A 119,215-nucleotide genomic window follows, 5' to 3' on the forward strand; every position below is an offset into this window, starting at 1 on the left:
CTCTCCCATGTGGCAGCTAAATTTGTAAACTACATTGGTTCTCTCCAACAGGTCATTTGTTTGCTAAATGTTGTTTTTCATTACACGGCTTGTTGTCCGTATTTTTTTATAATATATAATACATTTTTTTAAAATTATTTTTGGGAGCCACATATCTACGGATTATATTTGTAAGAATACTCTCATCGATTTTTGAGTTTTTGTGTAACTGGTTACGGTAATATATATTAACAGGTTGATGATTTTATTAATTTTTATATGGCTTATCTAGAAAACTAGGTAATTTTTATATGGTTGATTTAGAAAACAAGGTATTTAATTTAATAGAAAAAAACTTCTATTTACGTTCGATATGTGGACGATATACTAATTCTTGTCAAAAACACAGGAAATAGAATATTTAAAGGGTATCTTTCAGAATAATTCAGTTCTTAACTTTACATATGAACTAAGTACTAATAATACAATCTCGTTTTTAAACGTTCTCATTGACTGTAGTAGCGATGAATTTATCACCTCCTTTTTTTAAAAAAACCTACATCCGTTAATTACTGTATTTTAAATTTTAAAAGTGAATGTCGATTCCGTTATAAAACGAATATAATAAGGAATCTTATACATCGTGCAAAGGTGATTTCTTCCAGCAAAAATATTCAGTAATGAATTATAAATTATAAAACAAGTGTTAGTAAATAATCAATTCCCTAACTCTATTGTAGATAAAGAAATAAAACTAGCCATTATAATTTGAATCAAATCAGTAATATTCAAGAAAATTATCAACCTGTTAATATATATTACCGTAACCAGATACACAAAAACTCAAAAATCGATGAGAGTATTCTTAAAAATATAATCCGTAGATATGTTGCTCCCAAAAATAATACAAAAATAACATTTATTATATATTATAAAAACATACAGACAATAAGTCCGCCCACCTAACTTGTGTTTGTATCTATAAATGTATTTAATATATGTAAAAAAAGAAAAAGATTCTGCCCACCTAACCTGTAACAAATTACCACAAGACTAGACAAAAATATATATATATATATAAGTAAATTAAAAAACAATTTCTACATTTATTTCTACAACATGCCTGAGGATGATAGAAGATCTTCTGTCGAAAGCGCTCGCGATTATGGATCCAACATATACAATTTCGAGAAGAACACAAAAAGGACTATTCGGAGATTGGAGAAGATAAAAAGGAAAATTGTAAAACAGAATAATTCCGTGTTATTCAATAATATTTGTCTATATATATATATATATATATATATATATATATATATATATATATATATATATATATATATATGCTTCTTCTCTATTTACTGGGTCACAAGATTTAAGTAAAATAGTCCTGGTGTTACCTGCAAGCGGTTAAATCACGCGTGTGCCCTCTGCCCGACGGCAGAAATGTCTGGCTTAGATAATGGCAGACGAATCCATAATATCATTAATATCGGACTGTGAATAACACCGGAACCCCCCTCCGCATATTTATTTCCACGAAATATAGTTTTTCTTTCTCGGGTTAACATCCAAAAGATCCGTCACTTACCTTTTTCTGTTGGAACGACGTATCTTGTACTTAAAGGTTCGAATGAACTTGTTCAAAGTGCGTTTGCATAACTGCTTGAAGTGTTTCGTACGTTTGGAATGTGGTCTTTCCACCATGTACACCACCGCGTATATCCTGTTTATTGACTGTTTTCTCCTCCCAGAAAGTATTATTATCTTCGTGAATCTGGAAGAATATTTTTCTCCTTGCACGTAATTCTTCTGTGGGACAATTGTCTTTTAACTGTTTTGGCAATAGTTTCTCAAAGACTGGCCGTGTTTTGCTCACGACCACAACTTTCGCTGGAGACATCTGGGATGGTGTATTCTCGTTAGACGTTATAGCGTACACCTGAAGAAATTGTTGCAGCTCTGTTTATGATAAAGTGTCTTTTGCATTTTTCAAAGCCATCTTCAAGGTGTCCACAAGTCTTTCGATCTGTCCGTTTGACCCGGGGTGTTAAATCGGAGTTGTAATGACATCAGTGAACTCTTTATATTTCCAAATGTAAACTGAGTGCCGTTATCGGACACTAAACAGTCGACCACCCCGAACCGTGCGGATGACTCGTGAGGAGTTTTTATAGTGAAGTCTATAGTTCGGCATTTGCACATTTTTTTAAATTACATTTTCACCTCAAACCAGGCACATTGCAACTTTGGTGTAGGGGAATAATATCAGGGTCAACAGCTACTGGGCAGCTATGTAGGGAGTTTGGCAGCAAGATTTCGATTCACATTACACTTGAACTTCCGCATATCAGTACAGTTAGAGAAGCAGGGGCCTGGAATTGAATTCCAAACTCTAGCGGTTCTGGGTAAGAAACTACTGGAGTAGAAATATCTTTTACATCTGAGGATCTCTACTGTGGGTGGTGGGATTTAGCTGCATGTTGGGTTTGTAGAAGGTGTATACGTCGTGGGGGGACAAATGCTTGCAGTTCATCAGTGCATTCACCTCTAAAATACTTGTAGAACAGGCAGAATGATGTAACATTTCGTCGATGGGACACAGGTTGAAGCTTAGATGCCAGTTCAGGACCTATCAGATTGGCGACTCTCTTTTGAACCTTGTCTAGGAGCGAGAGACTAGTAGCAGGTGCATCAGCCCAAATATGACAACAATACTCCATACATCGGCGAAAGGTGGCCTTATAGAGGTACAGTATACAAGTTAAGTCTTAGCAGAATTGAATGTGACCATCAATTTTTGTCCCCATTCCACTACAGATTGGAGGTCATCATCTAGTGTTTCTTTAGATATCTTTTTTTTTATTACATTTTCACCCCAAACAAGGCACATTGCCACTTTGGTGTAGGGGGCTGCTATCAGGGGAAAAATCTACTGGGGTACTATGTAGGGATTAGGGCAGCGAGATGTTGGTTCACGTTGCACTTGAACTTATGCATGTCAGTACAGTTGGGGAAGCAGTGACCTGGAATGGAATTCCAATGTCTAGCAGTTCTGGGGAAGAAACTACTGGAGTAGAAAGATCTTTTACATCTAGGGATCTCTACAGTGTGGGGGTGGGATTTTGTAGCTTGTCGGGTCTGTCGAGGGTGTTCACGTCGTGGGGGGCACAAGTCCTTGCAGTTCTTCAGAGCATTCACCATTATAATACTTGTAGAACAGGCAGAGGGATGCAACGTTTCGACTATGGGACAAAGGCTGAAGTTTAGATGCCAGTTTAGGGCCTATCAGATTTGCGACTCTCTTTTGAACCCTGTCAAGGAGCGAGAGACTAGTAGCCGATGCACCGGCCCAAATATGACAGCAATACTCCATACATGGGCGAATAGTGGCCTTATAGAGGTACAGGATACTTTCGGGTGTTAGAAGTTTTCTAGCACGGTAGAGAGAGCCCACCTTCCTCGCAGCGGCCCTGGCAATGCCCTCGATGTAATTGTTCCAACTCATGTTTCCTGTGAACGTTAGGCCAAGGAGCTTGAAAGACGTACTCTCAGATAAAGAGTTGTTGGCCATTGCTTTAGGTGGTAGAGAAGGTTTCTTGTAATTATTGAATGAAACCAGTTTTGTCTTGGTAGCATTGAACGTTACCATCCATTTTTGTCCCCATTCCACTACTGATTGGAGGTCATCCTCTAGTGTTTCTGCCATTACTTTAGATATATGTTCATTTGTTTTCCTGTCGTGCCTGCTATAGAGAGTGGTGTCATCAGCATATATACCCATCTCAGAGGCAATTTTGTCGGGGAGGTCATTTATGAATATCAGGAACAGCAGAGGACCAAGGATGGCACTCCCGCATTTATATCATATTGTTTAGATGTACGACCGTCGAGGACAACCTGGATTTTTCTCTTATCTAAGAAGGATTTAATTATGTTAAGTATTCTACCAGTGATACCGTAAGATCTAATCTTCCTGAGGAGACCCTCATGCCATACCCTATCAAAAGCCTTAGATAAATCTAGAGCTACCGCTCTGCCCTCTCCCGCTTTGTCCAGTGAATGGTATATGCGTTCAGAGATTACAGTGAGGATGTCTGCCGTGGAACGGGCTTGTCTAAATCCATATTGATGGTCGGTCAGAAGTTTAGCATCAGCAAGGTGCTGGACTAGAGCATGGTTAATTAAGGTCTCAAATATTTTGGCAAAAAGTGGGAGGAGGCTAATAGGGCGATAATTTAATGGGTCAGCTCTTTCGCCAGAATTCTTGAATACTGGTACCACAGAAGCAGTTTTCCAACAGCTCGGAAAGAAAGATTCATTAAGGCATTTGTTGTAGAGTTTGGAGAGAACTGGAGCTACTTCGGCTGAGCACTTTTTTAATAGCACAGCTGGGATGAGGTCGGGTCCACATGCTTTGGAAGTGTCAAGGTTTTTTATGATAGCATGCACCTGAGCAGGGGTGATTTCCAGATCGTCTAGCGTGGCGTCTGTCCGCATAGGAAATTGAGGTGGGGGTTGTTTAGAGGGTCCAGTGTGGAGTTTGAGGCAAACCGACTGGCAAGCAAGTTAGCCTTCTCGGTTGCTGAGCAAAGAACCTCGTGATTGTTGGTTAGTGGGGGAATTGTTGATTGCCCATTATTTACTGCACTGTTGTAGATTTTCCAGAAGTCACGAGTTCCTAGTTTTTGTGCTTCGATGCGTTGTTTAGTGGTTTCCGTAAATTCCCTCTTAGCTGTCGCTATTTCTTTCTTAACGTTACTTCTAGCTTCTATGTACTTTTGTCTGTTTGAACTGGACTTATGTCGGTTAAACCTGCGGAATGCATGCTGCCTTTGAGCAATGGCAGTTGCGCAAGTCGAAGTAAACCATTGGGGAGAGTGGGGCTTGCTATAGAATTTCCGCATGGGAACATGTGCTTCGATTGCAGTTTTGAACCATTCAGTGGTCTCGGTTGCACACTGTTCAGCAGGAAGAGAAAAAATATTTCCCCATGGGGCGTCTCTGATAAGATCTCTGATAGCTTCCCAGTCAGCCTTTTTATAATATCTCGTTGCTTTGAGCACTGGCTCTTCAGTTTTGGGTCTAGAGTTTAGGGCGATTTCAACCATTATCACCGCATGATCAGCGTTCCCAAGTGGGCTGTCGGCTTTCGTTACACAATCATCAGGAACTGTGGTCAAAAACAGATCTAATAGTGATGCGTGTTGTTCTTCCTGATCAGGGAAGCGGATTGGAAAAGTAACCATTTGCGATAGGGAGTGAGATACAGAGAAGCTATGAGTTGCGCTGCCTGCTGCATCTGTGTAAGTAGAGAATCCAAGCCAGTTTTTGTGATTGACATTAAAGTCGCCAAATACATGTACTTGGGCGCTAGTGTCGAAGGAGAGTGCTGTGTCTATGCTGTCAGATACTTTGTTTATTATGGTGCAGTCTTGGGTCGAGGGAGAGCGGTAGAGAAAGTAAAAGTAACTAATGTTGTGTTGCATGATTAGTCTAAAGCACATAAAGGCTTGATCATCCGTTTCTAGGTTTGTTTCTCTAGTCAAGGGAAGGGTGTTCATTTGTTTTCCTGTCGTGTCTGTTATAGAGTGTGGTGTCAACAGCATATATACCCATCTCAGAGGCAATTTTGTCGGGAAGGTCATTTATGAGTATTAGGAATAATAGAGCTCCAAGGATGGACCCTTGAGGCACTCCGGCATTTATATCATATTGTTTAGATGTACGACCGTCGAGGACAACTTGGATTTTTCTCTCATCTAAGAAGGATTTAATTATGTAAAGTGTTTTTCCAGTGATACCGTATGATCTCATTTTCCTGAGGAGACCCTCATGCCATACCGTGTCAAAAGCCTTAGATAGATCTAGAGCTACCGCTCTACCCCCCCCCGTTTGACCAGTGAATGGTATATTCGTTCAGAGATTACAGTGAGGATTCTGCTGTGGAACGGACTTGCCTAAATCCATATTGTTGGTCAGACAGAAGTTTAGCATCTGTAAGGTGATGGACTAGAGCTTGGTTAATTATGGACTCAAATATTTTGGCGAAAAGTGTGAGGAGGCTGATGGGACGATAATTTAATGGGTCAGTTCATTCGCCAGAATTCTTGAAAACTGGTACCACAGAAGCAGTTTTCCGCAACCCGGAAAGCAAAATTCATTAAGGCATTTGTTGTAGAGTTTGGAGAGAACTGGAGCTACTTTGGCGGAGAACATTTTAATAGCACGACCGGGATTAGATGGGGTCCACATGCTTTTCAATTTTCAAGGTTTTTTTTATGATAGCATGCACCTGAGCAGGGGTGATTTTCAGATCGTCTAGTGTGCCATCTGCCCGCAAAGGAAAGTCGGGGAGGGGGTGGTTGATAGGGTCCAGTGTGGAGTTGGAGGCAAACCGACTGGCAAGCATGTTAATTTTCGCGGTTGCTGAGCAATCAACCTCATGATTATTGGATAATGGGGGAATTGTTGATGTCCCTTTATTTACTACATTATTGTAGATTTTCCAGAAGTTACGAGTTCTTAATTTTTTATGTTTGGATGGGTTTTTTGGTTATTTCAGTAAATTCTCTCTTAGCTGTTGCTATTTCTTTCTTAACATTACTTCTAGCTTCTTTTTTTTTTAAATTCAATTTTCACCCCCCCCCCCCAAAAAAAAAGGCACAGTGCCACTTTGAAGCAGGGGGTTACTATTAGGGATTTAATTAGCGGGGTCATTATGAAGGGATATGAGTAGAAAGATGTTTGTTAACATTACACTTGAACTTCTGCATATCAGTGCAGTTGGGAAAGCAGAATCCCGGAAGGGAGTTCCAAAGACTCGCAGTTCTGGGGAAGAACCTATTGGAGTAAAAGGCTTTCTTGCACCTATGGATCTCTACTGTTAAGGGATGAGACTTAGTAGCTTGTCGGGGGTAGTTACGTCGGGGAGGTACAAGTGTTTGCAGTTCGTCTGAGCATTCACCATTAAAGTATTTGTAGAACAGGCAAAGGGATGCAACATCTCGTCGATGGGACAGAGGCTGAAACCTAGATGACAGTTCAGGACCTATCAGGTTGGCGACTCTCTTTTGAACCCTGTCCAGGAGCGAGAGACAAGCAGCAGATGCACCAGCCCAGATGTGACAACAGTACTCCATACATGGGCGAATGGTGGCCTTATAGATGTATAGGATACTGTCAGGCGTAAGTAGTTTTCTAGCACGCTAGAGGGAGCCAACCTTCCTTGCAGCAGCCTTGGCAATGCTCTCAATGTATCTATTCCAGTTCATATTTCCTATAAACGTTAGGCCGAGGAGTTTAAAAGAAGTACTTTCAGGCAATGTGTTCTTGGCCATTGCTATTGGTGGTAGAGAAGGTTTCTTGTAGTTATTGAAGGAAACAAGCTTAGTCTTAGTAGCATTGAATGTGACCAACCATTTTTGTCCCCATCCCACTAAAGATTGGAGGTAATCCTCTAGTGTTTCTGCCACTTCCTTGGATATGTGTTCATTTGTTTTCCCTTCATATCTGTTATAGAGAGTGGTGTCATCGGCAAATATACCCATCTCCGAAACAATTTTATCAGGGAGGTCATTTATGAATACCAGGCATAATAGAGGTCCAACGATAGAACCCTGAGGTACTCCCGCATTTATGTTATATTGTTTAGATGTACGATCGTCGAGGACAACTTTGATTTTTCTATTACTTTAGAAGGATTTAATTACATTATGAATTCTTCCAATGATTCGATATGATCTAATTTTCCTTAGAAGACTATCGTGCCATACCCTGTCAAAAGCCTTAGATATGTCAGGGGCCACCGCTCTATCCTCCCCTGTTTTCTCCAATGAACGGTATATACGTTCAGAAACTACAGTTAAGATATCTTCTGTTGAACGGGCTTGCCTGAATCCATATTGTTTTTCAGTCAGGAGTTTAGCAGCTGTTAGGTGCTGGACTAGGGCTTGATTGACTAAGGACTCAAATATTTTGGCGAAAAGCGGGAGGAGGCTAATGGGGCGATAATTTAGTAGGTCAGTTCTTTCACCAGAATTCTTGAAGACTGGTACCACAGAGGCGGTTTATACTTCTGTCTGTTTGAACTGGATTTATGTCGATTAAATCTGCGGTACGCATACTGCCTTTGAGCAATGGAAGTTGCGCAAGTAGAAGTAGGCTGTCCACAGTTATAAGATAATAAGCTTTGGGCCATGCGATAAATTTTATTAGTGACTCTTTAGCAGCTAGTACACGTCCTATTCATGCTTTCATATTTTTTCAATAGCCTTGTCCTTGTTTTCCAGTACAAGTATGAACGCGTTATACTTTTCATTCTGGGTGCGCCATGGTTATCTGTGTGAAAATCATTTTCTTTTGGGCAATCACTAGAACGATTCTCTCTCGCAATATTATAATACCTTGTCACATGTTGTGAAAACATCTGTTACTTGTTCAATATCCTGCACTTTTTCTTCGTTTCTCTGATAACGTCGTCATTTTCAGCTTCTTTCCTTATATTATCCAGAGTAATGCGATCAAAAATTCTTCAAGGTGTTCACCGTTTCTTTTTATAAATCGAGATGGTCCGTCCGTGTGTCCTCATATGTTGGACGGAAAGAAGGTCAATATCCGAGTCGTAATTTAATAGCATTGTCCCTCATCTTGGGGTCCGTTTGTCGCATGTGTAGGCAACCCTTTCTTCGATCCAAGTATGTAGATCAGCGGTTGCGGTCCGGTTGATGTTTGAACGCTATAGACAAATCTGTGAAATCTTGCTAATGCGAAAATTATGTTTACAGATTCTTTCTCTATCTGGAATTAATTCTATTTTGCCGGTAGAGGGTTCTCGATGCGCGTGCTATCTGTTTAGTAGAACCGTCGGGCAGTCTATGTCGGATACTCGAGCCAATTCCATGTGCACTCGCGTCAGTTCCGACAATAATATAGCAGTCTGGGTTGTAATGGGTCAGGAATTTTCCGATGTGAGCATTCATTTTACCTTTTCGAGCGCCAACTTGCATTCCTTGGTTCCCATTTAACCATCTGCTCTGTTCTACGTCCAAATCACAACTCACTTACTCCAGCTAACCTGATCAATTGACTCACATGCATAACCGGTCAGCTGACCCTCAGTTCCGGTAAAACGTGTCTACAATATGATTTAACATTTTTCTTTCTCATTTTCGATCTACTTCCTAGCACGTGTTATTTTGATAAGCACTTCATATACACAGAAGTATGTAACATATACGTTTTTATTATCGACGCTACACATATATTTATTAAACACTACTAGGCTCCGTTAATCGGCGTTGCCCGATGGAAACATCCCTTCTAGTAAAAAATTAAATTACGATTGGTGTTGCAGCCACCCCATGAACTTCTTATGTTAAGAACGGTTTTCGGATAAAAATAAACTCTTATATCTACTCATGTTGAAAACGGCCTTTGAAATGGACACCCAACAGATACGCCAGGATATCCACCCACAAATACCATAAGTCAACACAACATTGGGGGTGGCATTGTCGGTCAGATAGAATTAGATTTGTTCCCCGTCCGTGCGTACAAATGTGGTAGCTACTAATTTGCATGCATAACATTATAGCTGTTGGGTCAGGTGTCTCAGCAAGGACGAGTGCAATTTTTGATGTTATATTCATAACGAATATACAATATATTATTTATTTATTCAATTTTGATGTCTCATCTGTTTGCCAGATGAAGCATCCGTTTTCTGTCTTTCATTTATTCTGTACAATCTGTCTTTAATTTATTCTGTACAATCTGTCTATAAATTGACGGATTGAGATAAATAAAATTACATTACTTTTAAATATTGTCGCTCATCAACACTTACTATCTTAATTTTACCACATTATGACCTCCTGGAAACATTACAACCTTCTTTCATTTACAAGTTACAAACAAGAAATAGAATAAGGAAATATTTAAGGTTGTGGTCAGTTTTTCAAAACTTACCGCCTACATGCTTTTAATTTAATTAAATAATGATCTGTCCAATCTATTTCTTTCCATGCAGCCTATGAAGAACGGTCGGGTTTATTTTCAATCTCATGATCATATATTAGCAGGCCGTCCGGCGTTGTTTGGTCGTAAAATATTGTTAAATATACTTTAATTTATTTTACCATTCATTCATTTAAGAAGTACAAAGACACAGATGTCTCTTATTCTCAATCTGTCTTTCCACTTCAATTTATCTATTAATGTATTATTGTTAACTTTGTACTGACCAGTCGCCCCGTTGCTTATGTTCCATGCTCTTTGCCAATGTGAATATGCAGCCATTATCAATATACGTTTACTTAGATAGACAAGAGATATGATTGACAGTTTAGTTGAAATAAACGACGAAAGTCGTTCAACAGAGAAATTAAATTAGTAAAATAGTAAAATCATTGAATCAACCTCCACTCTAGTAACTAGTTTCTTTGCTAATAAATATTTGATTCAATTATACAATGTTTTCATGATTAATTCGTTAAACCTGTAAAGTTTTATTATTCTTCCAAAAAAGTTGTAACGCTTTTTGTTCACAAAACAAACTCTTCAACTCAAGGGCAAAATGGAATTTTTAAGAATGATTTGCGTATTAAATAATTGTCTTTTTAAATTTACCGGGGCGAATTATTTACTTTTTAAATGAATTTCTTGCTAAAAAAAAAAAAGAAGAAATCTTATGCCCTTTTGCAGGATAATTTTTAATTACTCCCCTGCACACACTGTTAACGAAATGACTCAGTTTATTTGTACTGGAACAAAGTAAATAATAAATTTATGAAATCCCCACATAACCTGCATAACATACACTTTATAAAAAAAAAAAGAAAAAAAGTAGCTAACGCGCACCAAAATACATTTTTGTGGCTAACAAACAAAAATCCGCGTGGAGAAAATTTAAGTGATTACATTAAAATAAACGGAACACGGTTTCTCACAAAAAAGGATCTTTAAAGCAACAGAAGTTGCTGCCATTTTTGTTGTTGTTTGTGCACTGTTCCCTATTTCATTCTTGTCTAGCAAAACTACTCCCGGGGCTAGAAAAGCGATCCAAAAGTGTTTATTTGAAAAAGAAGCAATTGGATAATATGGTAAACACTATCCGTATTTTTAAAAATACTTCCCCATCTTTGGCATAGTAGGGAAAGTAAGAATATGTCCTATGTAGACGTCCTTACTACGCCTAGCAGGTGAGCCCCAAGATTAGTAATGATCCGTCAATTTGTTTTGGTGTGAATTTTAAACATTTAATTCTATAATTTTACCGTGCCATTATATAAGTTTGCAATCAGTTGTATTCAGACGGAACAAGCTTACAATATATAACGTTTTTATTTCCGGGGGAAGCTTTGGTGACTATTCTGTACTTACATATGTCTTGGGGACGTATGCAGAAGACGGACTGTTATATTTTTGATATTCAGATAAAATCCAGTTATTACGACATCATTTGTTTATTAAATGTGAGGTGTAACTCCTTTCACCCTTCTCATGAGTATTTACATATGTTTGTATGTGTATGCGCGCATACGTTTCAAATTACCCAGGGCGTAGGCCAGTCTTCGATAGTACGTATAATATAAAAATAGACTAGCAGCTAGCGTAAAAAACATACCTTATTAAAAAACAATTAAAATATAATTTTAAAAAAAACAAACACAATAAAAGTGTGTAAAAAAGAAAAAAAGAAGAAAAATACATAAATGAATTGATGATTACAATAATGAGAAGAAATGGTATCGCATTGTCAGAGGCATGCTCGACCGAACACACGCACAAAACACACGAATGCCGGAACTAAAAGAAACACGAGTGAAGGGAAATACGCGCAGTGAGAAAGAGAGAGGAAATTAATAGTAATTCCTTTCCACAGATAAAGTTACTATTAGATTTGGATCGTACGCCCACACACACGTGGCTGTAATGACCTATGCATGAAATGAACTTCACACCGGGCGAAATAATATGTGTCCTAGTGACGTTATATTTTCATCCTAGTGATGGCATATTTAATCCTAATTGCGGCATATTCTTAACAGTTCTGTTATAAAAAGAATTGGATTCCGGAATATGAGAATGTTTAAAAGTCAGTGAATCAGAATGGAGGAACATTGGAAATAATAACTTTATTAATTACTAGCTGGGGTGCATTGTTTATATACAGATATTGTACAATATCTGAGATATTTTTTTTATTTTCTACATTTGGACGATTTTAAAAATAGTCATTCAAATGCTTTAAACCCACATGGATCACCAACAAAAATAAGAGCAAAGACAGCTAAAATGTTTATGGATTTACATGAACAGCATTTTAAAACTTCACTTCAGAAAACTAAACTATATCAATTGGAAGAATTGAATTAATTTAAACATTTGACTACATACCTGAGAACGACACAAAATTCGAGCATTTGCACAACCCTATGAATATATTTGCGCAAGAGTACAGTGCTAAAAGTACGTCTACTAGTAAGCAAACTGGGAAGTACCGAATAAAAGGATCCATATTTCAAAAATGTGTACAGTACTAGGTTTATCAGAATTTTTGTAGGAATTTTCGACACCCGTAAAACGAAACTGCGAATAGAATATAAAAAACTCGTAATTTCTCATTTAAAAGTGGGTTGTTTATTTTCTTTATGGATTATACTTCCAAAATAAACTATTAAAGTTGTATAAAACTTAATAGAAATATATATATATATATGTATATATATATATATATATATATATATATTAAGCAGTAATGAAATTAATTGAATTTTACAAGTTCAGTGTTTTTCAATTTTTAAACTTAAAAATCTATCAAAATGTTTCTATTGATTCTATTTTTACGATATTTTCAGGGTCAATATGAAATTTAATGCTCTTTCCACTAAGCCAAATATAATGTTTTAGACAAACGTTTATTTTTAATTCACGCCCCCCCGCATTTTGAAATGCCTATTAAACAGTAAATAATTAATTTACTCACCAAAGTTTTAATTAAATTCACGCGCACCATTTTGAAATTTCTACTCACCAAAGTTTTATATATCACATATTGAAAATAAAAGATCAATAAATTATATATTCAAATTTAAACCAAAAAAGAAGTGTTTTTTAGGAATTCACCTGTAAAGTCCGAAGTTTAGAACCTATTTTTTATAATCTCTTTGTTTTTCTTTGTGTTTTTGTTGTTTTTTAATGAAACCTTGTCCCTTGCTCCTTTAATTGAACAAAATTAGGGTTTGAATTAAATTTTTCGAGTAGTTATAAGCTTGAAAAGACAGGGGGTCAAATTATTCAATATTTTTCACAAAATTTCTGACACACCTAGTACAGTACATACATTCATGAGGCTTCAAAATACGATAATCACACAATTGTGGCAACAATATACTATTCAACAAATATTTACGGATTCAATTCTCCTCACTTCTTACCAATTTTTGCAGCTATCCTGTAGTTATCGTATATCTAACTTATTTACTAGCAAGGAGATCCGACGTTTCCCGGGATTGAATGATTATCAAAGAATATATCACACCCATATATTGTTTAATGTCATCGAAATCCGGGGAATCACCCAGGGGAAGCTCCACATGGTCCAGGCGGTAGCATAGTGCAAAATATATGATATAAGAAATTTACGTGCGGGGATTGAACTTACACACCACATAATGCAAAAACAAAAAAAACACGTAAATTTTCAAGTCTTATTAAAAACTTTGCAGTTAATGAAAAAAATTAAGAACTTTACGTGCGGAGTTTGAGCATAAAGACCACGTTATGCAAAAAAAATAAATAAAAAAACAAAAAAACACGCTATCAAATTACCCACAATAGAATTTTCACGGCCCGTTGTTCAATCATTGTTATTAAGTGACGACTGTGAAAAAATGGTTTTAACGATAGTAGATGAATTAAAATAACGGGGGTATTCTGAGACAAATCTTAACGAAGATCACTCCCAGACGTATACACTAAAGTTCTGCAAATTTAAAAATAATTTGTTCAGTCGTTTTGGAATCTATAGGAAACGAACTCACACACGCAGAGACACACACTTGGACGAATTTTTCAAATAATTAAAGATAAAATAATTCTCTCTGAAAACTCTTTCCTATCCCACAAATGATTGATTTTTATACTCGTTCTGCTCATCTTTCTTGTAGTCCCTCTCTATTTCTTTCTCTCTCTTTCTCTTTCTCTCTTTCTCTCTCTCTCTCTCTCTCTCTCTCTATATATATATATATATATATATATATATATATATATGTATATATATACATATATATATATATATAAAAGAGAAATTTATATGGATAAAAAAGCTCTACCCAGTTAAGAAGAGAAAACAAAAGAATGAGTTTAAAAATAACCATCTGTTTTGGCATTTCGAAACCAATGCTTCACATCAAGAATTGTAATAAAGCCGATACTACAAAAATGTAAAGGTATAAAGACTACAATAGTCATATCAAGATATAACACAAATTAAATCATAATTAATCTAAGAAATCACAAGATATGATATGGCAAAAAAATGTTGTATTCTGTGATTTCCAGTTTTAGGAGCAATTAACCGACCTCATCTTTCTTTGTCACAAAAATTCAATGCTGTCACAAAATACAATGCGAAATTAATGAATTTGTCCGTAGCCTTCCAGACGGAGTTTTCAGCGATTTCTGTTTTACATTCTGTTGTGACTTCCTATTTATTTGCTTAAGTTTGCATATGTTTTCTCTGGCTGTGCATACGTTTGATGTTGTCGCATTCACAGAATGGAATACTAACTATCATTTACAGAGGTTCTTTTGCCTGTTTTTTTTTCCCATTTTGTTGTTGTAGTGTTTTCGCTCGTTTTTTTTTTTCATTTCTTAGTTTTTGTTGGCTTCAATTTCATGTGATATTGCGACATTTGTTTCAAAGCGGAAGGTAGGTCTTCCATTAGTATATTTTTATTCTCATTTAAGAAGAGGAAAAGTGTTATAGAGCTTTTAACTCTCAACACAATGCTCAACACTCGACTCAAAGTACATTAATGTCCGTTTGTTATTCTCTTGGAAGAAAAAAATTATAATAAACGTGTTTGCACAACTTTTTTTTTTGGAGTAAAACACAAGGGGACAAGAAAAAAAAAACGAAAAGCAAAGAAGGTTTAATTTATAACATTTTACCCGTTAATAATCTTATATTCTTTATAGTTGGAGCGCTGAATTAAAAAAAACAATCCTTCAGAATTCTGAAGATTTCAGTGAGAGATCAGAATAACTTTTAAAGCTGCTTATTGGTCGTTATAACGTGTTTAGTCGTCCGCTTTTACTGTACTGACACTGAATTATTTGTTACTTGTGTTTTTGGAACTCTATATATTGTTACAAGATGTTATGAAGGTGAGTTCTTTGTAAAATAATGTTGTTATTGCGGGAAATCTTGTTGCGAGTTTTTATTGGAAAGACGCGACCATCAAAGTCTTTGTTAAAAATGTAAAAGAAAAATGTTTGTATTCTCGCATGAGGTAACGATATGTCTTCCCCGCGAGAGTTATTTATATAAACATTAGCAGAGGCCAAAATAGAATATATGAAAGGAGTCAATAAAACTGCTGGGTGTGAGATAAAATATACACACTCGACAGTTTACAACACACAATGAAACAAACTGGAAACATAATGAGTGTCTCTAAGGGACCACACGGCAACCATTTATATTATATATATATATATATATATATATATATATATATATATATATATATATATATATATATATATATATATATATATATATACAGGGTTGCCCATATCACTGGACTATTTACATTTCGAGTCAGTAAGATATGTTTTCATATTTAACTATGTATGTGACATTTTATCAACGTTTAAAACCGAAGCTTATTGCATATTGTTCTTATAAAATATTCTCACGGCCAGATTGCATTTTTAAATTCACCAGCTGTAACGATCATTACGTATTCTTATCCGTTTTGTAGCTGTTCATTGGAATTTGCAAGCATAAAAACTGGTCAATCTCCTAATAAGATTTATAGTTATAATACATGAATGTTAAAGTGTCAACGGCAATTTTATATGTGTGTACAAAAGAAGTCTGGAAATTTATTTAAGGCACTTTGGTAGAATTTTATCAGATTCTTGAAAATAACTTCCCTCAAAGTAGTAACATGGGTTACTTCATAAGCATAACACAGTTTCAATTGCATACTATCATGTAAAAATATAATAGGTTCAAATAATGCAACAATAGAAAAGGTAATTTCAGAACTCTAAGAAGGGGTCATAAAAACATCACTAACAACAGGTATCGGAAGAAGAAAAAAAATTGTACAAGTAAATAAACAGAAATATCGTCAGCAATTTTGATTGCTCAATTATATAACCTGTAATCTCGCTCTCCGTCGCGATATTTTACCATGAGACTTTTTTTGCAATATTCTTACGAGGGGGTTTGTAGTAATAGTATTTCTTTCCCGCCGAAGGTATTTACCTCATCTATATATATAAAAACGAAAATGTGTGTATGTATGTATGTACGTGTGTTCGCTTTTTGTGTATGTCTACAAAAGGCTTTTTTCGCCGTCATTCTCGGTTGGCTTGCCCCTTCTTAAAACGTTTTATATGCTGTCTAAATAATAATATCTACGTCTAAGGAACTCGGGCCGTGGCTATCTTTAATTGACCCGACTTTTACAAGCTATTTTCGAAATATTTTTTGATCGCCGCGTAGCGGGGAAAACAGAAACTGGCTTCCAGCGCAAAACTAGGTCAAACATCACGCGACTTAACGTTCTCGCACTTGTTCGCTTTATAAACGTCAACGTAACACACCATTCAATTCTGGTCGAGATGGTTAGGTAGCAGGGTTTTTTTTCCATTTCCTTTCCACCTCCGCGTTCGGGGTTCCAGCCTACCTTCCTACTTTGTTTTTTTTCTTTTACACCTCCAAACACCCGGTCAACGTTATTTGTAACAGGGTTGTTTTGATCTACGTTCACCCCCCCCAACACACACACGTCTCCAAACACCCGGGAAACGCCGGGTACCCCCCGCTAATTGTTTATAAAACTGAGTGAATGATAACGCCACTATAACACATAATAAACCAGCAATTCGTATATAGCATGTATTATTCATAAACCCATGTTATTTAAAGTTAGTAGAATAGGCTGTCGTATTTAATCATTTTATTGGACAACTTTTATCTACATTTCACGTAGGTAAGACTAATCGAACAATTTACACAGAAAATACTTTTCTAGCTACAACAAGCATCAACATTCCTTCCAATCCCGTGAGTAATCATATATTGTATTTAATACATCAAGTAAGAATCGTGATATTTCTAAATAGGAATCATTTAAACTTTATAAAATAGGCATCCGATCACGACATTTATCATCAATTGTAGTTTAAAAATAAGAATCGTGAGATCTATAAATATAAATACATTATTGAAATTGAATATTCAATTCACTTTCATGTCTTATTTGATGAAATTCTGATGATCGAAAATTTCTTTATCACCGTTTGGTCCAGCTCTGCATAAATCAGAAACGGCTAAAATATTGTAGTTAATATTCAACACACAAAACAGTAGATATATAAAACAACGAAACCAACATAATCCACATCATATAATAAAAACGATTGAATTCTGCTCAGCAATTCGATTTTAAGAAAAAACTATGATACTTTCTTATATAATTGAATAATAATATATTGAATGGGAACAACTTTATTGAAGGAAAATTATAAACCATCACATCCAACGCAAAAGAAAACTCATATATTAATGACGAAATGTTAACTGGCATGCTCTGCAGACTCCTATTCTTTCAAGCGTTCGTTATGGGAGTTTTTGCTTGTGGTGTAAAAGCTGACGTTTACAGGAAGGTTTCTGCGCTAGCAAATTGGGTAAGTTGCAATCAGAGAAACATCAGTTAGTCCATACTTGAAAAGTTTATTTTTGATTGGTCCCCGACAAAAGAAAGACGAATCTGTAAATTCACCTTTCGTCCGTTTTCTGCCCACAGTTTTCTCAAGAACTAGGCATTGAACTTTTTTAAATTTTAGCAGACACATTAAAAATGATATGAGTACAAAAGTAAAAAGGGGGATTTCCGAAAAATCTCATATTGCCCCACATAAAAATAATATATATATTAACCCTAACTCTAACCCTAACCCTATTGCCCCACATAAAAATAATATATATATATTAACCCTAACTCTAACCCTAACCCTACTGCCCCACATAAAAATAACATATATATTAACCCTAACCCTAACCCTAACCCTATTGCCCCACATAAAAATCATATATATATATTAACCCTAACTTTAACCCTTACCCTACTGCCCCACATAAAAATAATATATATATTAATCCTAACCCTAACCCTATTGCCTCACATAAAAATAATATATATATATATAATAACCCTAACACTAACCCTAACCCTATTACCCACATAAAAATAACATATATAATAACCCTATCCCTAACCCTAACCCTAACCCTATTGCCCCACATAAAAATAATATATATAATAACCCTAACCCTAACCCTATTGCCCCACATAAAAATAATATATATAATAACCCTAAGCCTAACCCTAACCCTATTGTCCCACATAAAAATAATATTCACAATATATATATATATATATATATATATATATATATATATATATATATATATATATATATATATATATATATATAACTCAGCCCAGCTTGCTTGTGAGTTTAAACCGTCCATCCGGTTTCTAAAAACTCGTCTCCTTCGCTATATCATGGATTCCCCTGTTAAATGTCATATTATAAGCCACTGCTGCTATCCAAAGTATTCACCTATTGTTTAACATTCACTTTCATGTCTTAGTTGATTAAATTTCCATAATCTACAATTTTTTATCGCCCTCTGGTCAGCTCTGTATAAATCAGAAACGGCTAAAATATTGTAGTTAATATTCAACAAACTAAAAAACAGTACACATATAAAACAACGACACAAACTTTATTCACACTATATAATAAAAAAAGACTGAATTCTGCTCAGCATTTTTATTTTAAGAAAAATCTATAATAATTTCGTATATAATAGAATAAGCATATATTGAACGGGAACAAAAGTTAATTGAAGGAAAATTATAAATAATTACATCACATGCAAAAGAAAACTCATATATTAATCACAAAATGTTAAGTGACATCCTTTGGGGATTCCTCTTCCTTCAAACGTTCGTTATATGAGTTTTCTGCTTGTGGTGTAAAAGCTGACGTTTACAGGAACATTTCTGCGCTAGCCAATTGGGTAAGTTGCAATCAGCGAAACATCAAATGCGCTTTAGTCCATACTTGCAAAAGTGTATTTTTGATTGGTCCCCCGACAAAAGAAGGACGGACCTGTAAATTCGCCCTTGTATGTTCGTCTGTTCTTCTGTCCACCCCCTTTCTCAAGAACTAGGCATTGGTTTTTTTTTAATTTGTCAAACCCATTAAAAATGATATGAGAACAAAAGTAAAAAAGGGAATTTCCGAGATAACTCCTATTGCCCCACATAAAAATAATATTCACGCAATATATATATATATATATACATATATATATATATATATATATATATATATAAATTATACAACTCAAATCAGCTTGCTTGCGTGTTTAAACCGTCGATCTTTGTTGCTTCCGGTTTCTAAAAATGTGTCTGCTTCGCTTTATCATGGTTGTCCTCAGTTAAATGTCATATTGTGAGCCACTGCTGCTATTCAAAGTATTTACAAGTTGTTTCACATATTTTAACGTATTTTCCTTTAAATAACTAATTTAATCCCGTTGAGTGGAAAAGAACTGATTAAAATATACACATATTATATATAACTATAATCATATTTATAACCATATGTATTGCTTTTACTAATGCTACAGTGAATTCTAACGATTTATTTTTTTCCAGTTTTTACATACAAAGAATGGAAGGAAAAAAACTTTTAATTGTACTTTTCGAAGTGCCTTCTTTATTTTATGTAATGCTTGCAGTAGTGTTCTGGAGGATTACTGCGTTTTATTTTTATCACTCATCACTAAAATAAATATATTGCCAAGACAATAAAAGACAATATGATCTCAAAATCAATTTTTAAAAAAATTGTTAACTTGTCCTTTAAGGGCCAACAGGTAGACTTAATAAAAAATAATGACGGGAGAGCTGATCGAATATTTCCCGAAGTGAAAATTTGCAACAAAATTTATAATACTGGAAGAGGGGGCTGAAGGAACCCACATCAAGTAGTAGATTAAAACTGTTCTAAAAAAGGGAACCGACTAAATAAAATATTTTATAGGAAACTTAACCCTTTTCCAATGTGACGGTATATTAATGTACAGTATGACTTTAGTATGTTTCGCTTTACGGTTAACTAGTCACTCAGTTGATGTGACAGTGTATTATGAAGAGGGTGTGCCACGACGCTTGACATTTTTTTTGCGGGGGTCTTTCTATGAACTTCTCAATTATGGTATGGATAGTTTTGACATATACTTTTGATAAGAAATTGCGAGTATTTGTGTGCGTGGTCACTTTAACTATCAACGATATTGTTTCATTGTGGAGGCAGCGTTGTTTTATCCAAAATAATTTAATTTTCAGGGAGTTTTATTTAGATTAAAACCTTTTAGAAATTGTTTCTTTTTAATTATGTGAAGAATCAGATCTTTGTTTTAAATCCTAGATGTGTAGATTATCTTCCTGAGATTCTAATGAATGGTTCTGTTCTTGCTGAGAAATCGATTCTAGATTGTCTTGATTTTCATTCTTGGAGTTCTTATACTATACGAAATCGATAAGGAAAGAACACATAAGAATACGAAATTGGAGTCATAGGCCCATAAAATTTAATCTAAATTGTCCTTCGAACCTATGAAGCAGGACATATAGGCGTTGAGTCTCTATGGTTTGTTTGAAGATATCGGTTTCAATCCTACTTAAGGCAGTTACAGGATTAGTTGGTCAAAAGGTAATGAGATAACAACAATTATGACAGGTTGTAATTACTGGAGATACAGTTACATCTATGCAGTCGCGTAAAATACCTGAAGGAGGATATGGTGAAACAACAACAACAACAATAACAACAACGAATATAAGGTCCGCAAAATGAACAGACAAATTATGAAAATATTATAAAAAATGTAAATACTCTAATATATAATATGTTAGTATTCTTCTGAATCGTATTATATATTCTCTGCTTTGTTTATTTGAACCTGTATGATTCGTTGTTGTATTAGTCTTCATTTGTTAACTACATCATTGGAAAACTGCTTGTTATTCTACTAACATCTTGCGGAATTTTCAACATGCTGACTGTTTTCCATTCCATTTGTTGTCTTTTCAAGATTAAGGTCAATACGTATCTGTGTTCTTTGCAGCTATAATATGTATCTTCTTACTCAGCTGGCCTAATGTGTTTTCCGGGTTGAAAATGCATAATTACAGTAATATCATTTAATATTTTGCAGTATTTACCGGCGAAGTCATCAAACCAGTGGAGTATATAGATCCATTCAAGTTCAGACTGATAAAGTTACATAAGGTGAGTGTAATTTGTATTTGGAAATGCGTGTGAGTTCACCATCTCTCGTATTATAAATGTCATATGTTGTGAAAATAATAAAAAATATGTATAATGAGAATAGCCAATATAATTTTTATCCAATGAATCAGCAAAATAATATTTTAACGTGAAATTGAACATTTTAATCTGGTGTAAAAATATTAAAAATAATGTAATAATACTAACAAATAACATATTAAACATGTTATATTAAATAATATAAAAAGTAAATATATATATATGTATATATATAACGTCATATTTAATAATATAAGAATAATGAACATTAAATGTTCGAAATGTAATAAGAAATCATATGATAATTATATATTATAAAATATCATATCAAAAATATATTACTGAAAAATATAAATATTTAGTAATATTATACTAAACAATATGATAAAAATGAATATTCAATATTTAAATGTTATATTACAAATATAATTGTAAATATTATATATATTTATAATGTTATATTAAATAAAATAACATTTTTGATATAATGATTAATATACAATCATATTTATTGAATAGTTTAATATTGTATGAGATAATATAAATAAATTATAATGTATATATATATATATATATAAATTTTGAATTAATACGACTTTAATAAGAATTTAATATTTAAATATTATATTAAATAATATAAAAATAATTAAATATTTTAATATTTTAAATTTTATATAATGATAAGCATTTAATATTTATAAGAATGCTGAATTATATAATATAAAACAATACATTTGAAATATTTAAATGTTATATGAAATAAAACTATAATAAATTATAAATATTTAAAAAAGTTTATATTAAATAATATAACATTAAGAATAAATATTTTAAATGTTATATTTATAATAGAATAATTATAAATATCAAATATTTAAAATGGTTTTAATCAATTTTGCAATAATGACTAATATTAGATATTTACTAAAAATTCTCGCATTTTATTATAATTCTAAATATTAAATATTACAAAAATATAATAATAAGAGGAAGAATATAAACAAAAAAATATTTGAACTAAAATATGAAATATAAATATTAAATATTTAAAATGTTTCATCGCATTATATTGAAATTCTAAATATGTAATATTAAAATGTTTTAGTAAGTAATAATATAAATAAGGATACCTATTTAATATTTAAATGTTATATAAAATATAACAATAAGGACAATACTATTAAAAATAATTAAATAAAATAATTAAAAATAAATATTTTAACTATTTAATTAAATTAAGTAGTTAAAAATTAATATTTGAACTATTATATAAAATAATAAAATATAAATATAAAATATTTTAACTGTTTCATCGCATTATATTTAATTTTAAATATTTAATATTAAAAATGTTGTAATAAGTAATAATATAAATAAGGTTGAATATGTAATAGTGGAATGTCATATATAATTTAATAATAACAAAAATAGTATTTAAAAATAAGTATTTGAACTATTTTATGAAATAACATAATAATAAATATTAAATATTTAAAATGTTATAATAAGCCAACCTTAAATTTTTTGTTGAGTGTTTAACATTTTTTATGAGTTAGTTATCATGTTTCATTGAGTATTTTATTTGAATTTATTTTAATCTGAAGTTAATCATTTTTTCCTAAATTGCACCATTAAATATTTTAGTTTAATTCGTATTTAGCTGATGTACATTTCACTAAGGTTTTAATTGTCAGCTAAACCGGAGTCTTTAAAGCTTCAAAACAATCTCCTCAGCAAAAGTTTTTCGCTTATAAGATAATTTCTAAATAAATATGAAAAAAAAAACATTTTAATTCATACTTGGTTGTTAGATTTTCTGTTCCTTATTTGACTACATTTTTTGTTTAAAACCTTATATTTTTGTCATAATTTAAAAATTGTTGCATATTTTAACCTATTTTTCATTTACCATTTCACCTTTAAAATGTTTATACATATAGTTCCAGTAAAAAAAAAGATCAAAATTAAATGTCCGCATTTAATTTTTTTATAAAACGCATTTGGTCTACTTTTAGAAAAGGTTCCAGAGTCACTCACACTCAATCACGGAGCTCCAGGGATTTGTGGCGCTGATCCTTAGAAACTCTGAGATAAATCTATTTAATATGCCCTTATGTTTCCTATATTTTTAACCGAGTCTCTTAAAATACGATACCTATCATTGAATATTTGAAAATTAAGTTTACGTTTGGGTTGTATAAAATACCTTTTTTCATACTGTTTTAACCTATGTGGGTTTGCTTTCAGGGAGAGGCGTCGGAGTTGAATGTCGCGGAAGGAAACATCATAAACGTGGAAAGAACTGACAACTTAGAAGATTACATACATCTGTATTGGCATAGAAATAAATTTGCTGTGTTCTGTAAACAAGTTTCTTTTATAATTTACTGTACTATTTTTTAAATGTAAAAACTATTATATCAGAAAAGGGGTTGCTAATTAAATACGTGTATAATCTTTCTAACCCCACCTATAAATGATTTATAGACTGATTGATGTCATCTGATTTAGGAAATTATAATCAGAATGATTCATTGTTTGCATAGGCTCGCTCGATATATTATTATAGTTAGAATTCTCTCCAGACTGACATCAGTTAGGTAAAGATTGGCAATTGTAAGTGAAAGAGATTTTGTGGTTCAGATAAAAAAAATCTTTAAAAAGATTCTATTTAATCATGAATTGACTTTTCTCTTTTTTAAATTACAGATTTATTAAAATTACACAGTTGGAAAAATTCATTTTAAAAAGTAATCAAAATTTGAATATTTATAATTTTCATTTCCCCCCTAATTTGGGGGATGAAACAAATGCAGTACAATAAAAGGGAAATCTCGGACGACGGTAAAAATTTCACTTTAAATTATACTTATCAATTAATAAATGTTTATGTAAACAAAAATCCCTGAGTTGTATTTACTTTCAAAAATTTGAACAACGCTTCGTAGGAGAAACATAAGTTTATTTTATTTCTTATAACCGTAAGTCGCAGTTTTAGAAACGAGTTAACTTGTCGAAGTTAAAACTGCTACATTATCTGTTAATTATATGAATATATATGAGATTTCGTCACATGTACAGGATATGTTGATTGGTAGGTGTGCTAAATTTTACACAATACTAAATATTTGGCGTTAAAAGATGTCATAAAATAATAACTTTTCCAACATAAAATTCGTGTTTTTTATTTGTTAGATAAACCCTAGCAATAGTCTTATCATTATAGATTCAAGTCTCGTTATTTTAAGAATAAGTGTTTCACATGCTATTTCCAACGTCATCGGGGTGAAATCGCAATAACTTTATATTATTAACATGTAATAACTCATTGAAGTTAATCTTTACATAAATCTCCGAGTTCGTTTCCCCATACAATAATATATTTTGATTGGCCATTTCGTTATGTGATTACTTGAAAACAAATCGAAATGATATAATAAGTGGCTTCTTGAGTTTTTTTTGTTGGCATAATAGAATATGACACTTGAACAATAAAGTGTTTAAAATCATCTACAATGTGCCCAGAAATAAATTATTTTTGTAAATATAAAATTGTTCTGACTGTCCAATGGGAAGAATGGTACAATGGAATCACACACAGATACTTTACGAATAAAAATGAATTCAAAACGATTTATATAGAATTTCCACTTTATAAAATACTAAAGACTTAATATGGCGTAATTCAGAAACGTCTATTAAAATTTAATTCAGAAACAAGAAAGGTACACACCACATCTATTAAAATCTATCTACATATCTATAAAAGAGAGAATTTGTGTGATGACCCTTCTCTGAGCGAATTATTAATATACAATTTTTTATATTAAAACCACTTTTAGAAGTTCTTCACAAGCTGGAGTTATGGTATTCCTATTGAAACAATGTTAAAAAAACTTCTTCGCCAGCTGGAGTTATGGTATTCCTATTTAACTTAGGTTTTGCTTTCAATCTAAGTTCGATTATTTTTTACTTGCAAGGAATAAAGTGTTTAGAAAATACTTATTATTCAAACCACATATCTGATTATTTTTTCTGTTTTTTACTTCATACTTTTAAATGAATTTAACCTCACGTTTAATACCTATGGTAGCCTTATTTATAAAAAAATAAACACCTGTATGAATATTTATGCGTATTTTATCGGCTTGCTAGTATATATATATATTACTGTAGAAATATATTTTTTAATATATATATATCAATCTTTATTTAAGAAGCTCAATGTAATTACATAGCAATATGGAGAATATATGACAAAAAGTTATATTCCAAAATACATGATGTTGACCATCTTATAATGTATTCCTGTAAGTCCGTTGACTTATACAATTCTTGACAGCATATGTTTCGTAGCTCACAATAAATCACTTAATTATTATATCAATCAGTCAATCTATTATGCCCTTAACTCTTCAGAAGAAATAGCAACAATCAATCCGTCAAAAGGAATTGAGGTGTGATTTGCATGGTAAAAATGCGATAATTGGAAGAGAAGATGCAGATACCGTTATATTTCTACATTACGACATATTGAATTTGTTGAGGTCAACTGAATTAAAGGAATAAATTATACAATGGTCAACATCATGAATTTTTGAATATAACTGTTTGTCATTTATTCTGTCTGTCTTTCTGTCTGTCTGTCTGTCTGTCTGTCTCTCTCTCTCTCTCTCTCTCTCTCTCTCTCTCTATATATATATATATATATATATATATATATAATTATATATGTGTGTGTGCGTGTGTGAGTGTGCGTGTGTGTACAATTTCTTTGTTTGTAGTTAATCAGAATTCAGATGTAAGTTGTGTTTAATAATAATATTTTTTATTTTGACCTATTTTTCAGTTTTTAATAGAAATGGAAAAGTTTATGCTGTCGAGTGTCGACCGATGGAACCGTTTTGCTTATTTAATACCATTTCAGGAAAGGGCTTTGGATTCTTATAATTCAGGCTGTCTTTAGACCTCTCCAAAATTGATCTTTTTCTTCAAACATGGAAACTGATATTATTCCGATGCTCCAAGGTCTAAATTAGCTAAATATACCAGTTATTGCGATTTTGGGCCTTGGCTATGCCTGCCTCAAGAGCCATGTAATTTTATTGTTGACATTTAAAAAAAAACGCTGCAAAATTTGGGATATTATGTCCTTATTTTCATTGTAGCTTTCCAGAGGTTGATGCTATAGCATTGGAAGTGGTCCCAAATTAAAGCTAATAAAATTTTCCTGCATATGTTAGTAAACACATGAACACCTGTGTTAATTTTAATTAATTTTAATGCACAAACATATATATTTTTTATGCTTGGACAGGATGCCATCATATATTACATAACTTTATCTAAAAAATGTTACTCTTAATGCATGTATATAATTTATTATCACTAAGTATGTCTTATCTCTTCATTTCAGATTGTAAGTTAAAGCTGATTAATTAAGATTTGTAAACTGCTGACAACATGGCATCTGGAAGACAACTACGCTGTGGGAAAGTGGTCAGCGATACAAGTGAACGGGATGAACCAACTGAAAAGAGAAGAAAGGTGGCAACTCCTGCTACAAGGTCATTCAGTGATGTGTATCTCATTGGGCAACCCAGCTGCAGCATCAGGGGCTCTCAACTTCCTACTAATCGCCAGGTGTTCCAGTATTTCCTGCATTTGAGGAATGATAATCCCAAGAGTGACAATAGGTCTTTAGCCCATGATACAGTGGATGTCGCTTTGCCATTCTGGAATATGGCAAGGATTAAAACACTAACTAGACCAAATGCAGTCAACCGTTTCATGATCCTCCATGAAAAGTACAAGAAAATTGTTAAAAACAAGGGAAGAAATAACAAACCAGAGTAAGAGAAACGAGCTAACTTTCTGAGGGACAAGTTATTTGATATTGGAACAAAGGATGTTGTGGAGGAGATAAGAAGCAACAGGCTGCTCACAAAGGAGACCAAGGAAGAGGACGTCAATTTCTACTTGGACCAACAGACCACGCGCCTGGCACACATGTCAGGTCATGTTAAGGTGTTTGAGAAGAAGTCTACAGAGAAAAGCTTCCGAGAAGAAAGAGAAGAGAGAATGTTATCATCAGTGACTGCTGCAGCAGCAGAAGTTGGGAAAATTTCAAGTGATGAAGATCAAGAGAACAGTCAAGGCTCTGGTACTAGTGAGGGGTCAGAATACACTGAGACAACACCAAGCTGGGCATCAAAACCAAGTACGATAACCTTACACTTTCCACACTCAGTTATGACCAGTGAAGAGATTTGTAGCACTGCAGATCGGTTGTCACTCTCTGACAACCAGACTACAGCCATGGTGTCTGCAGTGTTGAAGGCAGGATGCGCAGATCTTGATGACTTTGTTATATCAGGCTCTACTACAAGACGAAATAGGATAAACACGCGTCATAACTTGTGCCAAAGTTACATGAATAACTTCAAGGAAAGTCCGCCAGATTACTGCACACTACACTGGGATGGAAAACTTCTACGACATGTTCTTGGTGAAAGATACCCCGTGGAAAGTATTGCAGTGCTCGTCTCTGGTACTCCACACTATGAAGAAGGGAAGCTGCTTGGTGTGTCCTTCATAGAAAGTTCCACAGGAATACAAGTGTAATGCTGCATTGGAACTGATAGAAGCATGGGGTCTCACAGACAACATTGTAGGCTTGGTATTTGATACTACAGCAAGCAACAGTGGCATCAACAAGGGTGCAGCGAAGCTTATTGAAGAAAAACTAGGCAAAAAGTATTCTACTTCGCTTGTCGCCATCACATATCAGAGGTAATAATTGGAAGTGTATGGGAGGCTGTGTTCAGCAAGGTCAGGAGTCCTGACAACCCAATCTTCAGCAATGTGAAAGAGAAGTGGTACAAGTTGGTTAAGGACTGCCCAAGAGTTCTGGGCCTAGTTGAACAAGACTTGAAACAGAAGAAGACAAGCACAGTTGCAGTCTTAAGCAATTTCCTTGAAGAAGCAAGTCCGAGGGCAGATTACAGAGAGGTGGCAGAGCTGTGCCTGATCCTGCTTGGTGAGGAACCTCCTCGAGGTATCCACTGGGCCAAGCCAGGTTCCATTCACCAAGCCTGCTGGATCGCCAGGAACGTTTACTGTATGAAGATGCTCATGTTTTCCAAGGAACTAAAATACAACACAGACACTATCTTCAAGCTGGAGAGGATGAACAAGTTCCTGGCCTTATTCTACACCTGCCACTGGGTGACCACCATATCTGCAGCTGATGCATCTATCCATGACCTTCAGCTTATGAAGAACATGCTGCAATACAAGCAGTATGACTATGAACTGGCAACCTCTGTTCTCAAGAAAATGAACAACCACCACTGATATCTGACCCAGGAACTAGTGCCATTCACCTTGTTCAGTTCACATGCCAGCATGACCAATTCTGCAAAAGAGAAGCTCGGAGTCAAGCTGTCAGAAACAGAGAAACCTGAGAGTTACAGGAAAGGCAAGGTAGTGTTTCCTGTCATCAATGCAGCTACAGTTCTCACAGACCTGGTAGGGCCAGAGTCTCACTTTCTGTTTGATGTTCTTCGAGTGAAATGTGACTGGCTCACTACTCCTGCTGACACCTGGAAAGACAATGACAGCTACAGAAATGCACAGCAGTTTGTGAGGTCAGTGAAAGTGGCCAATGATGTGACTGAGAGAGGTGTGAAACTAATGAGTGACTTTGCAACTCAGATCACAAGTGACCCAGAGCAAAGAAGCTGCTTACTACAAGTTGTGGAGTACCACAGGAAAAAAATTTGACAGTTTCAAAAAAGGCACATTAAACAAGTGATAGTACATGTATTAGTAACATCCTATCTGACAGTTTCCTATGCAATATATGTATCAGTGCAATGCTATCATATTACCAAACTGATTTTTGTAGTGTCCCAGCTGTTTGTTAATTAAAATTAGTTAAAATTTACACAGGTGTTCATGTGTTTTTTGTGCTTACTACCATATGCAAGAAAATTTTATTAGCTTTAATTTGGTACCACGTTCAATGCTATAGCATCAACCTCTGGAAAGCTACAATGAAAATAAGGACATAATATCCCACATTTTGCAGCGTTTTTGAAAAACGTCAACAATAAAATTACATGGCTCTTGAGGCAGGCATAGCCAAGCTCCAAGATCACAATAACTGGTATATTTAGCTAATTTAGACCTTGGTGCATCGGAATAATATCAGTTTCCATATGTTTGAAGAAAAAGGTCAATTATGAAGAGGTCTACTGTCCTTGTATGGTGAGTTTTCAATTTTTCTTCTCTTTTTCTTTCATATGTTTGAAATCGAATATTCAGGTGGCGGTTGCTCAGTGGTTAACAACGCGTACTAACAATATTAATGTGCCGTTATAATTCAGTCCGTTTAACAGTAATATTATTACTTGGTGACGTTGGTCCCTTGTAAGCAACTGATATCCTTCCGAAAATGATTAAAAATAACAAATAATTTCGATAACGCCAGAGCTTTTACCAACTAACTAAAATAAAAGGGATTCTGTTAATCTATATTTAGTGCGGTACAGATAGAATTATATTTCTATAGAAATGTACACGCGCATATATATATATATATATATATATATATATATATATATATATATATATTATATATATATGTGTGTGTGTATGTGTGTGCGTGTGTGCGTGTATGTGTATTCGGAAAATATTCTCCCCGCAGTAAATAATTGCAACTTGTTTATTATATCATTGGCTGCCATTTTAAAAACTAGTCATCCCTCTTTATCAAGTACGGCTCTTTTCCGAAATAGTGTTACGAAATAATGGTGTTCAGTAAAAATTACCTTCTCACAAGTTGAATTCTCTATTCATGGGAAAGAACCTACGCACACACACACACACACGCACACACACACGCACACACACACACACATATATATATATATATATATATATGTGTGTGTGTGTGCGCGCGCGCTCGTGTGTGTGTTTATTTGAAAAATATACCCGTCGCAGTAAATAATTGAAACTAGTTTGTCCACATATGTTATCAACATATTCTATATATTATGCAATTTATATTTCGCTTAAATTGTAATTTTAATTATTCGAACTATTTCAGATTATATATATATATATATATTTATGTACGTATATATATATATATATGTGTGTGTGTGTGTGTGTGTGTGTGTGTGTTTGTTGGCAAAGCAACATGGGAGTAATTTGAAGCAGTAAAGCAGAAGCTAGCTTGCAGAACACTGTACAAGTGTATCCAATTTGGCTATATTTTATTGGTTTTAAATATTAGGATTATTTTTACCAATCATCAAATAGTTTTAACCATAGAACAGTATTTTATTTCTAAAATACTACTAATAATCATGTACCCTTGACCCATAAACCTAAAGATATTAGTATTTCAATATTCTACCTTGCTACAAGTATATATATATATATATATATATATATATATATATATATATATATATATATATATACATACTTGCTGTAACCGCCCGAGTTCAAGTGTAAGTAAATGCATTTATTTGTAGTCGACGATTCCTTACTTTCCCCCGCTGTACCATAATTATATTATAATAATCGATGATAAAGATTTAAGTTTGAATGATTCTCAATATTTTTATATACTATGAGAGAGGATAATATATATTTACATATAAATCTAACTTATGTGTATTATGCAATGCTATTTATATATTATTTCTCTGCAGGACAAAAGCGTCAAACAGATCTGGGACCCCTTTTGCTTATATGAGTTTGCTTATTTTGTACCAGTAGAACAAGAGTGCATATTGATAAAATCGCCCACGTTCGACAAATGCAACCAACCAGATTAAATTTGAATGCACGGCAACATCACGGTACTCAAACTTCTTGCTACTTTTACAGGAAGATTAAAAAAGAATTGGTAATGTAAATAAAAATGTGAATAATTTTCATTACGGCGCGAATGGTGTTCTTCCCCGAATAAAACAAGTATGTTCCTCGTCATTCTTTCCGTTTCTTAGTATTTTTTTAAAATCTCATGAATTCGCCTTGCGTATAAATAAAATTGCTTCAATGAAAAATTATCTGCATTGTCTTTTCTCTATCTCTCTTTTTATATATATATATATATATATATATATATATATATATATATATATATATACATATATATATATATATGCTGTGTTTCAGTATACTGGGTCACAAGATTTAGGTAAAAGGGTCCTGGTGTTCCCTGCAACCAGTTAAACCATACGTGTGGTCTATTCTTGACGGCAGAAATGTCTGGCTTACATAGTGGCAGACGAATCTTCAAGTTGGTCACCATTCCTTTGATAGTCCGTCCTTGTGTCATCACTTCTTGGGCGGAAGTAACTCAAATTAATTTAGTAGCACTGTTACTCATCTTTGAATCCGTTTACCGTATGCGATCCAAGTATGGAGATCAGCGGTTGCGGTCCGGTTGATGTTTGAACGGTTGTCTATGGAGAAATCTCTGAAATCTAGCTAACGCGCAAATTATACTTACGGGTTATTTCTCTATCTGGAAATAATTCCTTTCCGCAGGTAGTAGTGTTCTAAATGCGTTTGCTATCCACTTAGTAGACCCGTCGCGCATTCTATGCAGGATACTCGTGCCGATTCCATGTACACTCGCGTCACTTCTGACGATACTATCTAAGTCTGGGTTGTAATGGGTCACGAATATTTCCGATGTGAGCACCCATTTTACCTTTTAAACCGACATCTTACATTCCCTGGTTCAGTTCCAAATATTGCCTTTGCTACGTAGTTCATTTGAGGTGCACAATATGTGCATATGCAGAATGAAGGTGTTTAATAATTAGCCTACAAATCTTTGTTGTTATGTTATATTTTCGCATTGCAATCGGCCTTTCTGGATCGGCCCTTTACAATTCCTATCTTTTATCTATTTATTTTGTCGAGAATAATTTACATTCGGTGTCTTTAAGTGTGGAGTTTCGAAGAAATACTCTCCTTCTCATGCAATGCATGCAAAAATCCGATCCTGCATTTTGCTAATTCCTACCCTCTGATGAGAAGGAGAGTATTTCTTCGAAACTCCACGGATTAAGGACTATCTTTTATCTAGTGTTTCCTTTTCAAATTAAATATGTTTTTAACTCATTTCAAAGTGTTTTTAACATATTTCATTAACTGTTTGCTCATATATATATATATATATATATATATATATATATATATATATATATATATATATATGAAAGAGAAAGAGACAGACAGAAACAGAAAGAGAGAGAGGGGGGGATGACAATGATCACTTATCTGGTACTGGCTAGACTGGCCATTACTTAATTGGTAATATAACGAAAACTGGTGTATCAACGGAATTATATATATAACTAGCGGGGCTACCCGGCGTTGCTCGAGACTGTATAAGCAATGAAAAAATTGACTTTGGTTTTGTAATATATTTGTTATTCCTTTGAGATAGGAATGTTGAATGTTTATGTATCATTTGTTATTTCGAGCAAAAGAATAGTTTACCTACATTAGACGCTATTACAGATATGAAATAATTGTATCTTACCTAGGGTAGGTAATTTAGAGCATGTATATAAAAAGACGGGTAATATATAACACATTTATCTCATGAAATCCCAAGCGATGCCAGGTATTTTGCTAATATATATTCTCACCTATTTCATTCAATTCCGGGCGACGCTTCCTGATTTGCTAGTATATATCTCAATCAATCTCATTAAATACTGGGCGACGCAAGGTATTCTGTTAGTATATATTTCAATCAATCTAATTCAATCAAAGGCAACGCCAAGTATTCTGCTAGTATATATTTGCATCTACTTCATTACATCCCAGGTGGCCGTGTATTCTGCTTGTATACATTTACATGTATCTCATTAAATTCAGGATGACTCCGGGTAATCTGTAAGTATATATGTTGACGTCTCTCGTTGAATCCCCTAAATCTTGGATTGTTACAAATTTCGACAATTTAACCCACATTATCGCTCACCTGTCTAAAATAGCAAGTTTGAGACATTGTCTTGGCTGGTTTTTCATTACAAACAGATAATCCAAATAACTCACATTTCATCATTTTTCATAAGTTTTGGATATGTTACTTATTTCAACATCCATGTCACATGATTTAACTTACATTATCGCCCCCACTCTTACTGAAATAAAATCTTTGATACATAGGCTACGGTATGTTACTAATTTCCACTATCATTTTTCATGAGTAAATCCACATTATCGCCCCCTTCTCTCACGAAAATAATAACTTTTAAACATTGTATGGCTGGTTATTTCATTACAAACCCACCAAAAACTAACTCACACTATATCACTTTTTATAATTCTTGGATATGTTACTAATTTCGACAATTATTTTAATGAAGTAACGCACCTCTTACTAAAATAATAACTTCCATACATTGTCTGTTCTGTCTACTTCATTACGAATACACCAATCAAATAACTCACATTTCATAATTTTTCCTAATGTTTGGATATGTTGCTAATTTCAATCGTCATTTTTTCTGAGTTCAATCACACGATCCCTCTCCTCTTATTTAAATAATACCTTTGAAACATTTCTGGGCTGTTTATTTCATTACAAACACATCAATAAAATACCTCATTTCATCAATTTTCATAATTCTTGGGTATGCTATAAATTTCGACAATCAAATTTAATGAGTGCGCACATATACTCGCCCAAATCTTACTAAAATCATAAATTTGCTACATTGACTGGGCTGTTTATTTCATTATAATCACACAAATCAAATAACTAAAACTTCATTTTTTATAATTCTTGGATATGTTACTAATTTCGACAATAATTTTCCATGAGTTAATCCACATTATCGGCACATCCTATCACTAAAATAATAACTTTCAGACACTGTATGACTGTTTTCTTCATTACAAACACACCTATCAAGTTACTCGCACTTGACAATTTTTCATAATTCAGGGATATGTTACTAATTTCGACAACTATTTTTAATGTAGTAACCCAAATAATCGCCCCCCTCCGACACGATCCACTTCCTCTTACAAAAATAACAACTGTGATACACTTCTAGCCTGTCGATTTCATGACGAACACACCAATGAAATATCTCACATTTTTCGTTTTTCATAATTCTTGGATATGTTACCAATTTCGACAATCATTGGTTATTATTAAACCCACATAATCGCCACCCTCTTACTAAAATACTAACTTTTAGACAATAGCTTGGCTGTTTATTCCATTATACACACCAATCAAATAACTTACATTTAATTACTTTTCATAATTCTTGGATATGTTACTAATTTTGACAATCGGTTTTCATGATTTAACCCACATAATCCCCTCTCCTCTTACTAAACAATAACTTTGAGACATTGTCTTGCTGGTTATTTCATTATAAACACACCAATCAAATAACTCATACTTTATCATTTTTCATAATTCTTGGATATATTACTAATTTAGACAATAATTTTTCATTATTTAACTCTCATAATCGCCCCTCTCCTTCTGAAATAACGACCATGTGACCCTGTCTGAGGTGTCTGTTTCATTTCAAATACACAAATCAAATAACTAACATTTCATCATTTTTCATAATTCTTGGATATGTTACTAATTTCGACAATCGTTTATAGTTATTTAACCGACACAATCTCTTTCCTCTTGCTAAAATCATAACTTTGAGACATTGTCTAGGATGGTTATTACATTACAAACACACCAATCAAATAAGTCACATTTCATCATTTTTCATAATTTTTTGGATATGTTACTAATTTCGCCAATCATGTTTCATAAGTTAATCACCATAATCCCCTTCCTCTTACTAAAATAATACATTTGAGGCAATGTCTGTGCTGGTAATTTCATTACAAACACACCAATCACATAACTCACATTTCATCTTTTTTCACTTTTCTTGGATATCTTACTAATTTTCACAATCATTTTTAATGATGTAACCCACATAATCGACCCGCTTTTACTTAAATAGTAATTTTGAGACTATATCTGGCTGTTCAATTCATTATAAACACATCAATCCAATAACTTAATCACTTTTCATAATTCTTGGATATGTTACTAATTTCGACACTCGATTTTTTATAATATAACCCACATAATATCCTTTTCTGTTGCTAAAATAATTACTTTGTGACATTGTCTGGCTGGTAATTTCATTAAAAACACACCAATCAAATACCACACATTTTATCATATTTCATAATTTTTGGATATGTTACTAATTTCGACAATCATTTTTATCCTATTCCCTCTCAGTAAAATAATAACTTAGATATATTGTCTGGCTTGTTATTTTATTACAAACACACCAATCAAATGACTCACATTTCACCATTTTTCATAATTCTTGGATATTTGACTAATTTCGACAGTCATGTTTCATGATTAAACCCACATAATTGACCCCGTTCTACTAAAGAAATAACCTTGAGACTTTTTCTTGGCTGTTTATTTCCTTATGAACACAAAAATAAAATAACTTACTTATCATAACGTTGCATAATTATTGGATATGTTAATTATTTCGACTATCATGTTTCATGAGATACCCAACATTATCGCCCTCCTCTTAATAAAATAAGACATTTGAGACATTGTCTAGACCGTTTATTTCATTACAAAAACAATAATCAAATAAGTCACATGTAATAATTTTTCATAATTCTTGGATATTTTACTAAATTCGATAATTATTTTTCTTGATTTTACACTAATTACTAAACTTCTTACTAAAATAATAACTTTGATACATCATCCTGGCTTTCTATTTCATTACGAACACACCAAACAAATAACTAAAACTTACTCATTTTTCATAATTCTTGGATATGTTACTTATTTTGATAATCATTTTTTATCATGTAACCCACATAATTGACCCCCTCTTACTAAAATAATCAGGTTGAGATTACATATATGTGCTGTTTATTTCATTATAAACACAAATAACTTACATTAAATCATAATTTCATAATTCTTGGATATGTTGCTAATTTCGACAATGGTTTTCCATGAGTTATCCCACATAATCCTCTTCCTCTTACTAAAATAATAACTTTGAGACATTGTCTGGTTGTTTTCTTTTTCATTACAAACACACCAATAAAATAACTCATATTTTACCATTTTTCATAATTCATGGATATGTTACTAAATTCGACTACCCTTTTTCATTATTTAACATAGATACTCCCCTTCCACCTACAAATAAATACATTTGAGACATTGTCAGGCTAGTTATTTCATTACAAACACACCAATCAAATAAATCACATTTCATCATTTTTCATAATTCTTGGATATGTAACTAATTTCGACAACAATTTTTCATGATTTTACGACATAATCGCCCCATCTTCCTATATAGGGTATACTCTTAGCACAAATATCAACCTACCTTATCCGATCCCAGGTATTCTCCTAGGAAACATCCCACCTATTTCATCCAATCCCAGGCAACGTCGAGTATTTTGCTAATTCATATAGCACCTTTCTTATACAATCCCCGGCAACGCTGGGCATACTGCAAGTACAAATATCCAGCTATGAAGCCACATCCAAGAGAGTTAACTGGCATAATATTACAATGATTGCATATCAATCTAATAGTATTCGACAATGAAGCTACACCAATGGGAGGTCACTCGCGTATTGTAACAATGATTGTATATTAATCTAATGGTCTTCGACAATGAAGCTACATCCAAGGGAGGTCACTTGGATATTGTAACAATGATGGTATATTATTCTAATTGTATTCGACAACAAAGCTAAATTCAAGGGAGGCCACGTGCATAATATGAAAATGATTGTTCATAAAAACATAACCTCTCAATACTAAAAATTGCTTTCTGAATAATAATATTTTTATTTCAGAATTTGGAATCAGCAGTTTAGCGATGTGTGATGTTTGGAATATGCCATCTTGTCTCAATGTAGTATACGATAAATATATATTTTGCATCTTTGTTTTCTTTTGGCGAAGATCAAAGTATAGTGTATGTTCTTAGAATTCAAGCAGTCTCGTCTATTGCCCCTTTCCCCCGAAGAAAATAAGGAGAAGGTCCTGATTTGCATGTCAAGCTTTAGGGAAACGAACGTCACTCGAAAATAAGGATGGCCTTCTAAATAATAATGTTTTTAGTTTAGACGTGATTTTTGGAATATGACATCTTGTCTCAATTTAGTATTCGGTAAATATAAATTATGCATCTTTTTATAATAGAAGATAATGGTCGGTAGAAAATTAAGCTGTTAATTGGTCTTTTGGCTTAGATCAAAGTGTAGTATCTGTTCTTAGAATTCAAGTGGTGTCATCTTTCTCCCACTAAGAAAATAAGGTGAGGTTATACCTGAGATCTCAAGCTGTAGAGAAACAAACGTTACTCGAAAATAAGGACGATTTATGCCTGGGATGTCACCAAATCCATGAACTCTCATTTCGTATTATATTAAAATGTGTAAGTATAAGACTGTAGTGAAACAAACGCTGATTAACTCATATTATGCCTCCCCCTTTCCCTTCATACTCGCCTATATGTAGTGTTTTAGATTTAGAAATGCATTGTTTACATTTTAAAACGCAGTAAGTCGATTCTCGTCGGTAAAAAAGTTCAATCACTAATATTTTTATTTTCCCCTTCTCAATTTTCGTGTAAATTTGGGATTCTACGTTTTGAAATGCGATTATTACATTGGTACTAAATTTTCAACTCGAAAATTAATACTTAATTATGGGTTATAATATCAAGTTACCCTTCGAAGGCCGTGAATTTGTGTATTAGCAGCCGTCATTACAGCTTGCTGACGTCAGGTCACGTGACATGAATCAGCGTTTTTTTAAATTACGTAGAATTTAACAATAAAATGGCACTTTTGTGCCCCCCTGCACAAAAACGGCCAGCTGCCACATTTAAGTGGTCCTTTTGGACCAAAAATTCGATATTTGTCTTCCGGAGGGTCGAACTTCAATATGATACTAAATTTGTTAATGTTTTTTTGTGTCTGTCAAAAGTTTTAAGCGGACATACAAACATACTCACATATATAGATATATATTAGTCCTCGTGCGAAAGAGCAGGACACAAAATGTTTTAAATAATAATAATAATAATAATAATAATAATAATAATAATAATAATAATACTAATAATAGAATAACAATGACAAAGACTTTCGCTGGCAAGGAATACTATTGAGCGTAACCAGTTATACAGTCCTTTTGAAATTTTCATCCCTATTTTTCTCGTTATCTACAGAATATTTTTACTGAAACCTACATGAAATATATTCCTTATTAAATTTTAAAGATTTTCTATTCTGAAAGAAATGTTAAAAATTTAATCTAAAAAAGTTCATTTAAAGTTTTTGTTAAAAAAATTCAGATTTTCTCATGATTCAAACATGTATGACAAAGAGGGAGTTGACAAAAAAGAGTTGTGGTATGAGGAGAAATACAAACTGAAACAGAGGAATATTCAGACCTGTAATAATACAAAGAGGGGGTTGCAAAAATGAGTTGTGGTTTGAGGAGAAATACAAACATAAATAGTGAGTAGGAGAGTTTTTATAAATACATGAAAAACCACATTCCTTTTTTTAAATTCAAATTAATAAATTAAATAAAATATAATCTTACAAAGATACGATACAATTTAGAAAAGCAATCATCAAAGGCATAAAAAGTGTTAAAGAAAATGTTTTACTATAGTCCTTAAAAATAAAGGTACAAGATTCAATTTGAAATTTATTTATCGTCAAAGTGCACTTTTATACATTTTACAAAGTAAGGTATAAAAATGTAATACCTTACTTTGTAAAATGTATAAAAGTGCACTTTTAAGATGAATAAATTTCAAATTGAATCTTGTACTTTTATTTTTACAGCCTATAGTAAAAACATTTTGTGTAACAATTTTCATGCCTTGGATGAAATGCTTGTCTGAGTTGTATACATACACACACACACACACATTCACACACATACCCACACTTACACACACACACATATATATATATATATAATATAATATAATATAATATAATATAATATAATATAATATAAAGATGAATGCCTGTGTGTGTCTGATCACGAATAGGCTCCTATATGGTTGACTACTTTAAAAAAAACTGATTACATATAATGATAGAAGATGTATCGAGACACAGGAATGGGTAGTTTGAGTTGGCACAACGGTGGTTCATTAAAATTGTGGGGTCTGCGTTCGCGTCTGATCGACAAAGTATGGAAATAAAAAAAATAAAAATTATAAAAAAACGTTTAAAAAGTGTTTTTGATATAGATGTACATAAGACTACTTTGATAAGTATGCTTTAATTAAATAGGAATGGTATAATAAAATTGAGGGGTCTGCGTTCGCGCTTGGCCTCCATAGAATTGAAATACGCACAAACTTTAATAAAGACTTTTCATATATATTTACGTAAGTTTACTTTGATAATTATGTTTCAGTGTGAAGAAATATGGTATAATAAAATTATGGGGTGTTCGTTCGCACCTGACCTCCATAGAATGGAAATATATCACAAAGTTTAACAAGGTTTTTTTAATATAGATCAACAGAATATTGTCACAAGTGTTTCAGTGTGAACAGGTTTGGTATAATAAATTATGGGGGTTATCTTTTTTATTTTTACTTACATCATCTTTTGCTTTGGTTTTGATACCTTCAAATTCATCCCAAATTTACAACCGTTTCTTTTCATAATCTATTATACTTTCATAAATGAGAGTCTATTTTCTGTAGGCTGTTTTTGAACCCAGTAAACGACGGGTACTTTTGGTAGTATATATATATATATATATATATATATATATATATATATATATATATACTATATATATATGTTAGCTCTGATGTGCATATAATGATTGAATCACTCTGAATGATATTAACAAAATAAATATTTAAGATGCAACCATTTTACGTGGTTAACAGTAGCAGAATAGATCATACCCTTGCTAATGAAGCCAGGAATGGCTTCTGTTGCCGGGTTAGAATCTACCGACTGGTGTTAATCGTGACACCCTGCACTGATGATTCCCGAAAATCATGAAACACTAGTGTCTTTAGGTATTTAATAATTATAATAGTAAATAATTATATATATATATATATATATATATATATATATATATATATATATACATGTGAAAGAGAAAGACACAGACAGAAAAAGAAATTTAATAAATTATTTAAATTGACTTCAAATCAAAACACATATACATTGATCACATTTTTTAAGCACGTCTAATTCATTTTATTATTAATGTTTTCATTCATCAGACATTGAATAAGGAGTGGTTTAAGATTGGGTCAATTCTTGCTATTTTGACGTATATAGGAAACACATTGGATACGTAAAAAAAGCGTATCTTAAAAGAAACAGAAAATAATTTGCTTTGTTCCCTGCCTTCTTTTTTTTTTAAAGAAGATATACATTATTCAGAAAAATAACTTATTTTTTTATCCAAATATTATATATATATATATATATATATGTGTGTGTGTGTGTGTGTGTTTTATGCGATATTTTAATTTCTATTCTTACTAATGAGTTCACAGCAAAATAGGTTACTGATTAGTATAATAATTAATTGCGTGATTTTGTGCTACGAAACAGATACTGTTAAAAAGTGTAAACGTCAACTTCATTAAAGGGATACATTTTAATATGGTCCACATCCTGAAATTGCGAATATAGACTTCTGTCACTATATATATATATATATATATATATATATATATATATATATATATATATATATATTGACGACACTATCTTCACCAATTTTTTTTTACATTCCTGTTTTCTAAAAATTTAGTAATTGAATCGTGCAAGTGTCCAAACAGCCATCTCCAAACAGAATAATTTACGAGTCATTTTCGGATGTAAACAAATCTTCAAATCGGTCTGTTTCTTTGGTTTTAAATGATACTTCACTCTTCAGTTTACCGCTAATCCGACTCTAATTGCAAATTGTGTTTTCATTACTTTCACCTGCTTATATTTGATATTGTTTCCATAGTTTCTCATATTTCCTGATATATAGGGTATTTCAAAAGTAATGACTCCTAATATTTTATTCAACAAAATGGATCTGAGAAGAATATCAAGTCCATTGTCAGGATGACCTAAGTCATGCATTCATCGACATAAATTTAAGTTCTTTGTTTGCAGCTATTGGCACTGTGGTATTCTAAGGAAGCAATCCTGTCATAGAAGCATCATAAAATTATTCCATACAGAAAGTTTTTAGACATGCATGTTTTTGTATTTCCTCTAAAATACAAAATTTATTTGTCTGTTACGCTGCAATTTGAATAAGAATTTTACTAGTCTTCAACATTAAAGAGGTAGAGTGACAGATTTATTATTTATTTATTACTCATAACTTCTGAGGCAAAATCAGCAGTTTTTATATTTCTGTCAGAAAAATCGCAGAAAGAATATTAGAACAAAAGCAAAAATAGGGGGTGCAAGAATGACGTAGAACTTTTGGTCTTTTGTATTTCAATTTTGTAAACTACATTATAAGAAAGAAAGTTTATGAATTCGCAAAATACCAAATGAAGATCAAGAAAAATACCCAGAGAACTTGCGCTACACTATTGTAACATCTACATGTTATATTCATCTTGGGTTTTATTTCTCAACACAAATGTAACTTTATAGGATGCTCGGAAACATATGCGGTGATCTTGTGCAAATTATGCGAATCTATATATTGGAGAATTAATGTTTATACCTCCAGGACAGTCCATTGGTATAGGTATCACGAGTATGACACCTAAAGTCTGATAAACAAATACCCACCTTTCCAGGTGCGATTGTGTGGGAATTCTAAAAAAAAAAAATGAGTCAATCTAAACAAAGGTAGAAGTACGCTGTCGTGGTTGATTGGTTGAGAGAAACACCTCACGTTACTTTGCATTGAATTATATAATAAAATGCAGAGCCGAAAAAACTTAATTTCTCAGCCAGTCAGAGAGGTATTCACTGTAGAGGGATCGCTTATCCCCTCGCACGCCGCCCCGTATTACTAATTCCACAGACCAAAGAGAGAAAGAAAGAGGGGAATCCTAAAACTTATTGTTGACTATATGAACCCAATATTATATATATATATATATATATATATATATATATATATATATATATATATATATATATCAAGAAAAATACCCAGAGAACTTGCGCTACACTATTGTAACATCTACATGTTATATTCATCTTGGGTTTTATTCCTCAACACAAATGTAACTTTATAGGATGCTCGGAAACATATGCGGTGATCTTGTGCAAATTATGCGAATCTATATATTGGAGAATTAATGTTTATACCTCCAGGACAGTCCATTGGTATAGGTATCACGAGTATGACACCTAAAGTCTGATAAACAAATACCCACCTTTCCAGGTGCGATTGTGTGGGAATTCTAAAAAAAAAAATGAGTCAATCTAAACAAAGGTAGAAGTACGCTGTCGTGGTTGATTGGTTGAGAGAAACACCTCACGTTACTTTGCATTGAATTATATAATAAAATGCAGAGCCGAAAAAACTTAATTTCTCAGCCAGTCAGAGAGGTATTCACTGTAGAGGGATCGCTTATCCCCTCGCACGCCGCCCCGTATTACTAATTCCACAGACCAAAGAGAGAAAGAAAGAGGGGAATCCTAAAACATATTGTTGACTATATGAACCCAATATTATATATATATATATATATATATATATATATATATATATATATATATATATATATATATATACGAGTAAGAACTAGAGAGACCCAAACGCTGGATAGACTAATCCAGAAAGAAAAAGGGGAGGGTCGATGATGGTCTGGAGTCTCCGAATGTGATAGAGGCCTTTCGGACACTCCTGGACATTTTAGAAATACCCGGATTTATGAGTGATATTACGGAATAGGACGATTGTTACAAGCGACAACGAAGAAACAGACCGCTTTCGCCCTTCAAGACGCTGAAATGCTACTCTGAGGTTGGTTTCGGGAAACGTCAATGGGTAGCCCAAGGAATAGGCATCCAAAGACCACTGTATTATTGGTCGTGCAGACAGCCCGGTCATATGGCCAAAATTCTCCCACAAGCGCGCTGTTGGCGCTGTGGAGAAGCCGGCTATCGCCGAAGAGACTTCCCCCGAACGAAGTTGGCCTCCTTCTGAGAGGGAGAGAGATTCAGCTCAAAGGATATACATGGGCCCCAGACTACCTGACGGTCACCTGTTGAGAAGCATTTACTACTAACCCCAGCCCAACGAGGCTTCAAGAAAAGATACGCCTCAGAGTCCGCCAGATCCTGAGAGAAAAAAGGAACCTTACTTTTCCTGTGGAAGTGGAAGGGGGGCGTGGAGCTGAAAGCGCTGATGGACACCGGTGTCTACGTGTCAATGATAAGTTCGGACGCAGAGCGATGGTTGGCAGACACCGAACCTATCCGGCGAGCAAATGTAGAACGGGCTCAAACGGATGATACTAAATTGCAGCTAGTGGGATGACACATCTCCCCTTTTAATGAGAAAAAGACGGCGCGTATGAAAGTCTACGTGGCGAAAGACTTGAGTAAGGAACTGATGTTGGAAACGATTGGCTACGAGACTAGAGGACACGGGCCAGTTTTGTGCCACCCACACTGTCAATACAGCCAGTGAATATCCCTCTAGAAGGGCAAAAAAAACTAACAAGAACCCATTTACAGGGTCCTTGAGCCCGATCCCTAAATGGAAGAGTTGTTGCCCAAAAGAGAAGACGACTTGTCAGACCTTAGATTACTAGTAAAAAGGCGAAAATTACCTGAACTTTGCTGATCGGGTCTGTGAGTTAAGTTGGAAGCTTTATCGAGAAAGACGCCGAGGAATGAAGTTGACAAAAAGATTTTTTCATTAATAATGTGTTTCGCCTGTGACCTGGAAATAAATTTAAAAAAAAATTCCCTTAAAGACGTTGATTTCGTGATTCTAAATCAAGCTGAAAAATAAATACTAGGGTCGGCGTTCTCGCTTGATCTGATGATTAGTTAGTTGTCTAAATTCGTGATTTGCAAAAAAAAAAATGTGTAATTTAATAAACCTTTTATAAACTTAAATAAAGTTTTGTACCACAAAAACCCTTTTGAAATATTTTAGGAGTAGGTACTTAAAGTCTGTCACAGATAAATTAAATGACATCGTTCGAATTAAGGGTAAGATTATATCCCTTCGAGCCAAAATAGAATTTCTCAAGTCCTGTTTGGACAACTATGATGCCCCTGTGTACATTTCTAGGCGTATTTTCAAAATTAAAGCTAGAAATATTATTAACTTGAAACGTGCCTTTATCAAGGATTAGTGTGGGAATTTGGAGCACATCCTTGTTTCAACTGTTGCTAACTATCGCTGTTTATGATCGTTTGCGTGGTAAAACCTTACCTTTTTTGATAGATTACGTTTTTCGAAATATTTATCAACTAGCGATATTTTCCGCAGCAATAAAGTTCGTTCTAACAACCAGAGATGGCTTGTCGCGCTTATTCGCGCCAGGCATGGTTCAGGGATTGAAGTTGATCGTCATATATTCAACTTCTCCTGTGCTAGTCTTTCTCACAATGAAAAAGTAGTATTAGCTAGGGGTTTGAATGTAGGCATTCACCCCCCCCTTAGGATTGATAGAGGAAGTACTTTTGCTGAATTCGAGATATTAAACTCACAGCTCAAACATCATGAACCACGGTCCAATGATGATTTTTTTATATATGAAGGCAAGGTTAGATGAACTGGCGCATAAGTTTGCTAATTCCCCTATAAATACTCGTGAGTTTATGTGGACTAAGATGCATTATCAAGCTGCCAAGCTCCTGCAGACTTACAAGGATATTTATATTACTAAGCCGGGTAAAGGTGCTGGTGTAGTCATTCTCAATTCGAATGATTATATCATGAAAATGTTGGATATTCTAAACGACGGATCAAAATTTAAGAGGCTTAACGACATATCAGATGACAATACTTAGGGCACTAAAGTGAAACTGCAGAAACCTTTCCGTTATTTACATAGGATGACATTTATTAATAAGGATACTTATGACAGGATCCGGCCCGTTGATCCACAGCAATCTAGAATGTACGGGCTTCCTAAGATCTACAAGAGCGGGGCCCCTTTAAGACTCATTCTTTCCATGACTGGCTCACCTCAACATGAATTGGACAAATGCTTGTCTGAGATCCTTGAACCTGGATTAAAAACCTTTTCAGATAATTGTATTGTGGATACCTTCCATTTCGCTGCTACAATGCCGGAACTGGATTGTCATTCCCAAACTAACTTCCTATGTTCGTTCGATGTTACTAACTTGTTCACAAATGTGCCCTTGGGGAGACCAGTAAAATATGTGCTGACATGCTTTATCGGAGCACATTGAACCCTCCCACTTTTCCTAAGAATATTTTCCTGGAACTAATTGATTTAGCTTTAATGATGTAATGCATCAGCAGATCTACGGGGTGGCTATGGACAGTTCTTTGGGTCGTATTTTAGCCAATATTTTCTTAGGCTTTTAGGAGTCATTACTCTTCACTCGGGTGTCTAGACCGTTCAGTTATTGGCAGTATGCAGATGACACTTTTGTCATCTTCAAATCTCGCGACGAAGTAAGCTATTTTTTCCAGAATTTGAGTAGTCTCCATTCTGCACTCAAATTCACTATAGAGGAAGTGCAAACTGACTCTGTACCCTTTTTAGACGTCCTTGTAGAAAGGACAGAGAATCGGTTTAGTACAACTGTATACAGAAAACCGACATTTACAGGTCTGCATGTAAGTTGGGATTCTTTTGCCCCTACCAGGAGAAAAATCAGTTTGATCAAGTCTGGTCCACCGTGCTCTCATGATTTGCTCGACCAGCAAACTTGATAATGAATTGAAGAAGATAGCTGATATTCTTGCGCAAAAATGGTTTCCCTGAGAGTGTAATCTCTAAAGATGTTCGCCAAGCTCTTGTTAAATTTAATACCAACCCTTCTATTAGTCTGGCTAAGTGTCCAGTTTAGCTGAAACTTCCTTATATTCATTCTATCAGTAAAGGGTTTGTCGATAAAATTACCTCGGTTGTATCTCACTGTTTCTATGCGGTGCAGCATCGTGTGGTGTTCGGAACTAAAACTGCCTTCCCAGCTTTTAAGAAAGATATACTTCCCACAATACAAAACAGTTTAGTTGTATATTAATTTAAATGTCAGTATGATGCTGACTATGTGGGTCGTACGGTTCAAAGGCTGGGAGTCAGATTGGCACACCATGTTCCTGCATGTTTTCGAAAGTCCAGAGGGTCTAGAATAAACATATTGTAGAACGCATTCGGGCGTTCATGGAACACTTCCGGATATTTGCGGAGCACATCTGGGCGCTCACCTATTCATGAGTGGTGCCCACTTGTATGACGATAAAGCATATTCGTATTCGGATGGCTGTTTTCGCATTGTACACAAGGTCCCGTTACAAACAACATCTCAATATTTTGGAGGCCTTTAACTGTACTAATGTGCAAACCATCGCTCTGTAGGCAAAAAGAGCTGTCGCATAAATTAAACGTGTTTAAAGAGCTCTGATTTACCGGGAAGAGGAAAATGCCTACATTGCGTCTTTATTTCTTGTTTCTGCACTTATTTGTAGTCAAGTTAACGTTTTTTTGTTTTTCAAATACGACTATCACACAATTTCAGCAATAATGTTTCACTTCTCTTTCATTTCCATCACATATGTGAATCGTATTGACCTCTTATTTATACATGCACTTGGATAGATTATCCAAGTAATTATAACGTAAATAAAGTCTTTGTGAAAACATACGAATTAGATTCACTTCCTTTTTTCCTATATGTCTTTCTTTCTCTTTCCACAAATAATTGTTTGTCTACTCGCTTATTCCATCTTCCTTTCACTCTCTCTCTCTCTTTCTCTCCATTTCTCTATCGCTCTCTGTCTCCTTCTCTATCTATCTATCTATCTATCTAGCTAGCTAGCTATCTATCTCCATCTCTCTCTCTCTCTCTCTCTCTCTATATATATATATATATATATATATATATATATATATATATATATTAAAACAGTTAAGCTGATATTTCAGTAATGATGAGAAAAATCCATTTGGATAAAAGAACGCTGTACTTTATTTGGAAAAACAAGAGAATAAGTTTTTAAATAACGAATACGTTTTAAAGGAAAACTTACATACGCAATATATTACAAATTATTCTATTATTAATTCACAACGTTTCACAAAAGTGAATATGAGAGAAACTTTTATATGTTTTTCAACCCAGTTTTAAAATGTTAAGTTCTGGTCCACCCAACCGTCATAATCAATACTTTCAAAACTACGATGCAAATGTCTTTGTCTGTTTTCTGAGAACGCTATTTTACAGTCTGTGACTTCCTATTAATTTATTAAATTTAGCTTGTGTTTTCTTTTGTTGGGCTAATTTGGATATTTTTGATGTTGGCTCATCTGGAGGAGAGAATACTTACTTTCATTTGCAAATGTTATTCGTTTTTGGTTTTTGTTGTATCAGTCGTTCTTCGTTTGTGTGTCTTGAAAATACATTTGATATTACCGCATTTGTATCAAAGCCTATTTTATGTCTTCCGCAGGTATTTTTTATTCTCATTTTAGGAGAGGGAAAATGTTATATAGATTGGATGAATGAAGTATCCCTTAAAAACTCTCAACACAATGTAGGGTAAAGAGTGAATAATTCAACTTCAATCACGTTCAATTAAAGTTTATCTGAAAAAAGTTTTACTCGACTTTTTCAAAGAAAACCTAAGTGACAAAACAAAAACGCAAAAAATGTTTTTTTTTAAATAGTCACTTTTTTAATAAATGCGCATTTTTCGTTTGTAATAATTTTTCGTTGAACAACTTCATCTTCTGTATAGTTGGGGTGCTGAAGTAAACGTTGGTGTTATTCCACCTTTTTATATATAATATAAAAAGGTGAATGCTTTGTTTGGTCGAATAAATTTGTTTTCCCTGTGAGTCATCAAAAGAGTGTTTGTTAGAAAAATATACTGTACAAAAATATAAATACACAAATAGACATTTTGTATCTTCGCAATATGTATTTACCTCGTTGTTTATATAAACCATAGCAGAGTCCATTATGAGTGAATAGGTAAGTGTTCCGATCCCGACATTACTCATATATTGTAATGCATACATCAAGAAAGAATCGTGAGATGTATAAAAATGAATCATTGAAATTTATAAAATATTCATCCGATCACGACATTCATCAATGAATTGTAGTTTAAACTTAAGAATTGTGATATTTATAAATGTAAATATATTATTGATATCAAATATTCAACTAACTTCCATGTATTCTCTAATCTGCTTCTCATAATCGACTACTTTTTAATCGTCCTCTGGTCACACTCTGAAGAAACCGAAACGACTTAAATGTTGTATTTAATATTCGATGCACAAAAACTGTACGGCTATAAACCAACAAAACCAAGGTTATTTACACTATCTAATAAAACAAAACGGAATTTCGCTTAGCATTTTTATTGCAATACTTTATTATGTAATAGTAGCATAATATATTAAAAGTGGAAAAAGATTTATTAACGAAAAAGTATTAATCATAAACACAAGAGAATACTCATATATTAATGACAAAATGTTAACTGGCATCTTTTGGAGATTCCTGTTGCTTCAAACTTTCGTTACTGGTGTTTTCTGTTCGAGTTGTAAAAACAAACATATACAGGAACATGTCTGCACTAGCCAAATGGGTAAGTTAACGAAAATGCAATCATCAGAAACAATTTAGTCCATATATGCAAAATATTATATTACATTTTCGTTAATAAAATCTCTGCAATTTTTTTTTCATTTTTAAATGTAACTTTCGTTAGTCTATCATGAGTTGAATTGTATTTTTGTTCTGCTGTATTTCCTTTGTTTGTCACGAAGAGTATTTAAATCGGTCTGTCACTCTTTAATTGTAATAATATATCTGTTGGTTTGTCAATCTTAAGATAATTTCCGTTGTATTTTTGATATATAGTGTATTGTCTTATTAGCATATTTGCTAGTATGTAACACCCCAGTTCAATAGCATTTCATTCACTTGCCAGCGTCAATGAGCATAGTATTTTCTATTGATCTATCAAGGTTAGTTTCGAAATATATTTTGTTTGATATATCATATTTGATCTGAATTATATTTTATTTCTCTCAAAAGACGTTTGTAAGTTTGTGTTGTTTTTTTTTTCATCTCAGTTGGAATATATTTGCTTTTTGTATTGCTCCAGTTGCATTCATGTTTTATATTCTGTCATCCAAAATTTAGAAAAGTATTTTGAGGTCTGTCACACTTCTGCTTGAATAATACCTTAGTAAGTTTGTCGAGTTTCTCTTTAAATAATTTATTTTTTGATCATGCTTCAGTTTGGATAGTATTATTCTATTAGTTACTCTGTCATTCTCCAGTTTAAATGCTATTTCTTATTTATGTCGTTAGAATAATACAATATGATTTGTATTCTCCTTGATTTTTTTTCAGTTAAATATTACTGTGTTTGTAAATCTTGAATCAAAATGTACTTTAATTTGTGCTAATACATTCTATTAAAACTTTAACATTACATTTAAACTTCTCTGCAATTTGAAACTTGACACACTGACAAAATTATCACGTTATTAATGTCTAGTTAACCCAGCGAGTTTACATTATAAAAAAGTGTTACAGAAAAGGATACACATGCAAATACTATTGATATTATATATATATATATATATATATATGTATATATATGCGTATATATTTATTTATATATGTGTGTATATGTATATATATATATATATATATATTCATGCATGCGTTCCCTTTTTTATATGATTAAATCAAAGAATTTTTACAACAACGATAATAATATTAAAATAACAAAATAAATTAATATTTTTCATCAATTATTATATTGCTAGTTAAAAAAGAGGAATGCATTTTTATAGTTCATATTAAACGCATAATTGTTGTTTTCCTTTGCTATGTTGATCTTTGCCTATCTTTCACACATTAATTAAAATATGCAACTTATCTTAGAACTATACTTGGGTTCTATAAAACATTGTTCCAAGAAATTCTTTGTTTTGTTTAATTCTGTGAAGACTCGGATCGTTGTATTAAATCCTAAACGTGAATGATCTTATTTATACTGAGAAATCGGTTCTAGATTTTCTTGGTTTTCTTTCTCATCAAATATTTCTTGGATATTTTTATACGGTTTCTGACCCTCGTATAATCGGTTCCCTTATCAGTGTATCCACATTCTTACACGTCACAATTCTCTATCTCTATAAATCCACTATCACACAATTTTAGTGTAGTGTTGTCATATTTGGTCAAATAAATATCAGTATATGTTGTCAGATTCTTTATAGGGTGTAATTCGACGCACCCACTTTTCGCTAAATCTGCAACTGCTGTCTTACAGAAGTGATGATGTTAATTAAAGCTGTTGTTTTTTATGAAACTATTATGGCGGCGTATTAATTTTTTGCAGACTTATCCTCATATTCATAGTTGAAATTGTTTCACTATTTTTAGGCCAACTCATCCCCTGGACTGTCTTTAGGTCGTTGAATGTACATATTATGAAACCACATCTCAAAGTATCTCAAAAATAAAAAAATAATATATATATATATATATATATATATATATATATATATATAATAACATTATATCTATAATAATATTTTATATAGAATAACATTATATATATATAATAACAATATATATATATAATATTATTATATATGTAATAACATCATATATATAATGCCATTATATATAAAAATTTTATGTATATAATAACATTATATGTATATATAATAACATTATATATATATAATAAAATTTATATATAATAATATTATGTATATAATAACATTATATACATAATAACATTATATATATAATAACATTATATATATATAATAACATCATATATAATAATATTATGTATATAATAACATTATATGTATAATAACATTGTATATATATAATAACACTATATATATAATGGCATTATATATATATATATATATAATAACATTAAATATATAATAACATTCGGTGTGGAATCGATAACGAAGACCAGATGAGAACACGAAATTGGATTTATACGACAATAAGATCCAAACGATTATCATTCGATCGCATGTAGCAGTGAATTTAGGCGTTGAGTCTCTATTGTTCTAGGTGGGAATTATCTGAAGATAGCGATTTAATCTTACCCATAGGATTAGCTGGTCAAAACGTGATGGGACAGCAAAAATTCTGAAGGGTAGTAATTACTGGAGATACAGTTACATAGTTAAGCATTCCTAACCTGTCGCGATTAAATACCTGAACGGAGTCAGAGACTGAGTTGGATAAAACGTGGTGAAACCACAACAACAATGCTGAATAACAGCTCGCAAAATATGAAACTGTTCTCAAATGATTTGAAATAATAAGAATCGTCTTATATATTCCCTGACTTTATTTGAGCCTGTTCTACTCGTTGACGTGGTGGTCTCCATCAATTCGCTAGTTGTCAACATCATTTTAATGTTGCTTCCTATTCTAGTACCAACATCCCATAACTGAAACCTAGTGGAATTCTCAAACTGCTGACTGTTTTTACCCTCCATACACTTAGCCTTTTTAAGATGAAGGTCAATATTTATGTGTTTTCTTTGCGATTATAATGTTTAGCTCCTTACATCAAATTACTTCATGTGTTTCCCGAAGCGAAAATGCATAATTACAGCATTTATCATTTAATTGTGTTGCAGTATTTACCGGGGAACTCATCAGACCAATGAATAATGAAGGTCCATTCAAATTCCAACTCATAAAGATACTTAAGGTAAGTTCATAGTTCGACATCCTTTATAAGTACAAGAGTTCTGTTTCCAGATTTAAAAAATGCTTGAGAGTTCATCATGTGTTATATGATGAACGCCATACGTTGGGAAATTAATGATATATAATTAGCATGATAGTCAATAGAATTGTGATAATAAAAGTTTTATTTTATCCAATGATAATATTGTAATGTGGAATTTAAACATTTTCATTCTGATGTTGAAATATTTAAATTATTATTATTATTATTATTATTATTATTATTATTATTATTATTATTATTATTATTATTTTTATTATAAATATTATTTATAATAATAATAATAATAATTATAATAATAATAATAATAATAATAATAATAATAATAATAATAATAAAAATAATAATAATAATAATAAATATGACATATTTAACATGTTATCTAGAATAAAATAATAATGAGTTCTATATAAGTAAAATACTCCTCTTGGGAGTTCAAAAATATTTTGGGAGTCCACTATGTCGCATCTGAAAAAGTTATACGGTGTGAAATTAATAATCTAATATTAGAATTATAGTCAATATAATTTTTTGTAAAATGTGTTATTTTTATCCCATAATAATATTGTAATGTTAAATGGAACATTTTTTCTCTGAATTGGCAATATTTAAAAAAATATAATAAAAATATTGGAATTAAAAATGCCATATTAATAATAAATGTTAAATACTAAAAATATATATAAGAATAAAATAATAAAAATTAAATATTTCACATGATATATTAAAAATACTATAAGAATTATTATTCAATAGTTAAAATGAATTAATGATAAAATATTATACTCAGTTAATATAATTATTTGTATTAAATTTTTAAATTAGTTATTTTTTTAATAATGAAATAAAACGTTGAATTTATAATATTATAATAATAAAAATCAAATATCAAAAATGTCCTATTAACATGTTCAATATATAATATTTTATATTTATAGGAAAAAGGACATTTAAACATTTAAATCATTATATAAAATAATATTGTAATAATGAATATTTAATATGTAAAATGTTATATAAAATTATATATATTATATATTTGAAATATAACATCATAATTATATAAAAATAATAAACTACCAATATTTTTAAAAAGTTATAGTAAATAATATAATAATTAAAAATAAATATTATATTAAATAATATGATAATAATAAATTGACACATGGAAATATTATATATTATAATATATCAATTAGCATCAAATATTTCAAATGCTATCGTAAATAATATAATAATAAACATTAATTATTAAACTAGTATATTAAATGATATAAATATGATAAATATAAAATATTTAAAATGGTATATCAAGTAATAAAATAATAAGCCCTATTTAATATTTAAGATATTAGATTATATTAGATAAAAATAAATATTAAATTTCAAAAATGCTATATTAAGTAATAAATCAAAACGCAAAATATATTATAATGCTATATAATAATAATAATAATAATAATAATAATAATAATAATAATAAATATGCAATATGCTAAATTTAATATATTATTAAACATTAAATATTTAACATGTTATATCAATAATAAACATTGAAACGTAATATTAGATGATATAATAAGCTAAATAAATACACACTATTTCAAACGTTATAAAATGATAATTGATAATTAATATTTATAACATTTACTACATATAAACTATCTTAAATGTTACATTATATCATATATAATGTTATATTAAATGATGTAAAAGATTAACGGATAATATTAAATATTTTAAATATTAGAGAGGATAATACTAGTGCTACTACTACTACAACTACTACTACTACTACTAATAATAATAATGATAATAATAATAATGATAATAATAATGATAATAATAATAATGATAATAATAATGATAATAATAATAATAATTATAATGATAATAATAATAATAATAATAATAATAATAATAATTATAATTAATATCCAATATTTAATTTTCGTATTAAATAATATAATAATAACAAATATCAATATCTGAAACTGTTATATAAGATATCATTATATTCATAAAAATAGTAATACAAGATCATCATTAAAAATTGTATATTATATAATATGATAATAAATATTAAATAATTTTAATGTTATATAAACCGTCTTTACATTTCTTTTTGAGCTTTTACAAATGTAAAACTTGTTATTGTTACTTAAAACTGTTTGTTGTCAATTTGAACGGGAGTATTTTATCATGTTTAACTGAGTATTTTAATTGAATTTATTGAAATCTTAAATTGAACATAGTTAATCTGATGTTTAATCATTTGAAATTAGATGTTCAGCTCTGTTTATGTCTCAAGTTCAGCTAATTTACATCTTTTTAATGTTTCTTTAATTGTCATCTACATACGGGTTTCTTAAACTTCAAACACGATGGAGCCGCTGAGCGAGCCTACGGTTTTTCACAGATCACTAACAAGATCATTTCTAAAATAAATATGAAAAACATTAATTTCAAATTTTTATTTATACTTGTTTATTAGATGTTTCGATTCGTGATTTTACAACTTTTTTTGTTTTTAATTAATCAGAATTTGTTGTATTTCTTTTAATTCACATTTTTTTGTTTTTCATCCGTAAATTCTTTAGACCTGTATTTACGTATCATTTCTATCATCCGTAAAAAAGACCAATATATAAACGTCTTCAGCTTTGAATTTATCTGGATAAATCATTTGGTCAGCTCAAAGATAAGGCTTCCACAGACCCTCAGCCTCACTCATGAAGCCCAAGGCATCGTGGCGCCAACTTTTGGAAACTTTGAAGTAAAGCTATTTGACGTTACCTATATATGTTTCTATATTTGAAACCAAGTCTCTTTAAATGTTTGAAAATTAACTTATTTAAGTTTAAGGATGATCTTTAGAAAATACCATTTTGTACTGTTCTAACCTATGTGCTTTTGCTTTCAGGGAGAAAATTCGGAGTTTAATGTCTCAGAAGGAACCATCATCAATGTGGAAAGAACTAAAAATTTAGAAACAAAAATATATCGGTTTTGGAATGGAAAACATTTCCTCTTGTTCGGTAAACAAACTTTATTTTAAACTTTACTGTAAATTTTACTGTTAAAACTATTTTTGAAATCGCCAAACAATAATATCTAAAAGAGGTTCGTAAATTCAATACGTATATAATCTTTCTAACGACACACGTAAATGATTTATAGATTAATGTTCTCTAATTTAGAAAATCATCATATGACTCACGCGATATATTATTATAGTTAGAATTCTTTCTAGAAAGACATCAGTAAGGTACAGAAGAGACAACGTAAAGGTTGACAACATATTAAGTGAAAGTCATTTGGTGGTTCGATTACAAAGAATTCTTAATACAGACTAATTTATAATCTAAATTTTCGGCGATATTTTCCATCATTGTCATGAATTAGTTTTCTTTATTGGTTAATAGATTTACAAGGTTTCTTCAATGCTTACTAAATTCACTTCATCAAGACTTGAATGATTATGATTTTCCACTTTCCTCGACAGTTAGACTATTTTTCATATAGATAAATGCAAAAGAAAATCTTAAAGATATGGTAATCCATGACGAATGTGAAATATTACCCCGAAAATAAAGCTTATTAATTAATAAATATTTAGTAAAATAAAAATCCGGTGTTGTATTTGCTTTCACAATTTAAGATCTATTAAAATCTAAAGAACACCTTTTATTTCATTTCGAAGTTATCTCGGACTTATGTGAAGCTATATGAGTTTCCCCTGCAGCTACTGTATTTATCTATTGTATAGTGTTCTCAAATTTACACCATACTACGGTATTTTGCGTTAAATAAAATAATAACTTTTAAAACATAAAATTACTGTTTTTATTTGTTAGACCAAGCCTGGCATTGCTTTTACGGTGTAAAGTCTGGCTTTCCTAACCTCTCGAGGGTAAACTCGAAAAGTAATATAATATAAACTCCAAGACTGGAGTGTTCAAAATAATCTCAAATATCGACGGAAATATCCTATGTTTGAAATATAAATCCTTTTCTAAAATAAATATGTATGAAATTGTTCTGGCTGCCCACGTGAAAGAATAAGATAATAGAATCACACAAATACCTGAAAAAAATAATAATTAATTGCTATCCGTTTGTATTGAATTTCCATTTGAAAAACACTATAACATAGATATGCCGTAAATGATAAATGCCTATCAATATTTAATCCAGAAACAAGCAACCTGAATATCGAATTTATTGCCAATCTGTGTATGTATAAAAATGCAACGGAATGTGAGAGCACTTTTTAACACATATATTCAAAACAAGTTTATCTGCAGACTTCCTAATATTAGGACTTAGTAGGTTTAACATCTTTTAAATGTCCTTGTCGAGCTAGATCTATGGTTATTGTATTAAACTCACTGATCTCGGATCGAATATTTTTGTAATTACAAGAAAAGAATTGTGACGAAAATACATAACTTATATACTCAACGAATTTTTTTCAGACTTAAATTTTGTATATAGAGTAATCAAACATATGGAAACATTTTTCATGGATTTTCATCCGGAAACAGGGCGGCTAATATGTCAAACTTGAAATAATTGTTAGATGGGGGATCAGATTTTTATCTGCTTTCAACACTTTCACGACTGCACATGTGGAGTCATGAAACATGAAAGCCTCCTTATGTTTAGTATAATTTGGTTATAATTATTTTAAGTAGCATGTCAAGCTGGTCTAATGGTGATCATACTTGACACATTGTCTTTAGATTTTACTTCATAAGAGAAAATATAAGATAACGGAATTACACAAATACCTAGAAAATTACTACCAATTTATATTGAATTTCTTTTGAAAAATGCTATAACATGGTATGACATTATCGTAAACGTCTATGAAATGTTAATCCACAAACAAGCAACGTGACTACCCAATCTATTGCAAATCTATCGGTATATCTATAAAAAGGAGAAGCTATGTGAGAGCACTTTTCAACCCATATACTAAAAATATTTTATCGAAATTCCAAATATTTAGAATTAGTAGGTCTAAAATATTTTGAATGTTCTTGGAAATCTGGACATGCTTGTTGTTTTATACTCACTGTTATGAGTTTTCTTTTACTTACAAGAAAATAACTGTTTAGAAAATGCAATACGCCGGGCGCTCTATAAATTGAGAATGTGTGTGTGGATGGGAACAGTTTTCAACCAATATACTCAACGAATTTATTTTTCCAGACAGACGGACATTTTGTATATAGACTAATCAGACATGTGGAAAACTGTTTCATCGCTTTTCATCCAGAAAAAAGGCTGCTAATGATTTATATCTATTTTCACCTGTTTCACGACTGTACATGTGGACTCGTGAAACGTGGTAGCCTTTTTATATTAAGTATAAGTTTGTTAAAAAACAATTTTGGGTTTGTATTACTGTACACATAGATTCGAAAAAGTTGTCAAAAAACAAATATAGAACAAATAAATGTTATCAAAGGAAAGATAAGTTACTTTTCTACCAAACTGGATACATTTTTTGTGTTTTTATTCAGTGTAACATGTTTATTTAGCTCGAAAAACATGCAGTGCTTACCGATGTATTGGAAAATTCAAAATGGCAGCCGGTCTCTCTCGGAGAGGGTACGTTTGGGAAAAGGTATTATAAATAATAAACTAGACAAAATACTGTTAGAAATTCGCTCAATATATGTTACCGTGACATAAGTTGACATATATTCGGTTGTTTTCTAACAGTATTTTATCTAGTTTATTATTTATAATACCTTTTCCCAAACGTACCCTCTCCGAGAGAGACTCGGCTGCCATTTTGAATTTTCCAATACATCGGTAAACACTGCATGTTTTTCGAGCTGAATAAACATGTTACACTGAATAAAAACACAAAAAATGTATCCAGTTTGGTAGAAAAGTAACTTATCTTGCCTTTGATAACATTTATTTGTTCTATATTTGTTTTTTGACAACTTTTTCGAATCTATGTGTACAGTAATACAAACCCAAAATTTTAAAAACGTAATTCTCGCAAACTCATGTCTCAATTTCTTCAGTTTTTTTTACTGCAATTTTACCGGAATTTAACCTTAGGTTTAGTATCTACGGTATTTGTGCTCATAGAAATAAATCTACATTAATTAAAATATAATATTTATAAGTATTTTACGACTGAGAAAGACGTGGCAGCGTGTTAGTCTATATATATCTAAAAATTAGACTCTGTGTAAGAACGCTTACCAACCTATATACTCAATGTATTCTTGATCTGCAAATTTGAAATTTTATATACGCGGTATTTATACACGTGAAAAACTTATCAATTAGTTTTGATCCGGAAAAAATCAGAAAAAATAAGTCAAAATGAGTAAATTGCTACGTTGGCGTAGTCGGATATTTTTCTCATTCGTCAACTGCTTACGGACTGCGCGGGTAATAAGCATGGCAACTTCTTAAGAATTACATTTTTTTTAAACACTTCGTAAATGTGTTAAACTGGCGTAGTGTTTTGCATACTTTATTCAATGTCTTAAAATTTAGGTTTCTATATCAGCTCATTTATTTTTTTACTTACAATAAGTGAACGGTTTAGAAAAAGACAATACTCGCATGCACATGCCTCAATTCTGTATAAAAATATAGCATTTATGCGTATTTTAGACAGGGACACACTCGATGGGCTGCTAGTATATCAATAAAAGTGAGAATGTGTGTGTTTAATATACTTAACGAATGTTTAAACTATAGTCGTTAAATTTGGTATATAGTATAATCAGATATCTGGAAACTTTTTAATCGGTTTCAGTTCAGAAAAAAAGAGCTGCTAAAGTGGAAAAATTGAAAACATGTTACGTGTATTTTTTTTCAGGAATTCGCATATTTTAATCGTTCTTATGACGGATTCCATATTTCACGAATAAGTGTCAAACTGATCTAATCGTTATGGTATTGATTCACTGCCACTACATTTTTCACCTCGGTTCGAGTATTAGTTTTTTGACAAATAATGAAATGTTTAGAATAAAACACAATACTCGCTTGCCTCAATTTCTGTATATAATATAGAAAAGAATGTATTTCTGTTTGTCGCTATATTTTTAAACTCTATCTCCTCCTTAGCTAAAAGTTGCAAGCGGCGCTAGTAGTCTCAAATGATTGCATTGTTTATGAACCGTTCCTTTATTGGTCTTAAGCCGGGTAAAATAGTTTTTTGAAGCTCAAAACTGGGTCAAAGTGGGCAATATCTTTATACATTTTGTACATGCATCTTAGTTTATTTTTAGTTTTGGTGTGCGTGCAGTATTTGTACAGTGGTAACATCACCAGCTTTGGTTATACTCTAGCTGAGTCCATTTTTTTTTACTTTTTTAACTAAAGACTCTAAAATATATTCGAAATCTGAACAAATTAAAATATCATATTTAAGCGTATGTTACCACCGCATTAAGCCAGGCACCTCTGATGCTTGCAAAAATATAATACTTATGCGTATTTTTAATAGGACACGCCGAGCGGCCTGTTAGTATATATATATATATATATATATATATATATATATATATATATATATATATACATATATAAGTGAAAGTGTCTGTGTGTGTGCCTGTGTACATTTCCCTACGCAATAAATCTGTCAATTTTAAGCCTACAGATTTGAAATTTGATATACAGGGTACTGAGATTTGGGAAAATCGATAGGATTCGTTTTCGAACAGAAATTTGGCGATTAAGGGGTCAACGTTCAACGATTTGATCTTTGAGAACTCTACCAAACTTCTCCTCAAATTTTGGGTCTAAATACGTGAAATTTTAAATATTGATTCCTTAGATATGAGTCTAAATTAATAATGTTATTGTAGTCCTAAAAATAAATTTCAAGGAGTCATAATAGGGGTCAAAGTTAAAAAAAAATAACCGCTTTTTTTTTCTCAGCATACACCTCAAAACACCCGGGCAACGCCGGGTACCCATGCTAGTATATATATAAAAGTAAACGTGTATGTGTGTGTGTGTCTGTGTACATTTCTCTACGCAATAACTCTATCAAATTTAAGCTTACAGATTCGAAATTTGATATACAGGGTACTGAGATTTGGGAAAATCGATGTGTTTGGTTTTCGGACAGAAATTTGTCGATTAAGGGTCAAAGTTCAACGATTTGACCTTTGAGAACTCTACCCAAACTCCTCCTATAATTTTGGGTCTAAACACGTGAACTCTTAGAAATAGATTCCTTAGAAATGGGTCTAACTTAATAACTTGATTTGAGTCCAAAAAATAATGTTAAGGGATGATAATAGGGGTCAACTTTAAAAATATTGGCCGCTTTTTTTTTTGTTTAGCTCAGCATACACCTCCAAACACCCGGGCAACGCCGGGCACCAATGCTAGTATATATATAGGGTGTCTACAAAGTCTGACTACATAATCTATACGGTGCCCACAAAGTCTGACTACATAATCTACAGGGTGTCCACAAAGTCTGGCTACATAATGTAGCCATACTTTGTGGACACCCTATATATATATATATATATATATATATATATATATATATATATATATATATATATATATATATAATTTCTTTGACTATAGTTAATCAAAATTATGATTAAGATTTGTGCGTGATGATTTTACATTTGGAACTATTTTTCAGTTTTTAATAAAAATGAAACATTTTATGCTGATGAGTGCCAACCCCTTGAGCCGTTGGGTTTGTTGACGTCATTTCAGAAAACGGCTTTACGATCTTATTCTCTCGGCTGTCATTGTATGGTAAGTATATATGTCTTATTTTCTTCTTTCATATATTCGAAATCGAAAATTCAGATGACGGTTGCTAATTGATTGAAACCTAGACTGATAACAAAAATGCGACAAGTTAGAATTTAGTTTGTTCCACATTTAGTCACGTTTGCAAACTTCTTTATATTTCTCTCGTAAGTAACTGCTTTGTTTCTAAAGAAGTTCAAAATAGAATAACATCGGTGAAACGAAAGCCAACGAAATCTTTAAAATTAATGCGTAACAACAACCACTGCAACTAGCGCTCTTTACAAACGAAGTGAAGTAAACCATTTTATTAATCTATATCTGGTGCGACACTCTGATTGAAATAGAATTATATTCATAGATGAATGCACACAGGCATATATATATATATATATATATATATATATATATATATATATATATATATATAGCTTATATATATCTTATATATATAGAGAGAGATATATGCCTTACGAATTCTCACGAGAATGAAACGCGGACTATTTTGTGTAGCGTAATTGCAATACATACTTTCATAACTTAGTATATATATATATATACATATATATATATAGAGAGAGACAGAGACACAGATATATATATATATGTATATATATATATATATATATAGATAAATAGATGGATACTTGTGTGTGTTTGTGTGAAAGTTTGTGCGTGTGTGTATTATGTTCTCACGACAGTAAACAATTGTAACTAGTTTATTATATCATCGGTTGTCATTTACCGTGAGTATGTGCTTCTTCTCCTCTATCATTCATATGTTCGTTATCAGATCTTCAGGTGACAATTGCTCATTGGTTAACCACACGAACTGACAACATGGATATGCCAAGTTAGAATTCAGTTCGGTCTAAACAAACATTTTCACTTGGTGACGTTGGAAAACTTTGTTCACTCGAAAGTATAAGATGTGCTTCTAAAAAAATCAAGATAGAAAGATATCGCTGAAACGAATGCCACAAGCATCTTCAGAAATCATGTTTTTTATGTTTTGCATATGAATTACACAATATCTGATATTTCATCCAAACTTCTGGCCTTGATGGAGGAGAGACTAAAAGTCGCTAATTTAAGATGTCAACATTATAAAATAACTAAGGACAAGAGATATAGGCGCCTATTCAACCGGTTGAGGCTCACATGTCCAGAACACTGTTCAGATCCTGTGTTCATCTATAAATTAAAATGAAATTAAAATTTTATTTTTATTATACAAATTTGGTGGGTTATTAAATGTATTTTCTTTGCTGTAAAAAAAACGAGATGAAAATAATAATAATAATAATAATAATAATAATAATAATAATAATAATAATAATAATAATAATAATAATAATTCGCACAATTGAGAGAACAAATTTACAAGTTCTTTCATAACCACAGACTACTCTCAGAGGAACAGAAAGGATGCTAAAACGGATAAAGAGGAACACATGACCTATTATACATAGAGATAAAGATTCTGAAGGAGAGCAAAAGTAGAAAAAAAAAGAAATGTGTCATGGCATGGATATAAGAAAGCATATGATAGAATGCCGCAAGCGTAGATAATAGAATGCTTGAGAACGTACAAAATACCAAGTAATATAATCAATCTGATAGAAATTGATGTGAGAACATGGATACTGGAATTGCCAGCTGATGAAAAACACATGACTGAAATCAAAATACAAAGAGTAATCTTTCAAGGATATTCCCTATCTCCATTACTGTTCATTAAAACTATAATGTCCCTAAACGACATCCATAGAAAATGCTAAGCCAGATACAAATTCACTAACACAGAAATATACAGATACACGTTCACTAAAACAGAAGAACGAATGAACAATCTAATTGACATGAATCACCAATTCAGAACAAGAAACACTCATAATCTATAGCCAGGATATCCAAATGGAATTTCGTAGGGGAAATGGCGCACTGGTTACCATGACGAAAGCACTACTAAAAGCAAGAGAAGGTATGAGACTGCCAAATCAAACGGGAATAAGCGCATTAGATGGACATGAATCCTACAAATAAATAAACACATGTCAAAGGGCATGCACACACACTAAAAAAGCCTTCAATCTTTAGTATACTCGGGAAGAAAAATACGTTTACTGCTGTAAGAACTAATATTGTTTCCTTCAATAATTGCAAGAAATCTTCTCAACCACAAATTGCTATGGCTAAATATACAGAACATGAGTGTGATCAGATATATTGTGTGTGTGTTTGAATATGTGTGGGCGTGTGATCGACATTGTATGTGCGTGTGCGTGTGTACATACATGTGTGTTCCTATGTGCGTCGGTGTGTGTGCGTGTGTGCGTGTGTGTAGGTATGTGTACGCCCGTGTGTGCTTTAGTTTGTATTTTAGTGTGTGTGTGTTGTGTGTGCATGTGTGCGTATTTGTATATGTGTGTGTTTAATCCTAGCATCCGATGATCCTTGTTGTAAAACAGTTATGCCTCAGTTACAGTGAAGGCGTGATAGCAGAAATGTATTTCTGTGAAGACATCCCTGTATGTCATCAAGTCTTTTATTCAAAATTTCCTCTTTGGAATTCACAATGTAGAAGGCTTCCAATAAACATAGATTGCACGTTTTTGATTTCCCAGTGCTGTACTTCCGACCCCTGTCTACTACTGACCATTTTAATTAAAAAATTTCATTATTTCTGTTAAGTTCCCTCATCCAATCACCTAGGTCGGTTGTATTTCTCCTTTTGTTTTTATTTTTAATGCTTATTTTTGTACCCACCCCGTTTACATCAGGTTCCGTTTTAAATGATACTACGTGGTTTCTGTATCTGTCCTTAAATACTGTTTCCGTTGCTCCCAGATATATCTTCTTAGTGTTGTCGATTTTTATCTCGCATTTATACGCTATTTCCGAGGTTAGACATTTTTCAACGGACAATTTTCAGGTATTCTGCAGTTACATTTTCTGTTTAGGATACTTTCTTTTGATGCTAGTTCATTGTTGGTCCTTATTTTGCTGATTTTTCTATTGTTGGAGCTAATTATAGTGTTAGTTAAGTTTCTGTTCGTTGAGAAAGAACGGAGGGGAAACAATAACAGTAGAACAGGGAAGGATGAGGGTGGTACCATTGATAAGAGAAATAGACTCAAGAGACAGGTTTGGTTCAATCCACCATTCATCGAGCATATCAAAAATAATATACCTAAGGAATTCTATAGAATAATAGACCAAAACTTCCCACGGACAATAAATTAAGCAAAATAATAAATAGAAACTCTGTAAAATTATCTTTCTTAAAGCTCATTGGCATATGAAAATTTACTGAATTTCACAAAGCCAGTATATTACATATAAGTGTATATATATATATATATATATATATATATATATATATATATATATATATATATATATATATATATTAATAATGGGACGGTTCCAATACTATCTCGATTCCGAAATTATTATCGATTCCAAATACGGTCCTGGAGAAATCTCAAAATATTTTACTGTAAAATTGTTTCCCACCGATAAATATGCATATATTTTCTCAAACGTAAAAACATATTGATTGTATTGTATTTAAAACATTTTGATCATAAGATTTACATTTATTGGAATATGTTTTTTTACGTGTACATATAAAATAAAAAAATAATTTAAAGGAATCGTTTTTGCCATCGTAAAATATTCAGCATATTTTCTGATTCCCTTACCGATTAAAAGACACCCAAAACTAATTCCCGTTTCACAATATATATATATATATATATATATATATATATATATATATATATATATATATGAAAAATATCTATGCATATACATCTACAGATATATATATATATATATATATATATATATATATATGCATCTACAGATATATATATGTATGTATATATATACATATATATATAGTGGAGATGGTAATTAATAAAAACTGAAGAGAGTGCTCAATACTGCTGTAGAGCAAATATGCGTTTTATTTTTTATTACCGTATCTTTCTGTTAAGTTACATCATTGTTTCAGCTACTCGGCCGTTTTTTTTGGCCGTCTGTAGCTTCCTCAGACTTTTACAGAAATGTTCGCTATTTTGGGATGAAAGAGTGAAAGAGTGAATGAGGTCAGGGGGGTTGCGAGGAGGGCGGAAGAAAGAGAGGAAGGGAACAAGGGGGAAAGATGGGAGGGGGCGCTTGGTATGTCGATAATGTTTGTGACCGTTTCTTTTAAGTATATATGTGTGTACGTGCGCATGAGTGTACCCGTGGTCGCGACCGCTAGCTAACCCTCTCCAAAAAAATTAACAACAAAATAAAAACTAAAAATAAATAAACCGAATCATAGCCCCGCCCCGCCTCCAAACATAAGCGACCACTCAACAGGTCAAGTCATACTTACCAAGAAATCATCTCACTAACGAGACGCTAAAAACTTTAACATTAAGTAACCCCTCCTCCTCCCATCCCCACATATTCCCCTTCCCCTCATGTATCCTTATGCCCTCAGCCACACAAGAAATGAACTTCCCACACCCTCCCCTACAAGTTCCTTAAACCCCAAAAGTAAAACATTATCGACATACCAAGCTACAGACGGCAAAAAAAAAAACGGCCGAGTAGCTGAAACAATAATGTAACTTAACAGAAAGATACTGTAATAAAAATAAATCGTATATATATATATATATATATATATTCATGTTCTCTCTTCTGATGGAAATCAATAAGCTTAGAAGTTTGTTTTTTTTACATATATTTAAATTGATATCAAAGGGTAAATATTTACAAAGTAAAACTGATCAAGAAAAGCTACACACTATTACGATGGGGAAACAATTATGTGAGCATTTACCCTTAATCTCCTGTTATTGCTTTTAGGTATAATACATTGTAATGTGTCTTTTATTTCTAATCTTACTCACACACACACACACACACACACATACATATATATATATATATATATGTACATATATATATATGTATGTATAAAAGTGAAAATGACTGTCTGTGTGTGTGTCTGTCTTTGTACATTTTCTTATACAATAACTCTGTCAATTTTAAGTCTACAGACTCGAAATTTTATATAGAGAGATTTGAGGTTTGGGATAATTTTTGTAATCCGTTTTTGATCAGCAATGTGGCTGATAAGGTGTGAAAGTTCAACGATTTGACCTTTGAGAACTCTGTCAAACTGCTCCGACAATTTTGGATCTAAACACTTGAAACTTTTGATATAGGTTCCTTGGACATGGCTCTAACTTAATAACTTTATGTGAGCCCAAAACAATAAATATTAAGGGGTCATAAAGGGGGCAAATTTTTAAAAAATTAGACTTCTTTGGTCTCTACCAAATTACTCAAACAATTTCTTGTTTAAACATTTGACATAAAGGGTATTCAGAGATAGGACAACCTTTTTAATTTGTTTTGGTCGAAAATTGTAGTTACCAATATATAAATGTATGTATGTATTTCTGCATGTCCGCCGAAAACTTTCAACAGAGGCGACGGATTTTTTAAAGATCAGTATCGTCTAAACGTTCCACCTTTCAGACGGCAAATAACGAAAAATTGGCTAAAAACATTAATATCCTCACTTTCAACTGGGCACTTTTCTACAGGAGGGGGTCGTTTTTAACCGATATTTTAAAAAGTTGTCAATACTTTTCGATTGTATAGCCTTAATTAAATACTACGTCACTTCCGGTTTGGTGGTGGTCGAAACAGCAAAGTCGTCAGGTTTTTCCCCGTTCTCAGATTTTTCCCGTTCTTTTCCTCCTTTGCGCTACGTTTTCGAGCCTGCCTTCCTACCACCACTTTTTTTCTTTTTTTCCCCCAACATACTCCCCCAAACCCCAGGGCAACGCCGGGCTGAAATGCTAGTATATATATATATATATATATATATATATATATATATATATATATATATATATATATATATATATATATATATATTCCTTAGCCTAATGCTTTCCATTAAGTTAGGAGAGAAGATGCTGGATAAAATAATAAGGACGTGACATCTAGTAATGCTTAGAAGCGAAATAAAATATTCAGGCTAAATTGACCTATATAAGCTCCAAAACCATTTGTTGGGCTTTGCATTATCCCGGTAAGTTTCCTATTCTTTTCTATTGGCAAATTAGTCATAAATTTCGGTTAATGCATTTATTTGAAGCCGCCGGTTTAATAGTTTTGCCCGTGGTAATGTACAAAGAATTGTAATGTGTTAATCGAATCTGAAGATTGAAATTCAATAATTCTCAATGTTTTTATTTCCATGATTACTTATATTCTAAGAGAAGTAAATATTGATTTATATAATTAAATGGAACTTATGTCTATAAACGAATGTTATTTATGAATTATTTCGTTGCAGGACACACTCTCCCAAGAGAGCGGGAGCCCGTATTGCTTATCTGCTTATTCCTATGTTGTACAAATTGAGCGAGATTGCATGGTGATAAAATCGTCCGCATTTAACACATGCAACAAAAACTATTTTCAGTAAATAAAGCTTGAAAACACGGCAACAGCACAAGTGCAAGCATTTATTCTTACGCTGGAACTTCTTGTTACTTATCCTGGAACATGAAAAAAAGGGTTCGTAATATAAATATAGTCAGGAATAATTGTCACTCATGCGTGAATTGTGTGCTACCCCAATAAACATATTTTCCTCGTTCTTTCTTGTCTTTCTTAGTATTTTGAAAAATTCTTACGAATTCATCTTGCATCTAGGTAAAAACAAAATTGACTCAATGTAAATTATATGCATTGTCTTTTCACCATTTGTCTTTATTTCCACTGTGTTTCTCTATTTTACGCAACCATCTCTCTCTCTATCTCTCTCTCTATCTCTCTCTCTTTATCTCTCTCTATATATATACACACATATATATATACATACATATATATATATATATATATATAATTTGTCAGATTAAAGTCTAACGCCGGCATTACAAATACGTATGCATAACGTTGTAGTTATTGGTTCATGATTTAATTTTTAGCCCTGTAGCACACCTGTCTTCATAGTTAAGTCATTAACGTCAACGAAGAAGATAATCTTAAACTAAACGATTTAGTTCGATTCTCAGTGGTTGTGCACAAGTTATTTTCTTTTTACTTTTAGATCATTACAATATATTGGGTCCAATATAATATAATTATAAATGCGATGTCTGCATTAATCCAAATATTACATTTCAGCGTAGACTACGTAAACGATTTATTAGTAGGATTTTTCGTAAAATAATAGATTCACATATGCATATATATATATGTATATATATATATATACATAACTCTTCTTATAAAATATTCAAATAATAACGTAAGTCATTCAACCTAACTGTGAAAATTATGTCTAAATATCATAGAGGAGGCCCATCACAGCTTGAATAATCCTATAACTGATTCAACTACAACAATATTTAAAAATTTGTTTATTTGTCAATCAACAGAAACGTATTAACCAAAACAAAAATCAAAACAATTTAATATGATTTTTATTTTATGTTGAATTAACTGTGTTTTAAACGAGATGAAAACATATGCGATACAGTAGGGTTTTTTTTTACTAATAGTAAATACTAGTAGGTAATCTTAGTAATAAAGTTAATCAATTATTAAAAAAAACTGTTAGTCAAATATTTTCTTATTTATCCAACGATAAACTCATAATATCCATTAGCCAACGGGGGAACTATGAGATTGTCAGAATTTCAAATGCAACATTTGATTGGAATTCTCATTGCGGTAGCCATTCAGTAAATCACGGAGATTTTATTAGAAATATTTAAATCCTGTAATCAATCAACAACTATTTTAACTATTGCTAAAGTCGGGAAATGTCTCTGAAAATTTTACATTTCCTAAATGGGCGTATTTAACGTGCTTTAAATACAAATCTGAAAAATACTACGTTTTGCTGCAAAACATAATCAAATTATTACTTATTTGTTACTAGCCCGGCTTGTCATTGCTTAACTCGTCATCTAACGAAAACCAGTGTGTCAACCAAAGTATTCCATATATATATATATATATATATATATATATATATATATATATATATAGAGAGAGAGAGAGAGAGAGAGAGAGAGAAAGGGAGAGAGAGAAAGGGAGAGAGAGAAAGGGAGGAAAAGTGATATAACTTATATTAGAAAATTACATTAATTCAAATCAAGATATAAATACATTAATCATAAAATTTAATTAAAGCAAACATCAGTAAAAGTCGTGTAGATCATACATAGCAATCAATTGCAAAGTTTGAAAACTACTCACGTCTAATTCACATTAATATTAATATATTCATTTATCGAGTAAGTTACAGTTCAATAATGGGTCTACTGATGCTATTTAAGAACAGAATTCCCTTTGTACCTTGTGTAATTTTTAAGAAGATATATATTATTCAGAAAACTAATTTGTTTATTAAAATATCACATAAACATATGCATATATATTGACGGCACAATGTTTTTTAAAGTCTTTTGGACATTCCTCATGTTTGAGAAGGTTGTAATGGGATCTTGGCGGTGTCCAAACAAGCATTTACAAACACAATATTGTACGAGTAATTTTGGTAAGTAATCTCCAATCATGTTTGTATCTCTGTCTGTTTTCATTTAGAACATTCTTCACTTTCACTTAAAATCTTTGCTGACCAGGAGGTATGTCAAAGGCGCCTGATATATAAGGGTAATTCGAAAAGCGATGACTTATATAATTGTATTTGACCCGAATGGATCTAAGAAGAATACAAAATGCATTGCCACGATGCTTAAATTTATGCATTCATTCTGTTCTCTGCTTGCAGCTATTAGCACTGCGGGATTCTCATAGAAGCATATATCCGTTATTAAATTATTCTACACAGAAAATATTTAGACGCGCATGTAAAATTGGCGTATTTTATTATATTCGGGATATGTCCTTTTTGTATTTGTCCTAATATAAAATAAATTCATTGTTCTGTAACGCTTCAATTTTAATAAAATTTCACTAGTCTATATCATTTCAGAATGTAGAACGGCAAATATATTAGCAAAATATATTAAGTAGATTAATAAATTCTAAGGCAAAAAACATCAGTCCTTACATCTTTGTCAGAAATATCGCCTATAGAATATGAGGACAAAAGCAAAAATACGGAATTCGAAAATGGCGAAATACTGAAACTAACTAAAATTTTATATCCTAGGCTTTCTCCGTGATTATTTTCCTCTATTTACATACTTTAGTTTTTTCAATTGTCTATACTACAACACAAGAAAGTTTATAACTCCGCAACATACAAAATGCAAATTAAGAAAAATACAGAGAACTCGAGTTACACTATTTTGACATCAATATGCATCATGCAATACAATTTTACCTATTGTACATTTTTCAGCAATATCTGCTGAAATTATAAAGCCAGTGAAAGAAACCGGTCCACACGAGATTCGACTGACACATATATACAAGGTAATTATATGTTAAATTTTAAAATATAATTAATATTAGAAATAGCATCTTTGTGAATTATTAAAATAAGCATATCTGATTATACATGATTTGTATTGCATTTTCGTCTCAAACAAGTCACAAATGCAGTTTTCTGTATGAGGACAACTCTCTCGGACATAATTTTTAGAGGAAATATGTAGGAAGTTTAGCAGCAAGAGGTCTACTTACATTACACGTGAACTTCTGCATGACCGTACAATCAGGATAAAAGACCCCCCAATCGGAATTCCAAAGTGTAGCAGTCCTAGACAAGAAACTATTAAAGTAGAAGGCTTTCTTAATACATGAATTTCTACTGTTAAGGGAGGGGGTTACTGCTTGTCAGGTGTGTACGGTGTATTTACGTCGAAGGGGTACACATACCATTAACGTATTTCTAAAACGAGCAGAGGGATGAAACATTTCGTCGATGGGTCAGCGGTTGAAATCTAGTTGATAGTGCGGGAGTTATTATGTTGGCGACTCTCTTTTGAACCCTGTCTTAAGAGAATAGAGTAGTAGTAGAACTAACAGCCCAAATACTTTATACCTGCGCGAATGGTGGTCTTGTAAATGTACAGATATTTTTGAGCGTAAGTAACTTTCTAGCATAGTATAGAAATTCACCATTCGTTGCTACAACCTTGGCAATTCACTCATACGTTTATAACGCAAAGTAAATATGCGCCAAAAGTATCAAAATAATATGTAGGCTGTTGTTTTTATATTTTGCCGTCACTTTTCTTATATATATATATATATATATATATATATATATATATATATATATATATATATATATATATACAGGGTGACCCCAAAAACGGTCCAATCCTAATTATGCCCTGCTTCTTAGTGTTTTATCCGAATGAAATGAAACTTTGGTCATAACTAGTTTATTATATTCAAACCAAAACACTAGGGCCTTAGGTCTATTTTTTCTCCGTTCTACAGCATATGTTCTAGATGGCCTCCATTTAGCTTTTGTTTTTATTGGGTCAGCAAACAACCAGCAAGGATGACTATGTTACGTGTAGTGATATATATATATATATATATATATATATATATATATATATATAAATGCGTATATATATAAATGCATATATATATATATAAATGCATATATATATATAAATGCATATATATATATATATATACATATATAATATACTAGACGAATCACACATCAGTGTTGTTCCATTAAGAGTATGACTAAATTATTTAAAGAAATTCGAGGGGTGTACTTACGTTGGTGATACATGGCATATCTATATATATATATATATACATATATGCATGGCATATATATATATATATAGATATGTATATAATTTTTAAAAACAGTAATCTACGGACACGCGTGTTTCATCATCAGCGTATCTTGACTGTTGGACCTGATGTATTTCAGTCCAGCGCCCTAATCCACTCCGCTAGGATGCCATAATGCCATAATGCCATAGACGATTTACTGCTTGTTTTTTTATCGTTCATCTGTTTAATTGTTTTGTTTTGATTTTTTTAAACGATATCAATGTTTATGCCTCCGCCTCGGAGAACTGGTGTTTTTCTTCGAAAGTCGCCCATTTTTTATTTGGACGTATTTTTTATTTATTAATTTATTATTTTTAAATATCTGGTGCATCATGGTGGGGTGGATTAGGACGCTGGACTGAAGTACATAAGGTCCATGGTTCGAATCCTACCAACAGTCAAGCTACGCTGATGGGTAGTAGGGCTCCGGAACACGCGTGTCCGTAGATTACTGTCTTTTTTTTTAAATAATAAATAAATAAAAAATACGTCCAAATAAAAAATGGGCGACTTTCTAAGAAAAACGCTGGTTTTCCGAGGCGGAGACATAAACATTAATATCGTTTACAAAAAATTAAAAAATAAACACACACACACACACACACACACATATATATATATATATATATATATATATATGCTAATTATACAGTTACATTGTTTATATACACCTCAGCCCAGTGTACTACATGTCCCCGTTTTGATATACTAGTTTATAAGGAGCTGGCGTATTATGCTACAGAGAATGTAAAAAAATAAAAAATAAATAAGGCCCCAATTGGAAAAAAAGATTTAATGGGTTCGAGTCTTTCTACTGGTAAATTGTATTATTTCTTACACGTAATATTTCATTGTTTAATACATTACGATACGTAAGCATGACAAACTAGAATCTTTGTTTGTGTTGCAATTAAAATCCATTACATGATTTTTATTCTCGAAATTGTAACGTTTAACGTCACGGAAATAAAGACAATATACCGTAATCCATATTTAACGCTTATGAATTGAATGCAAAATTGAAATATTTGAATGCAAAAATGAGAAACAGTTTATTGCTATTCCCCTTTAAAACAATTTACAATATCTCAAATCAAATTGAAAATTTGTGAATACTTTTTACTTTATTGTATGCATTATATTTCCCCGCATGTAAAGATATCAGAATTTTCTATAAGTGATTTGAACCTTACATTGCCTTAAGTACATTTATTTCAGTTTCACCAGTGATTGATATATCTGGATTTAAATTAGAGAGTGTGTTCACTTATGGAGTATTTGTTCCGAATTAAATTTTCCTGTGCAAATAGCGTAGCTTGAAAGACAATGTACACAGATCATTATTTTCATGTTTTATACATACACGCCTTATGAATGTATTTATTTTTTTAAACATTTCCTCGTTGATATATATATATATATATATATATATATATTATTTATAATTTCCTTGTTAATATATTTTCTACTAATAATGTTAATGTATTTTATTAATAATTTCTTTGTTAGTATATTTATTTTAGTAATAGTTTCCTTATTAATATATTTATTTTAGTAATACTTTCCTTCTTAATATATTTTTACTTGATAATTTCTTGATCAGCATGAATGTTTTAAACTGCATTTTTGTTAATGACTTGGTTCTGTATGAAAATAATATAATTGTATGCTAAGATTTTCATTTTTAAATAGAGAAACAGTCAGTGTATATGTCATACTCTTTTAATGTTTGTTTTTTTCTAGGGAGATAAAAACTTGTTGGATACCAAAGAAGGGAACATCATAAAAATAGTCACAGAAATGGACTTTCACAAGATGGCTTCTTTATTATATAGGAACGAATACATAATTTTCGGTAAATATTTAAAACAAGCTTATTTCAACCTTCAGTAAGATTTAAAGATCGGAACGAATTTATAACAATAAATCAAACAATGACACGTGACACAATTGCTAGGGTACTTGGAAAATCATCTGTAATGTTCATAGCGTATGGAACATGTGAAATGAATAAACGGTTCCGTTTGTAATTCTGTCCAGATTCCCGAGTTCAATTTTATCAAAATCCACCTGAAGAAAGTCTGAAGTTATTTCGACCAAAACATTACTAAAAGAATACTCAAGATATAATTTTTTGCAATATTTTTTGTATCTTTGAGGGCCAATATTGCTTGCCGTTATATTATACAAATAGAAATTATAGACCTGAATTCTAAGCCAAAATTCAGAGAAGGCTGAGATTAATGTGGACTTGTCTAACATGTATTCAAACTAAACTAGACTGTTTAGCTTTAATACTAGAATCACTACATGAATATTCTACTTAAACCCCGAAATCAAAATGCATATAGTAAGATCAAATGTATGTAGTGAGTTAAGAAAAAAATGTAATACAAAAATGCAAATTAAGTATTTAAAATTAATGTGGCAGATAAGCAGTTTTGCCAGTCGAGAAATAAGTATATTCAAACACCCTGAGTGTGGTCTCCTATTTCTGCAAAGTTGCAAATGTGTCACCTAATTAGAATCGAGAATAGGGATTATCGAACCAAAAATAAAGTGAAAAGGGATAATGCAAAAATCCAAAGGACCCCTTGACTTCTCTCTCTCTCTCTCTCTCTCTCTCTCTCTCTCTCTCTCTAAGTTAAAAGGAGAACACATGTATCTAGTCTACTGTAGCTTAAACTATTCAATACAATATCAGCATTCCTTCCGGTTAGCAAAAAAACATTTTCATAAACTCACTCGAGATTTGTTTCATAGGGTAAGGTTTAGGGTATGCTAGTTCTATTCACTTAGTATAACCGTGAAACGTTCACCATTTTCAATTGAAACTGTCCGAAGAGAGTTTCACATTATCGACTTCAATACGCATTTTCATTTGAAATGAGGACATGCTGGATACAGTGGACGTCTCATTTCTGGAAACTTCTTTCAATGATGTCAACAAAATTTCATAACTGCTAGTATGCAAAGACAAAGGTAACTTTTCTCTTTCTTCGTGTTCAGTGCTAAGTTTCATGTCGAAACCGACTCCGGTACAAAGATCTGTCCGTTCAATATGCAAACTGTGAAGCAACTAATTAAGTCACATAACGACCGCGCGGAAGATAAGTGGAAGAAAGCATAATCAAGATCTTCTCCTAGTCTCCATAGCCTATAACGTAAAATATTTTTTCGTCTCCGAAGACATTTCCTGTGCTCTGTCAGGTAAAGCCACTTATCCTAAACGCCGAATACTATATTTAACGGCTCTTTTTATTCGGAAAAATCGAGCTTCTCAATCCTAACGTAACGAATGAATCCCCTCAATATCCCTATATGGTGCCTTAGGGGACAACACTGCGGTCTCAGAGAGGCTTTTATTCACCCGGCGAAGTTACTTCAATGAATGTCGTCATTCGCGATAAAAACGAACTTGTTCCAAGACCCTGCGTGCCTCTTCCTCGGCTGAGTGTATACTTTTCCAAACCAAAAAGACTTTCTTGGTGTACTCCCTTCCCAAATTCATAGTTTAAATCACAAGGGATACACATCTGGTCTAAGTAGGTTTGTCTTCACTTCAGACAGTTACATTAAACAGACCTACCGACTAAACATCGATTGCGTTGCGCTCAATAACAAATGAAAAAAAGACGTTGCAGTTCTTATCCAGTTTATACAAATACTATTATGGTACGTGGTCTTCATATATTCCTTGCTTCTTTAATTTCAAGAGGTTTGACTCGTTATTCTACTGGGTTTTCATATACTGTCGATATATTTTCACAATACCTTGTTCTAATACATCTTCTTTTTCTAGTAGATAATTTCTCGGAATTGCACACTTGTAGAACGCCGTGAGTGTTTTCCCTTTAAAGATTAATATTTCTTTGTGTTCTTGTTAGCTCCTTACATTTATGTATTTGGATGGCATTTCCATAAAAACATACATTAACTTGTTAATTAATATAAAAAACGGATCTCGAGCATTATAGCATGCGAGGGTCGTCCCCAAATTAATAACTGCTATGTTTTAAGGTAAAAGGTTCAGTAGCCTCGAAGACTGTTTTGTACTATAAAAACACGCGACTATTTTTGACTCAATGCACCGCTGCCAATAATGAATGAGAACCTTGTTGGCTCGCTCGTAAATATGAGCGCCTACAGAGACGGCCCATGTTCTCACGGCTGCGATTACGGCCTGGATGTCTGGGAAATGCTATCCACGTTATGCATCATCCAAAGGTTAGAACAGTGCCGATTCGGGACTATACTGTAGGTGAAACATCATGGTCCAGCCGAAATTAGTCATTCATTCAATGGTATTCAAATGTGTGTCGTGTTGCAAACCAGATGTTTCCCTTTCTTTGACCTTACAGAAGTCATCCGTGTCTTCATCTTTCTCAAATATTTAACGTAATGTTCACAGCTGAAATTCAATCTTGACTCCAAGGCTACTATGTTTTTGCCTATAGATGACCGCGACTTCAACATTTCGTTGCTGGGGAGCTGTGACTGACGTCTGCATTCCGGCCTGTAATATCATCACACTTGATGTGGCGGCCCAAGGATCCATCAACACCCATGTCTTACTGAATGAACAAGTTCTGTCCCTGTTTTTTTTTTAATCCTGCATGAGTAGTTGTGAAAGCAGCCCAGCACACACGTTGAGTTATTACTGACACCCACATTAAAAAATTTACAATTTCATTCACTGCAATCTACCGATCAGCAGTTTATTCTATGTAGATACATGAGCGCTTGGTGTTTTTTTTTGTTTTTTTTTTTCACTAATATCTCATTCTGCTGATTGTGCTAAAACAAACTGGCTCTTCTATTTAAATGTTCAACAGTCTCCGGTGAATGTTGATCGGTCGATATTTTCCAATGACACTATTTCGGACGAATGGCTATTCTTGCTTTCTTATAGTCTCACGCTGTCAATGTCTGCATAAATTCCCTTATAATAACAATTTTAGTAATACTCCACTATGTTCTATTCGAACGCAATAAAAAGTATGTTGCCTTATATTTTAAAGTATCTTCATGTATTACATTTCGAGTTTAGTAGTTTATATTTAAAGATAAACGAAATTTACTGGCTGTTAGAGAAAATTCAATGATTTTCCATTTTTTAATATATTTTCAGGTAACAGTAGACATGGAATACTTTATTCTGACAGATGTAAACGATTACTTGCTGTGAAAAAAATAGCACCATTCCTTCTAGACGCTTTGCGTAATAATTATTTCCACTATGGATGTGATTGTCTTGTAAGTATTCGTTCATATATATATATATATATATATATATATATATATATATATATATATATATATATATATATATACTAGCATGGTTGCCCGGCGTTGCCCGGGTGTTTGGAGGTGTATGCTGAGCCCCCCAAAAAACGGTCAATTTTTTTCAGTTTGACCCCTACTCTAACCCCTTAACATTATTTTTTGGACTCAACTCAAGTTATTAAGTTAGATCCATTTCCAAGGAACCTATATCTAGGATTTCAAGAGTTTAGACCCAAAACTGTCCGAGGAGTTTGGTAGAATTCTCAAAGGTCAAATCATTAAACTTGGACCCCTTAACAGACAGATTTCTGGTCGAAACCCGATCACATAGATTTTCCCAAATCTCAGTACCCTATATATCAAATTTCGAGTATGTAGACTAAAAATTGACATACTTATTGCGTAGTTAAATGTACACAGACAGACAGACACAAACACACAGACACGTTCACTGTTATAGATATACTAGCATTTAAGTCCGGCGTTGCCCGGGTGTTTGGGAGTGTATGCTGACCCCCCCCCCACACAAAAAAACATTAAAAACGGTCATTTTTTTTTAAATTTGACCCCTGTTATGACCCGTTAAAATTTATTGTTTTGAGCTCCAATCAAGTTATTAAGTTAGATCCATTTCCAAGGAACCTATATCTTAAAATTCAAGTGTTTAGATCCAAAATTATCGCAGGAGTTTGGTAAAGTTCTCAAAGGTCAAATCATTGAACTTTGACCCTTTAACAGCAAAATTTCTAACCGAAACCCGATCACATCTATTTTCCTAAATCTCAGTACTCTTTATATCAAATTTCTAGTATTTAGACTAAAAATTTACAGAGTTATTGCGTAGGGAACTGTTAACAAACAGACAGACAGACAGCCACACGCAGACACAGACATGTTCACTTTTATAAATATATAGATTAGCATTTCGGCCCGGCGTTGACCGGGTGTTTGGAGGTGTATGCTGAGAAAAAAAAGGTCAATTTTTTAAACTTTGATCCGTATTATGACCCAACCATTTACTGTTTGGGGCTCAAATGAAATTATTAAGTTAGATCCATGTCCAAGGAACCTGTATCTAAAATTTCAAGTGTTTAGACCAAAAATTGTAAGAGGAGTTTGGTAAAGTTCTCAAAGGTAAAATCGTTTAACTTTGACCTCTTAACAGCCTAATTTCTTGCCGAAAACCAATCACATAGTTTTTTCCCCAATGTCAGTACCCTGTATATTCAATTTAGAGTCTGTTTACTAAAAATTGACAGATTTATTACGTAGGGAAATGTACACAGACACACAGACAGACAGACACACACACTGAGACACGTTCACTTTCATAGATATATAGACTAGCATTTCAGCCCGGCGTTGCGCGAGTTTTTGAAGGTGTATACTGAGCAAAAAAAAAGGTCATTTTTTTTTAAATTGGCCCCTACTATGACCCGTTAACATTTATTGTTTTGGGATAAAATCAAGTTATTAAGTTTGATCCATGTCAAAGGAACCTATAGATATACTAGCATGGGTGCCCGGCGCGCAAAAAAAAACGGTCAATTTTTTAAAAATTTGACCACTATTATGACCCTTTGACATTTTTTTGGGGCTAATATCAAGTTATTACGTTAGATCCCTGTTCATGCAACCAATATCTAAAATTTCAAGTGTTTAGACCCATAATTGTCGAAGGAGTTTGGTAAAGTTCTAAGAGGTCAAATCGTCGAACTTTGACCCTTGACAGCCAACTTTCTGGCCGAAACCCGATCACATAGATTTGCCCAAATCTCAGTAACCAGTATATCAAATTTCGAGTCTGTAGACTAAAAATTTACAGAGTTATTGCGTAGGGAAATGTACACAGACAGACACAGACAGGCAGACAGACAGACAGACAGACAGACACACACACACACACACACACACACACACACACACACACACAAACGTTCACTTTTATAGATATACTAGCATGGGCGCCCGGCGCTTCCCGCTTGTTTGCAGGTGTGTGCTAGCAAAAAAAAGGATATTTTTTTTTTTAAGTTTACACCTATTATGACCCATTAAAATCTATTGTTTTGCGCTCAAATCGAATAATTAAGTTAGATACCTATCGAAGGAACATATATCTAAAATATCTAGTGTTTAGACCTAAACTTTAGCAGTTTTGTTGGGTTTACAAAATACAAATCGTTGAATTGTGACCCTTTAACAGCTAAATTTCTGGCCGAAAACCGATCACAAAGATTTTCCCAAATCTCAGTACCTTCTATTATAAATTTCGAGTCTCTAGACTAAAAATTGACATTTATTGCGTAGGGAAATGTACACACATACACACAGATATACAGACAAACAAATACACAGGTACGTTCATTTTTATAGATATACAAGCATGGGTGCCCGGCATTTTCCGGGTATTTGGAGGTGTATGTTGAGCAAAAAGAGAAGGGTCAATTTCTTTTTACTTTGACCCTTATTATGACCCCTTAAAATTGATAGTTTTGGGCTCAAGTTAAGTTATATAGTTAGATCCATGTCCAAGGAACCTATATATAAAATTTCAAGTGTTTAGGCCCCAAATTGTCGGGGAAGTTTGGTAGAGTTCTGATATGTCAAATCGTTAAACTTTAAACCCCGTAATCGCCAACTTCCTGGGTGAAAATCGATTTTCCCAAATCTTAATACCTTGTATATCAAATTTCGAGTCTGTAGACTTAAAATTGACATAGTTATTGCGTAGGGAAATGTACAAACAAACACACAGATACACAGACAGACAAATACACAGACACATTCACTTTTATAGATATACTAGCATGGGTGCCGGGCGTTTTCCGGGTGGTTGAAGGTTTATGCTGAGCAAAAAAAACAAAAAAGAAAAAAAAATTGACCCCTATTATGACCCCTTAACATTTATTGTGTTGGGCTCAAATCAAATGATTAAGTTAGATCCATGTCCGAGGAACCTATATCTAAAATATCAAGTGTGTAGACCCAAAATTGTCGGAGGAGTTTGGTAGAGTTCTCAAAGGTCAAATTGTTAAACTTTTACCTTAACAACCAAATTTCTGGCCGAAAACCGACCACATCGATTTCTCCAAATCTCAGTACCCTGTATATCAAATTTCGAGTTTGTAGACTAAAAATGTACACAGTTATTTCGTAAGCAAATGTACACAGACACACAGACACACAGACACGTTCACTTTTATAGATATGTAAAATATCTGCATGAATATAATTACAGGTAATAGTTAACTAAAGATGATTATCCCCTACAAAACCCAAGCAACTAATAGGGAATTAATAAAAATGAATTTTTAAGAGAATATGCAAATTAGCTAGATCGTTTGCGAGTGAATGCAATTCCACAACCAAGATATAAGAAAATTGTATTTTCTTTTTAAATAAATAGAAAAGAGGGATTTTAATATGAATATCGATACACACAAAAGAAAACCGATTTTATAGGAGTATTGAGTGATATATATTTCGATTACTAAAAAATATTAAGCCTAAGAAAAGTGAATTTGTATCCCCACACAATATAAACCATTATCTATCATCGCATATATATATATACATACGTGTGTGCGCGTGTACATATATATATATATATGTGTGTGTGTGTGTGTGTTAGTGTGTGTGTATATATGTATATTTGTATATTTTAGCAGCAAATCATTATTCAAGCACATCTGATTAAACACGACCGTGTAATTCTTTTTCCTATTTTTCTGGATATCTTTTCCATTCCCCGAGAGGACTTTTGATTTCACTCGGCATTTGTATAAAATGGCGCCCAAAAGTTGTTGCTCAGCCATATAATATTCAAGTGTTTTCTATCGCTACATACGATTATCATCAGGACCAATTTTTCTTGATATCTTTTTATTTTTATTTCCCTTTCAGGATGGGTGTATTTATAGCTTTCTTTTTTTATAAAGGTCGGTGCAGGACGGTTAGGGGAAAATTATTCTATTTTTAATTTCAATTTTCTTATTTTATAGTTTATTTTTAGTTTCTTCTTAGTTATTAAATAATGTTAGTATATTTGTCCCGGTGTTAAATGAGATCCGGTTACTTTATTGAAAATATCGATTCTAGTAATTGTAATCGTCGTGTGCAATTGATAAATTATCGAATCTTAGTATTGTTAGTTAAGATATTTCTAATGCCGAGCGATTGTAGGTTTTTGCAGGGGATGTTAGGTGTTGTTTTATCGCGCTATTTTCAGCTAAATGAAATGTTAGTCTTCGAAAGAGTGTTGTTGTGGTTTTGCTTATGTATGCGTTATATAGATTGTTAGAGTGGGTTCTCGACATACCTCGAAAATCCATACACTACATTAGTTTGATTTAATGTGGTGTTGGTATTATTATTGTTTTTTTTAATTATTAGATTGGAGGTTTTAAATTTAGTATGATGTATTATTAGTTTGATCTTTTTTTTTCTGACCTGGTGTATATCTAAATTAGGTTTGTTATTACTTTCATCTGTTTGTAGTAAGTGTGTAGTTGTTTTTATAGAATATTTTGATTGTGTCGTTTTTGTTAGGATAAGGTTTTATGTTTTAATTGTGGAGTGAGTTTAAACATAGTTTTACCTACCTATTGCTTATTTTATTGGGAAACTTATTGTTTATTAGAGTTTGTTTTATGCTGTTTGTTCTTTGTCAATTGAACATCTCCGACTTCATGTAATTTAATGATTTTTAACAATTATCCATACAAACTCCAAATTCCGATTTTGCGGTTGAAAATGTAAAATTGTGTTCAAAAATATGTGATCATTATCATCATTCCGTATTGTAAACTTCCATATAATTAAGTGGTTTTCCAGTTATCCATAGAAATTACTAATTCCATGGATGCGACTGAAAATATATATCTTATATCCAGTCCCGTTGAATGAATTTTACTTAGGATTTTATAATTGATTCCAACTTTGCAGATTATATATTAATCTATACGTAGATTACGTGGCCGTAATTTGTCGTTTAAATTCAATAATCTTTGTTTAATACTGTTAACTTTCTTTAGACGGTTATTTTCTTATATCATTAGAATATATTGCATTTAACATTCTATGTTTAATTTTTGAAATTCAGTATTAGGTTACTGTAAGAACCCTGTTAAATGCTTGCAAAGAAAAACAAAATAAAATAGTTGGAATAAAATTGATAAACTTTCCATACTCTATACTTTATAGTTAACTAGCCTTGGTGCCTTGGTGTTTGGAGATGTGAGTTGAGCGAAAAAAAGTTGTGAGTAAGTAGGCAGGCTCGAATCTGTGACGCGAAGGTGGAAAAGAAAGTGGAGGTGTGTGTAATGGTGTTGATTGAGCCAAAACAAAAAAAGGGAAAATTGCAAGCGCAAAAACAAGTGATAGTAGGCAGGCAGGCCCGAATTTGAAGGAGGAAAAGAAAGTAAAAAAACCTGACGCGTTAACTGTGGCGGCCATTACCAACCGGGATTGGCCTAGGTTTAAATGAAGGCCAGACAATCGAAAAGAGGGTGTGATTTTGGAAAATCTTGGCTTAAAAACGGCCCCTCCCTGTAGCAAAGTACAAAGTTAAAGTTATTAATGTTAATTAATTCTTCGATATTTTCCGTCCGAATGGTTGAGCTTCAAAACGATACCGATGACCTAAAAATCTGTCGCCTCTGTCGAAATTTTTAAGCAGACATATAAACATACATCCAATCATACACACACTAACAGACAGGTGATAATAAATAATAGTATCATATCCAGTCACCTGCTTGACAGATAACTGCTGCAACTCGAACGTGTCATGTCAACTGCTATGCAACCGATATATTTGCTTATGTTGTCCTTAAAATATTCTACAGTTTGCGAATAGTCGGGAAAGATCATGGAATCGTTGAAATAGAACAACCGGTCTACTGTTACCCGTTTCTCATTCCCCTCTTCAAATAAGTACGGCACGATGGTGTTGTTTCATCTGGTGATAAATTATGCAGTCACTTTATCTTCATCAATACGAGGATAGTTACTAACGTCAAAATATGTGTATTGAGAAACATTAATTTCGATTACAAAGATTTGTTTGGTTTAACGAGTTACATAGACGAAGCTGGTAGCAACACATCTAGTTTCTCCATAGCTGATTTCCTACACTGACAGTCGCGTTCCCGATTGCTCTTCAATCTGGTAGTTCGGCAACTATTATGCAAGCGGTAGCATATTTTTCACAAATTTAATCAAATATGTTTTATCGTTAAGAGCGGATTTTTTTTTTAATAAAAGAAAATAAAAAAAACACAATTAAAAGAAGAATCGTTTTGGCTTCGAAAAAATGGCACACTTTTTTCTGGTTTGGATATCAATTTTAATATCCTAAAACCTTTGTATTTTTTTCTTCACGACACCGATTCTAATTAATCACTAATATAATTCCGATTAATATATATATATACATATATATATATATGTATATATATATATATATAAAAAGAGCAAACAGTTAATAAAACTATGTTAAAAAACACTTTGAAAAAGAGTTAACAACATATTTAATCTGAAAAGGAAACACTTGATAAGTCGATAGTAATTAATCCGCAGAGTTTTGAAAAAAACTTTCCTTCTCATCAGAGGTTCGGAATAGCAAAATGCGGGATCGGATATTGCATACAAAAGTATTTGATGAAACTAAAAGTAAGTTAAAGATCTTACTTGATAACAAAAAGTGAAGCAGAGGGAATATGGTGAAGAAAAAGGTGATTGCACGTGAATGGATAGTCTGGTGAAAGGTAAAGTATCCAATGATGATAAAATCCAAAAATACAACTCCAAGAAAGTAAATTGAGTTTCCATTTGCACAAGTAAAATCACAGGAAATCACGTAATTAGAACAAGGTCCAAAATAATCCAAAAGACCGAAATCCATGGCATAATTCACAATTATGTACAAAGAAAAGAAAAGGGGAAGATTTCAATAGTATTAATAAAAGAAAAATAAGATATGTTTATATATATATATATATATATATATATATATATATATATATGTGTGTGTGTGTGTGTGTGTGTGTGTGTGTATAACTACTTCATGTACTCACATAAAATTAATATACGAAGGTATAGATTTATGCGTAAACTTTAAGTATTTACTTTAAAAGTGCTCAATACGTAGGTAGAGCTAGTTAGTAATTTATAAAATATATATGGCGATTAGGCTACACTGAATATTCGGCGTTTTATTCACTCTAGGATTCGTCAGGCTTGTCTGACGAATCTTAGAGTGGATGAAACGCCGAATATTCAGTGTAGCCTAATCGCCATATATATTTTATAAATTACTATATATATATATATATATATATATATATATATATATATATATATATATATATATATATATATATTGTATGCGTATTTTCTTTATATTTTGCAGAGCGAAATGACCGAGGATAACTATGGTCTGATTTGCGAATATTTACATGCCATTTTATATAGAAAAGATGGAATTTGCACATGGAAAGAAGGGCCATTGTACCAGAAATGCAAAGAATTTGTATCTTCAAAAGCAGGTGTAAAAAAGCTTAATTTAAAAATTAAGCCGAAATGAATTGATGTGCATAAAATATTGCATTTATAGAATTAAACTTTGTAAAAAGCTGGAAAATAAGACGTCAAAGAATTGAACAAATATTTACTGATTCAAATTTTCCCAATACTCCTATGTATATTTGCATCGATCTTGGGATTATCGTAGTGTTGTATTATAATTTTAACGGGCATTTGGACAAATGATTCAAAGATGGAATAATTAAATAAAATCTCGGTGTAAACAATGTTAGGTTTTGTTTTACTTTCTCTTATCCGCCTTTTTTTCTCTTTTTTAAGACAAATGTTTAAAAAATTTCAATAGTTCGTTTTGCTTATCTCCCTTCTTTCTATTATATTTACTCCCTCTTTATATATATATATATATATATATATATATATACCTTTATATATATATACATATACATATATATATGTATATATATATATCTTTATATATATACATATACATATATATATATATATATATATATATATATACTAGCAGAAGTACCCGTCGGTGACTGGGTTAAAAACAGCCTACAGAAAATGGACTGTGATTGATGAAAGTATGATAGGTTATGAAAAGGAGGGGATTGTAAAGAGACAGGTTTGATACTCAAAATTTTTACCCTAAGCAAAATATGATGAAAGTGAAGATAATTTTCCTTAAAATATATTTTTTTATTAAATTTGTTCCCATACGTAGCCAAGAGTGACCAACAAAATGAGGTTTCCTTACAAAGAAAAAATTATATATATATAATCACATAAATATAAAAAAAAAAAGTGTTATCATAGTCAATAAAATTTACTTTTATGGTAGAAAAGTTCATAGGTTTGTATTTTTTAGTAGTTTGTAATTTTTTTTAATTCGCGAACAAGTTTTAAAAACATCAAAATGGCAGCGCTTGAAATGGAGAGCCCCGTTTTCAATTTGAAGGAGGGGCACCTGAGCATTCCGTGGTAACAATTTAAGAGAGTTCCGTCAACGTAAGGCATATTTATAAACATATTTTTATGTTTTCCGTTATTTTGTTCTTGAGGAATATTCGATCATGGCATGTGTAGTTAATATAAAAATGCATTTAAGTAGTTATCGCCTACAATTTCAAGTGTTCAGACCCACAATTGTCGGAGGAGTTTAGTAGAGTTCTCAACGGTCAAATCGTTGAACTTTGACCCGTTAACAGCCAAATTTCTGGCCTAAACGCTATCACAAAGATTTTCCCAAATATCAGTACCCTGCATAAAAAAATTCGAGTGTGTAGACTTAAAATTGAGAGAGTTATTGCGTAGGGAAACGTACACAGACACACAGATACACAAATACACAGACACGTTGCCCTGGTATTTGGATGTGTCTGTTGAGCAAAAAAAAAGTGCTATTATGAAGGCAGGCTCGAACGCGTAACGAGGAAAAGGAAAAGAACGGGAAAACAACTTGACATCTTGGCTGTTACGATCACCGCCAAACCGGAAGTGACATAAGTTTAAATTAAGGCTAAACTTTTCGATATTTGTCGAACTCAAAACGATACTGATCTTGGTAAACTCCCTCGCCTCTGTCGAAAGTTTTAGACAGACATGCAAACATACATACATGCATTTATGTATTGGTAACTGAAAATTTTCGACCCAAACCGATTAAAAAGCTTGCCCTATCTCTGAATACCCTTTATGTAAAATATCAAATGTTTAGACCAGAAATTGCCTGAGTAATTTGGCAGAGACTGCAGATGTCAAATGTACACACATACACACATACACGCATATCACACACACACACTCAGGTACACAGATACACAGACACGTTCACTTTTATATATATATATATATATATATATATATATATATATATATATATATATATATATATACACGCACACACGCAAACACACACGCACACACACAGTTATAAAACAAACACACACACAGATATATATATATATATATATATATATATATATATATATATATATATATACATATATATATATATATATATATATATATATATATATATATATTAGTAGCCTGGGAAAGCAACAAATGAAACAACAGAAGCAGTAAAATTGAAGCAGCCTCCTCTAATACTATATATACAAATTGTGGTACATTTTTTTGGTTTCTAATTATAGGTTCTTTTTACCAAGTGTAGAAATATTTAAACCATAAAATGAGGTTAAAATCTTAAAATATCCGGCATATTTTCATTTGATTAATTTGTATAGTTAATAGTTAATTTAGTGTGATCTACTTGGTTATCCACTGCGTCTCTTACCTCGGTATGCATCTGAAGGCGGTCTCGGTATGCCGTGTCGAGATTGATCCGCACATACTTGGGCTGATATACTAAGACCGATTGTGTATACCTTGTGTGTGGAAACTGTAGCTTCTCGAAAGAAATCACAAATAAATATTTTCTGGCTTTAGAAAACTGTGCACTCAACTGAGGGAGAGGCAGATATGTTGCTCCGAAACCAGTGCTCCTTTTATCAGGAGTGACGACAGTCAATGAGCTTCCTTCTACAAGTGACAGAAAGGCTCTCTGAAACCCGAGTGTTGTCCCGTATAACCCTATATAGGGCTATGTGAAGGGGTCTGTTCGAGATGAAAAGATTGACCGGGTCGGTTTACGAAATAGGAGTGTCGCTCGATATGACCGTCGATGTCTAATATGAACTGTTTCGATAATTACAAAGTATTGCTCGCCTGGTTTTGTCCGATACAGAGACTGGGAGGAAAACCTTGATCACGCTTTCTTTGCACACTGCTCAGGTTCGACCGTTGTGTGAGTTAGTTGAAGGCATGCTGAACGGACGTTTTTTTCTTGTACTGGATTCCGTTTTCCTGTGTTGCAAATGGGTACCGACCACGAAGAAAGAGGAGCCTTGGGTTTTACTTTGCTTACTAGCGGGTATCAGAAGCGTTATTTTCAAACATTGCTGGAAAATGCGTTTTAAGCTGGAAGAAAGTGAAACTCTCTCCGGCAAATTTCAACCAAAGTAAAAGTGCTGAGTTAATGGAACTAATCTCGAGTGTTATTTGGACCTGACTTAGGCGGAGTATTTTGAGTATCCGAAACGAACATTGACTCTATATCTGACCGTATAGTCTAGAGTAGATTAGTGTTTTATATTTTCCTAAGTTTAACTAGAGTGTGCATGCCGTTTTAAGTTTTATGCGTATCCCCCCCCCAATTGTTTCATTTTTTTAAGTGCGGTAATTCCCACTCCTGACCCATTTAGGTGACGGATTGTGTGTTGCTTTTTTTGTTGTAAGTGATGTAGGCTTACTTTGTAATTGTTTAAAGTTAGTTTTCGCGGACAAAATTATTGTGCGGGTTGCATTTATCAACACATCATTCGTTTCTGTACGTAAAAATTTAAATCCCAACGTCCCATATCATGTATACATCTTTCTTATCATTTCGAGGTTGTAGTTAGGAGATCATGGAGTATTTTCTGGTGAATCTAGTTTAGTTAATAACATGATAACAGTCAGCATTAACCCACATTTTCGGCCTTGTACTACATTTTGCGCGTATTTCTGTTGCAAACAAACATTAAAAATATTACAACAATGCACACACACAGACATTTATATATATATATATATATATATATATATATATATATATGAAGGGTGCCTTATGAGGTGTAGTACATAGGAAATAATTCAAGACGAATGCTCAAGTATTTGAATTTAATATAAATTATTTTGTAAAATGTTTTAAATTAATTTTCAAAAATTTTATTTAAATTTTTTAAAAACATTACTGAATTGAAATTGACATTTTAAATTGAAATTTTAAGAACAATTTACCATATAGCTTCGATTCACAAATTTACATTTTGATGAAACAAGATATTATAAATCTAAATTGTTTAACATTTGTAAATGCATCTCAATGTTTCCCTTTGTACTGCGAATTTTCAGGCAAACAATATATATATATATATATATATATATATTGGGTATATGTAGGCTGTATATAATCACTGAGATAAGTTTTATTAAAAAGCACTGGATTTTTCTGTTTCACTATTTTCTTTTTACTTTTTCCAATGTTTGAATAATAATTTTTTTGGAGTTTTTAACGAATATTTTTACTTCCATCATCCTCGGGCATATTGCGTTATAAAAATTATGTTTTAAACGCATATATATATATATATATATATATATATATATATATATATATATATATAAATATATATATATATATATATATATATATATATATATATAGCGAGAGAGAGAGAGAGAGAGAGATGTATATAGTTTGACGTCAGGGTCACGTGGTGGATAATTACAAGTTAGATGGCCGGACAGTTATTTTATATACGTATTTAACATTTATTACCTTAGGCATTTTAGAGTATTTCGACTGCACCCGTAATTAATACTATTTATCTGAGTCTCCTTTGTCTTAATATACAATGCCGCAAGCACTTATAATCAATTAATATTATTTTCACTTTGCAAGATCTTAGTGCTCTTAACCATGATTCATTGGAATTCAGATTGATGGCAACCACGTTTTCCCAAATGCTGCGATATCTAACTCGAGTTGGAGAGGTGGAGAGTTAGTTTCGCGACAGATTGTTTGTAGTATATCCTATGTAGTTAGTAGTATTAGAGATACACTCCGTAATGGGCAGTTAAATTGTTAAACGACATTAGTTTTTTTTTTTACAAGTTATTTGTCTGCGAAATGCTGTTTTTGATATGAGGCTCATATTAATAATAATATCCAACAAGAAAATTCTCAACCTATTTATATATATTACGGTAACATGCTACACGAAACTCTAAAGTTGATAAAAGTGTCCTAAAGAATATAATTTGTCCATACACTGTTCCCAATGATTAAAAAAAATAAAATTCATTACCTTTTATAAAAAAAAAACTGCAGACAACTAGCCTCGTAATATAAAAAAAAACAATTGCAATTCAGTAAATTAGGGATACTTTATAAGAAATGTTGACATTACAAATAACTTTATAAACATTTATTCGGAAAATATGAACCAATCTATACTTTTTTAAACTATTGCTAAATTCAGTCGAAAGGACAAAACTGTGTAATCAGTTTTACATTACAGTTTATGACTTCCTTTACGCGGACGAAAGGTGAACCACTCTGCAATTATCTGGTACTGGCCTCGTTCGTCATTGTTTAACTAGTGATCTAACTGGAACCTCTGTGTAAACCAAATTACGCCGTATATATATATATATATGTATATATATATGCATATATATATACATATGTATAAATATATATATATATGTATATATATTGAGTAAAATAATTCATAATTTTAAATTAAATATCAGTTTCAAAAGGAAAACAAACAAAATTGATTTTGTTTCCTTTTCATTTTGTTTTTTTTTCCTTTTGAAAATGATTTTTAATACAAAAATAAGAATAATTTAACTGAATTATAAAACATCTCTAGGATGTATATGCCCAGTGAGATTATTATATATTTACATTACAACGAGCACTGTCTTCTTTTAATATTATTAATGCATTTACTAGTACATTAAAATAAACTCTGCTCTTAGGACTCTGGGTCTAATTCCCTCAAAGTTATATATATATATATATATATATATATATATATATATTTATATATATATACATATATATATATATATGTGTGTGTGAGTGTGTGTGTGTGTGAGTGTGTTTGGGTATATATATATATATATATATATATATATATATATATATATATATATATATATTTCGGACGCTGATTTATTTAGAAAATTGTGTGTGCCTTTGTCAACATCATTATCATATACTGCAGAAGTGTGAGTATAAACAAACATTTTATTTTTTAAAAAATCTAAGCGTCTTTAATTCATTTCAGTTGGATTGTGTTCTAGTCGTTTCGTACGTTGATTTATTTGTAAAATTGTGTGTGAAATCATCAACATCATTATCATGTACTGCAGAAGTGTGAGTATAAAAAAATGTTTATTTAAAAAAATCCAAGCGTCTTTAATTCATTTCAGTTCGATTTTGTTCTCATCGTTTCGTACATTGATTTATTTGTAAAATTATGTGTGGATTTGTCAACATCATTATCATGAACTGCAGAAGTGTGGGTCTAAAACAAACATTTTATTTAAAAAAAAAACCCAAGCGTCTTTAATTCATTTTAGTTGGATTGTGTTCTCGTCGTTTCGTACGTTGATTTATTTAGAAAATTATGTGTGAATTTGTCAACATCATTATCATGTACTGAAGACGATTGAGTCTAAAGCAAACTTTACTAAAAAAATAGTTTAAGAAGGAAAAGGGTACAAAACGGTCCAGTCGCTGATCACTTACTATTTATGATTTTTTAATGTTCCTTCATGTGTATTTTACATCTATATGTGCGTGTACGGATGTTTATGCATATGTCTATGTATGCACCTCTACGTGATTATGTTTGAATGTGTATGAACGCATGTGTTTATTTTTATGTGTATGTGGGGTGGAGAAGGCTCCCGTAAGCTCTGGTGAAGGCAACCCTTTTAGGACAAGTAACTCCTAAAAAAACATAAGAAGCAACTCCTAAAAAAACATAAAACGGGAGACAAGTACCCGCATTAAGCTGGTCTGCAGTTTTACTTGTTGCTGGCTATCTTGCTCTTGCTTGTTACTGGATGTCTACATTAAACCGAGAGAGAGATTTATCTGTCGTACAAAGATAAAACTCTGTAACATCATCTTTGTATAGATACTCCCTCGGACAGTTGTCTATAAAAAATGGCCCTGTGGCGATGGAAACGTTGTGACGCGTGTAGGCCTGAAATACTGGAAGCATGTAATAATTGTTCTGCTATCATTATATATATATCTGTGTATTTCTGTATGTATAGGTGTGTGTATGTTTATGTACATGTCTATGTATATGTGTATATCTATGTGTATATGTATGTGTGCATATATTTTTGTGTGTATGTATATACATATATATATATATTGTTTGTATGTATGTGTATATATGCATGTGTGTGTAGTAGATATATATGCATGTGTGTATGTATATGTATGTATGTGTATGTGTATGTATGCATATGTATGTGTATGTATGTATGTGCATGTATGTTTATGGGTGCATATTTATGTATCTGTATGTATACGAAGGTAAGTGTATATATATGCATATGTGTACGTATGTGTATATGTATGTGTATGTATGTATATGTGCATGTGTTCATGTGTATATGTATATGTATGTATGTGTATTGTGCATTGCGTATGTATATATGCATATATGTGTCTATGTTTACAGATATGTATGTGTGTATGTGTATATATGTATATATGTATATTTGCGCTTATATATATTATGCATGCCAATGACCGTTTTGTTTATGTTTATGTATGTATATGTATGTGTATTATGTATTGTGTATGTATGCATACATGTAAGTTTTATATGTGCGTGTATGTGTATGTGTGTATATATGTATGTATGCGTGCATGTATATATATTTATGTATACTAGTGACCGTCTTCAGTGTCATGTCTGCTTGAGCGTGTGAATTTCGCCGGCAGGACTAAAGTCATTTTCGGTTCATGAACGTCCAGTGGCTGAGGGACTGGCACTCGTCTGACAAGACGTTGCAATCATATATATATATATATATATATATATATATATATATATATATATATATATATAAATATTAATAGAGAAAGGTGAAGAGGAAGAGAGAAATGACTTATATTATAAAACTACATATGCAAACTTAAAGTAAGACATATATACATTAATCATGATTTCTTAAAGAAAACATCAGTAAAAGTCGTAAAGATCACTGATATCAATCAATTGCAGTGTTTAAAAACTATTCACGCATAATTTATATTAAGATTAATCGTTTCCTTTATCGGACATAGAATACGGAACGGTTTAAGAATGGGTATATCCATGTTGTTTCGATTTACCTAAAGCCAAAACGTATCCAGAAAGAAAAAGAACAGAATTCACTTTGTCCCATTTGGTCATTTTCAAAATATATATATATATATATATATATATATATATATATATATATATATATATATATATATATATAAAGAGAGAGAGAAAGAGAGAGAAGAGCTGGAGAGAGATGTGATTTATATAATAAAATTACATAATGTTCTAAAGAAAATGCCAGTAAACGTCGCGAAGATCATAAATATCAATCAATTGCAAAGTTTAAAAACTACTCACGTCTAATACATATTAATATTAATATGTTTATTTATCGGCATCCAATAAGGTACGGTTTTACAAAGGCTCGACTCATTTAATTTCGATATACCTACGAAACATATTGGGTATGTAACCCAAATACATCTAGGAAGAAATATAACAAAAGATATACATTATTATCCTTAAAAAAAACTAATTTATTTATTTAAAATACCACGTATTCATATATAAATCTTGTCGGTACAATGTTTACTAAAGTTTTTTGGACATTTCTGATGTTTGAAAAGTTAGTAATGGGATTTATGAATTGTCCCAATGGTCATCTACAAACACAATTCTGCACAAGTGAGATTGGTAAGTAAACAAATCTCCAATCATGTTTATACATCTGTCTCTTATGATTTAGTCAGTCTGTTACTCTTCGGTTGAAATAATATTGAGATTTGGTTCTCATTTTACATCCTATTTTCGTTAGTTTCTCATGCTTAAATTTGAATATAATTTTCCTAGCTTCTCACATTTCATGAGAGACCAGGCTAATTCCAAAGCAATGTCTCCTATTTCATTCAACCCTAATGGATTAAGGAACAATGTTTATTTCATTGTCATGAGGGCGACATTTTCGCATTTATTTCAGGTCTTTGTTTGCAGCCGTTGACTCTGTGAGATGCTAAGACAGCAATCGCTGCCATAGACGTGCATAAAAAACAGATCCCTCGTTAATTTTTTATAGCGGAAACAAAACCCTATTATCATTCACCAAACCCTACTGAACTTTTCCTGAACCAATGCAGTTGACCTCAGCACAGTTACATTATATCGTCGCCGATTTTATATTGCTCGGATAACCTTTTATAAAACGTTATGCATTAAGGCTGTCGTTCATTGATGGCGAAAATTAATTGTGTTGACTATATAGACAAAACAATTCCGTACGGCATGAGGTAGTTCGGTTTCATAGTAATTCTCCCACCTTCGTACTTTTAAGTTAAGTTAAAGTCTAGTATCATTAGTTATATCTCATTTAGGATGAATCTAAGCATCTGGATCAGGTACTTTTTCCTTCTTTTAATTGCTCTAATATTAAATAAAAGATTTATTGGTCTATCACACTTCAGTTTGAAGAGTGGGATTACTAGTCTGTAACATTTCTGAGTGAATGGAGAAGTTTTATTAGCAGAAATATCACTTAGCAACAAGCAGCATTCTCTACATCTTTGTCAGAAACATCGTCCAGTTAATTTAAGGACGAATGCGAAAATAAAAGAAGCTAAACGGATATTACTGTTGAAAGTAACTTCAATATAATATAGGTATGGTTTTTCATATAAATATAGTTTATTTCATAACCTCAAAAAATACCAAATGCAAATTATAAAAATACACAGAGGACACTGAATACCGTATTGTTACTTCTACCTGTATCATGAAATACAATGTTATCAATTGTATATTTTTCAGTAATATCTGCTGAAATTATAAAACCAGTGACAATAAGTGGCCCACACAGTATTCGACTGAAACATATATACAAGGTGAGTATATGTTGCAATTATTAATAAATCGGAGAAATAACATCTATGTAAATTGTGAAAATAAGCACATCAAGTATGACTTTGAAAAATATCTTAGGTTTACCTCATAATTCTAATAGTGCAAAGTGCAAAGTGAATATCCGGAGTAAAGTTTAGTTGTACTTATAGTGCATTGTTCTCATAAAGTTTAGTAGTTCTCATAAAATTTAGTTGTTCTCATTTTTTTTTTTTTTTTTTTTTTTTTTTACACAGTGATCACCACTTATCAAGGCCAAGAAGCCACTCAGGGATAAGGGTTATTGCAAGTACATTATGTTAGTGAGGAGATTTGCTGAAATGTTTACTTAAGGGGGCGGTTCATTAGGAATTTGTTAACATTGGACTTGAAGACATCCAAGTTGTAGTCCGGAGGGAAGCAGGCAGACGGAACAGAGTTCCACAGGCGTGCAGTTCTAACAAAGAAGCTTTGTTCATGGAATCTGCGTTTTGATTTAGGCACAGATATAGAGTGGGGGAAATTTTTCACAGTGGATTCAGCTAGACGGGTGTTTTTCGTGAAAGATTGGCGAGGGGGGACCAGAGATTGGAGTTCAGACGAGCATCTGCCATGGAAATAACGATAAAACAAGGACAGGCTCGCAACGTCTCTTCTGTGGGAGAGAGGTTGCAGGGTAGAGAAAAGGGCATCCCCCACTAAGCCACGAAGTCTATTTTGTACTTTGTCAAGGCAGGATAGGCTGTTTTTAGCAGCTCCTGCCCAGATATGGCAACAGTATTCCATCCTTGGACGTACTTGGCTTTTATATAGATAGAGAATTGCATCAGTAGTGAGATATCTTCTGGAGCGGTAGAAGGATCCCACCATCTTTCCAGCGACCTTGGCAACAGACTTGATGTACGTGTTCCATTTCAGATCAGGAGTAAAGGTCAAACCCAGAAGCTTGTCAAAACACGGGGCCTCACCCAGACGAGAGCCATCCATCACAATTGATGCCAGATGGGGATCAGAGCGTTGATGATGTAAGGATAGGAGTTTGGTTTTGGATGCATTAAATGTAACCAGCCACCTCTTCCCCCACTGAACCACGCACTCGAGATCAGAGGAGAGAGAATCAGAGAGAACTTTGTCATTTACAGCGTTTGATGTGTTGCCGTAGATGGTCGTGTCATCAGCATAGATGTCAACGAATGATTTAAGTATGTGTTTAGGGAGGTCATTGATGTAGATCAGGAAGAGAGTTGGGCCCAGGATTGACCCCTGAGGGACTCCAGCATTTATATTGCAGGCCTCCGATTTTTGTCCATCAACCACTACTCTTATGAGCCTATCGGAGAGAAATGATTTAATGATTGAGAAAACATTTCCAGTTATACCGTAGCTGGAAATCTTGTGAAGTAGACCCTTATGCCATACCTTGTCGAAGGCCTTTGATATGTCGAGAGCAATTGCCCTAGAAAGGAAGCCTTTGTCAAGAGATTCACTAATCCTGTGGGATATAACCGTCAGCACATCTGCGGTAGATCTTGCAGAGCGGAAACCATATTGTGTGTCACTAAGAAGGTTATTCCTGCTGAGGTGGTTTACTACTTCTTTATTTAATATGGATTCCAGCAACTTACTCATAACACACAGGAGACTTATTGGTCTGTATTGAGAGGGGGATGACTTATCACCTGAATTCTTAAATATATAGTGTATTGTTCTCATAAAGTTAGTAGTTCTCATAGTGCAAAGTGAATATCCGGAGTGAAGTTTACTTGTTCACTTCTCGTATATTGCCGTCACATTTCTCATATATATATATATATATATATATATATATAAAATATATTTTAGTCATCGACATACAGACCTGTTTCGTTGTATCACAACTCATCAGTGCCGCTAGACTAACACCTCTCCCAAGCCGAGGATCGAACCTAGAACCGTCGTGATGACAGTCGGCAGTCCTATCCCCTTGACTACGGAATCGGTGGCCGAAATTAACTTGTCAGAACGATTATTTAAATAAACATTCGTCTGCTACTCGTAGAGGGCTCAAACGTTTGTTTGTAAACAAATCGCGAGCTTCGCATTATTTCAGCTAAATTAAGTAGCGAGTAAGATAATTTACAAGAGTGCTCTACCAAAGAGGGGAGCTTTATAAAATATATTTTAGTCATCGACATACAGACCTGTTTCGTTGTATCACAACTCATCAGTGCCGCTAGACTAACACCTCTCCCAAGCCGAGGATCGAACCTAGAACCGTCGTGATGACAGTCGGCAGTCCTATCCCCTTGACTACGGAATCGGTGGCCGAAATTAACTTGTCAGAACGATTATTTAAATAAACATTCGTCTGCTACTCGTAGAGGGCTCAAACGTTTGTTTGTAAACAAATCGCGAGCTTCGCATTATTTCAGCTAAATTAAGTAGCGAGTAAGATAATTTACAAGAGTGCTCTACCAAAGAGGGGAGCTTTATAAAATATATTTTAGTCATCGACATACAGACCTGTTTCGTTGTATCACAACTCATCAGTGCCGCTAGACTAACACCTCTCCCAAGCCGAGGATCGAACCTAGAACCGTCGTGATGACAGTCGGCAGTCCTATCCCCTTGACTACGGAATCGGTGGCCGAAATTAACTTGTCAGAACGATTATTTAAATAAACATTCGTCTGCTACTCGTAGAGGGCTCAAACGTTTAATACATATATATTTAAAGTTCATATACATATACATATAAATGACCTCGTTGACAGCATAAAAATTATGCAACATTAAAATAATATCAAAAAATTTAAAATTCTTGAAGTGTCATATATTAGAACCCTTCAGCCCACTATAAATGATATCGCATTCGAGAAAAGCAATAACGTTCTAAAATGTATTGCCTAGTTCGTATTGGACTGATTTCGTGAACGGTGTCCACGAACTTGCTGATTTTAACACTCGAATTTTTAATCAACCTATATTTTTAATTGACTTTTCATCGACTCTATATATTTTAACTCATCGCCGCTTACTGTATATTTTGTTTTTCACTTTTAGTACTCATTTTCGCTCGGTCAGACGTTTACTTCAACACCTGATAATGATTCGTGGACGAATCGAAAGCGCTCGTGACAGCAATAACTATGGAACTTTTATTAATATTTTTTATTTTGATACAAAAAACATAATCGAAAAATTAAAAAAAAGAATCATAAAGCAAAGTGTCTCCGTTGAATTAGCAGTGTCATAAACCGATTTTAAGAATGCGTGAAAAAAATTGAATAATCCTACCCCCTATTTTTACAAGCTTATAACTACTTGAACAATGTAATTCAAACCGTAATTTTGTTTTCAATTAAAGGAGCAAAGACTATTTAAAAAAAAACGTAACAGGTTTAATAGCAAATTATGCAATATTTGCTTTTTAAATCGGCTTTCTTTAAAAAAAAAGATTTGAAGAAAACAAACGAAATTTTTCTTCCTTCGAGTATAAAAAATCAATATAAATTCCAAAAAATTATTTACCTGAAAAACAAACAATTTAACGTGTAGTTCCATTCTTCATTGTTAAGAATTTATCCATATTTATATTTTAAATTCCATTTATTTTTTAATAAAATGATTTTAACGACTATTTGAAAAAACGCGCTATCATGGAAGCATTTTTCGAAAAACCGGAAGTAATCTTTCTCCTTGTTTTGAAATACGGATGATCAAAAGGACATAAAAACCACACGTTTGCGTTAGGCGTGTAGCCTGTTACCTTGAGAAATATGTGTTCTCATAGTTAAAAATAGTCAAATTTTACTCATAAGGTTTTCCTTAAACAAAAACACTCAAGGATTTTTTTCTTTTCTTCAAGAAAAGCATAAAATTTTGATTTATTATATTTTTATTCTTTTTTGTCGAGTGAATTTTTTTTTAATATCTAAAAATAGAAAATATTGAATGAAATAGAAAAAAATGTTGTTATCGTCCATTACTTACTGGACAATATGTGCAGAACATAGTCTCCCGAGTAAAAAAAATCAACGTGGTTTAAAAATAAAGGTTTTACACTTTGGACTTTACAAGTAAAGTTAAAAAATACTTCTTTCTTTTTGTTTTAATTTACAATATATTATTTATTGATCTTTTATCTTAAATTTCTGATATAAAAAAACTTTGGTACATTAATTAATTATTTAAATTTAAATAGACATTTCCAAATGGGGGGTTTATTGGAAAAAGCATAAAATTTCACATTGACCTTAAAATATCGTAAAAATTGAATCAATAGAAAATATTTAACTCGTAAAATTCATTTGATTTCGTTACATAAAAAAATGGCTGCGCTTAGTAAACACTGTTTTTTTAAATAAAAAATAATATTTCTATTATTTTTTATACAACTTTAATAGTTTTTTTAGAAGTAAAATCCAATAAAGAAAATAAACAATACACTTTTAAAAGAGAAATTACAGTTGTTTTTATATTTTATTCGCAGTTCCGTGTTAGGTGTGTCAAGAATTCCTAAATAAATTCTGATACACCTACCGCTGCATTTTATAGTATTTTCTCTAATACGTATATATATATATATATATATATATATATATATATATTTATATACATATATGTATGTAAATTTATATATATATGCATGTATACATACATATATATACATATGTATGTATTTTAATATATACGTCTATATATGTTTAAATATAGATATATGCATCGGCTAAAGCAATGTTCTTGTTGATACTGAGTGATTTTATTATTATGGTGTGAATAGAAATGTATGTAATCATTTTGTGTGTAGTTTTGCGGTGAACTTTGAAGCATAGTTTATTATTGGGGTTTATAATAAGTATGTCTAGAAAAGGTAATGAGTTATTTTTTTTCTGTTTCATATGTAAAGTTTATGGAAGATTCGACTGAGTCTAATTTGTCTCTAATGATATTTATGCGCGTGTTTTCAGGAAGAAAAATTAAAAATTACAATGTCGTCAATGCATCTAAAATACTCTGTGTTTGGAGGTAATCTGAATTTGAAAAGACCAGATTCTAGGAATTCTATGAAAATTCTATATCTGTGTAAGGTGTTTATTATACTTTAACAATTCCCTCCTATGCAGTTTGATAGTTTTATATTCTTAAAAATCCATATACCTTTTCTTAAACACACTTATTTTAGTGAATATAATAATACGTAGAAAGATAAACATCTACATGTTTTGGACGTCTTAAAAAAATTGTATAAAAGTCTTAACTACATTTTTAAGAAATTTATGGAAATACCATAATTGTTAGCTGAGATTATCATTTAAAAATTTGCTATCATTTGAAAATTAGTACTTCTTTAAACAGAGATGCAGTCAGTGTATATCTTTCATATTTATTTTTAGGGAAATGATTTGCATTTCTATGAAGGGAAGATCATCAAAATGGACACGGAGATGGATTTTAACGTTATGTCTAAACACTTATTAGACAGCGAATACCTCATTTTCGGTAAATATTAAAAAGAATTATTACAACCTTCAGTAAGATTTAAAAATATAAACTTATTCAACAACTACCAACTAAAAAATGACATGTTACGCAGGATTTATTTATTTAAAATATTATGCCTTTGAATATTCAATACAATCGCGAATTCCTTAAGACATTTATCCAGAAATATTTGACGGAACAAGCGCATGATTTCACCATAAATGAATAGTATTCAGATCGCAATTCTGTCCAGATTCCAGAGTTCTACTTCTGTCTAGATATACATGAGAAAGGTCGAAGGTTACCTTGAGCGGGACACTGTGAAAATGATACTCAAGATGAGAACAGTAGTCAGAAGGATCCAAATAATACGAAAAACAATCCTTTACTAAAAAGTAAAGAAATGCCTAAATTTATCATATAACCCTTCATTTCGTTATAAAGTCTAATCCATTGTGTTGGCAAAATCTGTCTTACACTGCTTTTTCAACACCATTTCTTATATATTAATCAGTTTAAATATCACAGTGAAATTTGAGTGCGAATGTTTAATAAATCTGAGTTGAACAACTCATCGCCCAATATATTTTGATATATTTTGTGAAACATGTTTGTATATTTGGAAGGTCAATATTTCTTTTGCAATATTTTGGTATTTATTGGTGTCATATCATATAATTGGAAAATATAAACCCAAAATTTGCACAAAGCCGAAAAAGAAGAATAGGATTAATGTTAGTTTATCTAATATGTATTCTGGCTAAACAGACTCTTCAGTCATAATACGAGAATCACCATGAATGGCCTACTTAAAACTCGAAATCCAAATGTACATGGGGTGTTGATATTTTGTATACAAAAAAGCAAGTGAGACATTAACAATTGAAAAGTTGTTTGTTAGAAAAAAGTCCCCCACAAAATTATATGTGGCGGATAAGCAAAAAGTATGTAGGTCCCTCGAGAATAACTATTTCTATACACGTTGAATGTGACCTTGATTTCTGACAACACTGCAAATTTGTCACTTACCTGTAATTAGGAATGGGGATGATCGTGCCAAAGATGAGGTAAAAACAGCAGATGATGTAAAATCAAATGTCTTTATGATTTCATACATCGAGGTTAAACAAGACAAATTCGAAATATTTCCTACTCTAGCCTAAATAATTAGATAAGTTCGTTCGTGTTTGTAAAAATCCTTTTAAATTCTACTCGAGATTTGTTCCAAACCTGAAACTTGCATCACTTTTCAATGAAACTGGCAGAAAAAAAGATTCGCCTTATCAAGTTCAATACGCATGTTCAAGTGGTATTTGAAAATGACTACATGCTGGATTGCAGTGAAGGTCTCATTCCCGTAAACTCCTTTTGATTTCAAAACTGCTAGTAAGCAAAGAAGAAAGTAGCTTTTCTCCATCCTCGTGTTTCGTGTTTAGTTCCAGCATGTTGAAACCGAATGCAGAACGAGGAACTGTTCGTTCAATATGCGAACTGAAAAGCCTGCAATTAACTCACATAACACACGCACGATAGCGTAGTTTAAAAAAGCATGATCGAGATCTGCATTCTAGCCTCCGCATAGCTCACAACGAGGTGGCTCTATAGTCTGTTGTGTGAAGCCTTTTTGCCGACTCGGAGAACAAGTAAGAAACTTCTCGTAATTATCTAAACATCTCATCCAGCCTTATTTATCGGGAATCACTGTTTGTAAAACCGAGCTCCTCAATCCTAACGTCTCAAATCAAATCCCCTACACAATATCCCTATATCGTGCCTTATGAAATAACACTAGCGTGCCATAAGATCTTACTTTCGTTCGGAGAACGAACTTTAATAACTGTCGACACTCGCGCTAAAAAGCGAAATTTTTTTCACGGTAACCTGTGTGCCTCCCCCTCAGCTGTGCATACTTTTGAAAACCGAAGAGGCTTTCTTAGGGTCTCTCTATTATGTCACTGTTTCCCTTACAATGGATACATATCTGGTCAAACTAGGTTGAGCGAAGTGTATGTGAACGAATCTCCACACTTGAGACGGATGCAGTTTAAAGACCTCCTGACTAACCACGACTTGCTTTTCATTCTACCCGAAATGAAAAAAATACTAGTGAGGTTTCTGAAAAATGAAGCACTAACAAAGGAAAATAGATGTGCGAAGCCCACACTTTCTTGCTCGACTTTTTACATGTAAGTTTTCTCAAAGACCACATATAAGCTTTGGCCTGAAATCCCAATACTTCAAAATCAGAGGCCGATTAGCTTACAATGCACATATTTCCAGTAAAATAGCGCCTGACGAAGAACCTCTTCGATCTAACACAATTGACCACTACAAGCGCATCGTGTTTTGCGTAAAACAGGCGAATCTAGGCGCCAAATCGATCCGAGGAAGGAACAGCCTATGATCAACGGATTGGCTCGGCTTTAGTGTCGACTTTTTCTCCGATTGAGTGTATCATGTTATCTTGAATCGTTTAGTCTTTAACTGAATAATCTCTTCATGACGTATACGTCGAGGCATGACATGTTACAGGTGTTTGCTAAGATCTTGACTCGAATCTTTAACCGAATTTTACATCTGAATGTGCGGAAGTTAACTACACCATTATTGTATGTACACGCGGCAAGATGGTCATAGATGTAAAGAATAGGTAAAATTTAAAAAATAAAATTTTCAGATATTATAGTTTGGGTCATGCTATTTATTTATGAAAAAGGAATAATTAAGAAAAATCAGTCGATACATGTTATAGGATTAGATATGCAAGCCTGTAAATAATGCGTTATGCCGGTTGTAAACGATATAAATCAGCATACGGACCCGGAATCTGATAGAATTAACGTAGATTATATCTTCAGCCACATCCATTCTTAACGAATCCTCTTTTGCAATGATGCACTTCCTGTCAAAAATGCGCAATTTTTCTTTACAGCGATTAATCGTTTTGTTTGGCAATATGAAACGGTATTTTCCGGCGTCTGCAACTGTTGCTCCAAGTTAGAGATATTCATCTTGTATAAAATTGTTAGGAACGCCCGTTTGAGGGTGTGTTTACTTTACTTATTGAAATTTTCTCTTCCAAGATTTTCCCTAAAGATCGTTTTCCGCTTTGCCACGCATTTATTGGGGAATCAGCGTCTTATAATCCGCACTCATGACGCCATGTTCCGAGCAAAGCCTAAAGAACTGTTAGATATGTATGGTCCAAATTCTGCACAAGTACAGCATTGAAAAATCGTCCTGGATCCGACAGAAAACTGCGTCCATTTCGTTTTTCAGTAACATTCTTCATACGAAAATTATATGCGTTAAAATAGTCTTCAAACAATTAACTCTGATTCGTGAAAAGATTTGATAAATGGATGTTAAGAGAGGGCTTCAAACTTTTGGAATATCAAAACCAAAGTAAACCCCTCAAACGAACATAAGGGCAGAGTTATGGAAATCTTTATTAACACAAACGTATAAACACTAATTAGGGTTCCCTATTATATGTGACCCGCATGGGCCCCTACCTCCGTTAGTTCGAGTGAGCGATGTAATCCCTAACCCCCCCCCCTCTACTAGTGAGAGGTTTTCATGGAAACTTCGCTTTCTCTACATCAAAAGGTGTGAGCGTGCATAGTATTCTCATTTACAAGTCACGCCCTTAGGGCCCTTGCTCGGTTAGTGGAAGTAGGTGGTTTAACTAGTCACAACATTCCCCTCTCCATAGTGGGTTATACTGCAAAAATTGGTAGCTCTTCGTGAAACGGTGTGAGCGTGCATAGGGGTCTCACTCCGTTGGTGGAGAGTTACTTTATCATACGAATTTTTGTTCCTATTATTGCATGCGACCAGTTTGATATACCCTAAAACGATATGGGTGTCTATTTGTACGCATACAGTGGGACACGCACATACTTGTAACTTCATATATATATATATATATATATATATATATATATATATATATATATATATATATATATATATATAAAGGTTTTTAGTGGTATAACATGTTATTAAAGTTTTAAAGAGGATAAGTGGAGTCATTATTAGAATTTTGAGGAAGGTCGATGCGGGGAGAAAAATAGACATGAAAAATAGTCAAATACTTTTCGACAAAAAAAGAAGCTCGAGGTACCTTTAGTCCGACACTTGTCAAAATATTACGTCGGAAGCGATTAGAATAAAACAATTTACACATAATTGAAAATGGAGGCGAAGAGAAGGGTGAAACACAAAAATATAATCCTACACGGGGAAAATTAAATGCATGAATAGCTCGTGATATATCGTCATTATTTAAGAACCTAGGACGAAAACAAAAGTTAACTTACCTGTGAGTGAAGAAACGAAAAATAATGACGAATTGTAGGCATTTTCTTTGGTAAATAAGAGCTTTTCGCAGGTCTAATTTATGCGACAGCGCCTTTACCTACAGAGCAATGGTTTGCTGATTAGTACGTAACGGCCTTCAAAATATTGAGATGTTGTTTGGAACGGGCCTTGTGTACAATGCGAAAACAGTCATCTGAAAAAGCTTTATTATCATACAAGTGTCACACACACACACACACACACACACACACACACACAGATATATATATATATATATATATATATATATATAATTACCAAGATGGATGTGATTGTTCTGTAAGTATTTTTTCATATATATCTATATATATATATCTATCTATCTATATATATATATATATATATATATATATATATATATATATTATAAGGTAAAATTAAAAGCCAAGAACAATGCGAGATTTTTTTTTATATAGAGTAAAATTAAATGTAAACAAAAGAAATAAATTTCTTTTTTTTATTGTTTGTTTTTTCTTTTTCACACAAATTTTAACTCTAAACAACAGTAATTTTTTTTCTGTTGTATTCAATGGTGTTATAAATCTCAATATATTTCAGACCTATTAGTCCTTTTTCAAGAGAAGACAGCGGAAGAGTGTTCAAAATTGGAAAAGCAGCTACAGAGTTTGCCACGTGATACCGTGAAATATAGAACAAAAAATGACGTTAGGAGAACGTTAAAATAAATCAGTTGGTGTTTAAAATACTTGTTGCGTCTGTGAATCAAGGGAGATGACAATTCATCAAGGGTTGAAGGGAGGCAACTCTGTGAGATTTTATTAATCTTTTAATTATTTTAAAACAATAAATTTTTTTCTTTCTTTTTATTATTTTAATTATTGTTTTTCTTATGTTTTAAACTTATATTATAAAAGCGGAGCTCAATTCCAGTCTATTGTTTAGTGTGGGAGTATGTTTTGAAACTAAAAACTACTTCTAAAACTACCCTTCCTCAGTGACAAAATCTCATCTTCAATCCGTGAAAAAGAAAAAAACAAACAACAAAAAAAAAGAAATTTATTTCTTTTGTTTTCATTTAATTTTACTCTATATAAAAAAAAATCTCGCATTGTTCTTGGCTTTTAATTTTACCTTATAATTTTCTTCAACAATGCTTCAAGCAAACTACAATCTACTTATAGATATATCTATATAGATAGATAGATAGATAGATAGATAGATAGATAGTTATAGATATAGCCGAATAGCGTAACGGTTAGAAGCTGCGACTGTCGTTTGGAGGGTCGAGTTTGGATTCTGGCTTAAGGTAGTTAGATGCCTAGCTGCACTGACGAGATGCGATACAGTGAAACAGTACTGTATGATTTTGACTCTCAAGTATATGTTCGACACAATAAGACACGGTCAATTAACCGAAAACCACATCAGTTTATATAAAAATATATAAGATATAAACGGATATATACTCTACTGTTTGTCTAAAAGCATTTAATGATTTCTCACTTTAAATATATCTCCAGGTGACAGTAGACGTGGACTTGTTTATGCTGACTCGTGTAAACAACTAATTTCTGTGAAAGCTTTAACACCATTCATGCTAAATGCTTTGCGTAATAATTATTACCAAGCTGGATGTGATTGTTCTGTAAGTATTTTTTTCATATATCTATATATCTATATATATGTATATATATATATATATATTTATATATATATATATATATATATATATATATGACTCAGCTTTTGAGAAAATATATAATATAGATTAATATATATCTTGAATTAGAAAAATAAAAATTCAGAAAAATTATACCATTATGCTATCGAATATATATATATATATATACATATATATATATATATATATATATATATATATATATATATACACGCACACACACGTGTATATCTGTGTTTGTATGTGTGAACGCTCGCGTATATATATATATATATATATATATATATATATATATATATATATATATATATATATAATTGTAGTAATTTTACCCATAACTGTATTAGTGCTATTTTACTCTGCTGAAAATACAGGAATTACCACACATTGCATATGTATTAGTTTCGCCCTTGTTTATATACATTTTTGGGGCGTACATATATATGTATATATCTATATATATATATATATATATATATATATATATATATATATATATATACAAGCGGATTACCCGTCGTTTACTGGGTTTAAAAACAGCGTACAGAAAATGGACTGTAATTGATGAAAGTATGATAGGTTATGAAAAGAAGGGGGTTGTAAAGAGATAGGATTTGATACTCAAAAATTTTACCCTAAGCAAAATATTATGAAACTAAAGATCATTTTCGTGAAAATATATTTTTTACATCAACTTTGTTTCCTTTCCTAGCCAAGAGTTACCAATAAAATGATGTTTCCTTACAAAGAGAAAATGTTATATATATATATATATACAATAAATAAATGTTACCATAGACAATAAAGGTAGAACAGTTCATTGGTTTGTATTTTTAATTAGTTTGTAATTTTTTTTTTAAATTCACGAACCAGTTTTAAAAAAATCAAAACGGCAGCGACTTTGAAATAGAGAGCCCCGTTCAATTTGAAGGAACAACATCTGCGCCTTCTGTGTTAACAATGTAAGAGAGTTCGGTCAACGTAAGGAATATTTATGAACATATTTTAATGTTTTCCGTTATTTTATGCTTGAGGAATATTCGATTATGGCATGTGTAGTTTATATAAAAAGTCATTTAAGTAGTTATCGCCTCAAATTTCGTGTTAATTTCGGTTCGCTGAAATTATTTCAAGTAAAGAGTATTAAAAACTATTTGAAAAAAAAATGAACCGACATTTTATTGACTATGGTAACATTTATTTTTTGTATATTTATTTTTTCTGGTAGTCGTTTGTTAGCTTTTCTGCTAAACACTCTTACTAAATAATATCGATGAAATATCGAAAAAAAAAGAAACAAAAACAGTTTTGAAATATAATGAAGATTTACTTACTTTAGTAAAATAATCCGAAACAGCAAAATGGGGTATTAAAAAAGTAAACACTTAATTACTTTAATTCTTTAAATCAAAGAATCGATATAAATATGAATGAGAAGAAAATAGCGCCCTTTATCAGAAGAACAGCTTCGTTTCAGTTTTACAGTATTGAAGAGTATAGTATTGCGCCGTCGGATTCAGGGTTGTACTATTGTAATGTAACGAACACGCAGAAAGGGGTGTGATCAACTGAATTCCGTCTAGTACACTGACAAAAAATGCTTAAACAGATATATAAATAAAAATAGAAAGGTTATGTAAATAAAAAACACACACACAATATCACGTGAGCAGAATTTTTTCCTTCTTTTGATACGATAACAAGTAACGTTCTGATTATTATTATTTATCTGTTTATCACAGAGTTATGCAAAATTTGTGTAAAGAATTGCCTAAAGTTCCGACTTATTATTTTGGCTTTCACTTTAATAAGAACGTGAATTTATGAGGGGAATTTATTCGACACAATATGATTCCACTCAAAAAAATAAATAAAAGCTAACGTGAATTAAGATTAAAGTGTAGGTGTGATAGTGGACCCTCACCCCTTTTAAAAAAAACTTGTTAAACTTTGTGACATATTTACATTCTATGGAGGTCAGGCGCGAACGAACACCCAAAAATTTTATCATACCATATTACTTCAAACTGAAACATAATTATCAATGTATACTTACGCAAATAGATATGAAAAGTCTTAGTTAATGTGTGCGCCATATTTCCATGGAGTACAGGTGCGAACGAAGACCCCACAATTTTAATATACCATCCCTATTTTAGCGAAAAATACTTATCAAAGTATTCTTATGTGGATCTATATCAAAAACCCTTGTAAACGTTTTTTTATCATTTTTTATTTCCATACTTCGGGGGCCAGGCGCGAACGCAGACCCCACAATTTTTATGAAACGCTGTTCTGCCAGATCAAACATACCCATTCCTGATCCTCGATACATCGTCTATCATTTTATGTAATCAGTTTATTTTAAATAGTCAACCATAAAGCAGCTTATTCGTGGCCAGACACACGCACAAACACACACACACAGACGTTTAGCGTAATATATATATATATATATATATATATATATATATATATATATATATATATATATATATATATATATATATTGGTACGATAGCTCTCTAAAGGACACAACCAGACCTTGAGAGACCAGAATAATGGCAGAAGCAATTGCAACTATCGATTAATCTGTAAAACCAGACAGGAAAAGGAAGGTCAGAGAAGCTGTCGTATCAGCGAAGAAACGTTTGATGATAAGGTAGATAGTAGGCCACACCCAGACCAACGTATAGGATTGTGGATTATCCAAAGGGGAATAGTGCTACCAGACTAAAGGGAAAGCAAAAATGAGGTATAGGGATTCAAGAAGAAAGAAAAAAGCTGTGCAACAAAGTGAACAAGGTCAGAAATGCCTTCCAGAGAACATTCATTAGATCTGTGAACGACCTCCTACCATCTAATTTTAACCTCCTGAAATAGGGAAAATCTCAAGATACTACTTTACGCACTCTGTAAAAATAAACAAACTGTGGAGCATGTACTGAGTTCATGCAAAACAGTTCTGTCACAAGTTGATCGCAAACAAGAGTAAGGCTAAACGTCCAGAACCAGGAGCAAAGTTCTACGCAGAAAGAGCTAAATACAGGTGGCCAAAAACCAGCACCAGGCCCAAGCACTACAAGTAGAATCTTCTGGGTTGAGCCCATGATTGATTGTGTGCTACAGATCTGCCACAGTGGAAGCACTATCCAGAAATTTTAAGCAAAACTCGATGAAGACCAGATTAAGTGCTCCACTCAAAGGCAGCAAAAGAGATCCTACCGAATTGAACTAATAATGCTATATGAGAACAGGATTTATGAGGCCCATGACTACAAGACTGAAAAGTATGCTGCTCTAGCCAGGAACTCGAGGGATGGGGGATTCAGCGCTGGCCTATTCGTAGTTTAAGTAGAAGCAAGGGGTTTTTTATGCCCGTCTTCCTACAATCTCATGAAACATCTATCAATCTCAGGGAAGAGTCAAAACAGATCACTGAAAGCAATGAGTGAGTCACCGGAGAAGAGGAATAAAAATCAACTTAATTTCCCTAATTTCACGGTGGTAAATACATTCATCTACGTCAGTGAAGCATCAGAAAAAAACAGCAGAGAGACATCCGAGAATCATGGGCTGGATATGAATCCCTAGAGTGTAAGGAGTTAAAGGCGGAAAGACTTGATTGGAGTTTTTTTTTTCCTCTGAGGACTCTCGCTGCTGTTTAGCTCTTGAACATTTAGAAAAAATATTAATTTATTCGTTAAGCAATTTTCTTATTAAGCTTACATTACTAATCAGCATAACATTATTGATAATCATGTTATAAAAAATCTTTTCCTTTTTTATTCCCAGATCTTGCTTTTATTATATTTAATTAATTTCCATTAATGAATATTTTCTCATTTTAATCTAGATTAGATTTTTTAACTAAACGTGATAAATTATTTACATATAATTTGATAGTTATTATTAGCATTCTGTTTGCTTTCTATTTTATTATGAATCCACTACACAGAATAATAACTTTACAGTAAAAGTAGTTCTATATTTTAAATTATTAATATTGATAGTATAAATTGTTATATCCATAAATTATTAATTGTTTTAAGTTACTTACGTTCGTCGGTTTTCATTTAGATTTGTTTTCATGAATAAAATTAATGAATGCATTTGTTAACCTAATTGTTATACTTATATATTTTCTAACTTTTACATCGTGTTGTTTACGTTAAGCATGTTAATTTGATTATTTAGTTATAGATTATTTCATTCTATAAAAAAAAACAGTTTAGCAACAGTTATAGAGAAGCAGCTCCGTTTATTCAATTCTTTAAATTAATTATAATTGTCATTTTTATTTAGTTGAAGATACAACTATTTATTTTTGCTTTAATTTATTTTTCTTATTAATCGATATTAGATTATGTTATATATTCCATATCGTAGTTTTATAAAATATTTCCCCGTTTATATGTCTAAACCTTTTCTTTATAAGATTTAATCAATGTTCCATCATGAATATTCTCTAATCCTTTTGATTAGATATTAAAAATTAAGTGTAATTTTCTGGTAAATGTCTTATTAGATTTATATTGTTACTAAGAAAAATATATTCTATTTATTTTCTATTATACTAGCGGGGGGTACCCGGCGATGCCCGGGTGTTTTTAGGTGTGTATGGTTTTGGGTAAATCCAAACTCCCTGCGGGGCGGTTAAAATAAAAAAAAAACAGTTTTGATAGGTGAGTATGAGGACCGAACTCTTGAGGTAAAGTTAGAAATTAAAGTGTTGAAAAAAACCTTGCGACGCTAACCACTCGACCACGGCGACATACAAAGGAACACGTTTGAATTTATTTAACTATTGACAGGTGGCAGCAATAAAAGTTAACTCTGTTGCTTCTATTTGACCTAATTATTGAGGTCAAATAGAACAGTTAACTTGGGTGTGTTTACCCAACTTTGACTTGAAACCAGCTCCCCATTTTCCAGACTGATTAGCAATTGTCTGATATAAGAGGACTTTGTTCCCACATTGATCAAAGCTTATTGCTTCTGAACGTTTCCCGGCGTGGTGCCCAGAACGTTGTTCGTTGTTAACTTTGAATTAGTTTCGCTTTTTATACGAAAAAGCGCAATCAACACGCGAGAAGCAAAAATAGCAATAATTTTGGAAAAGTTGAATCTATACGCTACGCGCTTTCCTAAATCCTAGATATAATTATCTAGGACCTATATAAACAGTTGTAAGCGATCGTAACGAGCGTGTGCGAAAGAAGCCTTTGCGAGACATACACGAAATGGTCACACACATTTTGCCTTTTATATATATAGATTATGAAGTCTCATATGACAACAACAATTGCACTGACTGCAGAACTCTACATGTAAATAGTTCTACAGTAATTAAATATGTATAGTTAAAGATTTTTATACATATTTACATTGTTAAGGCTATTATTTTAATGCTGTTCATTTTATCGATGTCACATATACTTGTAAATTCAAATCTTTTTTCCATCTGACTTTTACTATTTTTTATAATTCGCTTTCTATTAATATTTTTATGCGTATGCATTATCAAATCTATGAAATGTGTGTATGCATATACTATTTATATTTTGCAGGGTGAAATAACCAAAGATAACTATAGTATGATTTGCAAATATCAACACGCCATTTTAGTAAGAAGGAATGGAAAGTGCACCTGGATCGGGGACGATATGTTTGAAAAATGTAAAGACTCCGTATCTTTAAAAGACGTTGAATTAAAAGATTAATTTTAAAATACCGACAGAATGACTTGCTTTTCATCAAATACTGCGTTTTATTAACTTATACATGGTAAAGTGTAGAAAATCCGACGATACCACATTTTTGGCCACAATCTATTATTTCTCCATTTCTATATTATTTTTGTGTATATTGGCATTATTAATATTTATCGTAGTGTTGCATTATTACTTGGATAAGCAATTTGACGACTCGTTCAAATATGCAATGGTTAAATAAATAAAATCTATTTGAAAACAAATAAACTCTTTTTTTATTTTCACCCTCCTTTCTTTTTCCAACTAGTTTCTCTGTTTTCATTCATATGCAAACTTAGTAAAATTGTAAGTATACTCAAATGATATATTTTGTTGCGAGTTTGTCTCTGCTTTATCGTTATTTTCATGAAAAGTGCTCGGCTGAGCTCCAATCTATGCCCCCCTGCAGTAGAGTGCATTGTTCAATGTAAAGGAATTAATGTTTCAGCCAGATTTTTATATTTGTCATCACAAGGTTCAAGCTTAAAAACGATACCGATCTCGTGAAAATCCGTCGCCTCTGTTTAAAATTTATGCAGACGTACAATATACGTACCTACATACATTTAAACAGATAGGTGAGAATATCTTATAGACTAGTCTGTGTGCTCGGTGTTGCCCGGGGTTTTACAGATGTGTGTTAAGCAGAAAATTCTAAAAAAAACAGGGTAGTAGGCAGGCAGGCTCGAACCCGTACTGCGGAGGAGGGAAATAACGTTAAAAAATGTGACGTATTTGCGGTTGCGCGATTCGCCAAATCGAAAGTGATATGTTGTAATTCAGGCTAGTGAATTGATGGGATGACTTTCGAAAATATAGGCGAAAAATCGACACCTCCATGTAAAAAATTGCTCTGTTTAGGGTTAAGGAATTAAAGTTTATAGCCAATTCTTCGGTATTTGTCATCCAAATGATCGAGCTTACAATTGATACCGATCTAATCAAAATGCGTCGCGTCCGTCGAAAATTTGTACGAGACATACTTACATACATATCTACATAATACCTTCCTTCCTACATGCATACATACATACATACATACATACATACATACATTTAAACAGACGTCAACTTTTCTTTCATTTTCTTTTCTGCCTTCGTTTCACGTGTTCGAGCCTGCCTGCCTACTTTCACTTTTTTAACACTTCTTTTCACCCTGGCTGCCGTCTGCTGTTGCATTCCCTCCCACGCCCCTGCTATTTTAACACCTCTCTCCACATTCACGGGTTCGAACCTGCCTGCCTACTACCACTTTTTTATTGCTCAACGCACGCCTCGACTTTTTTATTTCTCCACGCACAACCAGGCAAGTTAAATTTAAACGTATGTATTCTAGTAAGGAAGTGAATAGGGATGCTATAACTTTCGAAATGTTTGTCTCTATCAGAGAGTTCTGTAACATTTGAATATCAAATGCGTTAACAGCATAAAGAGAGATAAATACGGAAGGATTAATTAAAACATGAAAAAGCGTACATGAATTGCCTCTCTCCATCAAATTGTGGAGGAAGACACAAGATCATTTATTTGTATGCGACAAATCCAGTTCCTGAAAAACACGATAAAAAATAAAATCTAAGAGGATCTCTACTTTATCGAGTGACGACAAAAGGATAAAGTTTGTATCAGAAACAGTATTCCTAGTTTTGCAACAGATAATTATTGAAGATGAATTCATATTTTAATGAAATAAGTGTAAAATTCTAATAGTTTTTGTAATTCACTTGAGAAATCTGCCATATCTGCTTATATAGAGAAATAAATGTAAATTTGCAAAAGATTCTTTATCCCACATCTGTGCAAACACACACATACTACTAAATACGCGCTCATTATTTTATTACATTATTTAAGATACATGCACACATATACACATACACATACACATACACACAAAGTCAATATAGTATATTAGTGATTTGTAATATTTATTTTCAGTAATATTATAACATCTTTCTTGCTAAATTTTTTTTAATACATAGATATGATAAAAACTTTAGGAAAAGAATATGATGGAAAATAAGTGATCATTGTTTTTTGATAGGAGTTGCAAAACAGCCTTAAGACCAAATATATTAGACATATCTGTTTAGATAGATCATATGCCGTTCTGCAAAATCAAATCTACAAATTGTCTATCCGTTATCGTTGCATTGGACAATTTCCAACACGACAGGAACATTAACTATTTTATAGCGCTTAGAGCGGCTGATTTATCATCAATTGCATAATATCGTGATCGTTGTAGTGTCATATAGCACATGGAAAGGGTTCCTACTGCTATCTCTGATAGGCTTTCACGAGGCTACACTTCCCCCATTTTCTAGAACCCCTCTAATAAACCACTTCTGTTTGTATAATTCGTGTCAAATTTTGTCAAACACTCTCATCCCATCTGAAATTAAAGAAAAACGTAATGAAATGACAAACTAAATAAATATAACTGTAAAATCAGACAATCACCCAACCAAACCCAACTCAGCACCTCTCTTGATTCTCGCATTCACCCACATCTCCGAGCTTATAGGTTAGCTAGATAATATGGATTCTTATCCTTTATTAAACTTCCCAGATATCTGAGCATTAAGCGAAACAAACCTACACTTTTCAGTCCCTTTTAACTACTTTTATTTGACAGGATACCTCATGCTTTGCCATAAAGAGTCGGATAGATATATGCAACACATTGGAGTTTATATACGTAGTACCCTCCCTTTCACTTTAAGGCGAAATCTTGAATCGCATAATTTATTCATTTTATGTGCTGTTGATAAAACATTCGTCACTGCATTAATAACTCATTACAGTCAGTAAAATTCTCAATAATGAGAACAGGACAATAATTGATCATCTCTGAGAGATAGTAATATCTAAATGCATGTGTTTGGTAACTTTTATATACACCATACACTGTGGAAAGTAAAAATCTTCCCTTAAAAAAGATGACATGATTCTGTTTGATGACAACATGTTTTTTGTTGTTGTACATCATTTACTAGTTGATAAATCGTGTAAAATCCCCAAAGCGATAGGAGCCTTCTATCATGTCTGCACGTGACACAATAAACGCGTGAGTTCAGCGATGGCACGCAGTACAACTCGTGATCACTACAAATCCAAGTTATGATAACAGGACCATTGCCAGCACTCTCAAAAAGCATTGCTAGATTGCTACGTCTACCTGGAGGGGTGAAGATAAAGTTTCCGGCTACGCTTATGATCTTTGGTATGGTTTGAGTGAGGCCCAAATTACATCTTCTAAGTAGGCTTGAATGTCAACACCAAAATGTACCTGGATGTGCTGAAGATTGTGGTCATATCCTGATCTAATCACTTCAGAAGGAGTGCTACAATATTGTACCCTTGGCTCACTGCAGCTCCTCTGCTCCCGCGACCTGAACCGCTGAACTACTTCATTTCCTCATACGTTGATAACGTCACTGATAATACCTTCCACAACGCGAAAACCAGTCTGATCGCTGCCATCTGCCGAGTGACCTCAGTTCAGGACCCGTGTCGAGGCAGTGAATTAGACTGAAAACGACTTCATGAAATAGATGTAAGCTCGACTACAAAATAAAGTCGCATGAATTATTTTTTCTATAATTTTTAACATAAATCTCTACTGTTGTTTTTATTAGGGCGATATTTTTTTTATATCTTGTTACGACAAAAACCTGATTTGTGTGGAAAATCAGCTCAATTGATGTGATTAGCATGGTTAGTGGGTCCTAGCCACAACGCATCCTCAATGACGTTTCCATTTGTTTCCAGTGACACTCCTGTGATTATGTAACTCAGTGTACACGTGTAAAAGAAATCTAACCGTCTTATAATGTTGCCAGTGTGATGTTAGTACTCCGGCTAATCTAGCAGTTTTATATCACGACTGAAAATGTCACATAAATGGTGGGTTTAAACATAATAATTTTGTATGGGGTATACGTTAATGAAACTCACATTAATTTGGCCCATAGGGGAATTTCTGCAATGAAAATGTTAAATGCAGGATATGTTCTGTAGTTACATTAGGCTTAATAAATTAAATGATTGATATGAATAAAAGTTAGAAATGTAATTGAAAGAACATATTTCTTTTTAGATATACAAAGTATACTTTGAATATCTTACGGAATAACACTAAATTAAATAAACGCAATCGAAATTCCTAAAAAGGCCTATTAAATCTATAAACACACGCATACAGACACAGACACAGACACACACACACACACACACACACACACATATATATATATATATATATATATATATATATATATATATATATGTCCGTGTGTATCTGTATATGGGTGTTTGTTAATTTATGTATTTATCCATAGTAGCTCTATGTATCAGGTGTCATCAAGTCGAACTCGTATTTGTGGGCTGCACCTTCTGCCTTATGCTATTTAAGATACACCAAATAACCTAACTTTTTACAATTTCTTACAATTTTCCTAAAAGTGGAATACAGTTAAATTTATGAAAGTATTAATTCATGTTAACTTATGAACATTTAATAAGAAATAACTCATAGTTAAAGGGCAAATAACCTTCACATCTAAAATAAACTTACTTTCGTTTTAAAGGCAAGTGGTACAAGTGAATATATATATATATATATATATATAATTATGTAATACACGAATATATTTTAAATTATATTTAAAACAGAAAATCAACAAAAAACATAGAGCTTATTATTCAAACAGATATTCATCAAGTCTTGAATATAGATTTCATTTCATTAATATAAAACGTTCGCTATAATTAAATTTCGTAAATTTAATTTGTGAAAATAAACTTTTTTATATATTAATCAACTTGTGAACAGACAAACAAACAGGAATATGGTTTTAATTATTATTATTATTATTATTATTATTATTATTATTATTATTATTATGTCTCTTAGTATAGTCCCTTAAACAGTTATCTCCCTTGGCCGGTTATTTTTCTTATAGAGTTTCCACTGACTCGACACCGACAGGGTAACCGGTGATTTGTTCCCTAATTTTAGTCCGCTGCCTTTCTAATCCCACAGGGCTCGTTTTTTCTACCTTCTATTATTTTTCGTTGTTTTAAGCCATCTCCGGTAAGAAAACTTATACAGGGTGAATGGCTTTGTGACTGACTGGTTGTAAAGTGGGTGATCATTTTACATTAATTAATGCAGAAAAGTAGTCCCCCACTTTTTATCACAAAGTTACAAACATAAGTACAGCATGTAGTAAGAACAGATACTACACTTTGATTTTAGCCAAAATGCCAAGAAAAGCTGTATTTATTTGCTCCCCCACCGAGCAAATTAGGCACAAGGCCGATTTTAAATGTGAGGAGTGAAGGGGAAATGGGGACCAACTCCCCCGGGAGTATGTATTTATTTGCTTTCCCACTGAGCAAATTGGGCACTAGGCCGTTTTTTAATGTGAAGAGAGAGGGGGAAGGGGACCAGCTCTCGATGGGCGGGAAATGGGAGTTGGATAGTGACAATTTGTATGAAGGGTTGCCCTTACATTGACCAAGGTCTTATATGTGGAATTGCCCCCACATATAGTCTTTGCTTGCAGTATCTGCCGGAACAGATACTACCCTTTGATCTTGGCCAAAAGGCCAAGAAAAGCTGTATTTATTTGCTCCCTCACCGAGCAAATTAGGTATAAGGCCGATTTTTAATGTGAGGATTGAAGGGGAATCGGGACCAGCTCCCCGGGGAGTAGGGGAGCTGGATAGTGACAATTGGTATGAAGAGTTGCCCCTACATTGACTAAAATCTTATATGTGGGGTTGCCCCCACATATGGTCTTTGCTTGCAGTATCTGCCGGTACAGATGGTATTTATTTGCTCCCCCACCGAGCAAATTAGGCACAAGGCCGATTTTTAATGAGGAGTGAAGGGAGGGGGAAGGGAAAAAGGGGACCAGCTCCCGAGAGGTGGGAAATGGGAGCTGGTTAAAGGTCAGGCATGTGGGGTTGCCCCCACATCCGGTCTTTGCTAGTCATAGCTAGTCATAGCTTGCAGTATCTGCCGGAACAGATGGTATTTATTTGCTCCCCCACCGAGCAAATTAGGCACAAGGCCGATTTTTAATGTGAGGAGTGAAGGGAGGGGGGAGGGAAAAAGGGGACCAGCTCCCGAGAGGTGGGAAATGGGAGCTGGTTAAAGGTCAGGCATGTGGGGTTGCCCCCACATCTGGTCTTTGCTAGTCATAGCTAGTCATAGCTTGCAATATCTGCCGGAACAGATGGTATTTATTTGCTCCCCCACTGAGCAAATTAGGCACAAGGCCGTTTTTAATGTGAGGTAAAAACCAGCTCCCCTAAAAGTAGGCAAAAAGGGGGCACTCTGGTTACCAAAAATAATAATTGTCCCAGTATAGAGGGTTTTCCTTCCATTGACTGGTACAAATTATCTTAAGTGCAGCATCTGCCGGAACAGATACTACACTTTGAGATATTAAATCTTTTATTCATGTTAAAAAAAATACAGAAAAAAAAAATCAACGATGAACAAAAAACTTAGGCACATGGCCAACTCAAAAGGGGGGATTTTGGGGGTCGTTGGTCATCCTTGTCACTCCAGAACTAAACAAAGTCAAAAGTTTCCCCCAGCTAGTATCTTCTTTCACCATAATACCGCATTCACCCTTTCATATTGGGGGACGTCCTAGTAACTCCCAATTTTTAAAACATTTTTTATTGACGTGTAAAAACAAAAAAAGATAACAATAAAATGGTAACAATAATTCATTTGTGTCGAGGGAGGGGGAAGAAAAAACAAACGGTGATTAGTAGGACCCTCCCAACCCCGTCTAGTTGATAGACTGCCCGTTCCACTAGGTTTGTAAAAGGAACCTCGCTTCTGCGGGTCAGTCTCTAGGTGGGGATGCCCTCTAGATGGGGGTGAATGGAGAAAAGAAAATTTTGTGGGTAAGGGATGGAGGTTAGTTTGTATTTCTTTTTCTCCAAGATGGGTAAAATTTAGAGGAAGGGGTGAAAACAAAAATTGCAGGTAAGAGGGGATGGGGATCTTGGAGGCTTCCTAATCGGGGAGGGATGGAACACACACTCAGCTAGCTGAGAGACTACTTGTTTAATTTAACTTTACAGAACTGCGCGTTCCACACCTAGGCG

The 119,215-nt window shown here is 32.6% G+C and overlaps 2 protein-coding genes across 2 annotated transcripts; both read left to right on the plus strand.

The window, feature by feature from the left end:
• The first annotated feature begins 48,999 nt into the window (after positions 1-48,999).
• On the plus strand, positions 49,000-68,133 carry LOC145256529 (uncharacterized). Its single transcript, XM_080115555.1, has 5 exons — positions 49,000-49,517; positions 52,570-52,643; positions 55,606-55,720; positions 61,336-61,454; positions 67,828-68,133. Exons 1-5 carry the CDS (start codon positions 49,403-49,405, stop codon positions 67,957-67,959), a joined length of 555 nt encoding a protein of 184 aa, XP_079971681.1. The 5' UTR covers positions 49,000-49,402; the 3' UTR covers positions 67,960-68,133.
• A 1,646-nt stretch (positions 68,134-69,779) lies between these two features.
• On the plus strand, positions 69,780-112,306 carry LOC145256525 (uncharacterized). The gene is made up of 7 exons (XM_080115550.1): positions 69,780-70,044; positions 70,855-70,928; positions 74,007-74,118; positions 94,790-94,863; positions 100,234-100,339; positions 106,165-106,289; positions 111,896-112,306. Exons 1-7 carry the CDS (start codon positions 69,936-69,938, stop codon positions 112,046-112,048), a joined length of 753 nt encoding a protein of 250 aa, XP_079971676.1. The 5' UTR covers positions 69,780-69,935; the 3' UTR covers positions 112,049-112,306.
• Positions 112,307-119,215: the final 6,909 nt, after the last annotated feature.

Source organism: Euprymna scolopes, chromosome 32, assembly GCF_053919585.1.
Source record: "Euprymna scolopes isolate OS-2025 chromosome 32, ASM5391958v1, whole genome shotgun sequence".
Taxonomy (NCBI): Eukaryota; Metazoa; Mollusca; class Cephalopoda; order Sepiida; family Sepiolidae; genus Euprymna; species Euprymna scolopes.

Coding starts and splice junctions, on each gene's coding strand:
- LOC145256529 (XM_080115555.1), top strand. CDS start 49,403: ATGTTAACTGGCATCTTTTGGAGATTCCTGTTGCTTCAAACTTTCGTT. Junction 52,644..55,605: donor AACTCATAAAGATACTTAAG/GTAAGTTCATAG, acceptor TTTTGCTTTCAG/GGAGAAAATTCGGAGTTTAA. Junction 61,455..67,827: donor CTCTCGGCTGTCATTGTATG/GTAAGTATATAT, acceptor ATTTCGTTGCAG/GACACACTCTCCCAAGAGAG.
- LOC145256525 (XM_080115550.1), top strand. CDS start 69,936: ATGTTTTTTAAAGTCTTTTGGACATTCCTCATGTTTGAGAAGGTTGTA. Junction 70,045..70,854: donor ATATTGTACGAGTAATTTTG/GTAAGTAATCTC, acceptor TACATTTTTCAG/CAATATCTGCTGAAATTATA. Junction 106,290..111,895: donor AAGCTGGATGTGATTGTTCT/GTAAGTATTTTT, acceptor TATATTTTGCAG/GGTGAAATAACCAAAGATAA.